The sequence below is a fragment of the Gadus morhua genome, chromosome 10 (genome assembly GCF_902167405.1).
Source record: "Gadus morhua chromosome 10, gadMor3.0, whole genome shotgun sequence".
In the NCBI taxonomy this organism is placed as follows: domain Eukaryota; kingdom Metazoa; phylum Chordata; class Actinopteri; order Gadiformes; family Gadidae; genus Gadus; species Gadus morhua.
The window spans coordinates 4752156-4895473 of record NC_044057.1 but is presented as its reverse complement, the minus strand read 5'-3'; the positions used below and the strand labels follow the sequence as shown (position 1 = coordinate 4895473).

The following is a 143318-nucleotide window of genomic DNA, read 5'->3' as shown; positions in this document are numbered from 1 at the left end:
GCACTTTCAATCACGCACAGCCCGGTAAACGGCACATGTGATTGGAATGTACGTCAGCCGAGAGCAACCAATAGGTTTAGAGCTAAATGGTCCCGCCCCCAGGAACGTTTTTTTTTTTCTTCAGATTTGAGTTTCAAAACGAGTGAGCGACAGAACACTGCCAATATTCACGTGACTCAAAGCTTGCGCCTGTGTGGTCAAATCTCTGAAAAGTCATTGCTGAAAAGTCAGTTCTGAAAAAATATGTTGCAATGGCGTAAACGTACACCTTTACAAGTTGTTAAAACTAAATATTCAACCTTTCAAAACTTATTTCTCAATGTATGAACACCTGTTTGCAGAATCCCATTTTCAAGGTTTCAAAACCGGGAAACAATGAAATACACTGTTAGAACAGTGCCAGATTTGAAGCTCTGCAAATGCGCTGGTGAAATTGTTTGAACTTTGAAAATGTGTTGGTGAAAATGATGAAGAAGATAAAATAGAACACAAAATCATGTTTACAGATGTTTGAATTTTTGTTTGAATTTTTTTCAGGTTATAATCTCTTTTTTCAGTGTTGCAAAACCTTTTTTACAAGGTGTTGAGTTTCCAAACCCAGACTTACAAGCCTTTGAAACTTTTTTTTTCAGGTTTGAATTATGGCAGGAAACTGGCTCCATTAAAGTCTCTTGTTGCCAGGTAAGCCTATTACACGTTTATAGTAAGTGTTTGGAAGGTTACTTTTAAAATGTATCCAGTTACAGAAAACAGAATACATGCTAAAAAATGTAACATGTAACGTATTCCGTTTCATCACTCAATCTGAGTAGTGTATTCTGAATACTTGGATTACTTCCACATTGAATTGCATTTTATAAGTGTTGGAATGTGGCATCAAATCCTGCTTACTAAACAGGCCTATTCTGGTGTGTTTTTCTTCGGTGTTAGGCCCAAGTCTCCCTGAAAGTGAACTATTTTATATAATTTTCTGCAGTGGAACAAAGACTATAAGGGTATGTTCATGAGAAAGATATTTGCTATTACATCTAACATTTTTTTCACTGAGCTAGGTGTTGCCTATAAAAGTTAAATGAATACGTAAACCCAGAATCACCTACAGAGAGAGAGAAAGAGGGCAGAGAGAGAGAGAGAGAGAGAGAGAGAGAGAGAGAGACAGAGAGAGAGACAGAGACAGAGACAGAGACAGAGAGAGAGAGAGAGAGAGAGAGAGAGAGAGAGAGAGAGGGCAGAGAGAGAGAGAGAGAGAGAGAGAGAGACAGAGACAGAGACAGAGAGAGAGAGAGAGAGAGAGAGAGAGAGAGAGAGAGAGAGAGAGAGAGAGAGAGAGAGAGAGTTTTCCACGTTTTATGTGGGTGTCTGTCCAAATTCCCAGACGGTCCGACAATTTGCTGCTAGTCTTGGAGTTACCGCTAATCAAACAATAATTCCCATAATGCGCGTGGCTTAGCGGGTGCCTGTTACGTCCAAAGAGGCATATGCTTTGTAGAACTGTATCGGACCGAGGTGCGTTCACTTTCACATCTCAAGCGAACCGTATCAGGGTTCGTTTGGAAGCGAACCGAGACCAGCTGTTCAGGGAGGTCTCAGTCGGCATATTTGGTTCACATCGAAGTGAGGTGGTTGCATTCACACCAACGCAAACGTACCGAACCAAGGGACCAAACTCGTTTAGTGCGCACTAAATGCTGTTGGTGTGAAAGCACGAATAAACTACTGAAACAGAAGTATCGTCATGTAATCCATTGATTTCAACAATGCAACTGTATTCTAAATACCAACTATTTAAATTGTAACTAAAGGAATACAGTTAGAATTTGTATTCTCAATACGTAACGCCGGTACATGAATTCCGTTACTCCCCAACACTGTTTATAGTTACATCTAGAAACTTAATAATGATGCGTGTCAGGACTGCATACTGGTATCCAAAGCCTGTGAAGCCGTCCCCTGTTCACAACCAGCCTGAAGCTGTCAGTTAGCTATTAGTAAGCCTGGGGCATGGGGCGACAGTTGGATGGTTGTAAATGTGGATCGTATTTTTGGAGTGCGTGTGGCGGATGGCAGGTTCAAGCAGCCTCACCTTGCCCCGAGGCGCACTGATTGGACTATGTGGGTTGGGTGAGGCTGCATACCTGTTAGCGTTAACCCAGGAATCACAAGACTCACTCTCTGGGTACATCCGAATACTAATAAGTATATACTATTTCTGTGCCGTGTGTACTACTTGACCGTTAATGTAGTACGTTCTATAGCTATGAGTAGAACGCTTCCGAACACCACCCGATGTTTGGAGATGACGTGTTTCCCCTCGGTGCGCTGCACATCAGATGCCGGCAAAATTAAAGTCACCTGCGATAATTTACAGATTTTCTAATTCTTTTTTCACCGCGGCGTTCTACTTCTTCGCTCACCAGACTCCAGCTGAATTGTGGGATAGCGTAGGGACCTACCGTTGTATACTGTGGCGGTAGTACGCATTCTGAAACTTTTTGGCTACTACCCAATGCGTACTGAGCTTTCGGACGCGCTATATTTGTGACGTACTACAAAATGCCTACTATATAGCAGTCAAGTCAAGTATGAGTAACCGGATGCAGCCAGTATCTCCTGCATGGCAGCATGGATCTCCATCATCATGTCGAATTGTTTGCAAAACTTACAACCAACTGGTTTCCAAAGCCACCAGCCTGGGTCCTGGTCTTGGGAGCCCAGCAAAAGCCACTGGCAGCCCCCTAGGTGGTTTGTTGCATAGAGCTCGCTACAGTCATATCAAATGCTATGTTGACATTGAAATAAGAGAATCAGCACTCCCTTTTGTTTAGAAAGTGATTGAACGATGATTCAAATGTAATGGTAATAATAAATCCATCCATCCATCATGTTTAAAAGGTGGACGGATGTGCACACACGCGTACATACCACGGTGTGTTTGTTGATCATGGCCGACAGCCAGCTGAGGTCGACCGCCTTGTAAACCACGGCCACAAACAGAGGCTGGGGGTCATGGTCCACCCACTGGCGTGGCGTGCCCTCTGGGTAGCTCACCCTGATGCTGGTTCGATTCCCCACGTCGCCGCTGAACTCGCCCAGAGGCCCGCTGTTTAATCTGTTATGGTGACAGAGAAAGAAATGGGTCACTTCATTCATTTTGTCATGTCTGGGTTAATTTGAGACCAATCAGCGCGTCTGATGCTGGGTATGGTTGAATATATCTTGGCTGTTAGTCAAAGCTGAGTGAACAAAAGACTTTTCAAAGTGTTGGCGGAGGAATAAGAGGAGGGGACGTTTATTTGGGTTGTGCATTTTCAAAATCTGGCTGATGCAATAAAGTCATATGCTATTGGTAATAATGATGTTTTGGTCATCGTCTAGTGTTTGACTACCTGAGTCCAACTGATTCGGCTCGGCCATCACCAAACACTATCAGGGAGAATGTGTTTTTAGATTTAGATTTAGATTTGTTTATTGTCCTTTTTCAACAGAGTTAACAACAAAATTAAGTTTAGAGCATCACCACCACCACTGGCATACAAGTACCTGATAGCATACATTACCCAGTATAAAGATAGATCTCCTATACGCTATGGTATATAAATATATTCATAATAAATAATAACAATAACCCAAAAGTGCAATAGTGCTAGTGCAGTTGAAATGTGAACAGTCCAGTTTGGCTACAATGTGTGAGAGGAAAGAGAACGAGAGTGCAGCAATGCAAGTCCAGTCCATAGTTATTGAGTGGGAGTTGTAGCGGGAGAATGAGACCGAGGGGTGGGGGGTGGGGTGGGGTGTGCGGGGGGGCAGGTTGTTCGTTCAGCAACCCTAGGCCCAAGTCTCCCTGAAAGTGAACTATTTTGTATAATTTGCTGTAGTGGAACAAAGACTATAAGGGTATGTTCATGAGAAAGATATTTGCTATTACATCTAACATTAAGTGCATAGGTGTTGCCTATAAAATCGCAATGTAACTATTCTAAATACCAACTATTTAAATTGTAACTGTAACGGAATACAGTTAGCTATAATTTGTATTCTGAATACGTAACGCCGGTACATAATAATAATAATAATAAATGACATTTATATAGCGCTTAATATGGTACTCTAAGACGCTTATACATAATACATGTATTCCGTTACTCCCCAACACTGGTTGTGTTCTTCCAACACAAATAGATGAATATAGTTAATACACGTTTTGTTACAGTGGCTTCAGCTAGTCTCACAGAGACAGCCTTTTAAAGGTGATGTACTGAAAATGAACCCACTAGGTTTCAACCAATAGAAGCACTGAAACGGCATTAATGGCTTAAACGCGCGTTTTTCAGGTTCCACCCATTAGAAGTTGAGTGACCTTGTTCTTCGAGATTGAAGTCAGCTGTTCTGAAAGTGAAAGTTCAGTCGGAACCTGCTCTTTGAAACAGGTCTCTCTCTTACATTCTTAAGCCTTAGCCACGGCAGCTTCAAGGGATAAGGTCAAATCAACACACAGTTCAATTGTTCTTTCGTAATTCACATTCCAGCCACATTCTTCAGAGACTGGCACACCGATTGGGAGAGAGGGCCGCTGCTCCAGAACCACGAACACAACAACGTCATCATCATCAGTAGAGACAGACAAAAACCAAAGCATGCCGACCTGATTACGGTATCAAAGCGGTCGATAAGCGGGCCCAGCTCCATGTTTCTCAGAATGCCTCCATTTCCCATGACCACACAGCGGCGGCACGCCCCAGGGCCCTGTTGCGGCCGGGGCGGCTCGGTGCGGGGCAGCTGCAGAGGACAGAGGACAACAGGCTGTCTGTGCGGGGAGGATAGAGGGAGCACTGTGTGTTGGGGATCAGCGCTCGTCCGACTGCATTGAGACGGTTTCATGAACCCTTGAGACCCCCCCCTAGGGAGGACCAAAGAATGACCCATGACTGCAGCTGTGGCTTTGTGGTTTTGGAGTTCTTTACGGAAATTACTTAAGTCACTTCTGCATTCCAACTTTGGATATCTTTTGCCCCTTTCCCCCTGACAGTAGCAGCTCAACTTGCCTCGAACCGCCTTTTTGTTGCGTTTCGATCGCCAAAATGAGGTACCTGGTACTTTTTCAGTCTCACCTCCGTCGAGGTTCAAAGCGAGCTGATCTGATCATTTTGTGTGACGTGAAAAGGTGCTGGCCACTGATTAGCCATTGAGTGACGAAACTGGACGAGCGCGACTTCCGAGCGGGTTTACAGTTGATAGCAGTGTTTATATCATATCATCACAAGATGAGCAACTTGTCACAGCAAGCGAGGCAACCCACGACTTAAGAGGTCACATTCACGATAATGAACTACGAGGAGCACTAAAATACGTAATAGTTTAGTACCAAGTCATACATGCATGCATGATGCGACCCTATAAAGCACAGACGAAATAAGCTATAGCGCGTTCACTCGGAGAGGGGTTGCGATTTCAGAGGGGGATCCATTTTCGCCATCTTTAAATACTAGCATCAGCGTTCAGTTGATTGAGCACGGCAGGATCAGTGTTCAAGAACACGCCGTGGGCCGTGGCGCTCCTGTGTGTAGCGCTGTCTGTTTATGTTTCGCGGAGATAAGTACGTCACTGCATGTTTCGTGCATGCGTGCTCTGTCGACCCGCCGACGTTGAAGAGGTACTAATTTAGATGGAAACACGACGAGCCTGGAACCAAACCAAGTCGTGCCACGCTTATTTGTGGCGAGTTGAGCTGGCACTGTCGTAGGAAAAGGGGCATTTGTGTATGTTGTATACTCTGTGTCTCTGTGTTGGTGGACCGCTGATAGGGATGGTACTTGTTTGAACGACAGAATGAGGTAATGTCATATTAACATGTAACTGCGTTGTGATAATGTACAGGGATGTAAGGTCTGTGATTATTTGACACACATGGATTGCCAAATTGTCCAACGTTGAAGGCGGGACTTGATTGGCCACCAGTCAGCGTCAAAAACACATTATTATTCATTCCTTCATAACCTTTGACTGAAATACAGTCGTCTACACAGACCTCACGAAATACATCATATTTTGATGATCTAGCCAACGAGATCCCAACTTAGCAAAGATATATCCCTTCCATTGAGGGACATTGGGTGATTCCCCTTGGTGAATGGCTTTTGCAAGCACCAGAGATGTTGGGGTCCCTAAAAGATATAATCAGTAGATATATATTGCCCCCACCAGCCTAAGCGTGTCTTCCAGCTTGTCCCGCAGACCTCTGAACCCAAAGGGGGGCGGGAAGAGGAAGAGGTCATCGGGCAGCGGCGCATCACTCCCCAGGAAAGGCTGGGTCACATGACCAGAAGCAGGAAGTCTGTCAAGCAGGCTCCGTCGGGCGTTGCCGGGACGACATTCCCGTTGCAGTACGCTCTGCACGTACTCGTGGACCCGCTGGAGGAAAAATAAAGACACGAGACTGTGAGCGGACGATAGACATTAACATCTGGACACGAACCCCAGAGCAGCAGCACCTCAGGCACCACTAACGTCACCTGAGAGGAGCACACTGCTGGAAGCGTCTGAGATCGGTCGGGATAGCCCCGTGAAATACGTTCCGTTCCTTATATTACCAGTGGTGAGCATGTAAAATTGAAACTTTTTTAATTGCATTTTATTATATTATGTTTTGTCTTACTTTTTGCTCTATTTAGAATGTATTTATGTCAATATTTTATTTATTATTTACCCAAATGTTATCCTTGTGTTCTTATTGCACCTTGGATTGGAGATAAACGCAATTTCAATTCCTCTGTGTGTCTGGCAAACATTTTGAAAATTTACTTTAACTTTGACGCTACGGGTTTAGCTACATTTCTCAGTAGAGTGGTAGTCTCGTTGCGGGAGCATCCCCCAGAGCTACATTACACGATCGTCTCTGAGGCTCAACAGACAGACAGACAGACAGACAGACAGACAGACAGACAGACAGACAGACAGACAGACAGACAGACAGACAGACGTGGCTTATGGCTTATGATAGAATGTGAAATGTGAGCTTGAATACACAAGTCTCACAAATCTCAGTGCTCAGGTAGGGCCCAGGTATCACTCAATATGTAACTCTGCGATTTTTTAACCTGGTAAAAGTCTCATTGACAAAAAATCTCAATGAGAAACTCACGGCTGTGATTTTACTACTTTGTTTGCAAAACAACAGCCCAGCGCTATCAACCTTTTCACCCAAAGATCCGTAACCTCGGTAAGAGGAAGTGTCAGAATTGTACTTCTTCATTTACGGTCACAGCCCGGATATTACTTCAGACTCAAGACCTTTTTTTAGGCAAATTGTATGTGAATTACATGAAATGCTATTGGCCAGCTTTAAAAATGTTGCAACCAAGAAAAAAAGGAAAACTTGTCTCAGTATTCACAAAGAGATGTTCAAGAACCACATCTTGCATTATAAGGACTCCATTGCCAGAACTAAAACCTGCTACTACTCCAATATGATCACTGCCAACAAAGGAAACTCTTAGTCACTGTTTTCCCTACTTCCCTAGAAAATTATCCAATCCCAGGATTCTCTCCCCCCTCACTTGTACATAACCTCCTTCTGCAACTTCACCTGCACCTGGGATCAACCCCTCATCTCAATATCTCTGCCGACTTTCACCCTTCCACACACTCATTCTCCTCCTTCCAGCTCCCTGATATCTCAGAAATCACTGAACTCATTCGGAAATCCAAGCCATCCACCTGTCAACTTGACCCCCTACCCACACATCTGGTTAAGGCCTCCCTCCCCTTCTTAATTCCTCTCATTTGTGCAATCATCCACTCCTCTCTTACTTCTGGAACTGTCCCTACATCCTTCAAAACTGCTGCCATCACCCCAATTCTGAAAAAAACGGGGGCAGACCCCTCCAACTTCAACAACTTCAGTCCTATATCCAATCTGCCCTTCATCTCCAAAATCCTGGAAAAGACAGTTGCCTCCCAACTCCATTTTCACCTATCTGGCAATTACCTTTATGAACAGTTCCAGTCCGGATTCCGCCCACTCCATAGCACTGATAGCCTGGCAAGCCAGACCCATATCGGAAAGATATTGGGTCTGGTCTCGTACAGTGGCAGTGTGGGCGGGATAAACGGTTGTCTTTCAAGTTCCCTCTGCACGCAATAGGATAGCGCTACAATCAATCAGCGCAACGAAGATGGAGACGTATTCAGAGCGACGGAAATTTCCATGGGGAAGTGATGCGAATGGTGGATTGAGAGAATGGAGACCAACAACGAAACTTTTACCGTATCCGGTCGGCAAAACTCTGAATACATCTTTCTTTTCCAGGAAAGACTTCAGTGCAGTTCTTTGTTCATTTCTCAAAGAAAATGATAACTTCAAGTCTTGAAGAGTGGCGGCCAAAGCCGAGTCGAACGACAGCTGTTCGCCAGCAGCAGCAGCCATTATTGTTTACCTTTAACACAGAACCGTCGCAGCTCTGTCATCATTCGGCTCGATCCCGCCCCTCACGATCTGATTGGCCTGTCCCATTTTCGGTTTCCAGCATCGAAAAACGACGACAGAAGGCTAGACCTCCCTGGCTGCAAACTAAATTTGCTGCCGCTAGGGGCGTCTCGATTTCTAGGCTATAACACTGAAACAGCACTCATCAAAATCACCAACGACCTCCTTATGGCAGCTGATTCTGGACTACTCACCATCCTCATCCTCCTGGACCTGAGTGCAGCCTTTGATACCATCTGTCACACCACGCTCCTCAACAGACTATCCTCCATTGGCATCACCGACTCCGTTTGACTGGTTCACATCTTATCTTTCTGGCCGTACTCAATTTGTCCAACTAAAGTCTTTTAAATTCATCAACTCCCCCGTCACCTCAGGTGTTCCCCAGGGTTCCGTCCTGGGGCCCCTACTCTTCATCATTTACCTCCTTCCCCTCGGCAATATCTTCCGCAAATTTGACATTAATTTCCACTGTTATGCTGATGACACCCAGCTCTACCTCTCTACCAAGCCCTCGTCCACTCTCCCGCTCACTTCCCTTACTGAGTGCATCTCTGAAATAAAAACCTGGTTCACCTGCAACTTTCTCAAACTCAACATCAATAAAACAGAAGTTCTCCTCATCGGCACCAAATCAACCCAGACAAAACCTGATAGCTTGTTCATCACTACGATAACACCTCAGTTTCCCCCTCCCCTCAGGTTAAGAGTCTGGGTGTCATCCTCGACGGCACACTATCATTCCAAGCACACATCAATAAAATCTACACGTTGTTACGTTTTTGGTCTATCTATGAACTTAAGTTTTGTTACTATTTTGTGTGATGCATATATTGCCTGCCTTCTACTCTCCTTATGGGTCATCTAAAGTGTGAACCTTCTAGGGTCGTGTGATGCATTTTTATTGCCCATATTTCCTATGTTTTCGTGTGTTGTAAATCATCTGCCATGCAATCCTTTGATGTATGGGCCTGTTCCTCGAGTTCCTGGCTAGCGTCAACGAAGGCAGAGGGTTACATGGCACGGCCGCCGACCCCTCCAAATGGCATCCAGGGGAGCTTCAATTGTAAAGATAACCATCTGGTAAACAAAGGCTTTTGGTTTATTGGGGGACACACCCCCTCCAGAACCCAACCAAAGTGAATAAGAACTAGGGATCGACCGATTATCGGCCGGGCCGATTATCTGCGCCGATATTCAGCATTTTGACGCATATCGGCATCTGCCTTTTTTTTTTTTTTCGACGCCCGATATGAGATCAATTTAAAACTGGGTTATTTTGGCTCTGACGCAGTCGCGCCTCTCTGTCTGCTGTCACTACGCTGTCTCCAGCATTGTCCCACCCACAGCACCATCTGATTGGTTACACACTCTGGTTACACGCAGAGCCACGACGGGTAACAGCCAATCAGCAGTGAAAGCTTTGCATGCACAGTGCTCACAAACACACGGCGGAGAGGAGAAAAGGGTCCGTCTGGTTTGATTTCGAGGTAAGTTAAGGCAGCAGACTCTCCCGAAATTGTAATAAACATCCCAATCCTCTACAACTAGTTGTATCATTACTGTGAGCCCATTAACGTTATATAAACATAAGCGGCAGCTCTGCTCGCTTGCAGTCCGTCCAGGCAAGCCCGTTAATCACTCGAAACAAAGTTGCAAATAATATCGATATGGAAGGAAATAGTCTGTGATAGTACAAGTATTTGTGTGAGTGAGAGAGTAAAAACCTAATCATCTCAATTCAGTCCAGTTTTATTGCAGGGAAGCACGATAAGCGCTGGTTATACTTGTACAACTGTGTAATGCGCTATTCAACTGCGTAACCATGGAGACGCCTCGAGCCCTAAGGTGAAGGGAAGGCTGATTAGCTTTTAGCGTAACGTTAGCCCAGCGGTCCGCTTTCTCCTTCTCTGGCTCTAGACGCTCAGCAGACTGTAGCGAAACTACAACTCACTACTACTAACGTTACTGTGAGGCCCACTACGTTAGCAGCAGCTGTCTGTTCCTATGATAAACACTGATTATTAAAGTGAAGATGCTGTAGGCTATTTAGTGTTTTTTAACAGTTTAATCACTTGAAACAAGGTTGCTGATAATATTGATAGGGAAATAGTCAGTGATAAAAGTAAGAATGTGTGTGTGTGTGTGTGTGTGTGTGTGTGTGTGTATGTGTATGTGTATGTGTGTGTGTGTGTGTGTGTGTGTGTGTGTGAGTAAAATTCAGTTAGTATTATTGCAGGGAAGCACGATGAGGGGATGGCTAGAGAATAGTGTGTGTGTGTGTGTGTGTGTGTGTGTGTGTGTGTGTGTGTGTGTGTGTGTGTGTGTGAGTAAAATTCAGTTAGTATTATTGCAGGGAAGCACGATGAGGGGATGGCTAGAGAATAGTGTGTGTGTGTGTGTGTGTGTGTGTGTGTGAAATTAAGAGCTTGACGAAGTGAGGACCTGTATTAGTGATTAAGAGTTTGTGTAATAATCACTGAATATACGCCATATGAAACTATTGATTGTTTGTTGAATAAGGCCTTTGGTCTGGGTTTGAGTCCTAGAATATTGTTTGTTGAATAAGGCCTTTGGTCTGGGTTTGAGTCCTAGAATATTGTTTGTTGAATAAGGCCTTTGGTCTGGGTTTGAGTCCTAGAATATTGTTGCCTTTGGTCTGGGTTTGAGTCCTAGAATATTGTTTGTTGAATAAGGCCTTTGGTCTGGGTTTGAGTCCTAGAATATTGTTTGTTGAATAAGGCCTTTGAGCTGGGATTGAGTCCTAGAATATTGTAATAGCATGTCATTCAAGTGATTTGTTCATCTTTGCTAGTTTGTCAATGTTGATACGTGTCCTGAATATAACTTAAGACGTCTGGTTTGCTCAGGGCTTTTGTTTTACGACTTGTTGGACAAGGAGTGAAACCGTACTTGTATTGAATTCACTGGTGAGGTTACATGAATCGCTAGAGTTTTTTTGTTTGTGCTATGTTGTTTTGATCCCCGCCGAGGAATCATCTGTATTGTTTTTTTAATCGAAGAGGGAAAAAGTGTGCCATCATCTGTTGTTGGCATACCGAGCTCCGTGGGAGGCGTCTATTTGTTTCTTTCTAAACAGCGATTGGTCGCTAGTTTTAGTTACTTTACAGATAGAAAAAGATAGAAAAAATGCCGAAAGGTAAAGGCAGGAAGAAGGCAGAGGAGGAGGAAGAGGATAGCAATCTGAACCAAAGGAACAAGATGTTTTTGAAGTGGAGGTTAGAGAGATTGATCTTTATTCAGTTAGCGAGACTCTGTAACAAAAAGAGAGATGAATTGGAAAAGACAACTGCTCTGAAAAAAATTAGAGAGCAAATCAAACTGCTTGCCGACGAAATTCGTTTGTTCAAGGATGAAGCGACTCGGAACAAAGAGCAGAGGAAGTTCACAGACCTACACACGACGCTAGTCGGAGAAGGACTGATAGCGGCCCGCCCCCTCGACTCAGGGCTCCCAAGGGGGGGTGACCAAGGAAAAGGAGGAGGAACCTTGGGAGTCTATGGTCGCATGTACCCCAAACTGCCATTGTGTGGCCCAGATGGGGAATACATCTTCCCTGGTGGTTTACAGGAGTCGAGACACAGTGATCCGGTCATCTGCAGTACCCCCCACGTGCCACGGAAGGGAAATCCATCTGCCCCACCTGACTATGCTAATCATGATGCGATCCAGATCCCACAACAACCCCCCGAGGTGAGGCCTGGAACAGTGACTAAGAATGAATCACGCATTGGAGGATTTGATGACAACAAACAACCACACTGCAGTGTGATGGGAGGCGCAGCAACACCACACATGAAGACCACAGATGAGAAGAAGGGAATAGCCAGGGAACGAGAAAGATTCCCCCAGTCCAACAGGGACAGAGGACGATTCCCCCAGCCAGTCAGACAGAAAGAACCTCGACCATGCCACAACTGTGGACAAATTGGACACTGGATAAGAGAATGTAAAGCCCCTCGAAAGATGTACCGTGACCGCTCCAACGAGAGAGTAGGGGAAGAAAACCGCTCAGACAAAATGAGGGAACGATTGAAGAAGTTACAGGCGAAGAGTGTTGAAGAACTCAGCCGCATATGCGATTCAGTGTCGGAAACCAACAATAACACCGACTTGGAATGACACTCGTTAGATTTGGCACGCAAACTAACTGATACGGGGTGAAGAGTAGGGAGTGTTTAAGTGTTAGTTATTTTCATTCCTTTATTTTCACAAGAGGTTAGTCTTCGAAAGATGCTAGGACTTTTGTCACTGCCTATCTAAGTTCATGTTGGTTCCTTCTTGACACAACTGCTCAGCTTTAGAACATTTTGTTTGTTTTGTTTTATTTTTGAACAAAGGTTCAATCATTCATTCATTCACACAAGGTTTATTGAGAACTATGATGACTGATTACTGATATAACCATTTTTGAATCAAGCGATTTATTTTTGTATGATCATTTTTCATTGTTTATCGAATCATTAAGACAATTACAAACATAGTTGATCATCATTAATGTTGGAGGCTGTGACAATGCCTCCCCCATGACTGATACTGCACTTTTTCTTTGTTTCATGTTTCATCGTACCTGGGAGATCCAGGAGACACGGACACTTGTTGAGTCCTTGGGAGGAGTCCTTGAACTGAACTGTGTCTGTGTTTGTCCTGACGCCCTACTACGAACTTTCATCCTCATCCCCCATCACACCTGCGGTGGCCATCAACTGGAAAATAACTCTGTTGCAACTGCTACTCAAAACCAACTGAGTCATGCAGTATTGTCTGTGATGTTGTTCTGCCAAGCAGAGGGAAGTGTCTCGACAGTTGACTTTCTTGATTCTTTAAAAATGTTTTAATCATGAGTAACCTAATGAGTTTGTTATTTTCTTTATTATAGTGGCCTACACCTGGTTTACTTGTGTATGATTTGAATTTACTTGTCCTATTGCCTTTTATGCTTTCTTTCATTGATTTAGTTAATTATTAATGGGTCACCAGAAAATACACTGAATTCTCTTTTTGTGGGTGATCTTTAAACTATGTTTAGTATGATCAAGAGGGAGGAATGTAGAATGTTGGTGTATTTTAGTGTCTCTCTGTTGTTCACATTTCTAGTCTAGGAACAGGCCAGGGCCTCTCATACTGATACAAGGTGTTATCCTTAACATTCTGCCATTGTTATGTCTCAACAAGGTTGAACCGACCTGGTCCTCCGGGACATAGCCAGGGCCAAATACCTTATCAAGGCTGAGAGTGCGTCTGTTCACGTGTTATTCATGTTTCCCCTTTTTGTATAATACTCGCCCCAACCCTTTGGTTCGACGAGTAGAGGGTTTCGACAGCCGAGGAACAAGTCATCGACCACCGGGTCCACTATAGATTATTCAACCTAAGTCTGTATCTCGCTGTACATCCTGGAATAAACCATCTATTCAACCCTCTAATCCAACCTGTCAAGCTGCTTTGATTTCGACTTCAAGAATTACTACTACGACTGAAAATACACAACGCAGAGTCTGTCCGAACAGTTTAGAAATAAGCTGAAATCTAACAGTGTGTGTGTGTGTGTGTGTGTGTGTGTGTGTGTGTGTGTGTGTGTGTGTGTGTGTGTGTGTGTGTGTGTGTGTGTGTGTGTGTGTGTGTGTGTGTGTGTGTGTGAGTAAAATTCAGTTAGTATTATTGCAGGGAAGCACGATAAGGGGATGGCTAGAGAATAGTGTGTGTGTGTGTGTGTGTGTGTGTGTGTGTGTGTGTGTGTGTGTGTGTGTGTGTGTGTGTGTGTGTGTGTGTGTGTGTGTGTGAGTAAAATTCAGTTTGTATTATTGCAGGGAAGCACGATGAGGGGATGGCTAGAGAATAGTGTGTGTGTGTGTGTGTGTGTGTGTGTGTGTGTGTGTGTGTGTGTGTGTGTGTGTGTGTGTGTGTGTGTGTGTGTGTGTGTGTGTGTGTGTGTGTGTGTGTGTGTGTGTGTGCAAAGCACTGAAAATTGTCGGGCAATAATGGCTGTTTAACTACCATGTTATTTTACTTTACCTTTTTCTGTGTTGATTGAGAGATCCCAAGCAGCAGAAAATGACATATTGTGAGATATAATATGTGTCCTGAAGCTGTCTTTGAAAGTATTTTGTGGAGAGGAGCAGGATATTGCTGTTCAAGACTTGATACATAATGTAACTGCATTATGAAGCCTACATGAACTGCATGGTGTTCAGGGATGAATAGTCTCTCCTATTGCTATTGTACTATTTTTTCAGCTATAGTTACATTAATCGTCAATTATGTAGCAGCCTAGTTTTGAATGACAGGGTCCCTGCTATCACATGTTGTTAAAATATAACATTTACATAATAAAGTCAACTACAGGAGGCTTCCCAAATGCTGTAGTAAATTAAGCATGATGAGCTGAGCATATGTCAGCATGTGGCCCCACTTTTAACCTTCTCTCGTTTTTTCAAACCCTTATTGTAGATGGATAGACTTAAGTCTAAAAGTGCAGTTTGGAAGTATTACACTCAACCAACACCAGGGAAGGCAGTCTGTAATGCATGCAATGAAGGTGTCAGTATGGGAGCAACAACGGGGAAAAACAAAAATACCTCAAACCTGTGGTCCCATCTTAGGATTCATCACCCGGAGTTGTATGAAACAGCACAGAAGAAACGGGAATCTGAATCTCATCAGGATGAGGCAACTTCATCTCAGCCAACAATAGAGGACATGTTTCAGAAACAAAGAAAGTGGGCAAACTCAGAAAACAGGTCGAAACGAATGGACAAACTAGTCATAGAAATGATAGTCACTGACAACCAGCCGTTCACGGTGGTGTCTGATGTTGGCTTTAAGCGCCTCATGGCTGCAGCAGAGCCACGATATGCACTGAAAAGTGAGAAGTATTCCCGAACTGAGAAGCTGCAAGAAGTTTACCACAAGATTGTGGACAAGATCAAAGTCCTGATTCAACCAGAGAATGCTGGCTACTCTCTCGCCTTCACCACAGACTGCTGGTCTGGTGTGACAAGAGTCTCTCATGAGCCTGACATGCCATTTCATCAACGCTGAATGGACAAGAAAGCAGGTCATCTTAAATACAAGAGCGATGCATGGGTCCCACACTGGGGAATACCTGAAAGAGACATTCCTCAATATGCTTGAGGACTGGAAGATAAGCAAAGACCGTGTAGTACTAGTGCTTCGAGACAGCGGAGCAAATATTGTGAAGGGAATGAGGCTCGCTGAACTCCCAAACCTCAGCTGTACGGCGCACACCTTGCAACTTGTGGTGAATGACGGTCTGGCAAGTCAAAGAGCCGTCACAGATGTCATTGCAATACTTAAGAAGTGTGCCACACATTTCCGCCACTCCATTCTGGCCAAACAGCGTTTGCGAGACATTCAGAGGGAACTTGGCCTGCCAGAGCACAACACAAACCAGGCTGTTCCAACTAGGTGGAACTCAACGCTCCACATGCTGCAAAGAATGCTGCAGCAAAAGCGTGCGCTTACCATCTACTGTGGTGAACACGAAGGATTTACAGGTCCCACTGCTCTCCAGTGGGACCTTGTGTCCAATTTAATTGAATCTCTTCTCCCAATAGAGGAAGTGACACTTCAGGTGAGCCAGAGCAACTCATCAGCATCCTGCATCATTCCATGCCTGACTGTACTGAAGATGCTTCTTCAAGATGATGAGAGGCCCTCCACAAAAGGCATCAGAACCCTCAGGCAAGCCATGAGGGAGAGCCTCGACAAGCGTTTCTCAAAAGTAGAAGACACAAAAACTGTGGTGCTGCCCTGTCTCTTAGATCCTCGTTATAAGAGTCATGCATTCTCCTCTGACATGACATTGAGCAAGGCCAAAGGATGGTTGAAAGAGGAAGAGGACGCTGCCACACAACAGACCACTCGAGAGGTGCATGCTGCCACAGAAGGAGCCAGTATGGAGGAGCAGGCAGCCACAGAAGGAGCCAGTATGGAGGAGCAGGCAGCTGCATATGGGACCCACGAGAATGACGGAAACACCCACAAAAGGCAACGGAGAGAACACACATCCTTCAACAGCCGTGTTGATGAGATGTTCAGTTCTCTGCTGGCACCTCACACTGGTGATCTCCTGGCCAGTAGCTGCGTTGTGGATGAGCTACATCTGTACCTTAAGGAGCCAGTGATCGACAGGCGTAAAGGGGACCTACTTCAGTGGTGGAGACAGAACGAAGGGCGCTTCAAGCTACTTGCAAAACAAGCAAAAAAGTTTCTTTGTGCACCACCCTCATCAGTCCCAAGTGAGCACGTCTTCAGTGAAGTCTCGATTTTAGATTCACATTTCTGTGAGTTCTGTTTTATTTACTTTAAACTTCAGGGAACTATTTATTTATTTAAATGTTCAGTCAACTTCATTAGAACACCCTGCACTTTTTGTTTTTGTTTGAACTTAAAAGAAACCCAGAACCCCCTCCGTTAATCACATCACTCCTGTCCTTCAGCAGCTTCACTGGCTCCCAGTCAAAGCACGCATCCATTTCAAGATTCTGCACCTCACCTTCAAGGCCCTCCACAACCTCGCCCCTCCATACATTTGTGAACTCCTGCACGCCAACACACCCACCCGCACTCTCTGGTCCTCCTCTTCCATTCAACTCACTGTACCACCCGCCCGCCTGGTCACCATGGGGTCCAGGGCATTCAGCCGATCTGCCCCCCAACTCTGGAACACCCTCCCACCTGACATCCGTAACTCTGACACTCTCTCCACTTTTAAGTCCCGTCTAAAAACACATCTTTTTAAACTGACATTTTCAATCTAATTCATTGTCTCCCACCCATTTCACCCCACTTGTGTAAATTGTTTCAATGTATCTTGTTCTTGTGTTTTTTATGATTGTTGATTTTTTTTTTTTTTTAAACACTGCCCTGTAAGGTGTCTTTGAGTGCTATGAAAGGCGCCCTAAAATAAAATGTATTATTATTATTATTATATTATGACAATCCTATTAAAAAAGGCACACATTAATGATTAAGGTGAAAGATTGCACAAAAAACAATGATGCACTCTGTATGGGAAGCTCCTTCCAACTGGAATTTAAATTGCTGTCTTCCTGCAATGTGTGTTACCATGTGCTGAATATATCCTACCAAAACCATCCCACAACTTCGAGGAAAGGTCCATGCAGTTTTACAATCTACAACCCTAAACCTTTTTTTTTTGCCTTTTTCTTACATAGTTTTATATTTAATTTGTCCCAAGGGGATATCTTCCTAGACATAAAGGCTACCACATGAAAATACATGCATTATTGTTAATGAACAAATATCACTTTGATGTCAATTTATTTGTGATTTCAACGTAACTGATATGTTACCAAGCCAAGGTGAGATTCCATAAGGTAATATACACTTCATCACAGAATGAGACCATTTATCATGTGGATGCAAGGTCATATTTTCCGAGGTTGCATCAATATAAAAACAGGGTTCCTGCCAGACAGCGTTAAACTGGCAAATGCACCATCACGTAACATTTAGATGGTACTGTCAAGGTGAAGACATTTCATTTCTAAAACGGCCTAATTTGTTAAAAATGCTTCAAGAAGCAGAACTACAACAGCACTTTTGGATCCACCCTTGGTCTGAGTCAGACTCTTCGTTAGGGGGCCACCAAATTAAAAAGTTTTCAGCTGGTTTAAACTTGTGTTTGTGTTATCGCCACCAGTAGAAATCTTCTTGAGCCCCGTCATTAGAATAGAGCTCGGACTGTTTTATATGGACTGTTTTTTATGGTCCATATTGAGATATGGACTGTTTTGAAACCAGCTTGGAAGACAGAGACCCAGAATGGTGTAAATTCCTCACGTCTTCAAAAGGAAAGCTGATACAGTGTCAGGGTTGTGGTCTTATTTATGTTTGTCCTTTTATAAAGCCTGGTGACTTCCCTGGGACTTAAGTCTATCCACACAACAGTCAGAACTAGGGATGGGCAAAAAATGATTATTTTCCGGGAACTAGTTCTTTCAGTTCAGTTCACTATAACGATTCGTTTGTTTGATTCGTTCGTTTTGATTTGTTCGTTACGTCAGATTACGTCATTTGTTGTCTATAAATAATAATAAAAAATACGAACTGCAGTTTAATTTCTTTTTTTGTTCTTAAATTGACGTAGAATGGAGCAAAGACTCCTGGGATTGGGAAATGCGTTAATCCAATAAACAGATGGAGGTCAAGTCTATTTTCGAAAAAATGTAGGGGGATATATGAGTGGCCCCACGTCGAATGGTATGACCCAAGATACGTCAGACAGAGAAAGCGCGCATATTCGACGGTACCGCCTTGTCATTTGTTTACCCAGGTGCCATTGCAACACCATTGCTACCTGTCATTGGCTGAATCTTTGAAAACGTTGTAGACTCAATCAATATAAGTCTCGGGGAGACGAAACTCTGTTTGTTTGTATATTTTATTTACGTGACCATATTATTGGTTTATGTTAAAAAAAAAGAATCAAAGAACCAGTTCTTCTTGTTTTGGGGAACCAGTTCTTGTCGTTCACGTTCGGGATTCGTTCGTTGCAACGAATCGGTCGCGACCGACTCATCCCTAGTCAGAACACAATCATCAGTTGTTATGTTGTTATTATTGTCTGGGAACTTATCCCTTGTTTTATTTATTTTATGCCCCTTTTTCCTCAATATTGTAGTCGTGTGTGTTTGTCCTCCATGTTTTTGGTCCATGTGTTGTTTCCCCCTTTCCATTTAATCAATCAATTGACACGGCCACTTTCAACTTCTGTTATTATGTTTGTTTTTGACAAGGAACAACAAGGTGAATCTGAGTTAATTGAGCCTGTAAACTGTTATCTTTGGGTTTACCTGTTGGTGTGCAGGGTCGACGTGCAACTTAAGAGGCTTGGGGCTTTCCGTGTCAAATAAGGGAAGAGAGACGATCGCCAGACTCACGAAACCCAAGATCACGACAGGAAGCAACACCCGCCTAGCAAGCAGGAAAAGATATCCGTACACACACACACACACACACACACACACACACACACACACACACACACACACACACACACACACACACACACACACACACACACACACACACACACACACACACACACACACTTTAAGCAAACTTAAGTACCGGTACTTCGTTCATTTGTGAAACTAGCAGTTTTATGAAACATTTCGTCCACACCATTCCAATTACACAACATGTTAATCCCATTACCCCTACAATCCTTAGGAAAAGCAAATCTAGCGCACACACACACACGTCTCTCTTGACACCACTCTGAGACAGCGCATCAGATGTCTTTATATGTCTCTGTCTGCCACCAAACACATGGGTGCACACAAAAAAGCCCCAACACACCGACACACACCGACACAGAGAAAGAGAGAGATGGAGAGAGACAGACAGAGAGATTCTAGCATTATCTTGTCTAACTGTATACACTAGGATTGCAACCTATAACTTCTTATTTCAATGGTTTATTGATCAATCGATTACTTGATTGCTTTTTATAATACAATAAAATTGCAAATTCTTTTTATAAGTTGTTTAAATTAAAATTTAAATTAAACTTTTACAACCCTCAACAGACAACTTTTAATAGGGTCAGTCCAAATTAACTTGGAAGTACAGTTGTTCATCTATTGTGTTTTACATTATATTAGGTTTACGTTGTAAAGCACCATGAAGAACAGGGAGAAAAGAGCGGCAGGTGGTAACCCTGGTCATGTACGATAATCGGGTGAACAATGCCAAAACATTGTGAGATCAAATATCACCTATTCTGATGTTAAATTTAACTAATTCTGATCTAATCCTATTCCAAAACTTCTAAAGCACTGTTTGCAAATTGAATTTATTTAACAATGTCTACGATCTAACCACCATGAAAGCTCCTCATCTTTTTACAGGGAATAATGGACAGTGCTGATTAAAAATAAATAAAGATCCTCTCACCAAACTGCATTCTCGTTTGGAACGGCGTAGCACCTTCTGTTCATAATCAATCTTCCTTCTAAGTTTGCAGTAAAAACCAGAAACTGTCCAGAGCATTAAGAGCTTTAAGAGCATTGCCAGCATCAGCCTTTCTGAAGCCCTGATGGCTCGGACACACAGCGATAAAGATCATGTTTCTCATGCAGGATTGAGTTCCTCGTGGCACGCAGCCCTCACGAGCCACGGAGCCTCGTTATCAAGATAAGATGACAACTTTATCCATCCCCCGGACGGTATATTTCTTTATTACAGCAGCCCAGCAGCAGTTGATAACTCAGAATTGTATGCAACACAATCAAGATACAAAGCACTAATGAAAACTAAAATAGACGCTAAAGTAAATGCTAAAGTAAAGACAAACAGAACAAACAGGGCAAACAAAACAGACAGTATAAACAATATCAATTACAGAGTGGCATAGTACTTCACATTATATTAAAGTGCATAAACGCAAATATAAATAAATAAATAAATATATATATATATATTATATAAGCATACATAAACCACACACATACTCATACTCCACACAGAACGGTGCGGTAAACCACACCGCTCAACCATAGCTTCACGTCTGTGAGTCAAGTTCCCCACAGTCCCAGACCAACCCCTGCCTTGGAGTCCTGCTGCCGTAGTCTTACCTGTAGGAGCCCAGGCGCTTGGGCCACCTCATTGCGACCCAGTTTCAGCAGAACATCGAGGCAGCCCTCCCTCTGAGCCATGGAAGCAGAGGATCCCAGAGGAGGAAGAGGATCGCAGAAGAGGAAGAAGAGGATCACAGAGGAAGAGGATCAAAGAAGAAGAAGAAGAAGAGGATCACAACAAGTGGTATCGTGTTAAACGCAAAACAAGGGTTCTAGTTACAGCCAAGATTAGAGATAACACCATACTGAGAAAGCTGTCAACCTACGTAACAAAGCCCTGAGAGGAAGAACGGACACTGTAAATACAGGAGTACCCATCTCTACAGGTTAACTTGAGAGGAGGACCTATCTCTAGGTTAACTATTTGGAAAGTACAGGAGGACCTATCTCTACAGGTTAACTTGAGAGGAGGACCTATCTCTAGAGGTTAACTATCTGGACAAGACAGGAGGACCGATCCCTACAGGTTAACTATCTGGTAAAGACATTTGAAGACATTTAACCGCTCAGTTCTCTGAGGATCTCAGACCGTTTGTCCCTACCATGCTTCCACACTCTTGGTTGATTCCATTTATTTTGTATTATTTTGAGCTAGATTGTAACATGTGGTGTGAATATGTTGACAATGGTCGCTTTATCCTTCAGTAGCTGCCTCAGTTCGGATTAGATTAGCCGCAAAACTCTGTAATTTGTCGTACCCACCCGTTAATATTGATATCATTATATATTATATCAATATATATTATTGTTAAATCATAAATAACATCAGTTTATACCTTATATAAAAGGATGAGGTTTATAACCAGTTATATATAAATACACACCTTAAATAAAGGATAAGGTTTTAAACCAGTTATATCTATATCTATATAGATATATAACCAGTTCTATAAAGAGGTTTCTTACATGCTCTGTATTAACCTTTAAAGGCGTTGCCGTTAGACCAACCGCACTCCGCGTTAAAGAGTAGTTATTAGCGGGGTTTCACCTGCAGCCCGATAAAAACGTGTTAATAACCCCAAAACCCGTCATGAATCATGCAACCCGCTTTAAACGTATTAATAACCCAACACCCGTCATGAATACGAAGATACAACAGCCTGTAGAAGATGACAGGATGATCCTTACCAGTGTGATCTTAACGTTGCAGGTCTCCTCGACGACCCACCACATCTGATCCTTTGAGCGATCCTCAACTGCTCCGTTTGGTATGCGGCCGCCTATTGGCCGCGTACCAGACGTTACCGCCCCGCTTCCGTTACTCTGCTGCCACAATAAAAGCCCTCTTCATTTCTATTTTTCTTTAAGAATTATTTTCATTTGCATGCTTTATGAGAAAGATGGACAGGAATGTATGGGAGATAGAGGGGAGGACATGCAGCATAGAACCGCCGACATGAATGGAAGCCAGGTCGCTGCGATAAGTACTGTGCCTTAATGGTACGGCCCATCTCCCTTTCTATTTGCATTGATCATTGGGAAGGTCTTTGCATGATCACAATAAAACATTCTGCCAGGACAGCATTTCTCCCAGAGCCAAGACCGTTTGGGCCGCAGGTCACAGAGATAAGGGCGTAAACAAAATAAACAAACAAGATACGCTTGAATAAAAATGTTTATTTTGACGGTTGAAATATGTTCACATGCACATATTTGTGAAGTTAAAACCTTGTGGTGCAAAATTTCCCGGACAACATCCCATCAGCTGTGTCGCTAAGTCAATCGTAAATCAATCAAATAAACACAACTACTTAGATATACACAAAGGAAAAGTTAAGCACACACAGTTTTAGCAAACAGGACATACACACTTCTGCATTTGCATAACTGTGCAAGTTCATGGTTTCAGAGTTCTTTCACTTTGGACAAACGCAGGCGGGCAGGGGCGTTTGAGGAGCTGTGCTGCAGGGGGGTTCTATGGGGCTGCGGCCTCTCTCACTGCAGGGGCTGCTTCAGCTCAAACAGCCCCGTTCCTCCCCTCACCACCTTGCCAGTGATCAGACAAGCGGAGGGCGACTGCAGCTCGTCGTGAGCACCTTGTCCAGAGGGAGAGAAACGGTGGGTCAGTGGGAGTGATAAGATAAGCCTACTGTCTCTCTAAGGACACATCTGTCTTGGGCATTCGAGAGAACAAAGGTGACGCAGCCTCATCAGCACAATGTGCACGTACATCAACCTACTGTTAACATTTAGTGATGCATACAGATCAATATATACAACAAAATGTTGCATGATGCCCTACACCAAAAAAAAAATACACCTGCCACTCTCAGAATGGTCCCTGAGAATCTAATCAATACACACATATGTTAACCGGAAGAAAGGATGTTGACAACATCTATGGGGCTGCTGTGACCACAGGCCCCCGACCGTTGTAGGAAACTTTGTGAAACTCTGATCTGATGAGGACCAATGAGGTCTGACTGAAACGTTTTTCTGTACCGTTAAAAGTTTTGAAAAAAATAAATAAAAAAAACACCTGTAAAATTACCCTTAAATGCAAATAACAAAATATTTCTGCTTAAAAGGGATCTTTTGTTATTATACACGTTTTTAAAAGTTGGGTTTTCTTGCGTAACTACAATTATGGAAATGAGACGCAATTATTTAACCAATAACCAGTACGCTTTAGAGTAGCACAGGGATCTAAACCTTGGCTGATCCATCAAGGACATCCCCCTTAGCTAACGTGGAAAATTCAGTGTTGATAACTCAAATGACGTCACAGGGTCAATCTCTAAATGACCACTTTTGGCAGGTGCTCACCGAGCTGGGTTGGTCCCAATTAGAGACTATATATAGCTGCAGAGCTCACACAGGAAAAGTACCGATTTGCCCACATTTTCCTTCAACCATCCCCAATTTCCTCACATCACGTCGTCATGAATCAACCTTTCTAATAATGCCCGAGGCTCCACTCACCCATCAGAGTGGCGTCTTTGAGGAACTTGTAGCTGGTCTCGAAGGTCATCTGCTGTAGCGGGGACGAGTTGGAGCGGATGGCGAACCGGTTGAAGGGTTTGTATACGCCCTCAAAGCACATGTAGTCGGCCACCAGCGACAGGTGCCTGGGGTCCACCTCGATGCCTGGAGAACACAAGGCGTTGACATTCAGGGCATTTAACAGACGCTTTATTCCAAAGCGACTTACGGTGAAACATCGATATATCGCTGTAGGTACATAAAGGATGTATATAGAACCAAGTGCCAAGCACTAACAGTCACTAGGTAAACCCATTCCCCGTACACAGCAAAGATAGCTAGGATAAGATGCTACACAACTAAGTAGTATAACTAAATACGACATAACGTAAGTGTGTACATCAAGTGCCACGACGTACAACATACAATAAGTTTGAGGAGCGGGACGGGGTGGCAATACAGAGTCTAGTTGAACTCTGAACAAGTGTAACAAGGGAGGTGATATGGTGTAGCAGAGGAACACATGGAGGCATCTCAGGGATTCACGCTCCACTGCTGTACGCGTCCACACGCGTGCCCGTTTCAGTGTGCGAGATCATTTACCGTAGACGGCAAAGACGTCCCTGATCTCCTTCTCGATGACCCTCAGAGCCACTTCTATTCCGTAGGTGTTGGCCATGGCGTGCACCTCGTTAGAGTACAGGCGGTTGAGGTCAAGGATCTGGATGGCAGAAGATAAAGAAGTGACTTAGGAGTCAGATTTTGTCTGAGTTAAGGACCCAAAATCGCCCGTGTCTGCATTGTTGTGGTCCCTCACAATATTAAAAGGACAAATCCGGTGTAAAATGGATCTGGGATATGTTTAGTATGTTTTACGAGTTGTTTTTGAGTTGATGTTTGTTCGGGAGCAAAAAGGCGCATGTATACGCATTCTTAAATTGGCTAATTTTAGCCGATTCCACCAAAACACTATAAACTTGGAACGATGGGGGCATGTGTTACGGCAAAAACTAAATCGTTATTTTTAACCGATCTAAAGGCTAGAAGTAAGCCGAGACTTCTTTGGTGGTATAATAAGGGTCTTAACATATAAAAAAAGGCATTGATAACTTTGTAAGTGTAGAGATTGTATATTAAAAAGGACATTTTATACACACAATACCTTCACTAGTTCCCTCGTCGACACCATCTTGTTCTTAAGACTCGATAAGTAGATTGACGAAGACAGAGATTGTGCCATCCGTCAACAACACGCAAGCTCTGTGTTCGCCAATCTACTTATGGAGTCTTGAAAACAAGATGGCGTCGACGGGTGAACTACTGAACTACCAAAGAAGTGTCGGGCTACTTCTAGCCTTTTAAGTGGTTTAAAATAACGATTTAGTTTTTACCATAACACATGCCCCCATCGTTCCAAGGTGATAGCGTTTTGGTAGAATCGGCTAAAAACAGCCAACTTAAGAATGTGTATACATGCGCCATTTGCTCCGAAACGAACATCCCAATTCGTTATCATACTAAACATGTCCGAGATCCATTTTACACCGGATTTGTCCTTTAAGTTGCAAGCTTTTCTTGAATTCAGTCTTCTAAAATTGAAGCTCTTCAAGAGAAAAAAATAAATTTATACTGGGCTGACAAAAAGGAACCCATCAAAAAAACAAATGTATTGTGATGAATAAATTCATGCGTTGTTTACTTTTCATGATCTAAGCTTCATTAACTATTCCTTGTATTTTCCAGCCACCCTAACCGTTGTCAGTGTTATCTACCGTTACCTTTGTACCTGTTGCAAACCGGCCAAAGGGGAGCTTGGTTCCCATAATGCGTTGATGTTTGATGAGAACACAGGCAACTCTGTCCTTTAGGTAAACACGGCCTGATTTGATCATTGACAAATTGTTTAAATATCTCTGTGAACCTGTATTCTGGGCTGACCTTACTAAAGAGGAGACTAGTGTATACAGACAACAAAATAGGTAAACTGTCTACAACTATTGTGTGTCTTTTTGCAGTCTCATCTGTCCTAGATGCAATGTCTCGTACAGAAGTAGCCACGACAGTGGAGGCCTAAGCGCCCTCATGTCCTAAAGCTGACCCCCTCTCCGGGGTTCTGGTCCTGACGCCCGGCGGTGAGGCCCAGAGAGCCGACCCAGAGTACCACGTACGTCGCTGTACTTGAAGAGCTCGTGCATGTTGATGCCCTCCGTGTTCAGCAGGCTCTCCTTCTGCCCCGTGCGGCCCGTGGCCTCGTTCAGCAGGCAGCGCGTGATGCCGGGCGTCTGCATGATGACGGCGCTGTGGGCCAGCGTGGACAGCAGCGACGTCAGGTCAAAGTGCACGTTGGTCAGCGGGAGGGCGATGGTCACCTGCGAGACGGGGGGAGGAAGCAATGAGGCGTCGACGCATGGGTCACCGCGAGGGGAGGCTGTTCATGTCAGAAGGCTGGGGAGGTCTGATGCTTAGGCTAGCGAGCTAGTAACGCTTGAAGGGGATTGGCTTTGAAGGGGGACCTGAAGGGAGGGGTGGTATTTTTCGCTTGCCTTCTTTAAAATCGAGCTTGCACTGCCTGTTCTACCCCTACCCCAGCTGTCATCAGCAATACATTCACTGTATGCAAGTTGTTCAGACTAACAGACGCGAGTGCTAACCCTAAGCCTTTGTTTTAGAACCTTAGGCAGCAGTGGGCAAAAAAGCTAGCCTGGTCCTACCAGACTCTCGTACTTCATTTCATTTGTACAGAGAGTCTGGACCTACTTAATTGACAAATGTTAACTCACTTGAAGGCGGGCGTCTGTTGAAGTTTAAAACTATTGGATCTGCCAAGAGCCACTCTGGATCTGCCATAACCAATCGCTAACGTTTGGCCGGGAATTACATTGCGCGCAGGCTGTAAACAAACCAAACACCGTGCGTGAAGATGTCCGTCAACGAGAGCTGACTTTAACGTCATCGTTCTCAGCCACTCCTTCTGTTCGCTGATTGGACCGCCAAAAATCTGGCTTCCAAGGAACCCATGCATATGAAGCAGACCCGGACCTAGTACTGAAGTGAAATGAAAATTGAGCGGAAGTAGGTATGTGGGCGGTGCCAGGCTACAAAAAAGCTGTATCTACTATGTATCTGGCATCTACATCAGAACGTGACACAGCATAACCGCCGTCACTGTGGGAGCATCATTATGTCCGAAGTCATCTCTTATCGGTCAGTTCATAATGAAATGATTAGACCATTATGGAGTGAACACGGTTGTGTTAGATACTGCCAGTGTTTCTCATGCGAGACGCGGTATGTGTGTGTGGATTAAGGGTTTTACAGGACTCCCACCCTCTAGAGTCCTCTGAAGACGGACCATCGCCCCATGGAGTGTTGAGATGTGCTACACGGCGCGTACCTGACACCAGAGGCTGTGCTTCGCGTCGTAGGAGTAGCTCTCGATGGCTTGTTGGGAGGCCAGCACCGAGGTCACCCGCGTGGGGTCCATGGTGCTGCGTCCCCTCTTATTTTTGGGCGTCGGTTCGAGGCCACTTCCTTCCTGTGCCTCTTCTGCACCGCCGTCTTCCTCCTCATCATCATCATCACCATCACCATCCTCCTTTTCCACCTCCCCTTCTGGCTTGTCCTCTGGATCCCCCTCGTCTTCCTCACTGTCATAGTCAACCTGGGGGATGACAAGACTTTCAGTGTGTATTCATAATTACATGCGTGGGTGTGTAATTGTGTATGTGCGTGTCTATATGTGCGTGTACGTGCGTGTGTGTACATGTTTGTACGCATGTGCGTGCGTGCGTGTTGCACCTCTTCTTTCTGCTTCTCCTGCCGCTTTACGTCCGTGGCGTCGGTGTCCCCTTCGTTCTCCCGGTCGTCTACGATGGGCGCCTCCGGCTCCTCCCCCTCTCCGTCTCCGTCATCGCCTCCCGCCTGAACAAACGAACAGCGCTCCAATCAGCCAGATCTCCATGTTTCGCTCTTCTCCAATATGGTACTAGCCTCCGACGCCGGGCTAGCCTCCGACGCCGGGCTAGCCTCCGACGCCGGGCTAGCCTCCGACCTCGGGCTAGCCTCCGACACCGGACTAGCCTCCGACACCGGACTAGCCTCCGACGCCGGGCTAGCCTCCGACCTCGGGCTAGCCTCCGACGCCGGGCTAGCCTCCGATGCCGGGCTAGCCTCCGACCTCGGGCTAGCCTCCGACGCCGGGCTAGCCTCCGACACCGGGCTAGCCTCCGACGCCGGGCTAGCCTCCGACGCCGGGCTAGCCTCCGACGCCGGGCTAGCCTCCGACCTCAGGCTAGCCTCCGACCTCAGGCTAGCCTCCGACCTCAGGCTAGCCTCCAACACTGATAGCCACTGATATCTCAGGGTCATTTAAAAGGCTGCTATTGGATGAACACATTGGATGAAGCCCCACCACTCCGGCAGCTCCGTCCTGGTCCTTCGACGTGGCCTTCCTGGTCTCCACGGCGATGGAGGCCAACTTCAGCGAGCGCTTCTTGATGGCTTCCAGCATGAGGAAGAAAAACCTGATGCAAAGAAGGGTGGACGTGGTTCAATTACACCGACAAAACAAGAGTACAGTCTTTCTGTACTCTTAATGGACAATGAGACTCACTGGACTATGAGATTAATGTGAACCCCAACAAGGTTGAATATAAAACCAAAATATTGTTAACCTTATCGACTAAAACTCGTCTTACAAAAGATTGAGATTTTCAAAATGTACCGCTTCCATTTCTGATACAAGGACAACTATTGAAAATCACAGGGCTGTGCTGTTATTCATGTCAATACAGCACTACTGTGTTCTGGAGGTACTTTGAAGGTGGGGTTCCCTAGTGAATACAGCTTTACACGACGGAATCCAAAACCAGCATCCGCACATCTGCAGACGTCTAACCTGGTTTCCATGAAGCGCAGTATCTGATGAGGCGTCAGAATCTTATCCTCTTGGTAGCGTTCTGCCGGCAGGAAGTGAAACTCAACATTGAACACCTGCATCTTCTCAGTGGTGCTCTTGATCCTCAGTTTCTCTGTGACCTCCACTCGCTGCAAGACCTGCGATAAACAGAACACAAGCAGTGCTCAGCGTTTGGGTTATCCGGCCTGCTTATCAATACAAATTATAAATGGGACATATATCCAGGCACCCACACACACAATTCAAGTGAATTTTATTTAAATATCAATTATAACACATAGCATTTATCCAAAAGACTTCCGAGGCTACAGCCAGGGGTGGACTGGCCATCTGGCATACCGGGCATCGTCCCGGTGGGCCGTTGACCCAATGTGGGCCGGTCCGGTCCGCTATGTTTTATTTTTTCCTCTCTCTAAATTCCCTCCAATTGGGCCGGCCAATGGGCTACAGAGAGCTAGCAGTGTGTTGCCAGCATCGACGCATATTATTGGTCTATGTTTGTCATTGTCAATCAATCATGGGCTGACTGGCTCAGAGAGCCCTGACAGTGCTGTCAATTCCAACACAAACCAGGGTGGGCGGGACCTCATGGCATGGGCCGGAGTCGCGGGAGCCGGTACGGAGCTGAAAACGCCCGGGTGGCGCTGAAAAACAGCGACTTAAGCCTCTGGAGATGGAAGTTAAATGTTCAAAATTGACAGACCTATTTGGTGCCGGGGTCCACACCCCAGCAGGTGCTGCTGCGCCAGGAGACGAGCAAGTGGAGGCATATATGCTAAGTAACGTTAGCCTGGGGCTAGCTAGGCTACATTTTGAGACATGTCCAAAACAAAGTAGAAAACGTTTTTACATTGAATGCGATGTGACCTAATTAACTGCATACTTGTGACAACATATTAGCCCAGAGTTGAAGGGCTGTGACTGTTGGTAGTTGTGGTTGATTTTGTTTAAATATGCCGAATTGTGATATTATGGGTTATTATTGTTCAGATGATTTAGCTAAGCTAGCTAACATCTGCTAACGTCAGCAGTCTCTTGTTGCCATAGCAACAGTAAACATTGACACGGACTCATGAGTTGTAAATAGAGATGCAGAATCAAGCTGTATGGTAAATACAGATCAGATACTTTGAATTTTAGCACAAAATACAAGTAAACCTATAGGAAATTATTACGGTAGTTTAATTGCCATTGAATTTATTGTAATCTTTCAATTAATTTATTGTTTACTGAGGTGATGACTATTGCATGTGGTGAGAGGAATGCAATATGTGTATTTTTAAAGGTTTATGTGAAGAAACATACTATGTGTGATAAAATGACAATTGGTAATTCATGAATGTCTCCTATATTCTCTGCTACCATCATCTCCTGTCAAACAGGTTTTCCTGACCTGCTAGAAGTTCTTCTATGATGCGAGAGAGAGAGAGAGAGAGAGAGAGAGAGAGAGAGAGAGAGAGAGAGAGAGAGAGAGAGAGAGAGAGAGAGAGAGAGAGAGAGAGAGAGAGAGAGAGAGAGAGAGAGAGAGAGAGAGAGATTCGTCTTGACTGTGATTTTTATTATGCAACTTGTTTTGTCTCAGATTGAAACAAAAGGTTTGATTATGATTATTTCCTTGTTGAAGATTTTCATATTGATGTTAATTTCAAACATCTGCATATCTTTTTAAGTTCAATTAACAGTTATGCAGGTAGGCCTTGTGGCTCTTTGGAGACTTAAGTCATCCTTCATGACAGATAAATTTGTCACCAAGTGTCACTACATCAAAAAAGGCTACATGGCTATTGGCTACATATACTTGTCAGTACACAGATACTGAGTACAAGTTCTGTTTGCTGTTGTTTGGCAAGTCATGAATTTGGTGAGGAGTGTAGCTGGCTGGCTGCGGACGAGGAAGTACGTTTTTATAACCATAAATAGAGAATACAATTTTTTCTACCTATAGCCGTGTGAATAAGTCTAAGACATGAATTACAGGTCTGAATAGATATGCATTCTCATGCGTGTATGTGCACATGTAAACATACATGTGCACATACACGTATATGAGAATGCATATATATTTAAACCTGTAATTCATGTCTTAGACTTTCATACAGCTATAGATAATATATATTTTTTAAATTCTCTATTTATGGTTTCATAATGACTGAGTCACCGTTAAAAAAAACAATATGTTTCTATTTAGAGTATTTGTCAGGATATTTTGTTATTATTGTCCGAGTCTGGTTTTAACTAATGCTGGGCTTACACCAAAAGATTTTCACAGTCACAGACTAAAAACTGCAAGAGAGAATTTAGGGTTGGATCAAGTGTGATATTTAACAAGGGTTTTATAGATCTGTAGATCTGGGTGATGGAGATGCAGCGACCACAGGAGGTCTGTTAACTTACTGTTCGGGTTTCACATCTATTTTGTCAGCAGCACCAGAGACACAAACTTGAAAAACAAATACAGTAAAAAGCAACAACTGCTATTTACAGTGTTGTACTATTATTCGGATGGATGTACTTGATTAAATTGTTTTAATCAAGTACATACAGGCTTCTTCCCGTTCATCTCGTCCCACCCCTAGTGCTGATAATGTAGTGGGCTGGTCTGGACAGAAAATGCCAGGGCTGACTTTCTGTCCCAGTCCACCCCTGGCTACAGCTTATGGCAATTTGGTCTTTGTGATCAATAAACTTGTGAGTCCATAAACCATGAACAACGAATATTGACTTCAAAAGTCCAAAGTGCCATATTCCTATTGATTACACTGTGGCATGCACACCCTCGTTAAATGCTCTATAAAGTTATAAAGCCAAATTATAATGGGAACGGATGTGTTGTTGTTGAAGCCAGGGGAGACACTGGTTTGATCATCCAGACCAGAAAGGGAGTGACATTGTTAGAAAATGAGTAGTGTAGATGGTGATGGTGTAGAGGTGGCTGCTGGGTAAGAACCAGGTTAAACAACAGGTTATCCACTCATCGATTCCGGACATGATCACGGCATTATAACGGCAAGTAAGGTTAGTGCCGGTTAAATAGTTACTTTGCCAAACGACCCTTCATCTCAAACACTTAGTCCAAACTATGCAGACGAGAGTGGAACCAGGAAGCTGGTTTCCCCCTCCATAGAGCAGACGGAGGGAGCAGCTCACCTCGGCCAGACACACCCTGGTGAGCTTCTTGCGGAGGCTGTTGGCCTTTCTCTGAGCCGACATGTGGCCCAGCACAGGAACGCTCATCATGGGCGTCTTGATCCGGGACGTGGCCACCAGCAGGATCTCTCTGAGCCTGGGGGGGAAGTAGGGATGGATGTGGGAGGTCGGGGCAACATGGTAGAGCGACAAAATGATTCAAGTTTGTTTTCTCACTTTTATTCCTGAAAAGGAATACAACTCAAACTGACATATTATCGTGGCATGTTAAGTAGGAGATCATAAACTTCTGGACAAAAGTGTGTGTGCGCCTGTGTGTGTGTGTGTGCGCGCCTGTGTGTGTGCGCCTTTGTGTGTGTCAGTGTGTGTGCGCCTGTGTGTGTGACGTGTGTGTGCGCCTGTGTGTGTGTATGTGTGCCCATGTGTTTGTGTGCCTGTGTGTGTGCGTGTGTGTGTCTGCCTCTGTGTGCGTGGGCGATTGCGTACCTGGGTATACCCAGTGTGACGTTCATCTCTCCTCTGCCGGCGAAGTGGAAGGTGTTGAGCGTCATCTGGGTGGAGGGCTCGCCGATGGACTGCGCGGCCACCAGCCCCACCGCCTCGCCCGGGTCACACAGGGACCGCTGCCACTTGTAGTTCAGGAGGTGGCGGAGGCTGGGCGCGCCAAAGAAGGGAGACACGGAAGAATCACGACTCTGAGCGTCGATGAAGGTCAAAAATGGTGTTCCCGTTTGTCTTTGGTCTGCCTTTGTGTGTTTATCTGTCGCAGTCTGTGGATTTAATCTTTTGAAATGTAAAAATTAATCTTACATTAACGTCATCATCTTCTTACATCTGCCTGCCTTCATGTCATCATTTTTGTATCTGCATGTAACAATAACATGCAGATAGCACATGCACTAAACAAACGCGACTAAAAACACCTACCTCTACTAAATCCTCTTAGGGCTAAACGATTTGGGGAAATAATCGAATTGAGATTATTTTGACCAATATTGCGATTGCGATTTAATGTGCGATTTTTATAATTTTATTAAGTTCCTTATGTTGTGTATTATTCACTAAAAAATAAATAAATCATTCTTTAGTATGGCCAACACAACATTGGAAGCAGTCAACATAAAAACTGCTCTTTCCTTTTGGCCAGGCCGATGTGTTGAGATTAATTTATATTATAAACTTCTTTATTTACTGTAACTATTAAATTGTAAAATAAATTTATCTTTAATCCCAGCCTTTGCGATTTGCATACCACTTTCTATTACTTTGCGATTTCGATTTGATTAATCGTCCAGCCTATCTTTGCACTCCTACACACTTAATTTACATCATTTTGACCCAGGATATTGTGCTCTCGCCCTACAGTACTTTAGGCCTATTGTAAATGTACCAGCTGGTATTCGACTTCATGCTGCGTTCTAGCTTAATTCACTCTAGCCAAGTAGCAAGCAACCACATTAAAAATTTCACTTGCACAACAATCTCAGAGGTGTTCTCTTTCCAAGACCAAGATTAGCACATATCAACACCATTAAAGCAATTATGGATATATACAACATTAACTTTGGCTTAAAGAACACAACGTCAGCACTAAGCACTCTGCGATAAAGCAGCCAAAGAGGGGAGTGGTCAGTAAAAGCCCTGCTGGTCTGGTGGTGATAATGGCTCGAGCCTGGCCTGGGAAAGCCTCTCTTTAATGGTTTCACCATTGCAGAGTATTAGGCCATCGCAGTTTTTAGTTGTAGAGCTCTCATAGATCCAACATACAATACATGAATTAATATTTATTTTCTTATGCCGTGTTCATCGCCTCTGCAAGTCTAATGCGAGGGACGCCCGTTAGGGTATGCTGTAGGCCAGACTACTCGTGTGTTCTTAAGTATATCATTTTAGGGTAATTCGTTAATCAGGTATTAGTGACTGGTCATCAGAGTGCTGAGCCCCGACACAGGGGAGTGAACGCATCACTTCTCAATGGTAGAGGAACTTGTCAAGGGAGGGAGGGTGTTGAGTTGCCCGTGGTTATTTTCAAAACATTGCCTCTCTCTTTTCAGTTCTCAAACATGGGCTACAGCAGCCTTTATCACCAGTTCGATTTGGATAATGCAAATCCTTAAGATTGTTTGGCTAACAGAATTTGTCTACGCGGCCGCAGTCCGCATGGCTTTCGCTAACGACCACGGCTTGAAACAGAAGCCCACCTGTCGGAGTCCAGGCCGCAGCGGCGGGGCGTGGCCTGGATGTACTTCTCCATGACCTCGTGGAAGCTCTCCGACACGGCCCCGAAGCAGAGGTCGGGCCGGAAGGTCCCCAGGCTGGGCTCTGGGCAGCGGGACGACTTGCGGCGGTACTTGAGCTGGTTGCCCGCCTCCAGGGATCGCCAGCGCTCCATCAGCTATGGGGGGGGGGGGGGGGGGGGGGGGTTAGAGATGCATAAGATGCATAAGACAATGCAGCGATCTCTGCTGTGGCGCCACATCTGCCAACCTAGCGGACAGTCCCCGTGTCCTGCCCGACATCGCTGGCGCACCGTCCGTAACCAGCATATTGATAAGCTCCAACCCCAACTGGTTCTCTCTGAAGAATGAAATTACTTTTTCGAAAAGTATCTCACCTGTCATGTGTCCATCCAGTGGAATTAATCCAAGTAGACCCTCACAAAAGCACTCGCCATCAAAAATCGAAATCGAACATAGAGGCACAGCTGTGCTACATCGCTGCTGTCGGTTGATTCATCAACAGCTAGCGACATCACCTCCGCTTTTTTGAGTTTGTCCAAAAGAGTCTCAAGAACATCTGATGCAAGGGTCTCTACTCTCCTTGATGTTGACGTGTCAGAGATGTGAATTTTCTTGATTGAATCAATCACGCCGTTTCGGGTTTTCTCATCTGTAACCACCTCCTCGATCGATGCAAGCATACACTCTTTGACGGTCTCAGCATCTGTAAACAGCCTTTTCTTTTTGCCTAATGTCCAGGCGACTCATAGTGATGCTGATGTTGCTCTCTCTTGTTCTGAACAAGGGTTAGGGTTCGGCGTCTCTGTTCATAGCATCAAGTTAGCCCCAAAATCTTCTGGTGGCGAGCATCAGAGCCCAGTGGGAAAGTGGTGTCGAAGTTAGCATGGTTTATCTTAAAATGCCTTCTCAGTTCTTTACACACTAATATACATTCACTGCAGAGTAAACACACAGGCTTCCCAGTGGCAAATCCAAACAAATACTTCTGTGTCCATTCGCTATTGAATTGTCGGTTTTCTGAGTATACTTTTCGCTTTTTCCGAGTAGAAAGCGACATTGTGTTGATTCAACCAGGCAGAACGATCATCAAAACAACATTAGGCGCGAACTTCGAAGCGGAGCGCGCCAAGCAGTTGAGAGGAGCAATGCAAAAGCTCACGAAGAAGAGCGTTAAAAAAGACTGTTTTAAGAGAGTTAAAAAAACACTGAAAGGGCCAGTAAATATTCCTCAGTTCGCCGGGGCCGCCAATTGAATAGCCCTGCTCTAATCAATTGAACCTCTTCAGAATTTAAATGGGAAAATAACGACAATGTCACGTAACATATACAAATGATTCACCGAGCACACCCACTCTTAATGGTACGTTCCCCCTAGTGTGCCGGGAACCCCCCTACCCAGATGCACTGGTCTATCTCTACACCATGGCTCTGACCATGGGGAGCCATAATAAGGATGTGAAACTGCAAAGAGTTCTTATTTAATGTATCACTTCTGATTTAAATCATCGAAATATAAATAAACCTGATTAGCCGGGAAAACTAGCTTTAAATTAATCCGAACATTCCAATGTGTCATCTCCACATAGCTAAAGTGTAGGTCTTGTGGGACAATTTCACTAAACCTTAGAAGAGATGTGATCAATATCTTGCCTTATATGCTGTATGAATGACATAAGCGTGGGAAAAGAGACTCTTGCTTCTTAGAAAGGTGATACGATGTGCTGTGCTACTCGGGCCTGGGGGATTGAGGTGACCTCGGCAGGATCAGCCAGAGACACTGCCACAGACAGAGCCTCTATACCAGGGGTGGGCAATTATTTTACATTGGGGCCCACATAAGGATCTCTGAATGCCTTTGAGGGCAGAGGAAATCTGTCATGTCTTAACCATTAGATTGGATTATAAAAAATATATTGCTGTAACTCTTATTAAGCATTTATGATTAAAAGTCACTCCAAATGAATGTGAATAAAATCATTTAATTCATCTGCTCAATCTTTCAGCAAGGAGAAAGTTGCATGACACTTGCATACAGTGTCATTCACGCTAAACAAACAGATGTTCCTCATCACGTTCCTCATGACGATCAAGCATGCACCAGCAGTTTTCACAATAAAAGCCCTTCTCCTTTTCTGGTATTTAACTGCTTATAAGCAGTTTTTTACAACAAAGAAATCTAAAAAAATAATTCAGATGTGTTATGACAAATTAATTCTGAGAGGACAGCGCGTTCCCCAAAAGAAAGAAAAAAAATTGGTTTGGGACTTTTAATCGCTTGACAGCCCTAATAACAAGATATCTGAATTAGGGTTGCCGCGGTATACGGTATTACCGGTGTTACCGGTGTTGAGGCCAACACTGTTTACTCGGTGTTGCACACCAAGTAAACCAAGTTTTTTTTTTGTAATAAAAAACAAATTCAGTAAAAATGAATAATATAATTAGAATTAAGAAAATTAAAATGTGTAGAATAGGCCACAGTTCTGCTCTGTGCGGGAGAATTGTCGCGCCGAGAATTGACGTGCTTCCTTATGGCCCGGTCAGACTACACGATTTCAGCCCGATTTTGCCCCGATTCTTTCGTCGCAGACGAATTCGCGAATCGTACACGATTTTGAGGAGTCGGCGACGAGACGAGGTCTTGTAATGTGACATGCTTGCGATCTGCGATGTTTTCGTCTGCGACGTTCGAAAACCCCACGACGAAATGTTTGGCATGTCAGAATTTTTTGGGGAATCGCATGACGTGTACATTGTTGACATAGATAGATAGATGGATAGATAGATAGATAGATAGATACATAGATCCTTTAATAACATGATGAGGGAACCACGCCCCCAGTTGCGTGAGGGAAGCCCGCTAACAGCTGGAGCTCACGCGCAGTGTTTACCAACTGCCTTCACTGCACTGCGCTGATTAGGAGTAACAACCGCAAAAATGAATTCGATCAAGAAGATCTGGCTTTGTTGCCAGGCTACGTTGTTGCTGCGTCTATTTAGACTGTGTTGACGGTCTCTATGGTTACTGCTGCTGCGTGCTGACGTCACGGGGACGCACAGCATGCTGGGGCGCGTTGGTCGTTATTGGTGGGAACTGGGCTAATAAAGCTAGTGGGTGTAACACCGTTCGCTGTCTACACTATCATCATTCATGCACATCTACAGTCTACTTTGTATAGTTCATGTCACGCGCAACGCAACTACTGTGAGGAATTGCCGCATTGAGCAGTGTGACGACCCTGGTGAGTCTTTGACTCCACCCTTGCTTTGACTCCACCCTGGCTGTTTGGTTTGCCTGTTCTCTCTCTCTCTCTTAATAGGTGATGCAGTTCAGGTGTGCCTGTGATGGCAGCAGGTTAAAAGCCTGCTTTCACAACAGTCATGGGCGCTCCCTCCTCCCGGCGTGTTGGTTTTCTTTGTCCTTTGTTTGGTTACACACAGACTGACTTTTGCATGACACTTTGGGTTACTTTACATTTAACTGATTTACACCACACTTTATCTTTATTCTATTTAATTATATGTAAAATTATCTTAATACTATAATAAATTCTTTTATTATTGTAAAACGGCGTGGTCTCCCCCATTTCATGTTGCATGCTAGAGCCAGCATGTGACATATGGGGGCTCGTCCGGGATCAATTTTCCAAAATTTGGTAAGGCAACTTAATTGTAAGTATGCTTTGTTTTGACTTGGCTGTATAGTTGAATTGGCTTTTGGATTGTACTGACGGGAATAAATTGCCTGTGCAGTCAAATTATCAGAAAATGGGGAGACACACGCTAAGTTTGTAGTTGGTAAATGATAATTTAGTGTTTTGGTGTTCATTGAGATTTCGTTGTTAATTTGGTTTGATAGTGGTTTGCTTTGGTTGATTTGCCGAGGAGGAGGAGTGCCATTTGGGAGGCTACCTGCGGTTTCTGACGTTTGCGTTGCAGGTAGGCGAATTGGGTGCAGGTGTAGTGGTAACTGTGGTAACAAACGTGCAAACGTGAATGATACAAAGTAGAGAGCATCGCACCGTCGAATCTTGTTGTGTGGCCAGTCTTACTACGAGACAAGCCCCGATTTCCTGGCTCTGAGATCGTATAGTAATAATAATAAATAAAATGTATATAGCGCTTAATATGGTACTCTAATCGAACGATAAGACGCTTAAAGTGTGACATGTTAAATCGTGGAGGAATGTCTGAGAATCTTGTAGTGTGGCCAGTCTTACGACGAGACAAGCCCCGATTTCCTGACTGTGATTGTATAGTGTGACATGGTAAATCGTGGAGGAATGTCTGAGAATCGTGTAGTCTGAACGGGCCATTACAAGACCGGTAACCATAGCAACGCCTGTAAACAAACCCCGCGAAGCCCAATCCATACGTGAGCTCCCCGCGCTAAGGCCATCGGGAGGCGCACAGAGCTTTTGGCCGTGATATTATGATACATAAAATTATATTATACTATTATATATAGAACGTAATAAGACGCCAAAATTGGCGCGCTGCCAGCCACTGTCACCGAGTGTGAGAGGAGAGTTGACGGAGAAGATGGCGGTTGACCTATAGTTTCAAAGTTAATACCGTTTATACCGGTAATACCGGTGTTGACACGAGCGTATTACTCGGTGTGAAAATGTCCACACCGCGGCAACCCTAATCTGAATGACACATTCCATAGTCTTCCTGCTTTCATAAGAAGATCTTCGGATGAAACATGCATACCAGAGTCTTAGCAGCACCTCTGACGAACCCTGGCTAGAGCAGGTAGAGCAGGTGTCCTGCAGACCAGCCCGGCTCCTGAATTACTTTCTCATCCCTTGTTGGAGTTGTTTAGTGTTGCAACAGCCCAGACTGATTGATGGCTTGTGAATGTTGTATGCTCAATTTCTAAGCGCTTTTGCAGCAGGGTGTATCGGTCAATCTGCACAATCGACCCGCATTTGGCAGGTGCTGATTTCCCACCCTGATTGCAGCGTATGTACCTGGATGGTGGCAGCTTCTCGGCCGCAGATCTGGCTTCCCTGGCCACCCTCCGACTGCCTTTGCTTTGCCAGCTTCTTCTGGGAGAACAGGAGGAACCCTCCTGCACAGACAGAACCAACCACATCATCAAACTCAAGGAGCAACGGGAAGGGAAGATAAGATTAACTATTATTTTGTACAAAGGAGTTCATCTCAGTCCCCTGCGGCTTCATAGCGGCGCCTTGGGATCCATTGACCACAGCGGGACACTGTGGCAGCCGTTTGGGACGCTGTCCTCCCACAGATGCAGCTAGGCTGCCCAGTGAGAGAGGTCTGATCATGTACTATTAAAAATGACTGTGTGCGAAGAGCAATATGCATCAACGTGTGTGAGTGGAATGTGCTGCAATCCTATCTCTCAAATGAGGCAATTTATTCGGACGTACAAGAAAAGAACAGCAATGCATCATGGGAAAGGTACATTGGAAGGGTTGAATGTCTTTTCCAATGCAACTACTACAAAACTAGACATCCTGTTGATGGCGGGCATCAAACACCACTGCGAAAAGCTAACAAAACGGCTGCTGATAATTAACTATTCAGACCTATCGCCCCAGAATCCAACATTTACCCCTCCTCGATTCCTCTGACGTCTACACTTAAGACTTAGACTTGGCTTTATTGATCCTTTTGGGATGACTCCCTCAAGGAAATTGAATTTCCAGTAACTTACAGAAACACAACACAAGTAGCTTACAGAAACACAACAAAATAGAAGATAAAAACAATAAACTCTTAGCTAACTATAAAAAGTAAAAAACAGTAAACGATGAACTCTTAGCTAATATAGAAAGTAGAGATAAGAATAGAAGTAAAAAAGGATTCAAGTAAAATAAAATAAATGCAGAGAACTGTATAGAAGATAAATATAGATACATATATGGCTGTATATGGCATTGTGTTGTCATACAGTGGATAAATAAATAAATGATAAATGACAAATGACATTCACAGAAATTAGCGGTTAGATTAAGCGGAGGATTATGTTATTGCACAAAAAATCTGCATTGCACAGTGCACCACTCCTACCCGTCTGTCCAGTTCTCTATTTCCTCCTCCTCAGCAATGGTTCATTTCTCAAATTCCTTTTCACGGTCCACCTGTGTGTCACTAAATGTGGATTGGTGCTGTCACACCAAAATTGTACCGGGGCCAAAATTGTACCGCCTACGTAATCCGCGTTCGAAACATTACGGCATCGTCCGACGCGATTGTCCGTTGCCAGGCAGGTTTCAAAAAACATTTGCGCTCATGTTGCCAAAGACGAAATAACATAATACAGATAACACTTGTTTTTACTTTATATTTGTATTGTATTGAATTTAGCTAGTTAACTGAGTGTTTAAAGTGTATCATAGTCTAGCTAGCTTGTGTTAATCCACTCAGTTTACTAGCTAAATGCGATTACACAATTAAATACAATACAAATATAAAGTTAGCAACGCTAACAAATGTCATTTGTAAAATAAGTGTTATCTTTTTAATGTTATTTCGTCTTGTGACGCTCAATGAATGAGCGCGAATGTTCGCGATTGTTCATGAACCTTCCTACGTCATCGTTCCGACGCGATGCCAGGCAACGTTGGACGCGATCGTCCGTTGCCAGGCAACGTTGGACGCGATCGTCCGTTGCCAGGCAACGTTGGACGCGATCGTCCGTTGCCAGGCAACGTTGGACGCGATCGTCCGTTGCCAGGCAACGTTGGACGCGATCGTCCGTTGCCAGGCAACGTTGGACGCGATCGTCCGTTGCCAGGCAACGTTGGACGCGATCGTCCGTTGCCAGGCAACGTTGGACGCGATCGTCCTTTGCCAGGCAACGTTCGACGCGATCGTCCGTTGCCAGGCAACGTTCGACGCGATCGTCCGTTGCCAGGCAACGTTCGACGTGATCGTCCATTGCCAGGCAGGTTTGGAATATTCGAACACGGATTACGTAGGCGGTACAATTTTCGCCCCCGGTACAATTTGGGTGTGACAGTGCTCCTGAAACCTTAGCTTGTTAGCACCAGTGCTAGCAGCTAGAGTTAGCGCGTAGCTCCGGCTGCAGGTGGAGAACATACAACAGAGGGAGGCAGCCGCGGGTACCCTGGTGCTCAACAAGCTGCGGAGGAGCGCACCGTTACGTGGAGAGGAGTCCAGGCGCTTGGCCTTCCAGCGCTTCACGGCGGAGAAGTGTTGGCGGGCGGCCGTGGGGTCGAACCGGGACAACAACTGGTCCAGGTCCTGGGACTTCTTGATCACCTGTTAGGTTGGAAGCAGAAGGCTGGGATGAGTTATTTTACAAGGGAGGCCTTAAAGCTGCAGCGTTTAGGATTAAGGGCCCTTTAGCTGTGAGGTTGCAGATTTCAACCAACCGAACACCGAATTGGACAAGGCAACAGTTCCCAGTCCACACTGGTTACTAACATCCATAAGAGCCAGTTATGATAGTTATGATAACCTGCATCTGCCGAAAAAAATGAGAATAATGCCCTTTAGATTAAATAATACAAACATGTTTGGGAGAATTCTAACGTTTATACCTTAAGGCTCATGAGCGTCAAACCACCTTACATCAAATGTTCTGAAACCTTTCCAAAATATTTATTTAAAGCTACAATCCCGGACCGAGCCCGGCGGGCCCCCACCTGGTAGTTCTCCTCTATGAAGGGGAACTGGGAGGACTGGAGGAACTGGATCTTAGGGACGTCCAGGCCGTCCTCCCCGTAGAGGAACTGCACCACGGAGCCGTCGCTGTCCCTCACCGTGAGGTCGTACTGCACCACCAGCCCCTCCAAGTGCTTGATGATGCACCTGGAGCCCAACGGGGGGGGGGGGAGGAAACACACAAACAGGGACAGCAGGTGAGACTGAGGTAAAGGCTATGCAGAGTTCAAAAGGGGCAGAGAACAGTGTGTGTGTGTGTGTGTGTGTGTGTGTGTGTGTGTGTGTGTGTGTGTGTGTGTGTGTGTGTGTGTGTGTGTGTGTGTGTGTGTGTGTGTGTGTGTGTGTGTGTGTGTGTGTACCGTTGCAGATATCCTGATCTGGAGGTTTTGACTGCGGTGTCAACTAGCCCCTCTCTGCCAGCCATGCAGTGAAAGAAGAACTCCTAGGGACCGAGGAAAGGAAAACCAAACGATCACTGAACACCAACAGCATGAACTAGTGATGTTGACCGATCAACTCAACCCATATACACCCTGGAGACACGGTCGGCCGATCAAATTTAAACTGGCTGATTACGTGAGTCGATCAAGTGAATCCAAAGATTGGGGTATAAAATAAATTGTGCCATTATTATGTTCAGTCAATAAGACAATTAATGTTTATCCTGCATTGAACATCATCCGTCTTTACATTGCCCTGACTCTCAAAAGGTGGGCTACACTAACACAGACATAGCATGTTTAATATATCTCGGTTAAGGCGGCAATAACCAGCCTGCATCTCGCTGGAGAAGTGATTCACTGTAAGTGAATCACCTTCTAGTCTCGTCGTGTTGAACGGTTGTTCGTCGTATCTGGGACCCTGTGCGTGTTAAAGCTGGGCGATCCTTTTTTTAATCATCTGTTTGACAGCCCTTTTTGTGACGGGAGTGGCTTTATTCATGTTCCTTATTTCAAAGCGGTCTGGTAGGTTACACGATGTCAGTTATAGTTGTGCTATTGTGTGCAACTGTGTGCTAGAGCAGGACCTCCTGGTCTAGGGGAATACAAACAGAAAAGCTTTTGCAGCGTTTCAAAACCACAAAAGTACTATGTACAATTTGACTTTCCACTCACGCTAATGTTCATGGCTTTCTCTATAAATATCCGCAAATATTCCCAATTCTGCTACATTGAATGGATCTGCATTTGTTCTATGAGCTGAAACGCATCGTCCGCGTTGACTGATTAAACATTTATAACACATGTTAATGATGCGTATCAGCGTATATATAGCCAGCGTATAAAACATTTGCATTTGTGATATGACTTTGCATTTGCATTGTGGCGTTTGCCTTTGCGTTTTCCATTAATGCGCTTTTGTTTGGGAATTTGCAAAGCCTTAAGGAAATGCCTTTCATTGTTCACGTCGTCCACATTGACTGATTCAACATTTAAAATACATTTGAATGATGCGCATCAGCCGATGCAGCCGAAATGCAGACAGAGGAAATGGATGTAGAAAAGAAAAAGGAACCAACGTATCTAAAACAATATGCAAGGCCCTTTGCATAGTGCAACATCAAGTTAATGTACATTGCCGATTAGCCTGGCACAAGTGACGGTAACATTTCAAAGATTACCTCTTTTTTTAAATAGTTTTGGGATATCCACATTCTGTACTGTATGATTATATAATAATACTGAGCCATCTTTAATAGTCACTCCCTTTCAGTGTCAATATCCATTGACTTACTTTTGTTGTGTAGCGTCTTATGCAGTAGTTTTGAGGCTTTTGCGATTGTTTTGAGGCTTTTGGGATTGTATGGTGACTTTTGTATTTGTGATGTGACTTTTGTGTTGTGGCATTTGCTATCGTGTTTTTCCGTAGCAGAGTTCGACAGGAAGGAAGAGAGGGGGGGGGACCAGCAGCAGAAGACCAGGGTTAGGAACTGAGGGTTAGGAACTGTGCGCGTGACTCTTTTCAGAGTCACGCGCGCACAGAGAGCAGCCAACACCCTCCCTCACACACGCACACGTTCCTAACCACCATCCCTCTGCTGTACCTGCGGTCTGATGCCAGTGAGGAACCTTCCGGAGATGAATCCCCCCGCGGCCGGCGACGGCTCGTAGGGCTGGTAGCACGGCAACGACTTCCCAGAAGGCATCAGGGGAGGCCGACGCCCCTCCAACTCAATCTGGCCCAGGAGGCATGAAATCTGAAACACACACACACACACACACACACACACACACACACACACACACACACACACACACACACACACACACACACACACACACACACACACACACACACACACACACACACCTTATTAATTACAGGAGTGCACTATGATGACAATGAGGTGGTGAATGGCTTGACATGTGTTCCAATGTGTTCCTCTGTAGTCGAGCGTTGGAGGCCAGCCTAGCTGCCATTGTTGTAACGGAGAGATAGATCCCCCACCCATGCTTCAAGTTCAAAAATCCAGATCACCCTAAATACCATCAGCTAGGGTGCCCCATAAACCGTCTAATTCTTTTGTTTGTTCTAGTCGGCTCAAAGTCGTAACTCTAACCCTTTAGACCAAATTACACCCAATGATAGCTGTTCCATCATATAGGCATCTTACCTACAGCCACTTTTAAATGGCCTACAGCGAGTGGATTAGCCTGGACTCGCTGCTTTAGATCTCTTCATTGCAGAATTATGTTAGGAAAAGAGTAGCCCATATTTTTGACATCGTCATACATTTTTCGCTGCATATCAGTGTGAAGAGCATCTGCGGTGTGTCGTTTGTCTGAAGCGCTGGGCCTCTCCTGTGGATAGCAGGGTGAAATCCCAAATCAAAACAACCAAGGGTGATATATTCCAGTCCTAGCGGGTGGTGACTCAGTTACTTCCCGTTCTCAGCTTCCACATAAACAATGTAAAAGGTTGTCTGGCTGAAAACCATAGCCCCCCCCCCCCTCCCTCCCTCCCTCCTAGCTCATCACGAGCGGACAGCCTCATCGGTGCAGGGGAGAGAGGGTACCTGCATGGTGTTGACCGAGGAGCCCTTGGCTCCAGACTGGACCATCAGCTGGAGGTTGTTGTCGGGAAAGGACCTGTGGAGCCCAGCTGGCATACAGACCTGGACACGGACGGACAGACAGGCAGGGGTCAGGGGCTGAACACTAAGGACTACCAATAGACTGAACTGTTTTGTAGTGTTAATGAACAGTATTGTAGTGTTAATGAACAGTATTGTAGTGTTAATGCACAGTATTGTAGCGTTAATGAACAGTATTGTAGGGTAAGTGAACAGTATTGTAGTGTTAATGAACAGTATTGTAGGGTAAGTGAACAGTATTGTAGTGTTAATGAACAGTATTGTAGTGTTAATGAACAGTATTGTAGTGTTAATGAACAGTATTGTAGGGTAAGTGAACATTATTGTAGTGTTAATGAACAGTATTGTAGTGTTAATGAACAGTATTGTAATGTTAATGAACAGTATTGTAGTGTTAATGAACAGTATTGTAGGGTAAGTGAACAGTATTGTAGTGTTAATGAACAGTATTGTAGTGTTAATGAACAGTATTGTAGGGTAAGTGAACAGTATTGTAGTGTTAATGAACAGTATTGTAGGGTAAGTGAACAGTATTGTAGTGTTAATGAACAGTATTGTAGTGTTAATGAACAGTATTGTAGGGTAAGTGAACAGTATTGTAGTGTTAATGAACAGTATTGTAGGGTAAGTGAACAGTATTGTAGTGTTAATGAACAGTATTGTAGCGTTAATGAACAGTATTGTAGTGTTAATGAACAGTATTGTAGTGTTAATGAACAGTATTGTAGGGTAAGTGAACAGTAGTGAACCAGGGCTCCACCTTGTTGATGCCATTGTTCACTTGGTTGGCCACTTCCTTGAACTTCATGTCGGCCAGGTTGAAGTCCCTCTGGTCGGGGTTGAGGTGAGCGTCCTGCCACCGGCCCCTGGCCTCCGCAGGGTCCACGTTCTCGGGCAGGTTGAAGGCCATCTGCAGGGCCTGCCCGGTCCAGAGGGTACAACAGATATATTACTGAAGAGTTACATTGGCTTCGTTTGTACACTTTGATGCATTTCAAGACACAGGCTGTATTGTAGGTTAATGTTGGTGCAAAATAGATACACAAGTTATACTTTGTCAAATGCGTTTGTCCCGATGCATGCACTTCAAGACAAAGGTGACTGTGGTGTGTGGAGACTGTGTTTGTGAAATATCCTCATCGAGCCAATAATCCAACACAATCAATCCTGATGGCCACTCAAAGTGAATGGAAAGCACCGGTCGTCATCTCTCGTCTTAAAAGTAAAATTCTCCCATTATACTTAGAAAGTAATAAAGCAAATAAAGCAAACAAAGCCGATCATTTGAATGGGTGGCACCAATGTTACCATATTTGACCTTTGTGTGCAGCGCCTTTCAGACTGGTGCTTACCAACGTACTCAGAGAATACAACCGGCCTTTGTGCACAAAGGGAAAAAGTGTTTTTTTCCCTTTGTGCAGCCGTGGTCCGAACTCACCCTGGTGCCGATCTTTTGAGACTCTTTGATGAGCTTTTTCCGCTGTCGGTTGGCCCCTGGCTTCACCAAAATGTCCTCCACACCTTAAGACACAAGACACAGTTCTCTCGACTGATCCATTTGCCACCAAATCAAACAGAAATGAGACTGGAGACATGCTGGATAAAGACTCAGACGCGTCACCCGGTGAAAGTCCAGTTCAAATTCGAGCTCCACCGAGGCACTAAGCTGCTCATCTCACCTCAAGCAAAAGGTCACCAACACAAAAGCTACAGCGGATACCATGGGGGTTTGTGAGATTCACTAACAATTGACTTCACCCCGAATACAGGACCGAATACAGAACCACACTTTCACCCGCCTTGAAACAGACGCATCACGTGGCGCCATTAAAAGTGCACGTGCACCGTGACATGTGACGCTGTGTGTGTGGAGGTGGAGGGAGGGGGGGCAGCGTACTCAGAGTGAAGCCCTTGTACAGCTGCAGGTATGCGGTGAAGAGGCGGGCCAGGCAGGTGAGCAGGCGGCCGCCCGTCTCGCCGCCGTACAGCTCGTAGCAGCAGTGCACCAGGCCGTAGATGGACGAGCCGTAGTGGGCCTTGTCCAGCACGCCCCTCAGCAACTCGCCCTGGCGGATCACCACCTGGGGGGGAGGGACAGGAGGCAGGAAGGAGGGGGGGGGGGGAGGGTGGATGTTGTCAGGATTACACTTTAAGACGAGCAATAGCAGATGTTGGAGAATTTGTGTCGACTTGAAACCGGGATCGTACGGACTAGGACAACTCATTGAACAGCATTGAAGTGCTAAAGACCAACGGCTGGTCGGTTACCCCGGTACACTAATGAACGAGGGAAAAGTGTCGTAAAGAGAGATGATTTTGAAGCATAAAAGAATGATTCATTTTTTTATGGCCACACATAAAAGAATGAATCATTAAGTGAACAGTTTAAAAGAATGATTCATTCTTCTATATTTAGAACTACAGTTGGGACTGGTTGAGGCCGGACTGGAAGGTGAGAGTGTAGGCGGGGGAAGCCGTCCCCTCGAGCCGTAGCATTCGTCTCACCTTCTGTCACGTCCAAGTTGGTGATTTGTTGCCTGCACAACTTGCCAAAAAATCTAGGGTAATTCCATGACTTATAATGTTGAATCTAAAAAGATTGATTTAGTACATAAGTTCCCCTTACTATGGAACCGGTGAGGCCAGCCAGCAAGTATCTCTTTAAATGACTGACCACATATGAATCTCTACATGGGTATTTCATCTTCTCGGGACCCTTAAGACTTAAGAACAGAATTAAGAACAACCAAACTAAGAAAAGTAATAACCTCCTCTCTGGAGGCACGGATAAGGACACTGATAAAGACGCTGTGTACCGTTGAGTCACACATGCTGTCGGGGTCGTATCCTGGTACCGCTCGGGGCGGGACTTGGATCCAGGACTTGCTGGGGATCTTGGCCGTGCCGTTCAGGTTTAGCGGCAGGGCTTTCTCTGGTATGATGTTCAGCAGCAGGGTAGACACCACCTACAGCACATGCACAACAGGGTTTCATTGCTACTGTTAAACACACAGATAAACACACGTTTATGCTCAACACATTCCTGTTTGGTTGTGATGGGACTTCCACAAACAGGCCTTTTGGTTCCGAGAACCACTTTGTCAGTTTAGTTATGTTCCTCCAATTGTAACAAAGTCAGGAGGCTGCAATAGACCTGACATTTCCCAACAATAGTTCACTTACACAAGGGGAGGAGTTCTGTGTCTTTTGAACACATACCAGGGTATCTGCAGGTTTCAGCAAGTCATATTTAAGACTTTTTAATACCACCTTGAATGAAATTTAAGACCTTAAACCCGCGATGGTGGGGGGGATCCCGCTGTATTACAACCCAAGCATAGCATGTGCGTCACTCAATGAGACTCATTCAAGTTTACTTTCTGTCTGTTTATTGAACATAAAGTGATACTCCAGGGCTCCAGACTAACTTTTTCCTTGGGTGCACTGGTGCGCCTAAATCTTTAATTTGGGTGCACCAGCACGTATTCATGGTGCACCCAAGTTGTAAGTTGTTGAGAGGGGGGTGACAGCGTCTGGGCCCCCGGGCAGCTGCACCGGTTGCACCGTCGATATTTACGCCACTGATTAATAATACTTTCACCATTAAATAAATGCCTTCAGTAAGACCTGGGGGGTATACCACGAACCTCGTTGAACATACCCAGGCTTTCTTGGGAAAACCTGGCTCGACAGAGCCGCAACTCGCAATCACAGTTAAATGGTACCACGACGCTCACTTTAGATTCAATTAGTTGAACCAGGTTTTCCGCTTTAGGTTCAATGCGCGCTCACATAAAAGCGGCGTTTCTCGCGTCATTTGACTCACCCTTATGCAAAATAAATCGCGCAAGAGCGGTGTATTTCATCCAAGGCGAGCAATGTATTATTATGAACTCCTACGAGGAATTCAAAGTTCAAATCACAGCCAAGGGGAACACGGTTGCCCATAATATGGCTAGGGTGGCGTGCTGGTAAAAATAGCCGACCGTGTTAATTCGCAAGTGAAAAGATTCTGCATATTGTCTAAAAAATATTATGTATCATCATCCCTTTTACCCCCATATATGTGGGGCCCCATGAATTGCGAGCCCAAGTACCGGGAATGCACTCGATCTCCGACCCAATATCGGACGTGCACGTCAAGTTGCTTGCTTTTAGTGGCGTGGTTCAACGTCTCAAATATCAAAACAAAAGCCTTGTAGACGCTGCAGATTCGCTCGTTTCGGATGAAAGGCGCTGGTCCGAACGACGCTGAAGTTGGCATCCGATTCGCAGCATCCGATTCAGCAGCTGGTCCACTTTAAATCGGTCCTGATTGAAAACCACTACACCTAGACTCTTCAAATCTGGACTAGATTATCACAGTGAGGCTATACATTATAATAAACATAGTTACAGATTTGTGAAACCTTTTTTCTATTTGTGAAAATGCAATACAGGCTCATTTTAATGCTTTTTAGGGGTCCAGACTGCATTAGAACGGGTCCTGATTGAAAAGCACTAAACCTAAACTCTTCAAATCTAGACTAAATTATCACAGTGAGGCTATACATTATGTAAAACATAGTTTCAGATTTGTGAATCCTTTACCCTATTTGTGAAAATGCAATAAAGGCACATTTTAATGCTTTTTAGGGGTCCAGACCGCATTAGAACTGATCCTGATTAAAAACCACTACACCTAGACTCTTCAAATCTGGACTAAATTATCACAGTGAGGCTATACATTATGTAAAACATAGTTTCAGATTTGTGAAACCTTTAACCTATTTGTGAAAATGCAATGCGGTCTGGACCCCTAAAAAGCATTCAAATAAGCCTGTATTGCATTTTCACAAATAGGGTAAAGGTTTCACAAATCTGAAACTATGTTTTACATAATGTATAGCCTCACTGTGATATTGTAGTCCAGATTTGAAGAGTCTAGGTGTAGTGGTTTTCAATCAGGACCGATTTGAAGATACTAAGTGGTTTTCAAGCCGAATCGGATGCTGCGAATCGGATGCCAACTTCAGCGTCGTCTGGTACGAAGCGAGTTATATACGCCGTTTTGTCCCTTCCAGCAGTAAAGGTGCTCGCGATTTGAGAGTCAGGGAACATCAAACCGAAGAGATCTCCTATCCCCCCTCATTCGAGTTGTAGGACTGGTGCTTGACCACTGTGTTTAGAATCCACAACACCTGTGTTGGTGTCGCACCAAATGCTACCCTCAGGTCAGTGCTAGCAGCGTGGACCGTCTGCGGCGGTGGCGCCGGGGCAGAGATGCAAAACGTAGAAGTGGCTGGGGTCTGTGTGTGGCTCCTGGCAGTGGTTTTATGTTTTTGGCTCTGCATATGGCTGACGACAGCCTTAATCCCCATGGTGCCGAGCTTGAATGTAGGCTACTTTTGCACGGAAGGCATCTGGCCTGTTCTGGGTTGGCAACGGACGCTAGCCAACCTCGGAAACGGACGTCTTCCAGCCAACTGACGTTGAACTTGCATTTACCCATTGTTGCAGACTAGCTAGCAAGCGCGCAGACATCCGTTTATATATGCAGCTAGCAAGAAAGTAGCCCCTCGTACATCTCCTTCCCGAAAAGTCCCGCAAGAAAAATAAAAAATTAAATAACCCTGCCCCGACAAAATTAAGACCTCCGAGTTATAAATGTAAGACCAGCATATGACATTTTTGACGAATTTAAGACTTTTTAAGGCCTTAAATTTAGAAAAATGAATTTAAGACTTTTTAAGACTTTTAAGACCTCCGCGGACACCCTGCATACCACCAACTTATGATCATGAATACAGAAACTGGCGAGGACGTGAGAGCATGCCTGGTAAGGAACACCAGAGGCCAGGAGGGGATGTGTTTACACGGTAAACACACCCCAGCCTACCGGGCCCTCCGGTTGGCCCAGAGCGTGCCGCTGGGTGGACCCGGGCGCCCGTGTACCTGCTTCCCGGTCCACAGCTGCTGGGGCTTGAGGACGGTGGGCGGCAGCAGCCGGACGCGGCCCCAGCGGTCCGTCAGGCCCCGGTACACCAGGGCCGTGTAGTGGTCCCGGGTGAAGAAGCAGCCGCGCAGCGTCATCCTGGTGCCGGAGACCATGTGGTCCTGGATCAGCCCCGCCAAGGGCTTACCGTCCTGGGGAGAGAAAGCACGCGGGTGTGAGCACGGCCGGAGGCACGTGCTGGGATCGCCCGGACACCAGCTTGACGTATCGGGATGTCAGAATATAAATATCAAAAGGGGGGAGGGACATGCTTTTCTTCTTGGACTCTGACAGGTTACTGATGCTCAACAACTTTATAGCATTGTTTTTTTTTTATATGATACAATGGACAGCACATACACGCACACCTGAGTGATAGTTTTAATGGTAAAATACCCGTTTGCATATTGTGAATATTGGTTGTTTGATTTGTTGTTTCATGGTTATTAGTATATATTATTGTTTGGCGCTCCGTCAATCACCATGTATCGCTATGATTAAATCTTGAGACCCTTTTGTTTCTACCCCAATGTCTGTCTGTCTGTCTGTCTGTCTGTCTGTCTGTCTGTCTGTCTGTCTGTCTGTCTGTCTGTCTGTCTGTCTGTCTGTCTTTGTCACCTTGGGCACCAGGTACTGTTGGTCTGTGCTGATCAGTGTGTAGGCCTCTGCGCGGGCCAGCTCACTCTGGGGGAAGTGGGCGTTCATCTCGTCGCCGTCGAAATCGGCGTTGTAGGCTTTGCAGTTGGCGTAGTGGAGCCTGAGCACCTGCAGCATCACGACACCACAGGTTGATGTTAGCATGTCGTCATGATCATCACTCACGCCCTATATGGTTACACTCCATTAACGATCAAAGCAGGGCGCGGTCGACTCGCCTTCTCCCCGGGCAGGATGCGGGCACGGTGCGACTGGATGGAGGGCCTGTGCAGCGTGGGCTGGCGGTTCAGCAGCATGACGTCCCCGTTCTTTATGTGGCGGTTCACCTGCAGCGAGAGACACGACACGAGGGTTACATCGCGCCTCGTTAAGACGACCAACAAACTGTGTGTGTGTGTGTGTGTGTGTGTGTGTGTGTGTGTGTGTGTGTGTGTGTGTGTGTGTGTGTGTGTGTGTGTGTGTGTGTGTGTGTGTCCGTCGTACGATCTTCATGGCCATCTTTTGGCGGCCGGGGCAGGGAGTCAGCAGCTGCTTGGCCACGGCCTCGCGCTGCGTGGCGTCCGAGGGGGACAGGATGGTCTTGCTGCCGTCCTCGTTGATGACGGCCAGGGCGCCGGGGTGCACGTCTGGCCCGTTGAGCACCGCCTGCCGCAGCTCCTTCACGTTCCAGGGCGTGACGGGCTGAGGGTAGGTGAGCTTCGTGGCGAACACCTGGGGAGCACAGAGGTCAGCGGAGGGGGGAAGGTTAACCGAGCCGAATCTGATTGGTCGAGCAGGGGGAACGGGCACGGTGTTTTGTTTGTTCAGCCGGATACGAGGTAAACAAACCCGGTGCGACTTCTCGATTATTCAGCAGTGCATTTTTTGATGACTTGGCTTCTTCTTTTTCCTTTATGTTTATTTATTTATATAGCAATTTTTTTCAAACATTTTCAAAGTAGCCGACTTGGCTTTGTGTTTTTGAACTGTCATTCAAGTGCATTTGGGATTTGAGGTGCTATACTGCCCCCTGGTGGTGGGAGCCGGGGAACTGAGCACACAGGAAGTGGTGTCCCCTTTGCTGCAGCGGTTCTGAGCATCGTCAGACCCTGGATATTGACCCAGTTAACGAAATGCTGCTCTGTAGCATGAACTGAAGTATTCAGGGATGCAATAAGCCTTGTGAGTTAATGTATAGCGTGTCTGGTCCTTAGCTTTTGTCCTGATAAATGGGTGTCAGAAGATGCAGAAGAGACCCACACAATCCATCCTGATTCATGTGTTAATCAGTCTGGTACTGATGGTGAATGTGACGGGGACGGAGGTCCGAGAGCGACTTACCATCGGTAGTCCGATCTCGTTGGTCCCGATGTACATGTCGGGACAGATGACCGACCGTGCCGCGAAATCCACTCGCTTGCCCATCATGTGCTTCCGGAAAAGTCCATCCTTCTTCTCCAGGAGCTGAATCAGGGGACAGGAGATGAAGAACAAGCTTTAGATATTTAAAAAAGTGGTTGTGTTGGGCTGCACTCTGTTGTTTGTCCTTATGGTGTGTTGGAGATGCCTCGTACACCACCCGCACAAGTTGCTCTTGTGACTCTCGCTTGTAGCACTTACAGCGTTTCCGTTGGACTTTGTGAGTCATTGGCTATTCATTGATATTATTAACTACATTAGCCTCTTTAGCAACAAACACAACTTTACATTGTATTGCACACACAGCAAGACCGTGCAATGCATAAGAATAATATCTACTATTAAGATTAAAAGAAATCCATTTCTTCTAAGATTTTATACTCATACTTTGAAAGGTGACCTTCGGTGACTTGAAAGTCGCCTCTAAATTCAATGTATTATCATTATTATAAATTGGTGACCGGATTAAAGAAGCAATGTAATCAAGTGTTTGTTGAAGAGCGTTTAAATATCAACATTAAAATGACCAACGTGGTACAAATACAGAGAAAACACATCTCTTTACGGTCGCAGCCATTTTGGTTTGTTGCGCCGTACGGTCAACCTCACTGAACTCGCTTGACTCTCAGAATCCCGAGTGGGACCGTCCAAAAGGGGGTGTCCCTCGGTGAAATGCCGAAAAAAAGGCTGGGAGATCTCACACTTTGCAACTGGTGCACGACGCATCTCGAACACACCATTACAAAACGAACACGCTTATAGTTGATGTGTCGACAGCATGACGACTGATACCTGTTTGATCCCAGGGAACTTCTCCTGGGTGATCTTGTCCAGCTCGCTGTCGAACACGATGTTGACGTAGGTCTGCAACCGGATCCAAATGCTGTACAGCTTCTCCGTCAGGGTCTGACCCTGGACCCCCTCCAGGAGGGCCAGGTCGCGGGCCTTTTCCTCCACCTCCACCGCCGTGACATCCCCCAGCGCCTTGTTTTAACGAGGAAACAGAGAAAAGGTTCTTGCATAGTAACCACATAGCACGATTTGAAGAAACACATGATGTCTGTCGACACACACACACACACACACACACACACACACACACACACACACACACACACACACACACACACACACACACACACACACACACACACACACACACACACACACACACACACACACACACACACACCATCTATTTTTTAGGTAACAATGTAAAATGAATTTGTCCCTGCTCAATAAACTTGCTCACCGGGTCTGCCCCCTTTTCCTCTTTTTCCCCCGCCATGAGGGTGAGGATCTGCTGGATGATCCTGCACTGCTTCAGGACCAGCTGCAGGTTCACCGTCTGCCCGTTGGTGAAGAGGCGGTCGCCCAGGCGATTCAGCGGCCTGTACCTGTGGGGTCGAACAAGGCGTGAATCTCCCACCACCCAGGGGAACCCAGAGGCGATGACATTAGAGGGCCGGAATATAAACTAGGAGGCGGGTTAATCCGTGAGGAACTCTGAGTAGAGCCGCTGCTCCTCCGCTTAGAAAAGAGTCAGTTGAGGGGGTTCATCTGGTAAGGATGCCCACTGGGCGCCTCCCTTGGGAGGGGTTCCAGGCCCGACAAGTGGGGAGGAGACCTGGTGGAAGACCCAGGACTAGGTGAAGAGACAGTGGGAACGCCCGGAATCCCACCCGTTAGTGCTGATTAATGCGGCCCGGGAAAGGGGAGTCTGGGACCCCTACGACCTCGGATAAGTGGTTTGGAAGATGAGGATGGAGATGGTTCAGTTACGATGCCAACCCTGGGGAAAACGACCCAGTCTTGCCAGGTGATCCTTAGTTTCCTCCGCTCTTCCCCAGACTAGTACCTTTGGACGACTCAAAGGGTGTGTGGGGGTGGATGGGTCCTCACCTGCAAGGAGGAGTCACCAAGATGTCCAGGAAGAAAAGTTCAGGGTTGAATTCAGCCTGTAGCTCCAGCTCAGGCCCGTGGTCCAGACCCAGAAACAGATTCCTCAGGAAGAAACCTGGAAAAGACATAAAGAAAACTCTTATAATGAGGTGGGTGTGGTTTTGGAATTTGTGTTTTGGAATGAGGCGTTTTGGAATTTGTTTGCGTTCTTCATGCTCCCTAAATGTCGACCGATCAGGTCACGGCCAGAGTGTAGTCAGGCCGGGACCATGGATATTTTATTCTATTTTCTACTTAGTAGTAAATACTTGGTATTTGAGGAGACACTGGAATCTCAATGCCATAAATGACTGCTGCTGCATGTTTGTTGTGCATTTGACAAAATAAAATAACTTGGAACTTGACCCACGGCTAATGAAATGCTGCCATGAAGCATGACCCGAGGTCTTTCGATTATTGTGCTTCCCATAATTGTATCTGGTTCCCTGTATAATTTGGGGAGGCCGAGGGGAAAGAGATGCACCGATGGGACATGTCAGCTCACCTTCCTTCTCCCATAGCTTGACGAGATGCTCCTTGGCGATCACAGGGGTCATGTAGCCCTTCTTCCCAGCCATGAGGTCCTCTAATGGGGCAGAAAACCATCACAGGCGTTAGATGACTCTCAGGACCATGGGTGATGCGCGCGCGCACACACACACACACACACACACACACACACACACACACACACACACACACACACACACACACACACACACACACACACACACACACACACACACACACACACACACACACACACACACACACGTTTATGCGTTTCTCACCCTCTCCGTTCTCCTGATCCAGGGGCGTCGACGGCATCGTCACGATCAGCTTGGAGTTGTATTCCCGGCGCACGGTGAACTTCCCGTAGCTACGCCAAAAACACACCAGAGATCCATCACTCTTCACATGAACAGGCTAAACAACACGTCATCCAATCCCAAACCCCACACCATCTGGGACACCCACAATGAGGAGGTAGCATTGTGGCATCATAAAGTCAAGTCTGGCTTATGACACTTAGAGGATTCTTCCAGGGTGGGATTGCATCACACACTTAATGCAGACTTTCAGACTAGACAGGCTTGGAGGAACATTAGCATGCCGGTTGCCATCTTACTTGCAGTTTGGACATCTACGGCCATTCATGAAGACTTTCCAAAATCGCTCAATAAGACAGCGCCTCCTTTCCACTGTGTGTTTAATCTAAAAAGAGAACAAGCACAAACGGACCGTACATTAGAAGCTGGAGGATATACAAAAACATAAGCTGGTTATTAGAGGCATTTAAGGTGGATGTGTTTGTGCCGACCTGTTGGCTCTGTTTTGTATCATCAGCTTTGGTACCGATGACCGCCTTTGTGTGTTCATCCAGTGTCTCTTGGATGTCCATCCCAGAGGCCTTGATATTACGGTCAAGGAGCTAGGAGGCACGCACGCACACGCACACACACACACACACACACACACACACACACACACACTTTGAATACTTTCAAAAGAGTCAACCCGAACCAAAAACAATTGTACACACACATTGTTAAAATGTAAGAATACCGAAAGGAAAGTGATGATCCCAGATATTGACATGAACTGAATAAAACGCCCCCCGCGACCCGACCCCGGATAAGCGGATGAAGATGAGATGAATAAAACGCTGTACACGCACTACATATCCACCATAGACCTGCGCACCCACGAGAGACCCAGTTCAGGCCCACACACCCACTACAGACCCGCAGGCGCCCACACACCTGGTTGAGGACTTGTTCCACCTCGCAGACCTCCGCCCCGAAGCCGTGGTCCAGTAGCTTGAGCTGGCTCAGCAGCAGGTGGATGGCGCTCCGGGGGCAGGTGAGCATGTGACAACGCAGGCAGGATCCCCGCACCAGTAGGAACAGGGTCTGGGTGGGTGGGCGGGGGGGGGGGGGGGGGGGGGGGGGGGGGGGGGGGGGGGAAGGAGGAGAGGGAGGAGGATCCAGGGAACGATGAGTGGCAGGCTTATGAGACCGTGGCGGGACTGGGAACGTTACCATGGTGACCATCTCTGGTTTTGCGGAGCTTTTGATGTTTCCAAAAAAATTAAAAAGAAATGACACTAAACCGATACAACTTTGAAATATGTTACCATTAAGAAGGTAAACTAGAAGCATCGCGCTAATGCGCCTGTCTGACGGGTTTATCCAGACTGAAGAAGGATGACAGTGTGTGTGTGTGTGTGTGCGCGTGTGTGTGTACACTTACATCAAACAACATGGGGTTGTAGACAGGTAGTGGTAGGTCTACATGCCCAAAGTGTCCGGGGCAAGTCTGTGAGTTCTGACTGCAGGTGGCACACACCTGAAAATAAAATGACACAAGTCAGAGAGAGTGATATTAGTGCGGCATAAAGACCCTAACAGCATTAGATACAGACTGTTTATTCATGTGCACTAACATGGATGGATGCATGCGCAGCGAGGGCGAAATAAAAATGTGTTACCAGGAGCTACTCCTGACACATCTTTAGTGGATGCAGCATCAAATAATTCTTTGTAATGCCTGATATTGGGAAAATACAACGCTATTTTCAGAGCTGTATTTGTTTTTCTGTCTTTTTCATATCTATGTCGTAGCTTAAAAATGCACAATGTATTCACATCCTAGCTTTTTAACAAGCAATGTATCCACGTCGTCGTAGCATTTAAACAAACACTGTATGTACCTCATGTTGATTACTTGTGTTATTTGGTCTCAACCCACCCCCTCCAATATAGGATTTATTATAATCCATGCATAGATTTTTATCATCTATATAACTCACAACGTTTGGCCCAAACAAATGTTAAATGAGGAAATGAATGATAGTTTGTTTAAAATGGATGAACTTCATATAACTTTAGTACTAACTGATGTGGAAATATTAGCTAGGGCAAACTGTATCCTTATGCTAGTCAGGGAAATTAATGGATATTGGATATGTCCAAATGAACTATCGAATCAACTACCCATGGTCCAGTTAATACACGCATCTGAAAGAAAAGCCGAGCATATACCTGGACGTGTACACACAGAGATGTTAACCCATTCATATGTTTAAAATATACATCGCTGTCCTTTGCAATGAGTGTAGTTACCGATACCACAACTCCTAGTAATCTGGATGGTTTTCTTTTGGTCATACATATCTGCTGGGATACCATTCAAACACGCACACGCAAGTGTCACGATCAAGTGTGTTTCTTCCATATACCCAGCACATTATTGACTCTGGCCATGCGAGAAGTCACTTGCATTTTCACTGGACATTAGTGAGCATCTGATCCCATGAGTGACAGATAACACTCCATTGTTGTTGTGCCAATATACAAACCAGTATGCAGAATAAATCCTTCAATAGGCCTTCATCCAGAGTGTGTTGCTATCAATGCGCCCAGAATGCATGGACACCAGTATTTGTAGCTGTGTGGTTGTAGTTAGGTCCCCCAGTAAACATTTAAAACATCTCTCATTGCCACAATGCAACAATGATACACCACAAACTGAACAGAGATGGGAGTTCACCTCTTTATTGTCTGAAGGCCCCATGGACAGATCATAGAGACCGTTGACTGAGACATTTCCAAGATTGTCGAAGAACACCAAGTTAGTGATCGCCTTCACACTCAGCTTCCTGATCAGGAGAGAGAACGGATGGAATAGTTAAAAGAGCATGCATGTATAACTCATACTCAATTACCCAATGTAGATGTATGCTTGAATTCAAAGCTAGTAGCCAAGCACTTGCATAACAATCTTAATGAGATTGCTAAATTAAAACACACACACACACACACACACACACACACACACACACACACACACACACACACACACACACACACACACACACACACACACACACACACACACACACGTTGTTATTTACAGGCATTTAATAAATTATGGTGACAACTTTTCCAACAACACCCAATGCATAGGAATAGATATACACTAATATCACTAAAGTTAAACCTCCGTGACGTGTCGTCTGTTGTTTTTAAAACGTATTGACTTGACAATGTTTTGACTGCTTTCTTTTCACATGTTTCGAAGTTAGCTCACGGCTAAGGAGCCACAGCTCACCGTATCTCCTCGGCGCTGTACAGGCCGAAGGAGAGGCTGTCCAGCCGCCTCCACGGCACGTCGCTCCGCAGCAGCATTTCGGTAAAAGATGATACAAGTCAAAGTTCTCCTGGTTCACATCCCGGTCCCGAGCTCCGCGGCGCCACACGTTGAGAACACGTGGGGACTTCAGGGAACAACCACTTCGCTCCCGTGTGGTGGGGAGGTCTCCGTATTTTTATTGGGACAGGATAACTGTCTATCTGACATGTTTGTTTTACATTTAAACCCAACGATATTTTGTCAATCTATGTATTTAGCTTTAACGCAAAAAAGTTATAATTGAGTTCAAAACAACAAAATATAATTGATCGTCCCCCTATACAGCGGTCATGGTGTCTCCCTCCCACAATGCACCAGGTCTGTCAAAAAACATGGCGGCGTCCGGAAGGCATGCAGGGCATTACATCAACAAGAACAGTAGATCTCTATTAAATCACTTGGATAAGTTGTTGGGACAAAGGTAGGAGTTTGCTATATGTATATTTTAAATTATACCATAAAGTCTTTATTTTAGGGGCTTTAGTGCATGCAGTTTTGAGGTCTGTCTGTTCAGGACAGCTGCACTGAGCGTCCTGGGCGGAGGTCAAATGATGATAACACTTGCACACAAACGAGCCATTAATGAGCTAATTCTGGATATCAAATACGCGTTTGGTATCATCGTAGGAAAAAGTGTTATTAATTCAGTAAATTATGATCCATGTTAATGGGCCTTGTCAAAACAGTAAAGAACATGTCATAATCTTGTCATCTTCTCTCAGAGCATTCTGCTGTAACGTTACTTACTCTGTGCCTCTTCCTTTTGTTTCAGAGGGTTTGCTTTGAGTTCAGTTTTACGACAGCAAACAGCCACTCTTCAAAACGGTAAACCTAGTGTTGGATTTTTAAATCATAGTAGCACAATTTATCTACAACAGAGTGTTAGTTTAGATATAGCAGACATACAAATTGTAATCACCAACGCAACCTTTCCTCTGCTACCCCAGATTCTACAGAGGCTATTGTCATTCCAAGGAAGAAAACATGGTTTGAATTATCCTATTTTTCATAATGATAAATAACATCTGGAATTGAACACAAGACATGAACATAACAATTAAACATTGCACATAAATTGACTAGCCCTATTAATGTTTTGTTACAGGGGAAAGGAAGCTGTGCTGGAGGCTCTGGCTTCCACTGTCAACCGGGTGAGAATTCACTGCGGTTCACCTCCTGGGATGTTTTGTAAATGCATAATACACATGGATGTGTAATAATCTCTGTCTCCTGTAGGACCCGACAGCATACCACTACCAGTTCCAGGATGACCCTTACTTGTCGCCAAGGACCTCTGCGGAGTCTGTACGTCTCTCACACAACCTCTGACCCTTTTTCCTAATCTCGTTCTGCAGTGATAGATTACATTAAAACAACAACAAAAGCAGTACAGAAATATAGAAAAAATAGTTTTCAGAATCATTGTGATGCCTTCCAACATAATTCAAGAGGATCACAGGGTATATATGTGAGCCCTGACCAACACACTTTTGTCTCTCTGCGCTCCACAGAAGCTGTACTCCATGTCCCAGGAGTCGGGGAGAGCTGCGGCCAAGTACTTTGTCGATATGTATCCCAAATACTTCACAAAGGACTTTGCTGAGCCGCATATTCCGGTGAGATAGATCTGTCTAAATCGACATGCACACACACGGTGGTGTCCCTTCTCTATCCGACAACAGACCAATTTATTTGCATTACCAATCCATTTTCAGCCACATGGATTATCTTGCACGCACAAACTTACACACACACACACACACACACACACACACACACACACACACACACAGAAACACACACACACAGACACACACACCTTTAAAAACAAGTTGTATGAAAGAATTAGTGCACATCCTTCCGTTCCAAAAGGCTACTTCCCTTATTCAGCGTATATTATAAATTATTTCACAGTATAAAAAGGGGGAGTGTATTGTACATTACACGTTTATACGAGGTGAGGCATTTAAAAAATGTGTCTGTGTTTGTGCAGTGTCTGATGCCGGCCAGCGTGGCACTGAGTCTGGAGGAGGTGAGCGAAGAGGCGCTGAAGGAGAGGATCGGCCTGCGCAAAGTTGGAGCTGCTGTGGAGATGTACGATCAACTCGTGCAAGCTGGTAAGGAAAACACACAGACTCACTCTCTCTCTCTCGCTCTCTCTCTCACTCTCACTCTCACTCTCACACACTCTCTCACTCACTCACTCACTCACTCACTCACTCACTCACTCACTCACTCACTCACTCACACACACACACACACACACACACACACACACACACACACACACACACACACACACACACACACACACACACACACACACACACACTGACGGAAGTCGACTCATGTAAGACAAGATAACTCGGCATCATTCCTCTAATTGGCAGGCACCCCGATCTCCAAGCAAATGACCTATGACCTGTTGGACCTGATCTGCTTCTACGGGGACCGAGAGCCGGCCCAGGAGGGGGAGCCAGAGGCCGATCAGACGGTGAGATCACTGCTCAACAAAACGCACTTTGTAGTAGTCAAGTCAATAAAGGGTTATTCCACCCTAAGCCGTTGAATATGCTAAATTCTAAAATAACAAATGAGTTTAGAGCCACGGTAGTTTTGTTTTTCGCTAAGGGGTGTTACTGTAGCAGCTATACTTAATCAAAGCCACAATTGCATTCTGGGAAACATGTTGCCCAACCTTTGTTGTGGTGTCCATCTAGGGATGCTAAGTACACCTTTCACACACACATTGGGCTGATTTTTACTTATGGAAATTTGGAACAACCCTTCACACCGACGTCGGTGTCTGTACAGACTTGTCATTTGCTTAAAATTTGTAAAATGGGTTTGTTTGTCCAGGAAGCGTCCGCAGAGGAGCTGAGGAGGAAGCGAGGGCGGTTCCACCGAGCGTCTGACACCCTGCGGGGCGTGTGGCGGGAGAACAACAACGCGGAGCGGCTGTTCCGCCTGCTGCCAGAGAGAGAGGCGCGGTGCTACTCGGCCGTCATCAGGGGCATGGTCAAAGTATGCCCTGCTCGCTTGTCCCGTACATCGACGCTATGAAGGACCGCTCACTGCGCTTATCAGGGGGAGTTGGACGCTGTAGGTCATTTTATCATTATTTAATAAGCCAGGCACATTGGAACCTGGCTTCCCAGAGATAGTCAGGTCCTTCATTTCGTGAGACCGTCTAGGTCTTTAGGACCAATATGGAAAACAATTGCAGACCAGCCAAGTCCAGACTGATATTCATTGCCGAACGCAAACTTGATTATCTTTATGGTATTACGAGGCTTACGGTACATGGAAGTGCATACAGGCGCATGACCTCTGAACCTTAATCAATATTATTTTACAGTAGGGAATAACCTAGAACTAAATCGGCTACAATAAATGTTTTTGCTGTTGTGTGACTAAAGGCAAGACCGTCATCTGTTAAAGACACACCTTTTCAGCGGGTTGACCTGCTGTGATGGAGATGCAATCCCAGATGCTCTAGGCTGCCACAGAGTCAAACCGAGTTGAGCCAGGCCAGTATAGTATAATGGAAACAGGCCACTGGACATCGGTCTAAATGGCCCGGGGAGCTAGATCAAATAAGCCTAGAGATTGCAGATTCATCTAGTTCCTAAACTAACCTAATTCATCATTAAGGGCATATTCAGAGATAAAAAAAATGTATGAAGTGTTTTGAATATCTCACCAAGTATTGTGGTAATCAACCTACCATTGCAGTATTACTAGCAGATTCTGTATGGGAAGAACACAGAGGAAGGAACTCTTCCAGTTGTCTGTGCTGCATCTGCCATTTACTGGTTCAATATATGTTCAAGAATAGAATGCTATGAATTTTTTATGGTATCCAGAATAGAACACGCCACGTTCTGTTACTGGTATCCAGCATAGCGCCGTGTCATTTTGGGAGGCAGGGATGCAGTGATGATGGCTGCCAACATCAAGCAGAGAGCAGGATACACTGTGCTTTGCCACAATACGATTTAACAAGCTCTTTCAATCGTTGGGTTCCATCTGTTTCTAACAGAAAGGTTGTCACAACATTGTTTATGAATTGCTGAAGGACATCTGATTTGATTCGTCTTTTGCCCGTTTAAGGACTTAACGTGTGTGTGTGTGTGTGTGTGTGTGTGTGTGTGTGTGTGTGTGTGTGTGTGTGTGTGTGTGTGTGTGTGTGTGTGTGTGTGTGTGTGTGTGTGTGTGTGTGTGTGTGTGTGTGTGTCCACAGCATGGAGCTTTCGCCAAGGCGTTTGATATGTACACAGACATGCTGAACAACAGGCTGACTGGTAAGTAGGGGTGTGCACGGGTACACATGTAACCGGTTAGTAAATCATAACCCTTTAGGAAAAATCAGTAAACGAAAACCGTAAAAAAATAATAATAATCACTGCGCCATTGTTTCAATGGGAATCGCGACGGTCCATACCAAGTTTACATATTTATAATTCGAAATTCGTCCCAGCCTTTATACCACAGATACTCTAGGGTCTATATCATATAACCGCGTTGTCTGATTACAGTTTAATTATTTTTTTACAATTTACCAGCTCTTGTTTTGAAGAATGTTCACCACGCCATTCGTTTCAATGGGAATAGCGACGGTCTATACTTCCAACCTAAAGTGTGCATATTTATAATTCGAAATTCGTCCCAGCCTCTATATTTTTTGTAACCGTTCACACCCCTACTGGTAAGAGATACCTGTACCCTGTCAGAAGAATCAGAGATTCCTTCTCATTACTGCCCCCTTCGTCCTGTATGTGAACTGCAGCCTGCTCTTTCAACTGAGGCAATAACAATCATGAACTAATGTTTGTTTAAATTATAAATAAACATTTTGAAAGAGCAGACATTTTTACCATTATCCGTGCGTAGGCATAACAACTTTCTTTCTTCTGGCAAAACTGTCTGGTTCAAACATAGCACATCAGCCACTGATTTACGCGACAGAGAGTCGCGGATGGGCCAAGTTTTAAGTTAAATTACGTCCTATCCATATATTGGCAATTTAAAGTAATGTATGCATTTTAGAATCCTATACGTAGGAAAAAATATTCTGTTGTGTTACATGGTATCATATATCACCAAATGGCGTTATACCTTCATTGTGTTTGGGTTAAGCCTGAGCCATTGCCTGACGTAACTTATTATCCGTCTTGCTAAAGCATAAATAAATGTAAGTCTATTTTTATAGTATAGTATCATCTCTCATGCTGTTTGCATTGTCCCACAGCTGACGTGGATATCTTCAACGCGCTGATCCTGGCCGTTCCAGAAATGAGGGAGGCCTACACGGAGAAGGTGGACTTCATCACGGTGAGGGCTGTCTCGGGAGACGCAGTCAGAGCTGTGGGGATGGACATCAGAATGCATCATGGGAGTTTGTGTTGGTGATACTCCTCCATATCGAGATGACTTAAGATGGCCTCTGATGGGGAAACGCTGTTGCAGTTTAAAACACGACAATGTCTCCCACCAAATCCTTGACAAATCCTTTCACAATTTATTGCTCAGATTCAGAGTTTATTTTGTTCACATAGAAGCAGCAATATAATATCATGATAGGAAAGTAAGTAAAATAAGTAGCAGCATCAATAAATGATCACAATAATATAAATAAATGAAAAGTAGGTAAATAAGTAGACACCAAAAAAGTGATAATAAGTAATGAACCTAGGGTAAAGTGTACGAACCATACCAAAAAAAAAAATCCTATCAGCACAAAACTAACATTCCATGTCATTGCCATGTAATGTTGCGATGTACAAGCCATATATAATCAACAAGCTCATTATTTTATTGTTTTCATCGTTACAAATGAGTATTAGAAAAGGATTATGTTTCACATGAGATGTGCTGTCGGGTAATTAGCCAGTTTCCTTCTCTTCGTCTGCAATGCGTCTATATCAGGAATGGAACAGTTAAAGTAAAACATCCGAGCAGTTCAGTTCGCTAGTGATGGTTTGCTGGTCAAGGTTCGGACCCCTAAACCATGATATGAACCAAACCGTTAATCCTGTGAACCGTTCGACCCCTCGTCACTATGTGACTCGTCCTGTTGTCTTATACACGGAGCAAGTCAAGCCGTGCAGATCCTTGAAGAAAGCCAAGCTTCGATTCTCATTGAGTGTCAGCATTGCCCAATCAGAAATGAGAAGTAGTTCCAGCGACAGATGAATCAGGTTTTGTTCTGATATTTATTTGGGCAGACTGGCTGAGCAATTATTCAAAATTCAAAATCACATTTCAAGTCCCTTTTGTCTCACAACGGGTCTGTATTTCTCGAACTACGGTTCCTGAGTAGAGTCTGATTGTTCGTGCTCACAAGTGATGAACGGAGACCTCCTCCTGAGTCCTGATAGGAGGGTTATGGATTGATCAACGCTCTGTCCGGTCCCCACAGGATCTGCTGAACCAAATGAGCCAGCAGAAGGTGCAGCCCAACCTGCAAACCTTCAACAACGTTCTCAAAGTCCTGCGGCGATGCGGAGCCCTGGCCAAGTCCATCTCTCTGCAAACGCTCAGCGAGATGAAGGCTCTGGGCATAGGTCTGTTTCTTCAATACTAACAGGATGTAGAAGGGATCCCTGTCACGACGACCCCCCGTGAAAACGCTTTGTTCGACCAGAGTTCAAACGGATTATCTACTTTTAGTTTCAACATTATTTTCAATTTTGACCCAGCTTGACGCTGCCGGACGCAGTTCGGCCAACAGCTTTGTTTGTTCTAAAACGAATGGGATCTTGACAGTGTGTTGAAAGCGCTGAGCTCCCATCTGTTGGCTCGTGACACTCATCTGGACATCTCAGCGAGTTACATAGATTCAGAGTATATTTTATTATATCTTGGCCTACAAGTACACAAGAGTAAACTTATTGGGCTTGGTTCCTAAACAGTCTCTCTGGACATCTCAGCTCTGTAACATATTTAACATCCGCCCGTCTCTGGTCTGTGATGTATGACCCAGAGATCCTAGTACATCCTGGTGACATTTGATATCCAGCCTTTCATGGTAATTCAATCTCCAGCGTGGACCATTCTGTGTTCAATATTGTGTTCTACAAGCAAGTGATGTGTGGGCGAGAGACACTGTGTCTTTACTGCCACTTGCCATGCTGATGTTGTGTAATGCTGTGTCATCATGCTGTCTCTCCCTCTCTCTCTCTCTCTAGCTCCTAGTCTGGCATCCTTCAACCACCTCCTGGCAATCTTTTATAAAGGAGGTAATATGAGCCTCATGAATCCAGTCACTAGTGGATTTCTGCTCAGTGCGTGGGTGTGTTTCCTGTGATGGGAGTATGAATGGGCTCTTCTTTGTTTTTCTGAACAGGATCCGCTGCCGATTATCCGACTGATATTCTTCAGGAACTGTTGTCAGAAATAGAAACCACTAGCTTCACCTGCCAAGACCCTGAAGACGGTGTGTGTGTGTGTGTGTGTGTGTGTGTGTGTGTGTGTGTGTGTGTGTGTGTGTGTGTGTGTGTGTGTGTGTGTGTGTGTGTGTGTGTGTGTGTGTGTGTGTGTGTGTGTGTGTGTGTGTGCAATCTTATGTAGAATCTTCATGAGTCTGTAATTCAAATTCTCTGCATTATTTTCTATCCGCAGTCTGGTTCTTCTCGAGTGCAATGAAAATAGTAAGTGAATTTGCTCAGCCTCATCCATCTTACCGTTCCTTCAGTCCTTAAGTTCTGACCAACTCCCCTGTACTACCTTCTCTTTGCAACCACCAGTGCTTGGAAACCAAAGACATGAAGCTGGGCTACAAAGTTCAAAGTTTGGTGGGAGTGGGGGACAACTGGAGGCTGTTGGGAGACTCGTACCAGCAGGGCATGTTCTAGTAAGCACCAACGCTGCACTCACCCCCTGCCCTCCCTGAGGCCGAGGGGGTAAAACGCGTCTCCAGAGCGGGTTCTAAGGGACCCACTCTGAAACCACAGGAGCAACACGTGCCCAGCTGTGACCGTATATCTTCTCTTCTTCCAGCTACCGCTTCTTCAGCCTGCTCTGCCTGATGGAGCACGTGGACGTGGTGCTGAAGTGGTACCACCAGCTCATGCCCTCGGTCAGTATGCCGGAGGCGGGTTGACACTGTGTTCTGCTGTACTGTGTATGGTAATGCACCATGCTGCGGGGAGCTGTTACAGTCATATGTGATGGCCGTTCCTTTCTGAATGACCAGCACGCATCACAGAACAAAATTGATACTTCGAGCAATTAAACGGTGAAATCAATCTGTAATATCAGCACAAAAACGTTTGGTTATTGCAGTTCCACAATTAGGCGAGTATTTAAAATCCCAATTCTCCAGTTGGAAAGGAGATGTGCCTTGTATATTGTTGACTGTAAACGATGGGGTAGCTGGTGTAAAGGCCATCCTAGAGGTCTTATGGAGGATTAATTTGCGCCTCGGTCAGTCACCGCGTTCGACCCGATCCCTTGTTTTCCTTTCGGGGGAAAGCGTTGCAGAAGATTCTGTGAGGGGAGGGTCCATGGGCCAGACCCGGCGTTCCGTCGAAGCCGAACGGACTTCGAAGTTTGAGGTTCTTTAAACTCTGACCCGGCATGACGCAACGTCATGAATGTGTTCAGCTGTGGCCGTGACTATCCTAGCGTCGGGCGCGCTGGATCTCATGACGTCCATTACAGGCGCTGCCGTTCCTAAAGACCCTGGGCTAACCTAAGGAGCTACACGTGTTTTGGCCGCGACCGTTACCCCCCTCTGTGATGAAGGCCTGTTGCCGGGCAACGCGGAGGCCTTCAGCGTATTGTGATGGTGTCTCCCCCCGTCTGCCTCCAGCTGTACTACCCCAACCCGCAGGGGATGAGGGACCTGCTGCAGGCGCTGGACACGGAGAGCCGCCTGGAGCTGCTGCCCTCCATATGGAAAGGTAAGAGAGAGACACACACACACGCACGCACGCACACACACACACACACACACACACACACACACACACACACACACACACACACACACACACACACACACACACACACACACACACACACACACACACACACACACACACACAAACCCCAATACACACAATGCACCCCAACACACAGTGGTACCATGCCCCTGATGGTCTGCCTGTCTGTCCGGCTCAGATGTGAAGACTCTGGGTCACGATAACAAGTCGGATTTGGTGGAGGAGCTGCTGTCCCTCATGGCCAGAGAGAAACACAGTCCAGAGGTCAGTAGGGCTTGGTTCTCTCCTTCAGATCCACGAATGCTTAAAGTCTACGGCTGCAGCAGTCCCGGCTGCACATGTCTTAACAACAGCGTCCCATGAGGCATTGTTCAAGTGTGGATAAAATTGAAACACAGAGTTTCAATTAAATCTTCACTTATCCTCCTGTTTTTATGTTCAACCAAAGTGTAATCACTGTAATGTGAATGAAATGTCCTGTGAGCCAGTCCAGGGAATCCAGCGAGTAGCTCATCAGTAGTTGGGCCTTTCATTACACGGTACCTCCTGCTGCGTGTATCTTTACTTTAGTTTACATCCGTCTCTGGTCAGCGGCGGTCGTCTGAACTCTCTTTCTGGTGATGCCTGCAGGTCCAGGAGTCGTTTGCCGACTGCGCTCTGGACATTAAGGCGGCGTTCGACGTGGACCGCCGTAAGCCCAGCCTGGAGTGGAGCCCCTTGGCCCTCGGCCACGTCACCACCCTCCTACTGCGGGCCGGCAGGATACCCCAGGCCTGGTGAGGGGGGGAGAGGCCTGGCCCAGACCTCGCGTCTGGGGAGCCAAATGCTCCCCGAATTCAAACCACAGAGCCACGTTTGCTATTTCTGATTGGGTGGTAGGGCTGCTCGATTATGGGAAAAATCATAATCACGATTATTTTGGTCAATATTGAAATCACGATTATTCAAACGATTAGTTCTGAGTTTGAAGGCATGTTGTGTTTATTCAGCATGTCTCTCCCGAAAAAAACGTTGGAACTAAGAACTTTGAAATTTCGCCTTAAAAAAATACACAAAATGGTCAGAAAGAAAATGTTCATATCTAAAATAATACAAAGATGTGTATCCAGCTGTTCTGCCCTTTCTATAAAATAAATAAATAATCGCAATAAAAATTTGATTAATCGCCCAGCCCTATTGGGTGGTACAGCTAAGTGAGGTATCTTGTTGTAGTTGTAGCGGTGTTTGATGATACCGGGGTTTGATTACAGATGGTCATCTACCACGAGGAGATAGGAACTGTTCTTTGCTCTGGGGCATGAACTAAACCTGCTGTACTTTGTTTCTTCCTCCCCTCTCTTCATCCATGTCTGGTCTGTGTCTGTCCGTCTGTAGGGAAATGATGCAGCTCTTCAAGTCCAAGAACAGAATCCCCTCGTAAGTGTTGTGTGGTATGAGGATAAAGGCCAAGGGGATGTTCAGTAGCAGCATTGTTTATTTTATTGTCCGGGGTTTCAGCTTCTTGACGTTGGAAGCGACATGCTAACCTAAGCTGATAGGTATGGGTATGTTGCTACAGCCCTGCCTCTGTGACGTTTTTGACCCGCTTCCTTTCCTCCTCTTCTTCTTTAGTGAGGCGCTGCTGGAGGACTTCCTGTCCCAGTGCTCCGGCGCCCCCACCACGGCGGTGGAGCTGGTGAAGCTGTCTGCGGCCTTTTGTTTGCCCGCCACACCCCAACTGGCCCAGCGGGTGCTGCTGGAGTTTGACCTGACGGAGGACCAGAGGTCAGCAGGTCACATTGCAAATCGGACGAGAACTCAAACTGATTACTGGAATTACTGGAATAAGTATTACCAGTAAAACACTCTGCTAAAATAGGCTCTCAACGGAGTACATCACAATACAAACGCCATACCATGGATCACAAAATCTTCTGAGGCATCAAACCTGGGAAATCTTCTCTGTAAATCGTTTTATTGAGCTCAAAAGTGATGCAGCTTTAACTATCGAACTCCAGCCACTAGAAGCTGCTAATCGAACAACGTAAACAGTGCAGCTTTAAGTGACACGTTGTGAGAGTGTCTTACAACGTCAAAAGCTTTTGACAATGTTGTTTTTAACTCTTAGAAGCATTATAAATCTTTAAGCGGGAACATCACTGTTTTATATACATGCCTATAAATACTTCAATTTAACTTTTAATGTTCATTAATAATGAATGAGATGGGTTAATGATATGATGCAGTTTTTACGAACTGCAATTAGTGTAAGTGTGTTAGTCCAAAGACCAACAACGGCATCTGAATACACAGTGATTAAGGGGTAATTGTTCCTCATTTAGAGCCCCCTGTGAGATTTACTGCTTCTGTCTCCCTCCCAGGACAACGCTGTCTGAGCTGGAGTCGTCGTGGGACCACAACGAATGAAGCCATTCTGCATGGCTGCAACCAGACCAACCAGGGTTTCCACTCAGTAGTACAATCTATGTTTCTGTTCCTGTTCCTAGACATATTTAACCCACCAATGACGACAATAAAGTAAGATGTTTAGACATAATTTGACTGTTTTCCTCTTGTGAGTGGGTTTTCCTTTTCCATCAAAGATTGTTGATGATTCGTCAATGGATGAGTGGGAGCTACACGCCTAATTGAAGAGGAACTCTTTGGCACAGCAGCACTTAAACGATTCATAAACTCCATTCGCCTTTGGCTTAAAACCATGAGTAAAATCAATCAGTATATGAAAAATAAATGTCAGTGATAAACTAGACAAGTCGCTGCATGGTGCATTTTCTGAAGAAGATGTGTGGGTGCATGAGTCATCGTCGTGTGCGCACTCTTACCTGAGCGTGCTGACATGCTAATGCTAGCAAGGCCAATGAGCGAGCATGACGAGTTTCAAGTCCCACAGCTACTTTGAGGTGGATTTGGGATTGGTCGTTAATGGGGCTGATCGTTTTTGTTTCGTTGCGAGTTATGGCGTCCCCTGCGACCGATGCGGTACTTTACTTTTGAAGACCTGCTTAAGTGCCGTTACTATCCGTGCACTACGTTCCAACAGTCCTTGAACACTCGCACTGTTCCAGCTCTGTGGAAGAAGTCAATTACAGCTCCAGTGCCTAAAAGGCCCTGTGCCACAGTTAATGATTTTCATCCGTAGCTCTCACCTCAATTGTTATGAAATGTTTTGAAAAATGTGTTGTTGCTGCTCATGAAGGTATCGAGCCAAAGTAGGATGTGTACTAGTTCAGTTCAGTTCAGTTTTATTATTTGTCTCAAGCGGGCAATTTGTATGCTGCAGGACCACGCCTACCACAACAACAATACAGACAGACAGAGACAGCTTCTGCACTAGAAGCATAATAAATAATAATAAAGCATAATCAATAGTTTTGTTTGACAACTAACATAATGACCAGATACCAAGTTTCAGATTTTTTTATACAACGTTCAGGTTTGGGGTGGTTGATTTTATCATTTTCTTCCCATTCACTTCCATACTAAATATAAACATCAGAAATATTAATATTAAAAGCCTGCAATGGTTGGTCTCTAAGAGTGGACGCGCACTGCATTGATGTGTAACTTTTGGTAGTGGTTTGGTGTAAATACCTCAAACTGTAGGAGTAGATAATTACCAAAATTCAGTGGAAGAAAAATATGACATACAATCCAATAGTGTGGCTATGCTAGCCACACTATTGGATTGGAAGAAAAATAAGACATACAATACCGATAGTGTGGCTAGCTTTGCAACCACACTAATAACAAGAATTTAAAAATGAATGAATGAATACTAAAGAAAATAGCTGGCAGATTTGTACACTGATCTTATTACCCCACAAGGCAATATTATGTAATACCTGTCTTGGAACAGGATATGATATCTTTATAAATATATCTAATAAAAATCCATACATCAATACAACCAAACTTGGTAATTATTGACAGGGAGTTAGCTATGTAAGATAATGTGGTGATATGTAGACCTGAGGAGAGGCACCTTATGCAGATTTCACCCTGGGCACCAAAAAATGCCAGTCATATAGGCAAGATAATGCTTATACTTCCTTTAAACCTCAGTGACAATATATGCAGAGCAGTGAGATACTCTATTATATCTTACTACTATAATGGCAGGCCTGTCGCGCCATTTACTCAAGTTACTCCTTGAGCCTCCCCAAATGTCGTGCGATATTGATATCGCCCCCTGCCCCCTGCGGACTGTTTTAGTTGTTTTATTTTCCTTTTGTTTTGTGTATATGCTATGTGTGATTCTAGGCCGCTGCTGCCTGTCTTGGCCAGGTCACTGGAAGAGAAGTTTAATCTCAATGATGATTATTATTTTCAACTAACCAATAGTAGTTGCCTTGCATTTTAAAATGTCAATGCACTTTTCTGCCGTGAATAACAGTAAAAGCTATTTAATAATTGATTTGCATGCATATAGTATACGACACTTTCCATTGAACAATTACCCCTGTTACCATTAATTGAATAATTCTATAATTTAATCAAATGCTCACACACTAGCTGCTTTCAGACAAACGGGTAAGTCCTGATATTCTCCTGATGGGCCGTATGTGTGAACAACATATCCTTACATTTGTACCCTGAAAATCTCCTGAATAATACTACCCCTGAGGTAGTATTTTCTCTGTAGGAAATGTAAATTACCTTATATGTGAATGAGGAGTAGAAAGTCTGTATTTCTCACACCACTTCAGTGGGCGTGTTGTTGATGCTTCTGCATGTCATTGAGTGGCCCCCTAAATGATAATGCCTGTTGCTTTTGTTTAGTGAATGGTTAAAAAAATATTAAATCCTGGCACTGCTTTTAAGAGTCATTTGTGGTGAATGAATGTTATACGTTGTAAATTATAGGCAAAATGTTATTATATTATGCGATCAGAAATGTGTACCATTATCGACTGGGGTTTCCACATTATTGCTATGGGTTTTATTACAACTAGAGGTTGAGCACGCACAACGTGCGCTCGAAAAATCCACTCATCGCCTTATTAATTAAACTGATTTGAAAAATACATGAAATACCACATGTGCTTATAAGATGAGCCATGTAAAATCAAAGAAAACAAATCCTTATAAAAAATATATGGGTTGACATTAAGATGTGACATGCATGAGCATAGTGACAACCAGTTCTACTTAAACAATTCTACATTAATACATCAATAATCATGGTAAAGACCGTAATTTTTTAGCTGTCAGGCATTAACGAAGAAGCAATTGTGAATCGTGTTCTGATTTGCAAACATTTCCATTTAAATTCTGAGAAGATTCTAGCCTTCAGTTCAACCTAATGCCAATCTCCAATGTAGAGCCAATCAGCATTAAAGTAGTGATATTATGCCAAAAGGTCTTGGTGTGATTAGCAATTACAAGCTGTATGAAAATCGATGTAGTGACATCACAAGTGGGTGTGTCCAGCTAGATGTACGCTGGATAGATCAGTCTACCAGCCTACCCAGTGGACTGGAGCAAATGTTGCTGATCTATCCATACATCTATGTTGACACTCCCACTTGGGATGTCACTGAAACACAGGGAAATAAGCTGATTTTCAAACGGCTTGTGGCGGCTAATCCCACTGGTGGCATTATGTCACCCCTTTATTTAAATGGTGAAACCTGGACAAAAGGTAGGACTGTACTATCCAGAAAATATTCCTCCAAAACAGTGTAACCAAACCTGCACTGAGAATGGCCTGCCACTATAGCCACAGAATTATTATCAGGGCAGCACACAGTGGCTCTAACCGACAGCTTGCCTGTTTGTAAATAAATCTACTTCTGGAGCATTTAAACAGTGTGCAGACCCTCCTTTCGCTCATATTTTTAATTTTTTTATTTAACCTTTGTTTAACCAGGAGAAGTCTCATTGAGTTTAAATGACAGGCCAAGACAGGTGGTCAGTAGGACGAGGCAGCATCACAAGCAGGACGTTACCAGGGGTCCCTCTGTGCTGCTGAGGAACTCTGCCCCTAGTGGGCGTAGAGACCGTTACCTGATCGGAGTCTCGTCCAGGTGTCTTCCGTCCTGCCTCCCTCATGCGTTACAAAAAATGACAATGCAAGTGGCTATCTTGACCGTTTGTTGGATGTTTGTGACTCCACGTTTGATTACATTTTCATCTGATTTATGGATAGCTTAATGTATTGATTATTGATTTATGCCTTTGGTTCTCTGATTATACTGAATGGAGGCAATAAATGGCCAACTGAATTGCATTTCCCTGTCAATAACTCTTTTATTTGAGGCTCTTAAGCGGTCAACTCCTCCTGCACCATTATGCATAAGAAAACCAAACTTCAACCAGATAAGATGGAGCTGCCCACATTGTTTAATGTACATTTCAGAAGCAGTGTTTTAATGATGTTTTGATGATACGATTCTCTAATGGGTACTGGTCAAGAAAGATCAATATCCCAATGCCATGCAAGCACAAGAAAAAAGAAATCTGCAGTTCATATATAGGCATCTGTCTTAAACGCATGTAGCATGTAATGTAATGCCAATTCATTGATTGGTTCAAAAGACGGGACACACCTAAATTAACCAATATTGCACTAGGACAGGGGTTCGCAACCACCGGTCCGCGGGCTGCTCCCAGGCTGAGGAGCATTGTGTACCAGGCCGCAGAGATTTAGAAATGAAGTGTTCATTTCATGCTCATTGCATACTGTCCAAGCTTTACTTTTTTATTGCCTGGATGTTTACATTGTATAAAAGTCGTGTTTGACGAAGAGTTACAGCGCCCCCTGTGGTCAGAGTTACAGCGCCCCCTGTGGTCAGAGTTACAGCGCCCCCTGTGGTCCCGCCCCCTGTGCGGGACAAAACTTTTAGAGATCATCCTACTTCCGGTCTACATATGCTAAATTCATTTGACAACAGGTGTTCAGGTTTGGAGGATTGTAGCACTTTAGTCCCATTCACTTTCCATATTAAATAATAATATTATAAATATTCAGTCTGCAATGGTTGGTTTCTAAAAGTAGATGCGCATTGCATTGATATGTGCCCAATCTTTTGCTATGGATTTGGTGTACATAGGCCCTACCTCAAACTGTATGAGTAGATAATTAACAAAAATTGGCTGAACAAAAATAAGACAATTAAACAATAGTGTGGCTCATTTTGCAAACACACTTATTATATTCACTACTACATAGACTGAAAATATATATGTGTTTATGTTTGTATGAACCCGGTTAGAAGCAATGTCTTTAAAATTCTGCCAGTAGTCTCGTAGACTACAGGCAGCAGTTTTTCCACTGGTCTATATGTTCTCCATGTTTTATGTGTTCTTCATGCCTACCCACTATATGAGTTCATGATATCTAAGACAGCTTTGCGGATGTGTGCTGTGTCCTGGTACTCTGAAACACAGATTTTGTACCTGCGCTGCCTAAGGGGAATCAATGAACCAGAAAAATGTCCAATCCCTGGGATGCAATGTTTCAATTAAATAATAGAAAATATATTTTTAAGATATTAAATAAATAGTTGAATATATTTTCTCTGCTGAAGAATATGACTGAAACTGTACCTAATACATGGGTATGTTTTTTGCGTCAATGTGTGAGGCCTTATCTTGAACAGTCTTAAAACTATGTGCGAGGCAGCTTCGACCAAATAGCTGCTTTATGTGTAGTCAAACGCCTGCCTGCCTTCATTTTTCATGCCTGTACAAGAGCACGTGTTGAAACCTTCAAGAAAAAGAATGCTTTTCCCAGCCAATCAGCAGCTAGATTGGCAGAACGACCAAATAAGGAAAAGCAGACAAAATAGGAGGGGGCCTGGAGGTGGGTGTGGTCTGCAGGCAGATCACTGTTCTTGCCCTGTAAGTTTGGTCATACACCTGGATTGTTTATTTGTGTATTGTGTCTTGTGTGTAGTAGCCAGAAACACAGGTGTGTCGCAGACATACCTGGTTTATTATTTATATCATTTATATATTTATCATTTATATACCTAAATGTTTGCCTCCTTGGGTCAAGAATAAGGGGACAAGATGTGTGAACTGGAATGGACTGGTTACATAAGCCTGCTAAAAACCTGCTATTTGTCCAATGATAACACCCCTATAAGGAGGCTAAATACATTTCCCAAAGGGCAGAATTGTTGTCCTTAAACCCACAACAGCACTAAAGCATTCCCGTTGTTTTGAAGCAGTCCTGTTGTTTTTGACCTGGGTCAACCTTATTGTTTTACTGCCGCCGGCTCACAAACACAGGACGTTACCTCATCTCCTCCATCACCTCCACTGAAATTTTGATATTTTTAAATGACCCCAGGATGCACAAGTTTTTACCAAACAAAACACGCTGAACCTGTTGTGGGAGCTGGGCCGGGTTGATCTCTGGGTGCTTCAGTGTGTGGGAGAACAGGGGCGGCCTTTCTCAGCATTATACAGATATGTTTACACTACAAATGATCTTTCCTGGAAGTTTTCTTTCATAAAGGATGTGATCAAATTACCGGTCCTTTTGAATCAAGTAACGGTCATCAGTCGTAAACGCACTTTCTCAGACACATGATTCCATTGAGGCCCTTATTAAGTTGTAGTTAGTCTGTAATCATGTACAATGATGATCACATGATGTCTTTCTTTCGAATCGAGAAGTAACTCTCTATTTACCTGCTCCTGCACAATCAAAATCAATCATTGGCGATTCAGTAGCTCCTGTCAGGAGGGCTCCGCTGTGAGATGAATGGGAGGTCCAATCCTATTAAGAATTAACCGTTAGCAGAAAATACACACACACACATACAGGCTTACGCATGTACAGGCATAGCGACATGCAAAGGTTGGGACCCAGCTGTGTGTGTTTATTAGTAACTTTAGTCATGAGTTTAAGATTATTGCCCTCATCCTGCCAAAGGGCACAATAAACTATCTGTCTCTCTCACTTCCTCTCTGTTTCTGATTCCCTTTCCATCGCTCATTATCTGTCTGTCTCTCTCTCTCTCTCTGTACTCTCCCTCTGATTGATTATACACACACAAACACACATTCACGGTCGCAAATGCAGTCTTATTCCCATTCGCAACCGCATTAAACCGATACTTTACTCTAGGGCAGATGAACAACCAGCAAAGGTGAATCTGCTGACCTAGCGGCTGCCTTGTTGACATGCCCTCGATGTTATCACATGACACAGCTAAAAATGTTCAGGCCAAACACCCGCTTTGACCAAAAGCCAAGGTCTGCCCCTCAGGCTGCAGTCACACAGAACACTGAGTGTCTTGTTCGTTCTCTCCCTCGTGTATGTAAGAGTTAGGTCGACACAGACCTAACACTATCTGTACTTTCTAGATGGCAGGAAAGAAGTCAGAGCTGTTTGCTGTCTTAGTGCAATGTAACTCTGGACTAGGGTCAGGGTTAGGTTCAGGGTTAGGGTGAATGTTAGAGTTAGCTGTGTAGCCTGAAGAGGTGGGCTGGAATCTGCACACAGACAGGAATATTTCAAATGAAGGCTGTTTCTCCAAGGACTGAACTGCACGGCCAAGCAGGGCAAAGCATTGTCACAATACAATCCGTGTGTCTGTCTGCCCTCCTGCCTGCCTGTCTGTCTGCCAATTTTATTTTGTGGTTTGAGATTTCATTGTGCAGAATTCAGATGGCATAGTTTTAACATTGTTGAGACTGTTCTGTTTTATTGTTGGCTAGTTCTCGCAATGCTGCTCGCTTCTGAACTTAATTGCAGCCCTTATTTCTGCCGACCACAGTAACGTCCTCGTGAGTCCATCCGTAAAACTTCCTGTAAAATGTGGTGAACCACAAGGGTCAGCTGTCGGAACTCTTCCTGTTTTATCTCTCCATGAAGTTCATTGGAAGTTTAGGGCCATGGTTCGTTCATCTCTCAGCCAATCACTGATAGGCTTTATGATCAATATACGGTGAAGGGTGACCCTGAATCCTGAAACTAAAGGTTACGCTGTATCAAATATATATATATATATATATATATATATATATATATATATATATATATATATATATATATATATGTATAGGGGTCAATCTATGCTGGGGTTTCAGTGGCAAATTAATTAGCTAACCTAATAAACAGTTTAAGTTATTTTAATATAAAGAAAAAATGCCTCCCAAAATAAAAATTCCAATACAGATGCAATCATTGCTCTACAGGAAGGATAAAGCAGAAAACTAACGGGCATACCTTTTAATTCCAGTACATAAATAGCATAAGAATCTCGCCGCACAGATATTGTATCTTTCTCTCTCTCCGCCCAAACAGAGAGAAGGTACAGAGGAGGTTGGATGGGGATACACATGGAGAAATACCGGGAGGGATGACAGGAAGAGATAGGTTGGGAAAGGGAGGGAGAGGAAGGAATCTAAACATGCAGGGACCGGTAGAAGAATCAACCATTCACCACACGGTTCTTCCCTTAAAACGCTCATTGACAGAACTGGCCAATCCGTACAGTTATCAACAACGTAATGTACGTTTAATACACACTATGATGTAGATTTAAAGTGAACGGCGTTTATACATCTGAGAAACAGTACAACAAAATGAGAGAGCTGTTGTATAAGTTCCTAAGTGCTATCAGGGTATTGATCAGTAGTGGATCGGCTCGCTCCATGTTTGTCTAGGGTTGGTCCCCTAGCTGTGTGAAAGAAAGCTTGCAGCTTCAGACGTTTGCTGCTATTTCTTGTTTAAGCCTCTTGAGCAGCACTATGAGAAGGGCTTTCTACATAGACTAGAAGTCCTAGAACATGTGGCACAATCTTACTATAAATTGTAAGCTGTTTGTAAAAGATTGCTCAGTGTATGACCCTATTCTTCCTATAGACTATTAAGTCCCACATAATTAGTTTCTGGACAGACTATTCTTCAATGGTAATTCAAGTTTACTTACGCTTTTGCTTGTCGTGTGTCAACATTAAGAATAATGTGTTATATAGGCCATGTTACCCACACATCTACATGTTCATTATTGGATGACAACGTGTGTGCAGCCAAAATAATGGAATACAGACCTACACATAGATACCTTCTTACTATATGTGTAGCCTATGTTGGCTAAGCAGACAGTATAAACCATGCTTCTTAATATAAGCCCAGTTGCGGATGGGCTCCCTTTGCACGAAGGGAGGAGAATGGGAGGCTCGCGGTGGAAGGGCGTGGCGTGCAAGGGCGGGGCTCCTCCCGGCGCGAGAACGGGAGACAACGGGACAGAAACGGGCATCAATAGAACCGACGGTCGGTTCATTTATCTCATTGAATCTCCGGGTTTTTAACCAGCGATCTCAGGTAAGATAAGGTCCATTTCATGCATGAACATAATGCTAAACGTAATGGTTTTAACAAAGAGACGATTCTACTCCTTGTTGCAGCAAACGTGCTGCTGTCAGTTCTTTGCATGGGATAGCCCCAAAACTCTGCGTTTTAATTTGTATTTCATAACACTTATTTAGGGCGATGAATCATCGGATATATAATGGCATAATGGTAGAAATCCGGACTGCAGTGCATACGGGATGCATTTCGTAATTGTTTATCACGATTTTAACTGAGCAGACTGCGCGTATACCCGCATACTCAAAAATCGGATTGATGAACTGCTCTGTGATCAGACGGAACGCGTTACGCGCTCATCGATCGGGATCTCCAAAGAGCTGCAGACTCTCACCCAGGGCATTCAGTGGATCATTAGTATTTTTTGCACAATATCTGTTTATTGTGGAGCAAACCATCATCTGTTAAGCAATCTAATAATCTGACTGCTGATTGTGTGTCAAAACTGCGGTTCCCGGTGGGCTGATGTCTGCTGCGTGTCTCAGCGTGTTGCATGGCTGTCTGGGGCCCCATGCTGCTCACCAGGAACCTGCCAGGAGCTGCAAACGAGCCTGCCTGAAACAATGCCACTGTTTTCACTCCTCTTCTCAGCTGCAGTGAAGCACTTCCTTGTATGCTCTGCGACTCCATTGCCTGCAATGTTTTTATTGCAGGATGCAAATTGGAATCTGATTTGAATGGTAATGGCCCAGAAATTATAAATCGGTGGATGATGAGCAGGCTCTCGCAATTGATAAGGAAGTGGACTACAATCTTTCGGACAGGAATCATGGCTTTTGAATGTTGAACTCAAAATGTTGAATCAGTTGCCTTATTAAATTAATGCCCTGACAGAAACGCATCATAATTTGACACTCAGGTCGGACATATCTATTTCTTAAATCTTTGATCATGCAAAGTCACATGGTCAAAAAGCTACACATTGCATTGGAATACAGCTCAGCTTCCCTTTACATTAGAAAAGGTAGACGTGAAAACCACTATCTGAGCTATATACAAATGAGGTTTCACTGTCTAGTCTAAATGTAAATAGAAGACTATTAGCACAATGGTGGTAGGTTTGTTGTGCTGGGCGTTGTAAAGCAATGTAGTTCTCGTAAGAGCTGCCCAGACTGTCTGTCCGGCTGGTGAGCTGGGAGGAACACAATGCCAGTGTCCCAACAACAACATTATTCCCTCTGATGAATGTTGTTGTGTTCCAAGTCAAGGGTCTCAAAGTAGCCTACAATAATTAATCAGAGCTCAGAACTGAAAACATCTCAGCATGAATGGTGGAGTGTATAAAACAGCCCAAACTCCACCAACTCCACCGAGGTGTAGTTGTTGGTGTTTTGTACACTCCTCCATGATTGACAATTCGTTGGGTGGGGGCAGTGATGTGACTTTAACGTGTGGTTACTGTAATAAGGCCTTATCTGCATGGAACAGCTCTGTTGTAGCTAGGTTATTTATACGAGGAGGATGTGCTCATACAGGCATTTCCCTGATACTGGATCACGGCGGTAGTGGGATGATTCTGAATTGCAATTTTTTCAGGATTGGTTGCCAAATTTCTGAATTCATTCTTCAGTAAGCCTGATACTATGTAACAACTAGCATAGAGTAGGCATGATCCAAATTAATTCCAAATGTACAGTAAAAAGAAAAGTAAACTGTTTTGTAATTTTCATTTGTTCTTTAGCTGGTCAATGAAACAATCACAATAATTAAAAGCAACTTAATATTAGGGTGACTAAATAAGGAAGTCTAACAAGTCAAGGTTGTCAACAAAAGACCTGGAACCTCCTGGGTGTTGATTTTGTGACGGTGGCTAATAACTGTAATTCTAAGGGATCGGTGTGAACCTTCTGAGAATGCTTGTACTCGTTCGCAGGCAGCTCAACTGTTTTGAGCATTTCCCCAGGTGGTTGAAAGTTGATACCCAAACTTCCACGCCTCTATTGCTCCCATCATGAAACCAAACAAAACCAGTCTTCTCGTTTCTTCTCAGATTTCCTTGTTATTAATCACTTTTTTTTTGAAAATTGTAAAGGTAGCATTTTAACCTTACCCTTAAATTAAAGGGTTCCTTCCTGCTGCGTGCCTCGAAGCCTTTGAGACTTTGGGGTTGGATCACAGAACGTTATTGTCAGACACGGGATTGAATGTGAAACTGAACCCTCTTGTCTGCCCCCCCCCCCCCCCCCCCCCCCCCCACCGCCAGGAGCAACCATGCCAGGGAAACTCAACGCAGACGAGATGGAGGAGCTCAGAGAGGCCTTCAAGAAAGTCGGTGAGTGAAGTGTGGGCGTGTGTGTGTGTGTGCGTGTGCGTGTGTGTGTGTGTGTGTGTGTATATGTGTGTGTATGTGTGTGATAGGAAAGGTTACACCTACACACAACATCATGCCCCAAAGGTGGACTGGAGAGGGTGGGACTGAGGTATGTGTGTGTATGTGTGTGTGTGTGTGTGTGTGTGTGTGTGTGTGTGTGTGTGTGTGTGTGTGTGTGTGTGTGTGTGTGTGTGTGTGGGTGTGTGCGTGCGTGCGTGCGTGCGTGCGTGTGTGTGTGTGTGTGTGTTTGTGTGTGTATTTGATTGCAGTCCGTTACGCAAGGGGTGCATGGAACATTCCAAAGTGGTTACTTTATAGACTCTACGTTTGCATTGTTCACTAAATGCAAGTGAAGCCATGAACAACCCCCACATACACAACAATTTGCATCTGCGTTTATCAGGTGGTTTAGATTTGCTTTGCTATGGATTGAATTATTGGGTTTGCTCAACCATTCAGTCGCCTCGGTGTGTGTTCTGTATTATCTACAATGTAAAGTTTTGTTGCATTTGACTGTTTGCAGCTGTGTATTTACAAGCAGATAGCTCCAACACGTTTTTACTAGGATTTGAATGGCATGTCAAAGCTTTTGACCTTCCTCTGTCTTTCAGACACACACACGCACGCACGCACGCACGCGCGCGCACGCACACACACACACACACACACACACACACACACACACACACACACACACACACACACACCCTGTCATGAGTGGAAAATATATTTGAATAATGTGAATACTGCAGTCATTCCTTCAATGAGTGCATCATAGCAAAGTAGGATCACACATTAACTCATGTTTTCTCTCTCATGGGTCTTAGATGTGAATGAAAATGGGTTTATCTGTGACAGAGAGCTCACGGCGCTCTTCAAAGAGGCCAACTTGGCCCTCCCTGGATTCAGGATCAGGGAGATCGTCCAGGAGATGGACAGGGACAAAGACAACCAACTGAACTTTGAAGAATTCATAGCTGTAGGTAACACTGACTAACTAACTAACTAACTAACTAACTAACTGACAAGTCATTTACTGTGTAATTAACTGACCAATCAACTGACTGACAATTATTATGTATAGTGAACATATTTACTCGTAGAAAGAAAAGCATTGATAATGAAACTCATAATTTACCATTAATAGTTCCCTTTATTAATCACAGCATTGCTTGCAGCACGAATGACTAGCGGCAAAATATACGATTCAATAGATTTCTGCCAGGATTAGCTGTACTTCTAACCCCGATGGGATAAAACTACAGGTTTAAATGGTGTTAATGTGTTTGTCCTCAGATCTTTACCGAGCTGAAGGACGACCAGGTAGCCAAGTCCTTTAGGAAGGCCATCAACAAGAAGGAGGGCATCCTGGCCATCGGGGGCACCAGCGAGCAGTCCAGCACGGGAACGCAGCATTCGTACTCTCGTTAGTACAACCACACTCACTCAATTATCCAACAACTCCAATATTGGAAGCACTTTGCAGTGACCAAATATGGGCAGACATCATCTGATTGAACAGTAAATTGGACAGTTAACTACACAAGATTTACTGCTGGAAGGTTTGATATTTAGCGGTTAGCATCGAGCTATAAAAAATGTTTATGTAGATATTTATATATATAATAAACAGTGTCTCTACCAGCACTGTCTCTCTCTCTCTCCGTGCCCAGATGAAGAGTGCTTTGCCTTCACCAACTGGATCAACTCGGCGCTGGAAGACGACCCCGACTGTGCCCACATCATCCCCATCAACCCCAACACCAACGCCCTGTTCCAAGCAGTGGGCGACGGCATAGTGCTGTGGTGAGTCTCCGTCTGACCACCAGGGGATGCGGGTTCACTAAATAACATTGGGTACACTCCAATATTGGTAGTAGTAGGTCTACAAACCCCGGGTTAGGCTCAATCCCTTTCTTCGTAATATGAGAAGACAGAAATAAATACAATTGATATGTATTTCTTTATATATATCATGCTGTGTTCATGCTGTGTATATGCTGTGTATATGCTGTGTATATGCTGTGCCTGCAGAAATTAGGATGTCTTGTCATTTGGAATTCTTCCCATCTGACACTCTTTATGACGTGCGTGTGTGTGTTTCTCAGTGATGTTATGTGATTCTGCTAACTGTTCTCCCGGTTGTGTGAAGGACTCCAGGGCATACTTACACCTCTTGCAGCAGAGTTTCAGATATCATGGGTTCGGTTTTAAATAAGCCCAAATTAGATCCTATGGCACTTTCACATGTGTTTTATTTTCGCTTTAAATATTTTATTTGTGTAAATAGCCCAGAGCAAATCAATCCCGCCACTTATAACAGACTAGTACTTCCTGAACCTGAAATAATTCTTCTCTACCTTGAATTGAAGTGCTAGAGCTCTGTCCATCGAGGTGTTTTAAATTTGTAACCCTGGTTGGACTTTTTCCTTGTTTGCAGTAAAATGATCAACCTTTCAGTTCCCGACACCATTGATGAGAGAACCATCAACAAAAAGAAGCTCACTGCATTCACCACACAGGTGCATCATTTTTAGTTATTTTAATACAAGCACTGCTTTTACACAATATTTGTCAGTATTTCAGGTTTGTTGTTGATTTTTAGACTAGTGAATTGTTCGATAAATATTGAGTGAATTAGAAACGTGTCCAAAATAACTTTGACAATAATATTAAATTGACAGTTGCTTGGCCTATCCTGCAAATTTCCACCCAAAATTACATTATTATAAAATGATGATGACTACAAAGTTTAATTATGAAATTATTTCCAACCATCATTCTGTTTAAGTAAGTAAGACTATAGTTCAATACATATACAGACTACAGTTATAGTCATATAGTAATATAGAGTTTAATTTATATAATACTGTTAGTGTCTAGGGGCAAGCGGCGTAAAGGTCACGCTTGACACAGCGTACCAGATTATAGATGAAGCTATTTTGAACAAAAACAAACAGTAAAGTGTGAAGACACAATACAGAGACGCGTAAGAGATCTACATACTTCAGCGCCGAGTGACCACTGACCTCAGAGTGCGTCACCGAGACCCTCGTAATGTTGATGAGTGGGCACGGGGTCTCTGACTCCCCCCCCTCCCACAGGAGAACCTGAACCTGGCTCTGAACTCGGCCTCGGCTATCGGCTGCCACGTGGTGAACATCGGAGCCCAGGACCTGAGGGAGGGCAAGCCTCACCTGGTGCTGGGTCTGCTCTGGCAGATCATCAAGATCGGGCTGTTCCTGGACATAGAGCTGAGTCGCAACGAAGGTGGGCACATACGCACACACAAACACGCACGCACCACGCACGCACGCGCACGCACGCACGCACACACAAACACAAACACACACACACACATAGAGTGGAGACACATATGTATGGTCCTCACACTACTTTTGCTTTTCAATACGTATTCAAAAGTACTGCAGGATTAAAAGAAAGCCTTAACTAAATTCAGACGGTAGTAGCCACAGCAATGTCAGTTATATCGTCAAAGGGTGGTACATCTAACTTTATCTGACAATCTGTAACAAATCCTGCAAACTTATGTTACAAAATGTAGATTTATACTAGCTATACTATATGCAAAATGGTTCCAACCTGGGACTGAGAGTGGAACGTATAGTTATGCTCTGTATCTTGATATACAAAGTAGAAGCTTTAGAGTTTCCACCAACTAGCTGGAGAATGTGTGACTGTGTGTGATGTGTGTGACTGTGTGTGATGTGTGTGTGTGAATGTGTGTGATTTGTGTGAATGTGTGAATGTGTGTGATGTGTGTGAATGTGTGAATGTGAATGTATATGATATATGTGATGTGTGGTATTGCGTGTGATGTGTGTGAATGCGTGTGGGTGAATGTGTGTGATTGTGTCTGATGTGTGAGAACGTGTGTGAATGTGTGATGTGTGAATGTGTTTGATTGTGTGTGTGATGTGTGTGAATTTGTGTGACTGTGTGTGAATGAGTTGAATGTGTTTAAATGTGTGTGATGTGGGTGATGTTTGTGATGTCTGTGAATGCGTTTGATGTGTGTGATTGTGTGTGTGATTGTGTTTCATGTCTGTGAATGTGTGTGATGTGTGAATGTGTGTAAATGTCTTTTAACGTGTGTTAATGTATGTTCATGTGTGTGAATGTGTGTAATTGTTTTTGATGTCTGTGAATGTGTGTGATACGTTAACACGTTAATGGATGTGGTGGCGCGTGTGTTTAGCGCTGGCCGCGCTGCTCCGGGACGGCGAGAGCCTGGAGGACCTGATGAAGCTCAGCCCGGAGGAGCTGCTCCTCCGCTGGGCCAACTTCCACCTGAACAACGCCGGGATCGAGCCCATCAGCAACCTGCAGTCAGACATCAAGGTGTGGGACCCCTACAGCCCACTGCTGAACCCCCCTGAACCCCTTCAGCGCTTAAGATCACCACACAGTGCAGCGGACCAATGCTACGATAGCAACCTTGGCAACGAAGATTTAATCCACACCAAACTGACCGACGATAATATCCCACATATAACCATATTTTCTGATCTCTAACAAGGTGTTACTGTCCAGGATGTGACAACGTTTGTGTTTGATCATCGATGAAGCCCTAGATAACACCGTGGCTATATAACCACTATGCTAACACATCACTATGGCCTTGCCTGTGCTACACCATGAACATAAATGCCTTTACAAAACACAATTATATTTACTAACCAAATGAAGCCATGAGGAAAGCCTTAAATGTCGGACATTTTGTCTCCTAGCTTATGTTTGGCCAGAGATGGTGCCGTCCCATACGTTTGCAGAAGTTCAGCAGTAGCTGAGACGATGTGTTTAATATGGATGTTCTCCCTTTATTCTAATCATCTATGTATGCAAAGCTACAGCAAATGTGCCGTGCTTTCTGTTCGTCTGAGTGTCTGTCCGACAGCCGGTCTGCCCTCCGTCTGACTTCTTATCCCATGCACCTGTCCCTGTTTCGGTCACGTTGACTACTGTACCTGCATGCATACTCCTCTACCTGCATATATTCCTCACCTCTACCTATATTTATACGCCTACCTCACCTCTATCTACATGCATATGGCTCTACCTGTATGCATATCTGACCTCTTCCTTGCATGCAGACCACTCTACCTACATGCATTGCTACTCTACTGAACGGTACTTGAACCTGCAGCAAGTATCCAGACACTGAACCACCAGCCTGTCCTGCTATTCTATTTTGGTTTAAATACATGGACTTTCTGGGGTTTCTGTCTCTTGGTTTTCAACTGACTGCCTTTTCCTCTTCTTCTTGCCCTCTAGATAGGGGACTTCTCAAACTCTGTGAAGGTATCTGTCTCAAATCTTTCCCGACTGATTTCCTTTCTTTTATTGGAGAATGCAGTTCTTTTTTAAGGAACATGCTAGAATTTGCCCGATACTTACAACCCATCATGTACGCTCTATGACTGACTCGAGTGCGTGTTCGTGCGTGTCTCTTTAACTGGTTTTCTCCTGATCGTGTGAAGGACTCCAGGGCATACTTCCACCTCTTGCAGCAGATCGCTCCAAACGGCAGCAAAGAGGACGTGCCGCAGATCAGCATCGACATGAGCGGTCTGAGCGTACGTAAACCCCCTCTGTTACACCTCACCTACTGTCACAGAGTACGTAGTTACACCTACTGTTGCCCTCCTACTGTCACAGAGTACGTAGTTACACCTACTGTCGCCCTCCTACTGTCACAGAGTACGTAGTTACACCTACTGTCGCCCTCCTACTGTCACAGAGTAGTTACACCTACTGTCGCCCTCCTACTGTCACAGAGTAGTTACACCTACTGTCGCCCTCCTACTGTCACCGAGTAGTTACACCTACTGTCGCCCTCCTACTGTCACAGAGTAGTTACACCTACTGTCACCCTCCTACTGTCAGCCTCCTACTGTCACAGAGTACGTAGTTACACCTACTGTCAGCCTCCTACTGTCACCGAGCTGGGCTCTTCCTGGCAAATAACAAAGGGGGGGCTTGTTCCATTCCTGTAAGCAATCAAACAGCCCTTTAAACCCACGCAGACAGGAGGGGCCGAGCTACAGCGGGGAAACTGAACTCACAGGCTGTGATAAAAAGGAGCGCCGAGAGGACTTTTGCTGCAGTAATCTAGTAATGGATTCACCCTCCAGCCGTCAGAAACGGCTGGATGGGGAATCGCAATGTCACCGATTGACGCAGTTGTCCGTTTGTGATTCTAGTAAAGATGCGGTCAGGGTGCAAGAAAATAACTAAATGAATCAGTAATACTTCTGTTAAAGGACATTCCAGCAAGAGAACTGCCTCCTACGATTTTCTATCGTATGCGTTCCGTTCTGTTGTGTCGTAAAAGGTTTAGAAGAAACGGGCCCATCGGGTCTTCAAAACCCACGTCGCTATCCCTCAACTAGGGTGGGCGGCCAATGGAAAACGACCTCTCCGGAGGTAGCAGACTTCTTACTTCAGAGAGAATTTCCCGTAGTCTAACAACTTTATTCACACAGGAATGTTCACCAACATTTGAGACCCAAATGAAACCGTTTCACTGAATATAGTGATGTTACTAACCCGTAAAACATGACAAGCAGAACAGGTGTATCATGACATTAATCATAAGTACTAGCATACCTACAGACCCACAATTAACTTAACAACCTACACCTGTTCCAACCCTGCTTTAGACCCCTACTTACAGTGAAGAAAAAACACTGCGTAGTTCACCAGCTACCCAGTAGAGACACAACAATTAAAGATTCAATATGCTGGGGAGTGACAAACTTAAATAAAACCGGGCAAATGTTACAATGACATAAAACGGGAAGTTACCAACCCTGCTATGAGGATCTGTGGAAAGGCTCCAAAACAAAAATAAAATGTACATAGTTTGTTTGGGAAATTATACATTCAGGTGTAAAACATTTAGACATTAATGAACTGACGTGTGTTTCTGTATCTGTCTGTCTGTGTGTGTGTGTGTGTCTGTGTGTGTGTGGGTGTGTGTGTGTGCGTGTATCTGTGTGTGTCTGTGTTTCTGTGCGTGTACGTGTGTCTGTGTGTGTGTGCGTGTGTGTCTGTGCGTGTGTGTCTGTGCGTGTGTGTGTGTGTGTGTGCACACGCGTGTGTGCACGTGTGTGTGTGTGTGTGTGTGTGTGTGTGTGTGTGTGTGTGTGTGTGTGTGTGTGTGTGTACAGGACATGGACCACATGCGGAGGGCGGAGGCCATGCTGCAGCAGGCTGACCGTCTGGGCTGCCGGCAGTTCGTGACCCCCAGTGACGTCGTCAACGGCAACAGCAAGCTCAACCTCGCCTTCGTAGCCAACCTGTTCAACAAGCACCCGTCACTCACCAGGCCAGCCAACCAGGAGTGGACCCTGGAGTGTAGGGACATGCACACACACACACACACACACACACACACACACACACACACACACACACACACACACACACACACACACACACACACACACACACACACACACACACACACACACACACGCACACACACACACACACACACACACACAAAGACAGATACACACAAAGACAGATACACACAAAGACAGATACACACACACAAAGACGGATACACACACACAAAGACGGATACACAAACACACAGACAGAAAAACAGACGTAGACAGACAGACAGACAGTTTGAGTGACGAGCAGTAGAGCAGCTCATAAGCCAGCTCCTTGGAGTTAAACATTATGCATCGCTTGTTTTGACTATTGTATTCAAAACAAGGAGATGCTGCATTTCTCCCCCAGCTGCCCAGCAGCTGGTTCAGGTATGGAGTGCACGCAAGAACAACCACAACGTTCAAGGAACGAGCACACAAGGAGCAGGATTAATCCGTTCACTGGGCAGAATGACCCGGCAGCACTTCCCTTCAGCCACCTAAACGAAGCCCTCTGCTTACTGCAAGTTGACCTGCACCGTCATTAAGGAGTTCCTATAAGGGTGTCAACTATTCAAATTGTACTTCTCCTGACCTAAACATATTTGCTTGTCCCATTACAACGCTAGTGCATTGCGTTTACATTATCCATTAGCAATACGTGATTGACCGACAAACATTCCCACTCATTTGAACTCTCTCCCTGATTCCCTGTTTCTGTCCCCTTATATTGTCTGCTTATTTTCTTAATTTTTTTTTTTCCCTCTCTGTACTAAACACACTTCACCCCCCAATCATACCCCCCCCCCCCCCCCCCTCCCCCCACTATACCTCCCCCCTACTCTCCCCCCAGGTGAGACACGAGAGGAGAGGACATTCTGCAACTGGATGAATTCTCTGGGAGTCACACCTCACGTCCACCATATCTACGGGTCAGTCAGTCTCTCTCTATGACTCTCTATGACTCTCTCTCTCTCTCTCTCTCTCTCTCTCTCTCTCTCTGTCTCTGTCTCTGTCTCTGTCTCTGTCTCTGTCTCTATGTCTGTCTGTCTCCTTCCCTTTCTCTCTCTCTCTTGGTGTGTTGTCCAATGTATCTCTCTCTCTGTGTTCAGTGACCTGATGGACGCCCTGGTCATCCTCCAGCTGTATGAGAAGATCAAGGTGGAGGTGGACTGGGACCACAGAGTCAATAGGCCCCCGTACCCCAAGATAGGAGCCATCATGAAGAAGGTAGCAGTGGTCCTGAACTCACAGGGCAAATATCAACCATATATCTAATACATTATCATACATATATTGATGATAATGTGCTTCACAAAGAGAAGAGGCCCACGAGCCAATCCTACAACCAGCCAATACAACACATGGTATCTGGTGTGTGTGTGTGTGTGTGTGTGTGTCTCTGTGTCCAGCTGGAGAATTGTAATTACGCAGTGGAGTTGGGAAAGTCCTCGGCTGGCTTCTCCCTGGTCGGTATCGGAGGTCAGGACCTCAATGAAGGAAACCCAACCCTCACCCTGGCCCTGGTCTGGCAGTTAATGAGGAGGTGACGACCTGCATGCCGCCACACGACCACAACAAGCACCTGTTTGGTTGGAATTGGATTTTCTCAATTTTTGCGTTGAAAACGCATCCTGCGGCGAACCCTACGTTACTTTTAAAAAATAACTGCTGTGATGTAATAATTTGATGTTTTTGTATGGGGTGGGTGGGCCGGTCAACAGGTGCATGAAACAATTCCATCCTTGGGAGTGTGTGACTCAGTGGAGTCACTAGGGGGCGCTGTTGCGCTGTTTCAGCTTTTTCTCCCAGAGCACTTCAGTGGTTCCAGCACCAGGTGTGACCCCTGACCCCTGAGGGGGCTCAGCGGTGTAACGTCTCCGGGGTTGACCTCCAGGTGTGAGCCCTGAGGGGGGGTTCAGCGGTGTAACGTCTGCGGCTGCACCACCAGGTACACTCTGAACGTGCTGGAGGACCTCGGAGATGGAGAAGCGGCCGGAGATGAACTGATCGTCAATTGGGTGAACAAGACGCTGAAGAACGCCGGGAAGACCACGTCCCTGCGCAGCTTCAAGGTCGGCCCGCGGTTCAGTTCTGCACTACAGTTCTGTGCACAGTTCTCCGGTTCAATTCTGCGGCTCAGTTCTGCAAATCAGACTTTTAAACACATCGTTCAAATTTATTAGGATTTTTTTGTACTTACCGGTACTTTAAAACTCGATTTTCTTCCATCAGTTAGTTGTAACTACTTTTGTTTTGCTGGTGACATTGTAATATGTACTAGTACGTATTTATTCAATGTTAGTGACTGGCTCAATTGTTACCTATCTTATCATTGTATTCTAGGGGAGTTTGGATTAGTCTCCAACTTTTAAATGATATCAACGAATACTTATAAAACGAATAATCTAAGGATCTTAGGTTGAATACAAGATCTAATGTTGATGTGTGTCTACCATCCTGTCCGTCTAGGACAAGAGCATCAGCGACAGCAGTCCAGTTCTGGATCTGATCGACTCCATTCAGCCCAACAGTGTGAAATTTGACCTGGTTAAAACGGGCAGCCTCACAGACGAGGACAAGCTGAGCAACGCTAAGTAAGGCCCCGATAGGACTCTATGCCTGACAGCGTGCTAGCTAGAGTTACACCACGGCAACCGCATTGTTCAACGCTTCAGAAAGGTATTTTTATTCTGTCGAGTGTTCTCACCGCACGCGCGGTGGTTTATAGGAACTATTGTGTACGACACACCGCAGAGGTGTGTGTGTGTGTGTGTGTCTGGGTGTCGCACGCACGCTCCCCGGGACCAACCTAGGTCGAGACCCACTTGTTTCCGTGGTTATTCGGTTTCACGGAGGCGCTCGGCCCGGCTCGGCTCAGTCTTAACCCGGACCGACCCAGGTCACTTCTGTTAAGTCCCTTCACAACAGTTGCTTTAATACGAATTCAGACCTGACCCCCGTTAGCGGGATCAAGATCTCTCTTGGTCAACACGAAACAATGATGTATCTTTTGCCTTGGGATTAACGAAACCTCTTTTACGTCTCTGCCTTGTCACCCTCTATGTCAGTCACAATCAACCATTGCTTGTACTATGCGCCACTTACCGTGAGGGAATCAGCTGGGAGAGCGCGTCGTTCTGCTTTGCCTGGGTCGAGGAGTCGACAGGGAAAAGGAATCGAACGATTGACTTAACCTACTACAAATGTAGTCAGGTAGATTTATTTTTAGGTCCAATAAACACAATAACTTTTACAACTGAGTATAGATTTGAAAAGAACAGACAATGAAAGAAGAGGATAGATGTAAGATGGACAAGATTAAATAAAGAGTAGATTTTAACCGAACTATACTAAATCTAAGAGGGGATCCTAATTAAGCCTTTCCCGATGAAGGGTAGGCAGCGCTGAGGGGGGGGGGGGGGGGGGGGGAACCTAACTAAGGCTAAAGCGGATTCCTTCTCAAACCACACCAACACTTTCCGACTCGGTCGGGGAAGGGGTTCTCCGAGGACCAATACTAAAAAGAAAGGAGTCTGAACCGAGCGCGGCGGTATCAGAGTCCTTAAGATGAAAACTATTGCTCTCACAAGTTATCACGTGCCGAGTGTTCTCATATCATGGGGTCTAAAGGGACACACGTTCTTTGTATTCCTCTAATGTTTCTCCACAAGGAGATATGTTTAAGCATTCAATTTACTACATAAAAAGGGTATATTATTGCAGCAATCTTCGAAGAAAATAGTCCAATCCCGGATTGCTTTTAACTGACTTTATTTGTTAAAGTAGGCATGTTTCGGTATGGTAACTATGAAGCTTAAGGGAGGGAATTGTATCTAACGCGTGGAGAGGAAAGTACCGTGATCTACTTCAAGCCCCCGGGCTTAGGCCCGGTGGCTCTCCGCCGTCTACCTATTGATCTCTGGCCTCTTCACTTCGAATCACCCGATAGAGGGCGTCAAGTGGGCGTGGCCCATGCCGTGGGCGTGGCCGGGGTGACGTAATGGCTCCGCCCCTGTCTAAAGGTGCTGCTATCTGTGGCTAAAGTAGTTATTGCAGCTTGAGTGTTCGATCCTGCTTCCTAGTGGCTATGTGAGGGTAATGCAGCTTGTGTGTTTGAATCTGCTTCCTAGAGGCTATGTGGAGGCAGCTTATGTTCTTAAAATACGTAACAATATAAAGTAAACAGTTGGCTCTATGATAAGACATTTTAAGGCACACAATTTACCACGTAAGAATATATAAAGTAAGCAATTTACTTAATCATAAGATATATAAGGCACACAAGAAGATATAAAGTAAGCAATTCACTTTATCATAAGACATATAAGGCACACAAGAAGATATAAAGTAAGCAATTCACTTTATCATAAGATATATAAAGCACACATATATATGTACGGTGACCTTGTTGACAGCATGGTGTCACAGCATGATACTGGAGTGATTCTGGAACGGCTAGGTACATCAATATAGTGAGTCCTATCGGGACACACGTCAATTCAGATAAAACTTTCGTAATATCTAATAATTCGAATGATTAGATATATTTCAGTTATAAGATATATAAATGACTTGAAATTGCGTCACCTTGCTGTCGTACATTATTTTCCAATAACGGTATGTGGTTTATTAATAAACATTGTGGTTTATCCCTGATATAGTTCTTTGAATAAATAGCTTTATTTAAAATGATAACATTAATAGCTTTTTCTGAAAAGCTACTAATACAATACATCTGCACGTTTTATATGAATTGCCTGTACTTCCTATTCCAAAATGTAAATTCCTTACCACACTGATTGCGTGTCCTCCCCCATCCCCCTCCCCCACCCCTCTTCCACTGACATCATCACAAGGTATGCGGTTTCCATGGCGAGGAAGATTGGCGCCCGAGTGTACGCCCTCCCCGAGGACCTGGTGGAGGTGAACCCCAAGATGGTGATGACCATGTTCGCCTGCCTGATGGGGAGGGGCATGAAGAGGGCGTAATAGACACTCATACACCCACACAGACACACAAAGACACACACACACACACACCTGATTGTTTTGTCCTTGGGGGGGCTGGTTATGCAGAGCGGGTGGGGGGGGGGGGGGGGGCTTCTCAGCGTCCACCCAGCGTTCATAGATCCAGCTCTCCACCGACTCCACTCCTCTCTGATCACATGACACATTCCTCTTCCACTGACACATGTCATGTGATCAGAGAGGACTCCACTCCTCTCTGATCACATGACACATTTGAATCAATCCTCAGTAGACCCTTCACAGAGGCGTTGGCATCAGACAAACCCACTAATTATGGGTCGGCTCCGTTTATGCACCAAGCGCCCACGCTAGCGGAGATAAGTCTACTACGTCACTGACTGGTCTCCAACGTTTGATCAGGAGACGGGCCGGGCTGTCGCAGTCGTTTCTTCACGGTCTTCCTGCGTTTCATCATAGGTAGCACTGTGTGGTTAGCATCGAGCGCTCGCTTCCAATTAACAACTAACGTGTGGTTCGATCATACATCTTGGGACTGTTTCAGTGTCACTCGTTGAAGAGCAACTCATGTACTACTTCTGATAAGAGCTGGGTCTGTAAAAGGCGGCAGCTTGGCATGTTATATTTGGCGCCACACTTTATGCTGCCTCAAGCTCAGAAATCCATAGCAATAGCATAATCTGCGGAGGGTTATATCTCAGGCTGAGCATGATTGGGGAGAGGGATGCGCCGACGTTTTATCTATGGGGAGGTCACCACCGGCTTTCACTTCTCCACGCCTCACTTCCTGAAGTCTCCACCAGCCCACATACAGCATGTCGGTGTTGCCTCTACGGTCCTCATGGCCCATGAAGACCATGAGTCAGCCCAATCCTACAGAATGTATCTCTGGGTTACAGGAGCATTTAATGGAGCCAAGCCATGCATTAACGTGGGCATAACACCTGTGGCCTAAGCCAGTTTCCAGACTGGAGCTATTCTGACCAAAGCTGAGATGATACGATTGTACAGGTTTTTATTTTCAACTTGACACATTTTTCTTTTATTTTTTTATGTACAAACACATTCAATTAATAACCTTGAAAACAACACACAAAAAAACACTGTTGCATCTGCTTTTTAATGATTTCCAAAGAGCTTTTGTATGAATCCAGCCAGATAAGTAGTGTTGCCTTAAACTGTGTTTAAAATGTCATCATCACCATCTTTAATTAACCGATCAGAATTCTTCTGTAATCAGGGAACATCTTTTTTTGTTTTCATTCATTGCAAACTGCAATAATTAACATTAGCACTTTCATTTGCTGCCAAAACATGTGGCCAATCAGCATTCTCAACTGTTCATTATGATTTGACTATTGAGTCTTATTCTTTGTGGGTTCCAATTACAAAAATGGGATTTTACTAATACCAAGTCTAAACTTGAGTTAATAAATGTCTTGCAACTGGAGATGTATCAATAGACATGTTAAGAAATATAATACAGATGTAAAAACGCAGTTCTGTGTGACGTCTTTTTTTTATTGTGTGTGTGTCTGTCTGTGCTGACAGGCAATTTGCATCGCATTATTTCTAGGTTTGAAAATAAAGTGAGGTGTGGGTGGAATGCGGCAGAAAAACACTTATCTTCAAGACATACTTATGCAAAATCACCATGAGACACACACAGACACACACACACACACACACACACACACACACACACACACACACACTGCAGTCTGCCTTGAGGCCACTTCAAAAGGGGTCCTTGAATTCAGATGAGCTCGCTATCACAAAAGGAGCATGTTGTTTAAAACGAGTGCAGATGTGTGCTACACACACACACACACACACGCACACACACACACATACACACACACACACACACACACACACACACACACACACACACACACACACACACAAACACACACACACACACACACACACACACACACACACATACACACAAACACACAATTCCCAATTAAAAACGTGTGTGAGCCGAGTGCCCTGTGATCCTTTTAGCGGATCCATTTGCAGACCCTTTCATGCAACGCTCCCTACAGCATTGGGCTCCTCCATGTCCTCTCCAGTGTGCTGTGGTCCTCACAACACCAGCGCCCAACGCTGACCCACCGTCGGAGAGTTGTCGGACGTCGAGTCGTCGATCCACGAGGGACACGTGGCGTTAACAGGTTTCCCTGATGGGCGAATGAAACTGAGATTAGATGAGCTGAACTAAACAGGTTGGGTTGAGGTGAACTGGAACAGTGATCAGGTTTGTGGATTCAGACTTTTGTCTGTGTGTTTCATCCTGTCTGCTTGTCTCTCCATCTCCTGTATAGTTTGCGTGACAGTAGAGGATAACAACTCGATGCTATAGCGCCACTTGGTCCCTGTAGGGATGTTCGAGTATGTTTCACACAGTATCTTGTGCATCCAACTTTTTCGTCATAGACTAGTGGGTGAGAAATTGAGTGTGTGTGCGTCTTTGTGTGTTTGTGTGTGTTTGTGTTCATCCAATGTATTATAACTGGTACCAAAAGGGGGAGCTGTGAATGATATTTATTCATATCTGCATATCCACACGATAAATCACCACCAAATGGCTTGCTATTCTATCGTAGCCTATTTGGTATCTATCACCTTTTGCATCATGCTGATACTTAATATAATATGCATATGCATAATACGCATGCTGTTAAGGACAGAGATAACCTCATATCCAACATGTTTGTATCCTGGTACCCCCCCCCCACTTTCAGTCTGCTTTGATTATATATGGAGTTTTTTGAGAGAAATATTCTGTGTGTGTGTGTGTGTGTGTGTGTGTGTGTGTGTGTGTGTTTTTGCGTGTGTGTGTTTTTGCGTGTGTGTGTGTGAGAGTGTGCTTGTATGTGTGTCTGTTGGTGCGTCTTTGTGTGCGTGTATTTGTGTTTTGTGTGCGTGTTTGAGTATGTGTGCGTTTCTGTGCATGTGTATGCATGTGTGTGTGTGTATGTTTGTATTTACGTTTGCGTGTGTGTGGGGGTGGATGTATGTGTGTGTGTATGTATGTGTGTGTGGGTGTTTGCGCGTGTGTTCGTGTGCGTGTGTTTATGCGTGTGTGTGTGTGTGTGTGTGTGTGTGTGTGTGTGTGTGTGTGTGTGTGTGTGTGTGTGTGTGTGTGTGTGTGTGTGTGTGTGCAGTATGCATGGTCAGGTGGTGGCTTCACAGCGGCTCTCTGTGAAGACCTGGACGGATGAGGAGAGCGACCGAGCAGACAGCCTTCAGAGCAGGTAGCAGACGCTCACCACAGACGTGTGTGTGTCTCTCTGTGCTGTCACATAGGAACACACAACGCTCTTGTTTTTCCTTCAATGTGTCCTCTAATGTCAGTACGTTTATCTTTATTTATTCCACAGCATTCGATACCATTGCAATAATGAATCCTGATTGGTCGATAACCTTTCAAGGGTTTGCTCTTTTTGTCGTAATAGTAGCTTCAAATCAATGCGCGACAATTCCAACTTTAAAAACAACAGTCAAACACAACTAGCGACTACCTGTTTCCGTGACAATGTGAAAACCAAATGCTCAAATCCATGGAGTAATATTTACTTGATGTAGTCGAACACTAATATATATATATATATATATATATATTGCTGCTGTCAGTTAAACGCGTTATTAACGGCGTTAACGCAAACCAATTTTAACAGCGTTAGTTTTTGTATCGCGCCATTAACGCGATTCTTTTTTTTTTTTTTTTTTCTTTGGCTCGAAACAAAGAAGCAGCAGCCTGACTGCTATGTTCAAGGCAGTATGTTTGTATGTTCATCGTTTAATTGCACTATAGGCTTTTTTTTGTATCGTCCTGTTTTGATCAGTATATGCCAATGTTGTTATCAATAAAAAAACATTTGCACAAGGCAAGCCAATGCACTTCTCCATGTTGATAAGAGCATTAAAATGCGAAAAATTAATGGGACAAAGAAATCAAGGGATATTTAGCATAGAAAAAAAAAGATTAATCGCGATTGCTCGCGATTAATCGTGAGTTAACTATGACATTAATGTGATTAATCGCGATTAAATATTTGAATTGCTTGACAGCACTAATATATATATATACATATACTGTAAACGTTTTAGATGAAAGTAACTCAAACAAATCATTGTGTATGTTTTGTGTATCTGGTTGTGTTTTTTTGTGTATCCTGTTGTGTGTTTGGTTTTATGTCTGGTTGTGTATCTGGTTGTGTGTCTGGTTGTGCGTCTGGCTGTGCGTCCGGCTGTGCGTGTGGTTGTGTTTCTGGTTGTGTGTCTGGTTGTGTGTCTGGCGGTGCGTGCGGTTATGCGTGTGGTTGTGTAGGGGCCAGTCGATGTGTGACGACACCTGCTCAGAGCTCCAGAGGATGGCAGCCAATGACAGAAGAGATCATAACTCCCCGAGCTCCTTCCACGGCCAGGGGGCTCTCTCCAGGTACACCAGGGGGCTCTCTCCAGGTACACCAGGGGGCTCTCTCCAGGTACACCAGGGGGCACTCTCCAGGTACACCAGGGGGCTCTCTCCCGGTACACCAGGGGGCTCTCTCCAGGTACACCAGGGGGCTCTCTCCAGGTACCGGGGGGGGGGGGTCTTGTGGGACTTGGTGTGGGGGCTGACGTGTGTGTGTGTGTGTGTGTGTGTGTGTGTGTGTGTGTGTGTGCGTGTGCGTGTGTGTGTGTGTGTGTGTGTGTGTGCGTGCAGGATCGTGAACATGGTGATGACGCTACGAGAGTGGGCCCACAAGAGTCTGGTGGAGGAGGTGGAGCGACCCGACTCCTTCCTGGAGCGCTTCAGGGGCCCCGCCCCCAACGACATACAGGCCCCGCCCAGCAGGTTTAGCCACACCCACGCAGACTCGGACGCCGACGCCGAGGGCCGTCGTATGAGACGCATGTAGGGAGTCATCAGAGTCTATGCACGGGGCACCCCCAGTCATTTTGTCTAGATAAATATTCGGGAAAAAATATGTTTCAGAGATCAGAATGACTTGTTGGCAACCAAACTGAACTATGTAATCATATTTTTTATTTGCTTAAAGAGATACTTCACCGGTGGGAATATGAAGGTTTTATGAATTAAATAATTCAATGTATTATGAATGTGAAGAAAAAATTAAAATCGGTTCATCCTAGCCTGAAAAAAGGCAGAAAGAGTGTTTTCATGGTCTCTCTGGCTCAAAGTAAGAAAACCTCCAACTACCACAGTGCATTGCGCTCGATGCCCCGCCCACCTGTCGGTCTCCCGTCCCCCTCATTCCCCCTCAGTACGCGAGCTCACCAAAAGTGTGTTGTAGTCCTCTGCCCTTCTAGCGGGACAAGAGGTTTCTCCCGAAATGACGTCAAACGCGTCATTTGACGTCATTTCGGGAGAATATTAGATGAGAAAAAATGGGCCAAGGGGAGACTGGTTTAGACTGATATTTATTTATATATTTATTTATATTACAATCGTGATTTTATAATGATAGAACGCCGGTTCTAAATGGGTGAAGTATCCCTTTAAGTGATAATGACGGCGGATGCTTGTGGTGTGAATTGATTGGTTGATTCATATCATATTGTTTTGTGTAGTATGATTTATTATTTAGCTATTACTCTGCTATAAACAATCTAACCCCCCACGTAGCTCCCGCAAACATAATTCTTTGGCGTCGCTGCTAGTACGGACGCGCTCATCTGTCCGCCAGCTGGCTGTCGCTGCTCCCGTTGACCCCTGCTCCCGTTGACCCCTGCCCTCCCCCTCAGGAAGAGGAGGTGCCGAGTCTTTGTGTTGTCGCCCTCTGATGACGCGTACTACCACTGGCTGGTTGTGATTGGTGCTGCTGTTCTTTACAACTGGAGCCTTCTGGTCGCCAGGTCAATAGCACTTCTAATATGACCAATTCTATTATTAAAGGGACACTGTGTAATATTTTAAGTCATTTATTACCTCAAATCAACGTATTCATTCATAAATAAGTCCTCATTGGTGTAAAATTATCTCTGCCAAAAATCTCACTTATCCTCCTGAGCGAAGAATAATTAATATGTAGTTACATAGGACGGGTAAGCTTCATGGAGGCTTCCATGTTCTTCCGCTCTATGAACGGCCGAGAGGGACAAAAAGCACTACGTGGTACAGGAAATGCAAACGCGTTTTCACCCTGAGCCAGCGTGAATGATGACTGAAATAATTCACTATCTTGCTCGAGGAGTAATTACTCATACATCATTAGCTTACACTAATGATTCAATGCAGTTTGAAATTTGTTTGAAATAACGAACCTCATCCTCACTGGAATGACGCGATGAGGTAGTATTGGATGTCATGACACAGCTTCTTGGCACATACTGCCCACCGTAGTTTTTCAACAAGCGAGCACTATTAGTTTGAATGCAATATACAATTGTACCACTAGATGGGAGTAATTTTTACCCAGTGTCCCTTTAAGTATTAACCCTCACTCTTTCATTCGGTACACTAAGTGCTAATTTTACTATGCATTCTGTTACAGGTAGCCATATTTTTCAAATAACCAAAACAATGAATTGTAAAAACACATATGATCAAGAGAGCAAAATAAATGTAATTCTCACACTTCCCAAACAAGGTTTTCACAAAACATTTGTTAACACATAATCATTCATTCTTATGTTGTCGTTGTCGTGCGTCTGCAGAGCTTGTTTTAACGAGCTTCAGACCAACAACGTGCTGGTGTGGCCGGTCCTGGACTATCTGTGTGACAGCCTCTACATCCTGGACACGGTTGTCCGGCTCCGCACAGGTCATAGGTCACGCAGCTACACGCAATAGACACACAACAGACACACAACTGTTTCCATTCAGTTCAATACCGGGGGTTTGCATGCTAATGATGGAAGGTAATATCCATCAATCCAAGCAGCTGGGGGGGAGGGGGGGGGGGGGGGAAGCCTTTACACACACACACACACACACACACACACACACACACACACACACACACACACACACACACACACACACACACACACACACACACACACACACACACACACACACACATCTATTACCCATAACCCTGTAAACCTCCAGCCAGATCCCAGCTCCCCCTTGCGTCCCCCCCCCCGTCCCCCCCCCAGGCTTCCTGGACCAGGGCCTGATGGTGAAGGACGTGCGGCGCCTGCGGGAGAGCTACGTCAGCACGGTGCAGTTCAAGCTGGACGTGTGCTCCGTGCTGCCCACCGACCTGCTGTACCTGGCCGCCGGGCCCTCCTACACCCCCCTGCTGCGCTTCAACCGCCTGCTGCGCCTGCCGCGCCTCTTCGAGCTGTTTGAGCGCACGGAGACGCGCACGGGCTGCCCCAACGCCTTCCGCATCTGGAAGCTGGTGCTCTACATCCTGGTCATCATCCACTGGAACGCCTGCGTCTACTACAGCTTCTCCAAGCTGCTGGGCCTGGGCTCCGACTCCTGGGTGTACCCCAACGCTTCCGACCCCGAGTTCGGCTCGCTGACGAGGAGCTACATCTACTGCCTGTACTGGTCCACGCTGACGCTGACCACCATCGGGGAGACGCCGCCCCCCGTCCGCGACGAGGAGTACCTCTTCTTGGTGTTTGACTTCCTGGTGAGTACGTGGCGGCGGTTTTTCGTCCGATTGCGTCGCACCTTGACTTTGAAACAAGGAAGGTGTCCTTGTTTGTCGTAGGGGGGTCGTTACGTCAAAGGAGGTATTAAATGGTAAATGGAATGACGGTATAGAGCGTTTTTAAGACCTGTGGCCATGCAAAGCGCTGACCAATTAGTGGCTCACACTGACCCGAACCCTCCACAGTCTGGTTATGGCAAAACGGCGGCATTCAAACAGCGCATCGCAGCGACGGGGTGATCCCTATGTTCCCCAGGTCCTATGTTCCCCGGGTGCAAAGGGTTAGGGTCAGGTTTAGGGTTATGGTTAAGGTTAGGATTAGGCTGAGGGTTAACCCTAAACCTAACCCCAATCACAAGCGAGTCAAAGGCGAAAAAGGGGGTACTTGCCCCAACCATCCTACGACAAAAAGATTTGCTCCTATGATCCCCGGTCACATACAAAGCGGGGGACATAGGACCCGGGGAACATAGGACTCGGGGAACATTGATACGCTCCCGCAGCGACTATTAATTTTGTCTCAGATTCACGTACCTTGCTCTGGGACACCTCAACCATTGGCTAGGAGGAGCCAAAATAAAATAATAAATCATCAAATGAAATATCTCTCTAATAGCTCAATTGTTTTCAAGGTTGGTGTGCTCATCTTTGCGTCCATCGTGGGCAACGTGGGAGCGATGATCTCCAACATGAACGCAACAAGAGCCACCTTCCAGAGCCGCGTGGACGCACTCAAACACTACATGCACTTCAGACACGTCAGCAAAGACTTGGAGCAGCGGGTCATTCGCTGGTTTGACTACCTATGGACCAATCAGAAGACAGTAGACGAACAGGAAGTGCTGAAGAGCCTGCCCAATAAGCTGAGAGCGGAGATTGCCATCAACGTTCACCTCGAGACGCTGAAGAAGGTGAGGACCTCCGCCCCATAATGATTGCACGCTCGATCTTTCAAAATCGATTTGCTGCAGGACAAGGTGAGAAAGTGTGCATTTGTGTGCAGGTACGCATATTCCAGGACTGCGAGGCTGGCCTTCTTGTGGAGCTGGTGTTAAAGCTTCGACCGCAAGTCTTTAGCCCTGGAGACTATATCTGTAGGAAGGTAAGAACATGTTCACTAAAGGTAGTATGCAGAGCTGTCGACCGTTACCATTACTATTTGCATCACCATTATTAATAGCCGAATCTGGCTAACATAGTAGTCCTAGAGATTCAGATGACTCTGTGAAACACACAAGTATATTAATAGTATGGTATACTCAGTGCGTTGAAAGTATTGGGAAGACATTTTGCCCAACCTCCTCCCTGCGTGCTAGGGCGACGTGGGTAAGGAGATGTACATCATCAAAGACGGGCACCTGGCGGTGGTGGGGGAGGACGGGGGCACCCAGCTCGCCGTCCTCACCGCCGGGAGCTGCTTCGGAGAGATCAGCATCCTGAACATCAGCGGGAGCAAGATGGGCAACCGGCGCACCGCGAACATCCGCAGCCTGGGCTACTCGGACCTCTTCTGCCTCTCCAAGCAAGACCTGATGGACGTGCTGCAGGAGTTCCCGCACGCCAGGGCACAGCTGGAGCAAAGGGGGCGGGACATCCTGCAGAAGGAGGGGCTTCTGGAGGAAGTGAACATCTCCGCCGGGGAGGAGGTGGAGGAGAAGGTGGAGAGGCTGGAGTCCAGTCTGGACCGCTTGCAGGTAGACACATGTTGAAATGAATGCAACGCATTTGTGTAAAATAGCAGACTTGCTTTGTTTGCAGGGACGACGTGAAGGATTTTTAGCTGAAAAACAATGCTTTAAATTGACAATATAAGAACAGGTTTTAATTTAACTTCAATAATTAAACCTTCCCTGCCTTTCCCTGTTGCTGAGAACAGCCTCTGGGCCGACCTCTATTCGATTTGAACTGGGATGGTTTTGCTGGGGAAAGGGAGGGAGGTGACGTCTAAGTGCGGATGATGCAGTTCAGGAGCTTTTGATTCTTATACAAAGTCCCTTTAATTCATGTGCAGGTTTGCTTCTTATTATAACAAAAAACAATATTGTGTACTATAGATAGTTGTTATAATTATATTGTTCTCCTGTTCAGACCTGTTTGGCCCGCCTCCAGAGTGAATTCAACTCCTCCCAGCTACGACTCAAAAAGCGAATCACGGTCCTTGAGCACAGCATCGCCACGGCAACCACCGGCAGCGGCTTCCTCTCGGAGGCCGACGACAGCATCCCCGGAGGCGACGAGAATCGCAGTGAAATCAACATCCAGCTTTAGAAGACGGATGGTTGCTGTGGAAACAACTCTGGTCTTGATCATTTTTTATCTGACATTTAGCTAAACTTTTTTGCAACTTTACTGCTTGCTAAAGTCCCCCATGCCCCTTGTGTCATCCCATCTGGGCCTTTGTCCATGCAATGTAAGGTTGGACTGCCGAGGATGTGGGGGTGTTCACTGTCATTTTCAGACCTCCGTTTAACTGCTAAATGTTCCATATTCCAGGCGAGACTTTCCAGATAGAAGAACAGAACTTCAAGTTAAAGGTCAAGTGAGATTTTAGAGTAGAAGTAGGCCTAGGAGGCACTCTGTTACCACCATTCAAGCTCATTCATTTGCAGTGAAGATGTGGGAATACTCAGCAGGAAACACCAGGCAGGCAGATAGTAGGTTCAGAAATAGGCAAAGCAAGGCAAGGCAACTTTATTTATATAGCACTTTTCATACACAAGGCAGGCTCAAAGTGCTTCACATATAAACATTGTAATACAATAAAATAAAATAATAGATAAGTAAAAGAAACCATACGCAAAGAAATGGGTAAAATGGAAAGTTAAAAAGGCATTTTAATATTAGAAAATAAAGGCAAAGTTAAAAAAGCTATGTAATGTATTTAAGATTTAGCAGAAAGCTAAAGCAAACATAAAAGTCTTCAGTCTTGTTTTTGAAGGTGCTCAGAGTTGGGGCAAGTCTTAAATCCTCTGGGAGTTTATTCCAGCTATTTGTTGCATAGTAACTAAATCCTGCTTTCCCATGTTTCGTGTTTACTCTGGGGATTATTAACAGATTGGATCTTAGTGGTCTAGAAGGCTTATGTAGTGGAAGCATATCAGTTAAATATTTTGGGCCTATACCATGTAGGGATTTATAGGTTAGCAACATGATTTTAAAATCAATTCTCTGACCTACAGGAAGCCAATGTAACGACTTCAGAATTGGTGTAATATGTTCAAATTTTTTGGTCTTTGTTAGAACTCTAGCAGCAGCATTCTGAACAAGCTGAAGCTTCCTCAGAGTTTGTTTTGGGAGACCTGTAAGGAGACCATTACAGTAATCAAGCTTACTAGTGATAAAGGCATGTACACGTTTTTGTAAGACTTCGGTGGACATGAGCCCTCGAAGTCTTGCTAAATTTTTAAGGTGATATTATGCCGATTTTGTAACTGATTTGATGTGACTGTCAATGTAAATCAGAATCCATGCTAACCCCTAGATTTCTGGCTTTGATTGAGGTTTTCAGGGACAGAGAGTGAAGGTGTTGGGTTACTTTAAGCCTTTCCGTTTTAGCACCAAATACAATTATCTCTGTTTTGTCCTCATTTAGCTGAAGGAAATTTCGGCACATCCAGTCTTTCACTTGCTCAATGCACTGGCACAGCAGATCTATGGGCCGATAGTCATTTGGTGATAGCGATACATAGATTTGCGTGTCATCAGCATAGCAATGATGGTCAATATTGTTATTTTGTATGATTTGCCCTAGTGCAGGGATGGGCAACTGGCGGCCCGCATCCTCACTCAGTGCGGCCCGCATCCTCACTCAGTCAGGCCTGCACATAATAAAAAAAAGAAAAAAAAAAAGAAGAAGAATAATTGATCGAGTTACAGAAAACTCGGTCAAGAAAGATGAGAAGAATTCATAGAATTCGAAGGCAAACCCATGCGTCTTGTTTGCTTAGAAGCGATATCAGTCATTAAAGATATCCACTTAAGTCGCCACTACAACAACTACAACTGCTTGTTGGGTTTGAGTTCATTGAGTTGTTGCACTTAATGTTGGGCCACTGTTTTTCAGTTTTTTGACTTCATTGAATGATGATGCATGTGAGCCCTTTGCACTGATAAAAATACTGACCATTCATGTGGCTGTTTGAGCATGGAAAACATGAAATGAATGTATGTTGGTTCAATTAACATACCCATAGGTTATGATTCTGGATGATTTTTTAGGTAGTGGCCATCCCCAAAATGCACCAGAATACAGGAAATCATATCTACCAAATTCAAAATTGTGTAGCTTCTCTCAGCTCACGTTTAGTTGAAGTGTGCAGTCATGTGGCCCTCCGATGGTTATGATGAAAAATGTGGCCCTCTTTATCATGAAAGTTGCCCATCCCTGCCCTAGTGGGAAACCTCTTTTTCCAGATCTACATGCATCAAAAAAGTTAAAGTTGGGAGGAGCTGTCTCTATCAGAACGGTTGCACTGTTATTTTGTTCCAGCCATGTTTCAGTTAAAAACATAAAATCCAGTTTAGAAGTGGTAATAAAATCATTAACTAAAAATTATTTGTTATTAAGAGACCTCACATTAAGTAGAGCCATCCTGATGATGTTGCTGATGGGCTTTAAGGTTGTTTTTGGTTTGGTGGCAATAGATATGAGATTTGTGAGGTTAGCAGTGTGTCTACGTTTCCCTTTGTTTACTCTGTTAGTGGTTACAGCAGGAATGCAAACGTTGCCCTGTTTTGACGTAGGCAACCTTGGGTTCAGCAGATTATGTGAAACTTCCTTTATACCGTGTCTACGGCTGAACCCTTTTTTGTCTCAGTAATACTCAGGACTACTGTCAGTGCAGGGGGGGGGGGGGGGGGGGGGGTTATCAGCCTGTGGCCATGACCTGGCGATGCTATCATTGACACAGATGCAACTTTGATGCCAACATATTCCAGTTTCTTAAATTCAGCTGGAAAATCGCAAAGGGAGGAGAGAGTGGAGCTGGAGTTGTTGTTGTGGCTATGGGAGAGATGAGGCTGGACGTCATCGTCGATGGGGGAATGCAGAGGAGGGGGGTGGCCGTTCCTCGCCAAGCCAGCATCAGCGATGGCGGAAGGCACAATGTTGATGGCGTCGGGCGGGCTGTTGTCTCTCTTCAAGGTCTGTGGTCTGTCTGTTATCTGTGTGTCAGATAGTGGCAGAGTAGATGTGTTTGGCGGAGGCTGTAGTCTCGCTTCTTCTCAACCTGTGTTCTGACTGTGGCCTGTGCGTCAGGCCATGGAGATTTGTGGGAAAGCGAGAAGAGAAGATTGTCCCTTAACAGTTTTGAGCCTAAATACACTTCACTAGTGTTGCATGAGTTAGAAAACAATACTGCTCTGTAATCTGTAATGTTATGCTATTTCTTTTTTTATGCGTCATTTAGATAGCTTTAGGCCATTGTCTGATTGTCTTGTTGATGAATGTCCATTTTGAAATAAATGATTGGTTTACCATAACAGTTAATGGTAGTAGTAGTAGACTACTACTACTACTACTACTACTACTACCATTAACTGTTATGGTAAACCAATCGTACTACTACTACTACTAGTAGTAACAGTTCCTATGATTATCAGCATGCTGTGTTGTAACTAGTCAAGTCACTTTTATTTATATAGCACATTTAAAAACAACAGGAGTTGACCCAAAGCGCTTTACATTTGCAGAAGTCAGGGTTGGGCAGGACAGTTGTTGAAAGGGGCCCAGGGATACACAGGTCTTGACTAAAAAAGAAATGCATAAAATAAGTAGAAAATAAGTAGAAAGAAAGCAATAAAATGGTAAGAACAAGGTTTATGGTGTTAAGGGTTGTTAAAAGCAAGAGTGAAAAGGTATGTCTTTAAATTAGACTTAAAACTGGCAAGGGTGGTAGAGGACTTGATGTGGGGTGGAAGGGGATTCCATAGGTTTGGGCCAGCAACAGGGAATGCCTGGTCACCTTTCGTTTTAAGGCGTGTACGGGGGACAGATAGGAGCTTTTTTGTGGATGACCGGGTAACTAGTAACTTATTCTACCACTTACGGCTCTAAAAGGTGTGCATTAGTGTTCGCCAGCATGTGTGTGTGTAATAATTAATTACCCTTTGGTAATTTGTGTGAGTTGTAACCGTGGTTACAAGCGACTTGGGACCAAAGTCCAACAAGACAAGACTTACTTGCCAGGAAGTGCTTTTTTGGCAGTCACACACTCAGGGACACTCATACGCTCAGGTAAGGCTAACACTCTTGTTTCAGGTTCCCTCCGCTCTCTCTCTCTCTCTCTCTCTCTCTCTCTCTCTCTCTCTCTCTCTCTCTCTCTCTCTCTCTCTCTCTCTCTCTCTCTCTCTCTCTCTCTCTCTCTCTCTCTCTCTCTCTCTCTCTCTCCTTCTCCGCTCTGCCGACTTTCTGCTGAGTTTGTATTTCCTAAGCCTTTCTCAGTCTCCTGTTTTCCACCTGCTTTTATCTCAGTGTTCTTTTCTGCTCTTTTTTCACTTGATGTCCCTTTCCTCTGTGTCGCTCTCCTTACATATTCATCCGTTGGACTAGGTTTCATAATGACTTGCTGTGGCTTGTACATTATCAATTCTATCGTTTATCTCGGTTTATGTTCCAGGTCATTTGAGTAATGTCACAGTCTGCCAAAATGAACGCTATCTGTTCAGCTATCTCACCGAAAGTGAACTGAACAATGAGAGTGTTGTTCTCATTGTTTACTCTGTAGTCGGCTTATCACAGTTTTTTTTATCTACATGTATCTTCCAATGAATGTTCTCTATACGGGTCATTGTCAGTGACAGGCTTGTGGTCACACACAGCGCTAGCGGGTGTGTGTGTGTGCGTGTGTGTGTGTGTGCTTGGACAGGGATGGAGCATGCTGTTCTTCTGCTATGCCTGACTCTGGCTGGTGTGGCACCTGCCTCTGCTACTCAACCGGTACGGCTTTGAAAGTCTTTCACGCAAAGGTGGTTCAAGGGCATTTACATGGTGAATCACTATTTAACAAACGATAAAGACACAGCACATCTGCATAATTCTCCAACCTGTTGGCAGCAAACGTGATCCCTCTCACATCACGTCTTGATTACAAACTACTTGATTCTTGATCCACGGGGCCACGGTTAGAAAGGGATTGCCAGGGAACTATTAGACCCACAGCACTTTCCGATGATCCCCGTTACAGAATCCCAGGAATGGACCAATTGACAAGCCACCAGCCCCGTCACTGCAGCATACATCGCTCATTCTCTGCGATGTTTTATCACTCAGACGCAGCGATGCACTCAGTAAACCCCTAGAGTCCCAACTCTTGTTTACTGTTGCTGTGTGTTTTATGTCTGTTGTATATAGTCCATATATTCTCTCCCAACGTGCGTCTTTCCCTTATTGATGCAGGTCCTGTCTGTCCACAAGGTTTATTATTCAATATAATGTATTTTGATGTATTTCCTGTCCAGGAAACTAGCATTTCCAGTTCACTCTGAAACATTAACATCATTTGTTTTAATGTATTCTGCCCATAACAAATAAACCAATGAATAATAAATAGTCCAAACTTGTAGTAGTTTTCACAACATTACAACTTAGTATTCTGTAGCAGTTGTAAAAAGGAAAGAAGACATCGTTGTGCTTTAGTTTGAAACACAGATCGGGATCTAAGAAAAAAAAAAGAATCCATATAGTGACATTTAGAACTCACTTCCACCTAGAACTCAGAATGCACTCTTCACTGTTTACGCTTCACCGCCTACCAAGATATACTAGGAAGGACTTTTATTGTGTAATTGTGTAAAATGTTCCACTGCTGATCTCGGATTGGCATGTGGTGTCTGGGTTTCTGTGTGCGTGTGTGTGCGTGCGTGCGGGTGTGCATGCGTGCGTATGTGCGTGCGTTGGTGCGTGCGTGTGTTGGTCACGTAGGCCGAATGGATAGGGAGCCTTCTGCTGGCCGTGCAGAAGCGCCCCTGGCTCCTGGGGGTCTATGTCTTTGTCGTCGGCCTGCCCGCCATCCTCTTCATCAGCTTCATGTGGCCTGACGTGGTGCGTGCACAACGGTACCATTCAACCTCAAATATAACAGTGTAGTCCAGAGTCAAACGTCTCATTGAGTGTGTGTGTGTTTGTGTGTGTGTGTGCACACGTGTGTGTGTGTGTGTGTGACCTATGCGTGTGTGCGTGCACGTCTGTGTGCGTGCGTGTATGTGTGTGTGTGTGTGTGTGCGTGCGTGCGTGCGTGTGTGTGTGTGTGTGTGCGTGTGTGGTTCCAGAGGTTTGGACCACCAAATCAAGATTACTACTATAAGAAGTCAGACGACGTGCAACCAGACGACCCTGAGGCGTCAGAGGTCAAACCAACGCTGGAGACGGACGGTAAACAAAGCACGTCCATGTTATCAGGATCATGGTGTGAGCCGTAGGGTTGACTTGTGTTGGGGGACTGAACAGAGGGCTATGTTGGGTGTCTGGCGCCCATCCGTGATAGAATATTGTCATTGTAACGTAAAGTACAAGGAAATTAAGTGCAGTCCTTGTTTCAGTGCAAAAACATCACATTGAGGTAGTACATATAAATAAATAAATAAACAAAAAACTATAATCAACTAAGTACACTAAAAAACACATAAGGCATAAGGCACACCCACACAAACATTCACATTTATAAATGTGCCTACACAAATATGATACACAACACAACTATGCTCTGGTAGCAACATTTTGTGAGGTTATGGCTGTTGGATAAAAACTGTTTTGTAGTCTGTTTGTTCTCGTTTTCATTGACCTGTATCTCCTGCCTGATGGCAGTAGTTCGAACAGTTTGTGACCGGGGTGTAATGTGTCTTGCACAGGACTGGATTCCCAGTGTCTGCAGCCTTGTCTGTTGGTCCTTGATCTGGCCGCTCTCTGTTGTTAAAGACACACACTTGAACTCAATGTGCTTTGGATAACAGTGTCTGCTTAATGACTACACTTGTTACGTTGTTTGTGTAGAGAGGGTCGACAGAGCTCTGACTAAGAGGAAGTAGACCAGCAGCCAAAACCCCTCAGGAATCTCAAGGTGAGTAAATAATGATATTAATAAAAACATTTATGTAGTCATTCAAGTGCATGTTCTTCCCCCTTCAAATCTAGACACAAATATTGGAAATATGAATTTGTGCTGTTCCCAGGGGCCGGGAAGAAGAGAAATATGAAGCAGATGAAAGCGATGATGATGCTCTCGGAGTGTCAGTTCTCTCTGTACTGACAATGTGAACCTGTTAGTATTCACCAGTATCACTGTCAATATAAAGATGTTACACACGTCCTTTTGTCTAAGTCATATTCTTTCAAGGAGGTAACATACGCTATCTCCAATTATGATCAATTTACAAATCGCTCCTTATTAATTTAATTATATTATATATGTATTATATATATTGCTTAGACCTTAGAGCATTGGGGCTTCCTGATGATAATAAGGGCCTAATGATAATCAGACCCTGTGCCGGAACAATCCATTCTTCTCCTGGATGCCCTGATGCAGAAAATACTCCTAACACACGTCACTATGGCAACGTGCCACAAATACATCTCCATGACAAGTATCAAACATCGGCCAATCAGCAGCCTTGTGACAGTCTCCATTAATAATCAAATTCCTCCAGTCCTCCTTACAAAAAGAGATGGAACACGCGGTTTTGGAAAAGCTTAATTGCCAATTAATTGAAATTTTGATGATGGAAATGGAATTCAGTCAATTGAAGTCTTTGCATGTAGAAAGTTTAGATATATCACATTTAATGTCATCATAAAGACATTTCATTTGTGTGGATGTTGGCTGGTTTAAGCAGCCTCACCTAGCTAGAGTCAGACTGATTGGACTCAGGGGATGGGTGAACCAGCCATCTCCACACACACTCTGGGAGATCTCCTGCATTGCAGCATGGAGGGCCATAAACATATCTCACAGTCATGTCTCATAGTCATGTCTATAGTCAATCAACCTCCGGTTAATACGTTTTCCATTACCACCATCCAGGTCCTTGTATGGAGTAAAAGTCAGCTTGATTGATTGTGGCAGCAACCTAGGGGGCATAGCGTGTATATTTAAGATTTGGATTAATCGTTCTGGTCATTGCAACATTTATTTGAGTGCTGTGTATTTTAATGTTTGGCGTCTATAACCTTCACCTATCATTCCTGATAGCCAGCTTGTTAGAATGAAATTAAGCATTAACTTCAAATCCATTATAATCGATAATGCTGAAATGTTTCCTGAATCCCTTGCTCCAATGATATGTTCACAGACATGTCAGTGATGTGTTTACCAGAAGCAGCCGTTGGTACCTGGGTCAGTAGTTTGGCTGAAGGAATGGAAAGTCTGTCCACAGCTGGCATTTGGAGGAGGAGGGAGGGAACAGCAGACTGATACGAGGGAATGTAATGTTTTTGCAATAGCACATTTATAAATGTCCATGTTCTGTTGTAATGCAAAGCACATCCTCCCATCACTGGTTCAGAACCACTCCCCTGAACCAGCTCCCCCCAGTTCGGATTTATAGCCGTGAACAATCCGGTATTCCTTCAGTTCTCCTGCTACCTCGTAGAGAGGAACACCTTCATCTCAGAACATTGCTTCTCCCTGGAACAAAGACTCCAAAGAGGATTAAATGGAAACATACACTGCATTTACACAAAATACGTCAAAGAGGATTGACTGAACAGAAACTTTGAGTTTACTCATTAGAATTGCATAGTTTCAACAGGAAAACCCACAGGCGCTCTTATTTGTACTGGTGCACTGTTGTACTGCTGGGACTCAGGAGACACGGGATGGCAGGCCGGACATGCCTCATCGTAGGAGTGATGCTGTTGGCAGCTGCAGCCCCAGCTCTGGCTGTAAGTATTGCTTTGGATGACTTTTTCCCTCATTATTTGATTTGTTTTATGCATAGTATCATGTATTGCTCCAACAAGGCAATGCAACCTGACACTCACGACTGCATTGAGGTCGTATTATTCACGATTGAATGCCTCATCAGCTACCAGGAAAAATTGATCATCAATTTATTTTTATGAATATATGTAGGTTTATAGATGCACACATTCTGTATCATTTTAGCATAAACTGCTAAATGGCATCAAAAAAAGAGTGTTATCCATCTCTTTTGAAGAATTATTAAATAGCTATCAAAATAAAATAGACTATCATTTTTGTGTGTCTGTTCATGCGGGTGAGTATGATCACGTGTGTGTGTGTGTGTGTGTGTGTGTGTGTGTGTGTGTGTGTGTGTGTGTGTGTGTGTGTGTGTGTGTGTGTGTGTGTGTGTGTGTGTGTAGCAAGATCCAGCCAGTTGTGCCGAGGAGCTGCTCCTGGTTCAGGCACGGGAGAGGTACCTGAAGTACCGAGTGGAGAGACAGGAGGCTCTCCTGAACAGGCTGCAGTTGCTGTGCAACAAGGACCCCCCTCAGAGAGGTTAGGGGATCCTGCTGCATCCTTAACCCCCGACCAAACCCTTTACCGCAGTGTAGGCCTACTTGTTACAGTGGGATTTGTACGTATTGTGATGAGCAACGAAACAACCTGTTACACGTCCGTGATGTTTAATGGCGTTACGGAACAGCCCTCAACCCTACACATAACGCGCTCTTTCGCCGTAACGTCTAACCATAACCACTCACTGTAGGGACATACTTTTCCATAACGTTGTGACATATTAAGTAAATGCTAGTAGGCTACATGCCGCTACATTGCGTATTACCCAGCACCTACTTTTGTCGTCACACTGTAACAGGACAATGTAATGCGAAGTGCAACCCATGTTTTAGTGTAACTACAAAACAATTAAGTAATTAATTAAAAACCCACACCATAAGAAAGCGTGCCCACTGTGTCTGATGAGAAGCTTTCACCCGTTAGATTAAACTATTGGTAAGTTCTGTAAGTAAAAGATGCAACCTCCTCTCTTTGCGTCCTGCTCCAGATTGCGCAGATGTGTTCACCTCTGGTTCCAAAACCAGCGGTCTCTACGCCATCCGGCCATTGGGCAGCCCGGCGCCGGTGCAAGCCTACTGCGACATGAGTGACGGGGGGGGATGGACGGTCGTACAGAGACGGATCGACGGCTCGGAGCTCTTCAACAGGTGCAGTTCTACGTCTCTGAGTGAGAGCTCATGACGTGGTGTGATTGAGAGGCGACTCACGCCGGCGGGCGTGAGTCTGAGGAGTGAACGTGGAGAGGCTGCGTGTTCTTTTCTGAGGATCTGCTGATCACAGTGTGGTGAAGAACCAATGCTGCCACCTTGGGTACAATCATGTACTCTGCATGCATGTTTTTTTCCCCAGTTTGTGGGGAAACAGCTGATAGTAGGCGTCGACACACCATACACCAACTCGTCTTCTGACCCACTTCTATCTCTCCTGAGTCCTGATAGACAGTGCTCAAGCAACCACATACATGACAAATGTATGGCATTTAGGCCTAGGTGCATTTCAATTGGTTGGATGAGGCTTGGATTTCAGTGTCGGGTTAAATTGTTTGGTAGGCCTAATTAAGGTTCATTGAGTTTAATTGTAAGAGCCGCCATCTTTGGGTTTATGAGGCAGAAACAAGGTTGGAAAAGATGTGTCACTGTGTTGTAAATGCAATGCAGAGGACTGGTGATACATTTAGAATCAAATGTATTGAATGCATTCGTTTTGGTATTTAAAAAAAAAAGCTGAATTTTGGGCTTCCCAGTATGGAAGTCATGTAACATAACAGAAGCAACAACTCATATGACTTCAATCGCATAGTATTAAAATGTTACTAAATGGTGCTTGATTTTGTTATTTTGATCGCTATGACGTTCACTTCCTCCGCTCTCCCTCAGGTCGTGGACTGAGTATAAGAATGGCTTTGGAGACAAGTCTGAAGAGTTCTGGTTTGGAAACGACATCCTACATTACCTCACAGACCAAGGTATATTCATAAATATACCAATGTACCGCTAATAGAATCACTTGGAAAACGACATTCAAGAGTCCACTTTTGCTTTTGGGATGGGATAAATTTAGTGTAATATCACACATTTGTATTATTATAATATACATATATATATATATATATATATATATATATATATATATATATATATATATATATATATATATATATATACATATATACACACATTGTGATGATTATGGATATTATTAATAATATTGTGTAAGTTGCTTTCGAGGATAATTGGTTTATTTTGTGTGAGTTCTGAGTGGTTTCCCTTGGTTTAACTATTGATTCTTGTGTTTCAGAAGGTATTTCTAATAATGGCTTGTTCTATGTGAAACAGGGAGCTACTCTGTGAGGATCAACCTGGGAGACTTTGAGGGCAGCCAAAGCTACGCTGAGTACAATGACTTCAAAGTGGGACCTGAGGAGGTGGGATGGATGGTGGATCAATGTGGAAGTGTTGTTTGAAACTATACAATATATACTTCAATATAACAGGGCATGTTGGCTCGGCAGTATGTTTGGGCCGGTTTGTTTCAGCCAAAGCGAATAGATCATTGTATTGATTGTATTGTTCAAACTAAAAAGCCTTGTGGTTATGTCATGTGAGCAAAACTGATTACGTCACAAGTCAATTTAAAAACGTTACATTTCTTTGTTTTACTTGAGCAGTGATTGGCAACGACTGAAGAACGCACATACACTCCATTATTACACAAGACACCTCCATGGTGTCAAAATGGCCGCGCTGTGGTCTGATGGTAGGACGTTGAACTGGTTAAGTACACCTGTGTCTCCGATGCCTCTATGTGCTCATATTCATTTCCATGTAGGCTGCATTTAGACTTCGAACCAATGCTCTTCTGCAGAGCGACTACCTGCTGTCCTTCGGTGCCTACTCGGGCACGGCCGGAGACGCGCTGTCTGGCAACTACCGGACGGGCGTGTCACTTTGGGCCAGCCACCAGGGGGCGAAGTTCACCACGTACGACCGGGACAACGACAACCTCGCCTGGGGGAATTGTGCCCAAGAGGACAAGGGAGGCTGGTGGTTCAATCGGTGAGGAGCTCAGGCCCGGGGCCACTTCCTGGCAAACCATTCAACAAATGAAGTTATGTTTATTTCTCATAATCACAGAGTCATAAAGTCCTGGTTTACAGACCCTGCCTGCAGCTCCCATTTCAGATAACTAGATCTGTTATATGATAGATGGAGGATAGATGTTCCAAATGAACACCAAACAGGCCCATCTAATCCTATTAGGTTAATGCTCATATTTCCCTTATAATGTGTCAAGTTCCCAATCGAGATTTGACCCCTTGTCCAACTCTTCCTCTATCCATCTTCCCTCAAGGTGCCATTCAGCCCATCTTAACGGACTCTACTACCCGAGTGGTCCCTACAGCGCTGTCACTGACGACGGCATTGTATGGGTCACCTGGAGAGGCTGGTGGTATTCTCTCAAGACCACCGTCATGAAGCTGCGACCCGCTGACTTCAAAGAGGACCCCTCAACGACCTGAACGATGTGTAGCCCAGCTGTCCCAAACGATTATTATTTATTTTTTTAATGATTAATCTAGCGATTATTTTTTCGATTAGTCGACTAATCTAACGACTAATTTTACGATTAATCTAACGATTATTACTTCAGTTACCGATTATTTCACATTACTTCATCAATGTAACTTTCCACACAATATGGATATCAAAACATTTGTTGTTAAAATATAGATTAGATTAGATTTCTTTATTGTCCTTGTTGAACAGAGTTAATCAACGAAATTAAGTTTAGAGCATCACCACTGGCATAGTATATAAATATAAATATATTAATAAATAAATAATAGATAAATAAATAAATAAATATCAACATTTATTAAACATTTCTTTAACATGCCACTTTTTTGTGCAATACCATTGTGCAAACACGGCACTTAAATTGTGCAAACTGCAAAATGGTGCATTTTGATGTCACCCTCCCCCGGTGTAACACAGAACGCCAGAGGAAGTATTTTCTTCCTGTGGCCATCAGACTGTTTGATGCATCTACCTCCGGCTGCAGAAGGGACCGTGGAGACACTATGCCCTGAGACCAATGTCACTTTATTTATTTATTTAATTATTTTTACCCAATTTATTTATTTATTTTTTTACACAATTTTCAATTAATCACTTTAGTTAATTTATGCTGCCAACAATTGCTGCTATAATATTTTATCACTTTACCACTTTTATCCAATCGCTCCTTTTCACTTATTTAGTTTGTACTTATTTTATTTCCATCTATTTTATCTATTTTGACTCTAACTCTGTATTACTTACCCACCTTTGTATTGTAACTGTTGCACAATAATTTCCCTCGGAATAAATAAAGCATCTTGAATCTTGAATCTTGAATATGTAGTATCTACATATTCCACGATAGATCGTTGAATTTCAACAGTCAACAGCTAGACTAGAACCAGAGCCCGTCTACGAAGAGCCTGGGCACTCCCTATACGCCCCATTGTACCGATTTTGGTTGTAGTTCCATGAGACATCCACTGGGGCTGATCGCGGGCGAGTCCAGATTGAATGGGAGTCTATGGGGCTAAACGGCTAATTATGCCTCTTTCACCTGCTTGTCGTTGAAATATCGCAAATTTTATTGCAGATTCCGCAAGTTCAATATAGATTATGGTTCAAAAGTCAAATGAGTGAGTACTTATGTCATTTCGATTTCTTACAGTTTGGGCCGTTGTTGGCCATACACGCTAGCATTCTGCTAATGAACGCTGATTGGTCAGGGACGGACTTGCGACTGATTACGACCAGAGACCCCTCTTGACGGCATCTGAAGCTGAAGAGCATTCAGAAACGTGGTAACTCAATTTTTGCGTACTGTATTTATATTTTCCTGCAGGCCCTTTTATTTTTTAGATAACCTCTCTCAATTTCTCTCTCGTTCTCGTACCTCTAATAAGAACCTCATTGTGGAAAAGGATTGTTTTTTGTATTTTGCGTTGGACAAGTAAACCCTTTAAAAACATCACGTCGTGGTCCGGTGGATTATTATCGTGGATAGTGGATGAGGTATGCGACGAAGGGAAAACGGAGCGTCAAGCTGAAGCTTCACATTAGAAACATTGTTGGCCGTACATTAGTCAAAAAAGGTATGGTGAAAAAGTACATGGGCATAAATGGAATTTCTTCAATTTCTTGTGTTCAATGTTCAATGTGTTATATACATGGTAGGTACGGTATGACCACCTTAAATAATACAGTCAATATCCCGCTCAATATCATTTAATCTGTCATTGTCTATTTTTCGAAAATAAAAATAGTTTAAAAAAGAAATGCCTCGTAAATGTGCAATGATAAACTGCACTTACAGTGGAAACGGATTGTCCGTCTTTTCGTTTCCCAAGGACAGAAAAAGGTAACGTTCTTGCTTGCTCCTGTATGAATGGTCATAGGCTACCTGAGGCTGCACCTGGTAAGGAAAGTGGCGCTGGAGCCCGGGTAATATCGCACATGGCTTATTCAAGTTGCGCGCTAGACATTCTCTAAAGTGTCGAGACTCAAGCACTTAACTTACCTTAACCGATTGTTCCATAGAAATGGTTAGTTAACGATTTAACAACTTCAACATCTGCTATTACAGTCGTTATTTTTTTGTAGGACTTGGGCTAATGACCTTGCACAGAGGGAAAACCATCTACACCACTTGTCATTGATTTCTATGCATTCACTGATCTTTACAGATGGGTTTGTTTTAAGCCATTGAATACAATTGCTCTGCCTGCCATGCAACACATTATAAGCTACACATGTTTGTTAAATGAGAAATATGGTCTGGGTCACATTGAAACAGTAACAGTTGTATAACAGTAATTGTACAAACATTATACCAACATTGCAACAGGCAATTTTATTCAAACATCACACTAACAAGAACACAATAAGAACAGTAACTAATAAAAAAAAAAGAGAAATTATTTAACAACACTGAACATACTGAACAGAGGCAGGGGAAAAGGACAGAGGAAGAAGACTTGTCCGTTGTCACAGCATCAAGGTCCGACTGTAGAGATCAAGAAAGGAAGAGGCATGAGGAGAACAACAGAACACTGCTCTCTAGCAGATTGTTTACTGATGTAAACTAAATTGATGCAGTCTTAAAATTATGATTCTAATCCAGGTTTCTATTTTAGGAGAAAGAAATGGCTCATAATCGTTGCGGGTAAAGGGAAGTGCTTTAGAAACTGCCGTAAAGCAGTACCTCTGACAGTATTACAGTGTGTGACGTCATCGCATGTTTTTAACGCCTTTTTAGAACAGATACGTGACCTTAAAAAGTGCAATATTCAGCTGAGTTTATTATCTTAGCCCCACCCTTTGATAGAAACTTTCAAATTACTTGACAAAAAATTACATCGTGAGAAAAGTGGATTCTGAGGATAAAACCCCGTTGGCTCCCATTCATTCTGGACTCGCCTACGAGCGCCCCGCGTGGTCAAAGATTATTACTGCAACCAGTCCAGAAAACCGGAACTAGATCCTGGAATTTCGACAGTGAACAGCTAGACTAGAACTATGACAAAAGTTCTCTTTTCACCAGAGTATAAAATCCGAACCCGACAAAGTCTATTCATAATATTGTAATGACCACGGAAGAGGCAGAGAATGAAGTGATTAGACAGCTTATTAGATACCTAATAAACCGAACTTGGAACACGCAAGACCGGTCACCATAGCAACGCTGGTAAACAAACCCTCGGAGCTCGGCTTTTGGCCGAGTTTTATACCACCAGCCTCTGTGCTCCCGCTACTGCTTGCCGCCGCCATTGTTATGAATTTAAACGATTGGCGACTAGCGTTCTGGTGCATATTTACCGCCACGACTGGAGTGAGAGTGGGGGGGGGGGGACATTTTGAAGTCGATTTCGTCGACTAGTCGTCCCGGCTCTAGCCCAGCCTCTCCAACCCCCGGCTGCTTCTGCTCAATGATCGGCTCGTGATTATTCTCTCTGTACACGCACACGTGCATAGCCTTTCACAGTACAACCTCATGGGCTTTGACGAACGATGGTGAACACTCGGGTCTGAGGAAGGCAGTAGCGTCGACGAAGAGGAGGAGGATGAAGGGCACACGTTTTGAGCCAACTGAATTTGCTTGTTGTTTTCCGGAGTGCAAACGCTGAAGGGGAACCTGATTAAGTTTAGTTAAGAACATTGTATCAGCAGGTCACACTATACTGAGCCAAGAATAATTCTGAAAATGTTAATAGTCATATTCCAGCCAAAAATAAATGCAACGACCAGTGCAAATGAAGCCTAGCTTTTCATATGCCACCTCTGATCATTCTTGTCGATTGCAGCAGATTTATTTTCTCTCAATGTTCTCAAGGTCAACGTGTCATCTGTGCAGTGCAGGCAAAAGGATTGTATAGATAATGGGGTGTTCACCTCAATGTAACAAAATTACAATCTGTGAACGCATCTGTAATCTATATCAATATATTGACAATACGTAGGCCTATACATTTGACAAACTTTCGAAACATGGTTTGAGCAAAAATGTTTGCTTGTTCAAGCGACAATATGTATCCTCCCTCCACCTAGAGGAGATGGACGCCCGGGTGGATAGCAATAAAACAACAGCCCTCAGCAGCAGATGATTGATATGGGACCCCCCGGCCCCCTGCCCTGTCCAGACCGCCGCCCAGGCTCTGTGAAGGAACACTATGTGGTCTGGAAGTGATGGAATAATATTAGAAGTTAAGGATCAGTTATCTTCCAGTACTTCTTTTTAAAAACCCTTCAGATTAACTTTAAATATGCTTTAGAAGAAGGAGAGGGCGAGCATGTGGAGGAGAGGAGGAAAACAAAGAGGAAGAAAGAAGGACTTGAACTGAGAAAAGGGTAGGAAACATAAAATGTGGGGAGCATATGGCGTCCATTACGGGGGACATGTCCCCCCCACTATTTGAAAATGTGCAAACCAATTGCGACTGAAAGAATCCCCACATACTCAAACGAAATCGTCGAGTATAAAATCATGCGATAGGCGCGCACGAAGACATAATTTATTAGATAGGCCTACCTAATAAACCGTTGGAACACACAAGACCGGAACCCATAGCAACGCCGGTAAACAAACCCCGACTCCCGAGAAGAACAATCCCTTTGAGCTCCCATGGACATAATAAAGGTGAGCTCCCCGCGCTACGGCCATCCGGAGGCGCACAGAGCTTTTGGGCGTGATATTATCTATACAATTATATTATATTATATACTATTATATATAGAGCTCCGAGAGTCGCAAACGGCAACAATCACTTTCTTCTCCATGCTTCAGTTCACCCCGGACTGCTCTGCACTGAGTTTGACGGTTGAACGCTGATTGGCTGTTACGTTACACATGTCATTCAGTGGCCACGCTGTTGAACGCTGATTGGCTGTCATCACGCGAAATTCGTGTCAAAGTTGAAATATTTCAGCTCGAGCGAATTTGTCGCGCCACAAATCCTCGTGAACGCGCTCGCCTGTGCGCGGCGAAAGTGTGGCGCGACAAATCAAAACAAATCGCCCGATACGCGTCTATACGTTCACTTCGTATGGGATCCTGTTGCCCCGTCGCGTTTGGTGTGAACGCACTGGAGAAGTTTCAAGATAGACAGCCAAAATTGACATTTTTATTCAGAAAATAGCCGGTCCTTTTGCTTCCTGTAAATAGCATGTTTGTGACACGATATGGATGCATCATCTAGCCTGCATGTGGAGGGCCACATAAGGTAAGAAATTGGTTTACGTAAACTTTGCTGCTGGTTCTGTTTGCTCGTGATGGCCTGCTGGCCAAAGGTTATCCACGGTCCTAAGCGATTGTGATCTGATTCTGGTTGGTGCTCCAGCTAGTATGCATTGTATAGATTGCAGCCAGTAGCAGCTACACATGGTGCGATTGCTATGCCAATGTGGTTATAGTTGTTTTGTCTGATTGAGATATGTGACGACTTGGAGCCTGGTAGGCCTTTCCTGACATAAATATGTTCTCGCATAACCTGTGTGATTATCCTAAACTGTAGGGGATTTTATTTGCGGGCCATTTGCTTATGATGTTGCAACGAGTGAAGTCTACATTGGTCCTTCGCAAGTGTTTACTGGTGGTCAGGATTAGGCGGATGCAATTCTCCTCTGGGCGCTTGTTTTTATTTTTTATTTTTTATGCAGCATAACATATGCTACCAGCAGCCCTTGCTCGTCTTCAATAGGCTGATGCTCAGTACCTCGTTTCATTTCGTACCCCCTTTACAGTCTGGCATTGTTTGTCTGGTAAACTTTGTTGATGTCAAGATAAGTGTTAAATTGCCAACACTGTTCTTTGTCCTGTGTGTATTAGTATTACATATCCCGAGCCAATACCCTGGTGTTTCCAACGCCGTTTTGCAAAACAAGCCAAAACACAAACTGTGTTTTCAACTAATTTCAACTAATAGGATTTTCAACACCTGACTATACGCTAGCCGCGTTTACATGGCACATCTGATCCGCATAGATCTGTTCCTAAAATGTGTTCCGAATGTACTGTATACTTAAGCATTAGATCACGCCAGGCTGCGGTATGTGCTCATTATACCACTGTTAAGGGGCGTTGTCTGGCCCCGACGCGCAGCGGAGGGCCGGCGACCCCCTTCATAGTGGTATAATGAGCACAGACTTATTGGACTCTGGGGATGGATGGGTGAACTAGCCATCTCCAAACACACTATGAGACATGACTCAGTCATGTCTCATAGTCATGTCAATAGTCAATCAACCTCCGGATAATACGTTTTCCATTACCACCATCCAGGTCCTTGGAGTAAAAGTCACCTTGATTGATTGTGGCAGCAACCTAGGGGGCAGCGTGCATATTTAAGATTTGGATTAATCGTTCTGGTCATTGCAACATTTATTTGAGTGCTGTGTATTTTAATGTTTTGCGTCTATAACCTTCACCTATCATTCCTGATAGCCAGCTTATTAGAATGAAATTAAGCATTAACTTCAAATCCATTATGATCAATAATGCTGAAATGTTTCCTGAATCCCTTGCTCCAATGAAATGTTCACAGACATGTGAGTGATGTGTTTACCAGAAGCAACCGTTGGTACCTGGGTCAGTAGTTTGGCTGAAGGAATGGAAAGTCTGTCCACAGCTGGCATTTGGAGGAGGAGGGAGGGAACAGTAGACTGATGCGAGGGAATGTAATGTTTTTGCAATAACACCAAATAAAGGATTTTTGTGGTGTTGAGCAATATTTGTCTGAACGCCTGATGAATTAACAATTATTTTACGTCCAGACCATCCTCACTTACCCTAAGATGTTTGAACTTATAACGTCTTGTGAGCAATAATATTCCATCCATTCCTTGAGCAAGGCACACTTTTTATTGTTGCACACTCACACACAAAGCTGTCATCTCCCTGTGTTTGAGTAGTAGAGCAAGGGGAACGGACAGTGAAGACACGCTCTCTATCTTTCCCTTCTGTTCTGTTGTAATGCAAAGCACATCCTCCCATCACTGGTTCAGAACCGCTCTCCTGAACCAGCTCGCCCCAGTTCTGATTTATCGCCGTGAACAATCCGGTATTCCTTCAGTTCTCCTGCTACCTCGTAGAGAGGAACACCTTCATCTCAGAACATTGCTTCTCCCTGGAACAAAGACACCAAGGCGGATTAAATGGACTTATACACTGCATTTACACAAAATACGTCAAGGATTGACTGAACAGAAACTTTGAGTTTACTCATTAGAACTGCATAGTTTCAACAGGAAAACCCACAGGCGCTCTTATTTGTACTGGTGCACTGTTGTACTGCTGGGACTCAGAAGACACGGGATGGCAGGCCGGACATGCCTCATCGTAGGAGTGATGCTGTTGGCAGCTGCAGCCCCAGCTCTGGCTGTAAGTATTGCTTTGGATGACATTTTCCCTCATTATTTGATGTGTTTTATGCATAGTATTTATGTATTACTCCAACAAGGCAATGCAATCTGACACTCACGACTGCATTGAGGTCGTATTATGAATATGTCGGTTTATACATGCAAACATTCTGTATAATTTTAGCATAAACTGCTAAATGGAATCAAATGAAAAAGTGTTATCCATCTCTCTTTAAGAATTATTAAATAGCTATCAAAATAAAATAGACTGTATAATTGCTGTGTGTCTTTTCATGTGGGTGAATATATGATCACGTGTGTGTGTGTGTGTGTGTGTGTGTGTGTGTGTGTGTGTGTGTGTGTGTGTGTGTGTGTGTGTGTGTGTGTGCGTGTGCGTGTGCGTGTGAGTAGACTCCAGACAGTTGTGCCGAGGAGCTGGCCCTGCTTGAGGCACGGGAGCGGTTCCTGAAGAGCCGAGTGCAGAAACAGGAGGTTCTCCTGAACAGGTTGCAGCTGCTAAGCCGGCCCCAGACCCCCCACAAGGACCAGACCCCGGCACAGGGGGACCCGGCTGCTGGGGACCCCCCTCGCAGAGGTTAGGGGATCCTGCTGCATCCTTAACCCCCGACCAAACCCTTTACCGCAGTGTACTTGTTACAGTGGGATTTGTACGTATTGTGACGAGCAACGAAACAACCTGTTACATGTCCGTGATGTTTAATGGCGTTACGGAACAGCCCTAACCCTACGCGTAACGCGCTCTTTCGCCGTAGCGTCTAAACATAACCACACTGTAGAGACATCCTTTTCCATAACGTTGTGACATATTAAGTAAATGCTGATACATGCCGCTACATTGCGTATTACCCAGCACTTAAGTTTATCGTCACACTGTAACAGGACAATGTAATGCGAAGTGCAACCCATGTTTTAGTGTAACTACAAAACAATTAACAAATTAATTAAATTAATTAAAAACCCACACCATAAGAAAGAGTGCCCACTGTGTCTGATGAGAAGCTTTCACCCGTCAGATTAAACAATTGGTAAGTTCTGTAAGTAAAAGATGTAACCTCCTCTCTTTGCGTCCTGCTCCAGACTGCGCCGATGTGTTCACCTCTGGTTCCAACTCCAGCGGTCTCTACCGCCTCCGGCCCCGGGGCAGCCCGGCGCCGGTGCAAGCCTACTGCGACATGAGTGACGGGGGGGGGTGGACGGTCGTACAGAGACGGATCGACGGCTCGGAGCTCTTCAACAGGTGCAGTTCTACGTCTCATGAGAGCTCATGACGTGATGTGATTGAGAGGCGACTCACGCCGGCGGGCGTGAGTCTGAGGAGTGAACGTGGAGAGGCTGCGTGTTCTTTTCTGAGGATCGGCTGATCACAGTGTGGTGAAGAACCAATGCTGCCACCTTGGGTACAATCATGTACTCTGCATACATGTATTTTTTATTTCCCAGTGTGTGGGGTAACAGCTGATAGTACGTCGACACACCTTACACCAACTCGTCTTCCGACCCACTTCTATCTCTCCTGAGTCCTGATAGACAGTGCTCAAGCAACCACATACCATGACAAATGTATGGCATTTAGGCCTAGGTGCATTTCAATTGGTTGGATGAGGCTTGGATTTCAGTGTCGGGTTAAATTGTTTGGTAGGCCTAATTAAGGTTCATTGAGTTTAATTGTAAGAGCCGCCATCTTTGGGTTTATGAGGCAGAAACAAGGTTGGAAAAGATGTGTCACTGTGTTGTAAATGCAATGCAGAGGACTGGTGATACATTTAGAATCAAATGTATTGAATGCATTCGTTTTGGTATTTAAAAAAAAAAGCTGAATTTTGGGCTTCCCAGTATGGAAGTCATGTAACATAACAGAAGCAACAACTCATATGACTTCAATCGCATAGTATTAAAATGTTACTAAATGGTGCTTGATTTTGTTATTTTGATCGCTATGACGTTCACTTCCTCCGCTCTCCCTCAGGTCGTGGACTGAGTATAAGAATGGCTTTGGAGACAAGTCTGAAGAGTTCTGGTTTGGAAACGACATCCTACATTACCTCACAGACCAAGGTATATTCATAAATATACCAATGTACCGCTAATAGAATCACTTGGAAAACGACATTCAAGAGTCCACTTTTGCTTTTGGGATGGGATAAATTTAGTGTAATATCACACATTTGTATTATTATAATATACATATATATATATATATATATATATATATATATATATATATATATATATATATATATATATATACACACATTGTGATGATTATGGATATTATTAATAATATTGTGTAAGTTGCTTTCGAGGATAATTGGTTTATTTTGTGTGAGTTCTGAGTGGTTTCCCTTGGTTTAACTATTGATTCTTGTGTTTCAGAAGGTATTTCTAATAATGGCTTGTTCTATGTGAAACAGGGAGCTACTCTGTGAGGATCAACCTGGGAGACTTTGAGGGCAGCCAAAGCTACGCTGAGTACAATGACTTCAAAGTGGGACCTGAGGAGGTGGGATGGATGGTGGATCAATGTGGAAGTGTTGTTTGAAACTATACAATATATACTTCAATATAACAGGGCATGTTGGCTCGGCAGTATGTTTGGGCCGGTTTGTTTCAGCCAAAGCGAATAGATCATTGTATTGATTGTATTGTTCAAACTAAAAAGCCTTGTGGTTATGTCATGTGAGCAAAACTGATTACGTCACAAGTCAATTTAAAAACGTTACATTTCTTTGTTTTACTTGAGCAGTGATTGGCAACGACTGAAGAACGCACATACACTCCATTATTACACAAGACACCTCCATGGTGTCAAAATGGCCGCGCTGTGGTCTGATGGTAGGACGTTGAACTGGTTAAGTACACCTGTGTCTCCGATGCCTCTATGTGCTCATATTCATTTCCATGTAGGCTGCATTTAGACTTCGAACCAATGCTCTTCTGCAGAGCGACTACCTGCTGTCCTTCGGTGCCTACTCGGGCACGGCCGGAGACGCGCTGTCTGGCAACTACCGGACGGGCGTGTCACTTTGGGCCAGCCACCAGGGGGCGAAGTTCACCACGTACGACCGGGACAACGACAACCTCGCCTGGGGGAATTGTGCCCAAGAGGACAAGGGAGGCTGGTGGTTCAATCGGTGAGGAGCTCAGGCCCGGGGCCACTTCCTGGCAAACCATTCAACAAATGAAGTTATGTTTATTTCTCATAATCACAGAGTCATAAAGTCCTGGTTTACAGACCCTGCCTGCAGCTCCCATTTCAGATAACTAGATCTGTTATATGATAGATGGAGGATAGATGTTCCAAATGAACACCAAACAGGCCCATCTAATCCTATTAGGTTAATGCTCATATTTCCCTTATAATGTGTCAAGTTCCCAATCGAGATTTGACCCCTTGTCCAACTCTTCCTCTATCCATCTTCCCTCAAGGTGCCATTCAGCCCATCTTAACGGACTCTACTACCCGAGTGGTCCCTACAGCGCTGTCACTGACGACGGCATTGTATGGGTCACCTGGAGAGGCTGGTGGTATTCTCTCAAGACCACCGTCATGAAGCTGCGACCCGCTGACTTCAAAGAGGACCCCTCAACGACCTGAACGATGTGTAGCCCAGCTGTCCCAAACGATTATTATTTATTTTTTTAATGATTAATCTAGCGATTATTTTTTCGATTAGTCGACTAATCTAACGACTAATTTTACGATTAATCTAACGATTATTACTTCAGTTACCGATTATTTCACATTACTTCATCAATGTAACTTTCCACACAATATGGATATCAAAACATTTGTTGTTAAAATATAGATTAGATTAGATTTCTTTATTGTCCTTGTTGAACAGAGTTAATCAACGAAATTAAGTTTAGAGCATCACCACTGGCATAGTATATAAATATAAATATATTAATAAATAAATAATAGATAAATAAATAAATAAATATCAACATTTATTAAACATTTCTTTAACATGCCACTTTTTTGTGCAATACCATTGTGCAAACACGGCACTTAAATTGTGCAAACTGCAAAATGGTGCATTTTGATGTCACCCTCCCCCGGTGTAACACAGAACGCCAGAGGAAGTATTTTCTTCCTGTGGCCATCAGACTGTTTGATGCATCTACCTCCGGCTGCAGAAGGGACCGTGGAGACACTATGCCCTGAGACCAATGTCACTTTATTTATTTATTTAATTATTTTTACCCAATTTATTTATTTATTTTTTTACACAATTTTCAATTAATCACTTTAGTTAATTTATGCTGCCAACAATTGCTGCTATAATATTTTATCACTTTACCACTTTTATCCAATCGCTCCTTTTCACTTATTTAGTTTGTACTTATTTTATTTCCATCTATTTTATCTATTTTGACTCTAACTCTGTATTACTTACCCACCTTTGTATTGTAACTGTTGCACAATAATTTCCCTCGGAATAAATAAAGCATCTTGAATCTTGAATCTTGAATATGTAGTATCTACATATTCCACGATAGATCGTTGAATTTCAACAGTCAACAGCTAGACTAGAACCAGAGCCCGTCTACGAAGAGCCTGGGCACTCCCTATACGCCCCATTGTACCGATTTTGGTTGTAGTTCCATGAGACATCCACTGGGGCTGATCGCGGGCGAGTCCAGATTGAATGGGAGTCTATGGGGCTAAACGGCTAATTATGCCTCTTTCACCTGCTTGTCGTTGAAATATCGCAAATTTTATTGCAGATTCCGCAAGTTCAATATAGATTATGGTTCAAAAGTCAAATGAGTGAGTACTTATGTCATTTCGATTTCTTACAGTTTGGGCCGTTGTTGGCCATACACGCTAGCATTCTGCTAATGAACGCTGATTGGTCAGGGACGGACTTGCGACTGATTACGACCAGAGACCCCTCTTGACGGCATCTGAAGCTGAAGAGCATTCAGAAACGTGGTAACTCAATTTTTGCGTACTGTATTTATATTTTCCTGCAGGCCCTTTTATTTTTTAGATAACCTCTCTCAATTTCTCTCTCGTTCTCGTACCTCTAATAAGAACCTCATTGTGGAAAAGGATTGTTTTTTGTATTTTGCGTTGGACAAGTAAACCCTTTAAAAACATCACGTCGTGGTCCGGTGGATTATTATCGTGGATAGTGGATGAGGTATGCGACGAAGGGAAAACGGAGCGTCAAGCTGAAGCTTCACATTAGAAACATTGTTGGCCGTACATTAGTCAAAAAAGGTATGGTGAAAAAGTACATGGGCATAAATGGAATTTCTTCAATTTCTTGTGTTCAATGTTCAATGTGTTATATACATGGTAGGTACGGTATGACCACCTTAAATAATACAGTCAATATCCCGCTCAATATCATTTAATCTGTCATTGTCTATTTTTCGAAAATAAAAATAGTTTAAAAAAGAAATGCCTCGTAAATGTGCAATGATAAACTGCACTTACAGTGGAAACGGATTGTCCGTCTTTTCGTTTCCCAAGGACAGAAAAAGGTAACGTTCTTGCTTGCTCCTGTATGAATGGTCATAGGCTACCTGAGGCTGCACCTGGTAAGGAAAGTGGCGCTGGAGCCCGGGTAATATCGCACATGGCTTATTCAAGTTGCGCGCTAGACATTCTCTAAAGTGTCGAGACTCAAGCACTTAACTTACCTTAACCGATTGTTCCATAGAAATGGTTAGTTAACGATTTAACAACTTCAACATCTGCTATTACAGTCGTTATTTTTTTGTAGGACTTGGGCTAATGACCTTGCACAGAGGGAAAACCATCTACACCACTTGTCATTGATTTCTATGCATTCACTGATCTTTACAGATGGGTTTGTTTTAAGCCATTGAATACAATTGCTCTGCCTGCCATGCAACACATTATAAGCTACACATGTTTGTTAAATGAGAAATATGGTCTGGGTCACATTGAAACAGTAACAGTTGTATAACAGTAATTGTACAAACATTATACCAACATTGCAACAGGCAATTTTATTCAAACATCACACTAACAAGAACACAATAAGAACAGTAACTAATAAAAAAAAAAGAGAAATTATTTAACAACACTGAACATACTGAACAGAGGCAGGGGAAAAGGACAGAGGAAGAAGACTTGTCCGTTGTCACAGCATCAAGGTCCGACTGTAGAGATCAAGAAAGGAAGAGGCATGAGGAGAACAACAGAACACTGCTCTCTAGCAGATTGTTTACTGATGTAAACTAAATTGATGCAGTCTTAAAATTATGATTCTAATCCAGGTTTCTATTTTAGGAGAAAGAAATGGCTCATAATCGTTGCGGGTAAAGGGAAGTGCTTTAGAAACTGCCGTAAAGCAGTACCTCTGACAGTATTACAGTGTGTGACGTCATCGCATGTTTTTAACGCCTTTTTAGAACAGATACGTGACCTTAAAAAGTGCAATATTCAGCTGAGTTTATTATCTTAGCCCCACCCTTTGATAGAAACTTTCAAATTACTTGACAAAAAATTACATCGTGAGAAAAGTGGATTCTGAGGATAAAACCCCGTTGGCTCCCATTCATTCTGGACTCGCCTACGAGCGCCCCGCGTGGTCAAAGATTATTACTGCAACCAGTCCAGAAAACCGGAACTAGATCCTGGAATTTCGACAGTGAACAGCTAGACTAGAACTATGACAAAAGTTCTCTTTTCACCAGAGTATAAAATCCGAACCCGACAAAGTCTATTCATAATATTGTAATGACCACGGAAGAGGCAGAGAATGAAGTGATTAGACAGCTTATTAGATACCTAATAAACCGAACTTGGAACACGCAAGACCGGTCACCATAGCAACGCTGGTAAACAAACCCTCGGAGCTCGGCTTTTGGCCGAGTTTTATACCACCAGCCTCTGTGCTCCCGCTACTGCTTGCCGCCGCCATTGTTATGAATTTAAACGATTGGCGACTAGCGTTCTGGTGCATATTTACCGCCACGACTGGAGTGAGAGTGGGGGGGGGGGGGACATTTTGAAGTCGATTTCGTCGACTAGTCGTCCCGGCTCTAGCCCAGCCTCTCCAACCCCCGGCTGCTTCTGCTCAATGATCGGCTCGTGATTATTCTCTCTGTACACGCACACGTGCATAGCCTTTCACAGTACAACCTCATGGGCTTTGACGAACGATGGTGAACACTCGGGTCTGAGGAAGGCAGTAGCGTCGACGAAGAGGAGGAGGATGAAGGGCACACGTTTTGAGCCAACTGAATTTGCTTGTTGTTTTCCGGAGTGCAAACGCTGAAGGGGAACCTGATTAAGTTTAGTTAAGAACATTGTATCAGCAGGTCACACTATACTGAGCCAAGAATAATTCTGAAAATGTTAATAGTCATATTCCAGCCAAAAATAAATGCAACGACCAGTGCAAATGAAGCCTAGCTTTTCATATGCCACCTCTGATCATTCTTGTCGATTGCAGCAGATTTATTTTCTCTCAATGTTCTCAAGGTCAACGTGTCATCTGTGCAGTGCAGGCAAAAGGATTGTATAGATAATGGGGTGTTCACCTCAATGTAACAAAATTACAATCTGTGAACGCATCTGTAATCTATATCAATATATTGACAATACGTAGGCCTATACATTTGACAAACTTTCGAAACATGGTTTGAGCAAAAATGTTTGCTTGTTCAAGCGACAATATGTATCCTCCCTCCACCTAGAGGAGATGGACGCCCGGGTGGATAGCAATAAAACAACAGCCCTCAGCAGCAGATGATTGATATGGGACCCCCCGGCCCCCTGCCCTGTCCAGACCGCCGCCCAGGCTCTGTGAAGGAACACTATGTGGTCTGGAAGTGATGGAATAATATTAGAAGTTAAGGATCAGTTATCTTCCAGTACTTCTTTTTAAAAACCCTTCAGATTAACTTTAAATATGCTTTAGAAGAAGGAGAGGGCGAGCATGTGGAGGAGAGGAGGAAAACAAAGAGGAAGAAAGAAGGACTTGAACTGAGAAAAGGGTAGGAAACATAAAATGTGGGGAGCATATGGCGTCCATTACGGGGGACATGTCCCCCCCACTATTTGAAAATGTGCAAACCAATTGCGACTGAAAGAATCCCCACATACTCAAACGAAATCGTCGAGTATAAAATCATGCGATAGGCGCGCACGAAGACATAATTTATTAGATAGGCCTACCTAATAAACCGTTGGAACACACAAGACCGGAACCCATAGCAACGCCGGTAAACAAACCCCGACTCCCGAGAAGAACAATCCCTTTGAGCTCCCATGGACATAATAAAGGTGAGCTCCCCGCGCTACGGCCATCCGGAGGCGCACAGAGCTTTTGGGCGTGATATTATCTATACAATTATATTATATTATATACTATTATATATAGAGCTCCGAGAGTCGCAAACGGCAACAATCACTTTCTTCTCCATGCTTCAGTTCACCCCGGACTGCTCTGCACTGAGTTTGACGGTTGAACGCTGATTGGCTGTTACGTTACACATGTCATTCAGTGGCCACGCTGTTGAACGCTGATTGGCTGTCATCACGCGAAATTCGTGTCAAAGTTGAAATATTTCAGCTCGAGCGAATTTGTCGCGCCACAAATCCTCGTGAACGCGCTCGCCTGTGCGCGGCGAAAGTGTGGCGCGACAAATCAAAACAAATCGCCCGATACGCGTCTATACGTTCACTTCGTATGGGATCCTGTTGCCCCGTCGCGTTTGGTGTGAACGCACTGGAGAAGTTTCAAGATAGACAGCCAAAATTGACATTTTTATTCAGAAAATAGCCGGTCCTTTTGCTTCCTGTAAATAGCATGTTTGTGACACGATATGGATGCATCATCTAGCCTGCATGTGGAGGGCCACATAAGGTAAGAAATTGGTTTACGTAAACTTTGCTGCTGGTTCTGTTTGCTCGTGATGGCCTGCTGGCCAAAGGTTATCCACGGTCCTAAGCGATTGTGATCTGATTCTGGTTGGTGCTCCAGCTAGTATGCATTGTATAGATTGCAGCCAGTAGCAGCTACACATGGTGCGATTGCTATGCCAATGTGGTTATAGTTGTTTTGTCTGATTGAGATATGTGACGACTTGGAGCCTGGTAGGCCTTTCCTGACATAAATATGTTCTCGCATAACCTGTGTGATTATCCTAAACTGTAGGGGATTTTATTTGCGGGCCATTTGCTTATGATGTTGCAACGAGTGAAGTCTACATTGGTCCTTCGCAAGTGTTTACTGGTGGTCAGGATTAGGCGGATGCAATTCTCCTCTGGGCGCTTGTTTTTATTTTTTATTTTTTATGCAGCATAACATATGCTACCAGCAGCCCTTGCTCGTCTTCAATAGGCTGATGCTCAGTACCTCGTTTCATTTCGTACCCCCTTTACAGTCTGGCATTGTTTGTCTGGTAAACTTTGTTGATGTCAAGATAAGTGTTAAATTGCCAACACTGTTCTTTGTCCTGTGTGTATTAGTATTACATATCCCGAGCCAATACCCTGGTGTTTCCAACGCCGTTTTGCAAAACAAGCCAAAACACAAACTGTGTTTTCAACTAATTTCAACTAATAGGATTTTCAACACCTGACTATACGCTAGCCGCGTTTACATGGCACATCTGATCCGCATAGATCTGTTCCTAAAATGTGTTCCGAATGTACTGTATACTTAAGCATTAGATCACGCCAGGCTGCGGTATGTGCTCATTATACCACTGTTAAGGGGCGTTGTCTGGCCCCGACGCGCAGCGGAGGGCCGGCGACCCCCTTCATAGTGGTATAATGAGCACAGACTTATTGGACTCTGGGGATGGATGGGTGAACTAGCCATCTCCAAACACACTATGAGACATGACTCAGTCATGTCTCATAGTCATGTCAATAGTCAATCAACCTCCGGATAATACGTTTTCCATTACCACCATCCAGGTCCTTGGAGTAAAAGTCACCTTGATTGATTGTGGCAGCAACCTAGGGGGCAGCGTGCATATTTAAGATTTGGATTAATCGTTCTGGTCATTGCAACATTTATTTGAGTGCTGTGTATTTTAATGTTTTGCGTCTATAACCTTCACCTATCATTCCTGATAGCCAGCTTATTAGAATGAAATTAAGCATTAACTTCAAATCCATTATGATCAATAATGCTGAAATGTTTCCTGAATCCCTTGCTCCAATGAAATGTTCACAGACATGTGAGTGATGTGTTTACCAGAAGCAACCGTTGGTACCTGGGTCAGTAGTTTGGCTGAAGGAATGGAAAGTCTGTCCACAGCTGGCATTTGGAGGAGGAGGGAGGGAACAGTAGACTGATGCGAGGGAATGTAATGTTTTTGCAATAACACCAAATAAAGGATTTTTGTGGTGTTGAGCAATATTTGTCTGAACGCCTGATGAATTAACAATTATTTTACGTCCAGACCATCCTCACTTACCCTAAGATGTTTGAACTTATAACGTCTTGTGAGCAATAATATTCCATCCATTCCTTGAGCAAGGCACACTTTTTATTGTTGCACACTCACACACAAAGCTGTCATCTCCCTGTGTTTGAGTAGTAGAGCAAGGGGAACGGACAGTGAAGACACGCTCTCTATCTTTCCCTTCTGTTCTGTTGTAATGCAAAGCACATCCTCCCATCACTGGTTCAGAACCGCTCTCCTGAACCAGCTCGCCCCAGTTCTGATTTATCGCCGTGAACAATCCGGTATTCCTTCAGTTCTCCTGCTACCTCGTAGAGAGGAACACCTTCATCTCAGAACATTGCTTCTCCCTGGAACAAAGACACCAAGGCGGATTAAATGGACTTATACACTGCATTTACACAAAATACGTCAAGGATTGACTGAACAGAAACTTTGAGTTTACTCATTAGAACTGCATAGTTTCAACAGGAAAACCCACAGGCGCTCTTATTTGTACTGGTGCACTGTTGTACTGCTGGGACTCAGAAGACACGGGATGGCAGGCCGGACATGCCTCATCGTAGGAGTGATGCTGTTGGCAGCTGCAGCCCCAGCTCTGGCTGTAAGTATTGCTTTGGATGACATTTTCCCTCATTATTTGATGTGTTTTATGCATAGTATTTATGTATTACTCCAACAAGGCAATGCAATCTGACACTCACGACTGCATTGAGGTCGTATTATGAATATGTCGGTTTATACATGCAAACATTCTGTATAATTTTAGCATAAACTGCTAAATGGAATCAAATGAAAAAGTGTTATCCATCTCTCTTTAAGAATTATTAAATAGCTATCAAAATAAAATAGACTGTATAATTGCTGTGTGTCTTTTCATGTGGGTGAATATATGATCACGTGTGTGTGTGTGTGTGTGTGTGTGTGTGTGTGTGTGTGTGTGTGTGTGTGTGTGTGTGTGTGTGTGTGTGTGTGCGTGTGCGTGTGCGTGTGCGTGTGAGTAGACTCCAGACAGTTGTGCCGAGGAGCTGGCCCTGCTTGAGGCACGGGAGCGGTTCCTGAAGAGCCGAGTGCAGAAACAGGAGGTTCTCCTGAACAGGTTGCAGCTGCTAAGCCGGCCCCAGACCCCCCACAAGGACCAGACCCCGGCACAGGGGGACCCGGCTGCTGGGGACCCCCCTCGCAGAGGTTAGGGGATCCTGCTGCATCCTTAACCCCCGACCAAACCCTTTACCGCAGTGTACTTGTTACAGTGGGATTTGTACGTATTGTGACGAGCAACGAAACAACCTGTTACATGTCCGTGATGTTTAATGGCGTTACGGAACAGCCCTAACCCTACGCGTAACGCGCTCTTTCGCCGTAGCGTCTAAACATAACCACACTGTAGAGACATCCTTTTCCATAACGTTGTGACATATTAAGTAAATGCTGATACATGCCGCTACATTGCGTATTACCCAGCACTTAAGTTTATCGTCACACTGTAACAGGACAATGTAATGCGAAGTGCAACCCATGTTTTAGTGTAACTACAAAACAATTAACAAATTAATTAAATTAATTAAAAACCCACACCATAAGAAAGAGTGCCCACTGTGTCTGATGAGAAGCTTTCACCCGTCAGATTAAACAATTGGTAAGTTCTGTAAGTAAAAGATGTAACCTCCTCTCTTTGCGTCCTGCTCCAGACTGCGCCGATGTGTTCACCTCTGGTTCCAACTCCAGCGGTCTCTACCGCCTCCGGCCCCGGGGCAGCCCGGCGCCGGTGCAAGCCTACTGCGACATGAGTGACGGGGGGGGGTGGACGGTCGTACAGAGACGGATCGACGGCTCGGAGCTCTTCAACAGGTGCAGTTCTACGTCTCATGAGAGCTCATGACGTGATGTGATTGAGAGGCGACTCACGCCGGCGGGCGTGAGTCTGAGGAGTGAACGTGGAGAGGCTGCGTGTTCTTTTCTGAGGATCGGCTGATCACAGTGTGGTGAAGAACCAATGCTGCCACCTTGGGTACAATCATGTACTCTGCATACATGTATTTTTTATTTCCCAGTGTGTGGGGTAACAGCTGATAGTACGTCGACACACCTTACACCAACTCGTCTTCCGACCCACTTCTATCTCTCCTGAGTCCTGATAGACAGTGCTCAAGCAACCACATACCATGACAAATGTATGGCATTTAGGCCTAGGTGCATTTCAATTGGTTGGATGAGGCTTGGATTTCAGTGTCGGGTTAAATTGTTTGGTAGGCCTAATTAAGGTTCATTGAGTTTAATTGTAAGAGCCGCCATCTTTGGGTTTATGAGGCAGAAACAAGGTTGGAAAATTTGTGTCACTGTGTTGTAAATGCAATGCTGATCACATTAGTATTGCAAAGGCTTTTGGTGAAAAAGCAATTGTCGTTTCCAGTTGTGCTGAACCAAAACAACAGATCCGTCATTTTATAGTCGTTTCATGGTTATTTTCTGAGAAAAAATAGGAATCTTTGGAAAAACAACTTTTTTGTTAGATTTGAGATTCTCCGTTCATCCGCCGTGCCAGTAGCACCGTATCTAATGCTCTGATGCCTCTGCTCTTTTGCTCTTATCTTCAAACTATGCTGTCTTTAAATATCACAAAATGACAAGTTGAACCCGAGTTCAGGAGGAGGGTTACACATCAACAGGGAACTATTATCTCCTTTCAGCTCAGGACTTTTAATGAAGTGTAGACCTTCTGATGGGCTTGTGTCTGTTCTAAATGACAGCAGTACACTGATTCACCGCACAGCATCGCATTTAATGGATTTACAACCACTAGTTAACCAAATTACCCTATTTATCACAGGACTGGTGATACATTTACAATCAAATGTATAAAATACATTAGTTTTGGTATTTTTGAACGTTGCTGGACTCTGGGACCAGGTACCGCTACCCAGTATGGAAGTCATGTAACATAACAGAAGCAACAACTCAAATGACTTCAATCGCATAGGATTAAAATGTTACTAAATGGTGCTTGTTTTTGTTATTTTGATCGCTATGACGTTCACTTCCTCCGTCCCCCCTCAGGTCGTGGACTGAGTATAAGAATGGCTTTGGAGACAAGTCAGGGGCCGGAGAGTTCTGGTTTGGAAACGAAAACCTACATTACCTTACAGACCAAGGTATATTTATGTATATGTGTATATATAGATAGATGGTTGGATGGATGGATGGATGGATAGATGGATAGATACACACACATTATGATGATTATGGATATTATTAATAATATTGTGTAAGTTGCTTTCGAGGATAATTGGTTTATTTTGTGTGGGTTCTGAGTGGTTTCCCTTGGTTTAACTATTGATTCTTGTGTTTCAGAATGTATTTCTAATGGCTTGTTCTATGTGAAACAGGGAACTACTCTGTGAGGATCATCCTGGGAGACTTTGAGGGCAGCCAAAGCTACGCTGAGTACAATGACTTCAGGGTGGGACCTGAGGAGGTGGGATGGATGGTGGATTAATGTAGAAGTGTTGTATGAAAATATACAATATATTTAACCAATAGATCACGACAGGCTGTGGTATGTGCTCATTATACCACTGTTAAGGGGCGTTGTCCGGCCCCGACACGCAGCGGAGGGCCGGCGACCCCCTTCACAGTGGTATAATGAGCACATGCCACTGACTGAAGTGATCTATTGCTTTTATACAACGGTTACTGTTATGGCGAAACGAAAGTCATCGACACACTACATTTAAAAAGAAACCAAGAAAGTCAAAATAGCCGTTTTTATTAAAGACTACCAAAAAGTAGTCCCTCCTGGCTGCCGCTATGCATCGACGGTCGCTATGCAACACACTTTAGCGTCCCTCCGAGAGAAGGCTCCGATAGAGCGGTTCGCAGGCAATTTATCCTATGGAGCAGTTCACTCGCCGTGTGCCTAAGCTTTCGTTAGTCCCTCCATCGCCTTGCTCACTCCCGGAGTAACAACATTTACACCCTCTCCATAATCCAACACATGTTTTACTTTGTAACTGTTTCTATTTCCAGGCGCGGAGTGATATGCAAACTTTCACAAAATGATCGGGCGTCATAGCAGTTATGTATACGCTCATTATACAACAGTTGGGAACCAATCAGATCGCTGGATTTAGGTCCCCCGTTGTATAAACTTCAATATAACAGGGCATGTTGGCTCGGCAGTATATGTTTGGGCCGGTTTGTTTCAGCCAAAGCGAATAGATCATTGTATTGATTGTATTGTTCAAACTAAAAAGCCTTGTGGTTATGTCATGTGAGCAAAACTGATTACCTCACAAGTCAATTTAAAAACGCTTGTCAAGTATTACATTTGTTTTACTTGAGCAGTGATTGGCAACGATTGAAGAACGCACCTACACTCCATTATTAAACAAGAAACCTCCGTGGTGACAATTCAAAATGGCGGCGCTGTGGTCTGATGGTTGGACGTTGAACTGGTTAAAAGTACACCTGTGTCTCCGATGCCTCTATGTGCTCATATGCATTTCCATGTAGGCTGCATTTAGACTTCGAACCAATGCTCTTCTGCAGAGCGACTACCTGCTGTCCTTCGGAGCCTACTCGGGCACGGCCGGAGACGCGCTGTCTGGCAACTACCAGGTGGGCGTGTCCGGTTGGGCCAGCCACCAGGGGGCGAAGTTCAGCACGTACGACCGGGACAACGACAACTACGCCGGGGGGAATTGTGCCCAAGAGGACAAGGGAGGCTGGTGGTTCAATCGGTGAGGAGCTCAGGCCCGGGGCCACTTCCTGGCAAACCAGTCAACAAATGAAGTTATGTTTATTTCTCATAATTACAGAGTCATAAAGTCCTGGTTTACAGACCCTGCCTGCAGCTCCCATTTCAGATAACTAGATCTGTTATATGATAGATGGAGGATAGATGTTCCAAATGAACACCAAACAGGCCCATCTAATCCTATTAGGTTAAGGGTCATATTTCCCTTATAATGTGTGTCAAGTTCCCAATCGAGATTTGACCCCTTGTCCAACTCTTCCTCTATCCATCTTCCCTCAAGGTGCCATTCAGCCCATCTTAACGGACTCTACTACCCGAGTGGTCCCTACAGCGCTGTCACTGACGACGGCATTGTATGGGTCACCTGGAGAGGCTGGTGGTATTCTCTCAAGACCACCGTCATGAAGCTGCGACCCGCTGACTTCAAAGAGGACCCCCTCTACGACCTGAACGATGTGTAGCCCAGCCTCTCCAACCCCCGGCTGCTTCTGCTCAATGATCGGCTTGTGATGATTCTCTGTACACGCACACGTGCATAGCCTTTCACAGTACAACCTCATGGGCTTGGACGAACGACGGTGAACACTCGGGTCTGAGGAAGGCAGTAGCGTCGAGGAAGAGGATGAAGGGCACATGTTTTGAGCCAACTGCATTTGCTTGTTGTTTAAAAAAGTCTTCCGGAGTGCAAACGCTGAAGGGGAACCTGATTAAGTTTAGTTAAGAACATTGTATCAGCAGGTCACACTATACTGAGCCGAGAATAATTCTGAAAATTTTAAGTCATATTCCAGCCAAAAATAAATGCAACGACCAGTGCAAATAAAGCCAAGCTTTTCATATGCCACCTCTGATCATTCTTGTCGATTGCAGCACAGATTTATTTTCTCTCAATGTTCTCAAGGTCAACGTGTCATCTGTGCAGTGCAGGCAAAAGGATTGTATTGATAATGGGGTGTTCACCTCAATGTAACAAAATGACAATCTGTGCACGCATAATCTTTATCAATATATTGACAATACGTATTGTGGCAACCCGGTCCTTGTTGTTGCCGGGTTCCAGGTACAAACAACGCTTGGCAGTGAGGGTTTAGCCGATCACGGCATTTATTACAGACAACTTAAATGCTATAAGGTACTGGCGGTCCCTAAGGCCTCCGTGGGCCTCTAGGGTAGGGCTGGCTCGGCCCTTTCTGTCTCGTCTCTCGTCGGCCCTTTCCGTCTGCGCCCGAGAGCCTTTTAAAGCCTTTCCCTGGCTGTCCAGCCAGGTGTCTCCCATCCCGCTGATTGGGGGTTCGGTTGATGCTCTCCGTCGCCGGCTGGTGGGTGACGGTGGTATCGGCCATCCCGGACCAACCCTCGGGCTGGTCCGGGCCGAGGTTTAAGTGGCGGGATGCCACAGTATACATTTGACACATCTTCTAAGAACAAAAAATGGAAAACGAAACATGGTTTGTGCAAAAATGTTTGCTTGTCCAGCTGACAATATGTATCCTCTTTCCACCTAGAGGAGATGGACGCCCGGGTGGATGGCAATAAAACAACAGCCCTCAGCAGCAGATGACTGATATGGGACCCCCCGGCCCCCTGCCCTGTCCAGTCCGCCGCCCAGGCTCTGTGAAGGAACACCATGTGGTCTGGAAGTGATGGAATAATATTAGAAGTTAAGGATCAGTTATCTTCCAGCACTTCTTTTTAAAAACCCTTCAGATTATGGTCGTAAAATGTATCCTCCAATAATCCATAAAGCCCCAAATCCTTGAAGCAATCAGATACAGGGCTCAGCAGCCGGCAGTAACACATAACTTTAAATATGCTTTAGAAGAAGGAGAGGGCGAGCATGTGGAGGGGAGGAGGAAAACAAAGAGGAAGAAAGAAGGACTTGAACTGAGAAAAGGGTAGGAAACATAAAATGTGGGGAGGGAGGAAAAGAGAGGCGAGTGCTGGAGGAAGAGAGATGACGCTGGTGATAAACCAAACATAATCATTTCTTCAATCATCTAACTCTTGCTCCCTGCTGCTTCCAGGCTAAACGACAGATGGGAACACTTGATAATGGGCAGGATGGAACATGTGGCCTGCATTGGACAGAAGAAATTGGAAAAAAAAGGAAGAAGAAGGGTGATAATTCTTAATAAATGATAACAAACCACCAATAACGTGTCCGTCCTAGTGTGTGTGTTGAGTGTGTATTTCGCTTTTCTGAAAGCATCTCACTGCCAAAGGAGAGCAGACACTATCTCCCTCACCTCGAAGTTCCCATATGCAGCTCGTACACACGGTTTATAGTTCAGTATGCATGGACGGATGTCTGCTGCTTACTATGAATAACAAAGATTATGGTTATTGCCATACACACTACTGACCTAAACGCACACAAACAGATTGGATCAGAACATGGAGGAGGGTTGGACTGCAAACACTGGACGAGGCTATTGCACACAACACAAAGGTCTGCAAATATCTCTGGTAGTTTACTCGGGGGAGCAGAAGTGCCTTGTGAAGGTTGTCTTCCCCGGCAGGAAGACACAGACTGAGACATGCAACAGGGTCACCTGCACAGGTGCACAAACCTGTGCAAAGATAGCCCAGTCAGAGTAGAGTCTGAACTTAATGTAGATTTATTCAGAACATGATGACGCAAGACGTGGTCGCATCTTTATTATTCAAGTCCTTATTATTGAAATAACCCCGGCGTACAGTAACAGCATGAAAACAGTGTACAAATGATAGCCAAATAAGGGACTTGGAGGCTCCCTGAAGGTGAGATCGGGGTACTGAGCTCCACAGCCATTAAGGTTGATTAGGATGGGATGAGGATGCATTGTGCTGCAGAGTTAATTAGAATGCATTTTGTTTCATGAGCTTCTAATTTCAGACTGCAAGGCTAGGCAGCGGTGATTTCCGCGTCGGTAATAAATTATAATGTTCTATGTGCCACTTTGGGATTGCAGCGCGCGGCTCTGATGGAGAGTAAACTCGCAACGCTTTAGACGACAGGGAGGACTGCAGCGCGGCGTGCACTGACAACAGATGGTCACGCCGAGCCTCTGTCTGCTGTAATTGGGCTGTTATCCTTTCTTTCACTGGATTTGATCCCACACTAAAGATGGACAGTACTGCCCATGCTACTACGTACACAGAGACACACACACACACACACACACACACACGCACACACAAACACACACACACAACCACACAGACACACGCACGCACGCACGCACACACACATAAGCACACATACACACACACACACACACACACACACACACACACACACACACACACACACACACACACACACACACACACACACACACACACACACACACACACACACACACACATACACACACACACACACACACACAAACTCCTGTGCCCTAATTTACAAAAAAAATAAGCATTATATTGTCAACAGTATCAGTATCACGGGCCTCTAAATATAATTAGGCAGGCTTGTTAACATGCTGAACTACGGCTTCTGGCCAGCAGATGGTAGTATGACTCTTTTAGAACTACTATCAACGCCTCCTTGTCGGATGTGCTTCGCTTCTCGGATTCCCACTCGAATTCAACACATCCATGCTAATTCCTTTTGCTTAATTTCGTTCCAGGAATTATCGAATCCTCAAGGTATGTCATTTCAAAGTACACTGAAAATCTTGTGGGCAAACATTTGGCACGCAAACAATGTCTGACAATATTTTAGGCGCTCAATAATATGCCACTTATTTATAATAGCCTAATATAACATCCAATTTATTAATTTATTCCGATTACTCGGTTGTGTGAACCTGAGACTGCATACAACGCTCACACATGATTGGAAACACATCGTATCTTAATAGAGAATTCCTTTATAGTAGCGTAGTATTTTAGTGTGTTGGTTATTTGTCATGGATGCTCAGTTACTCAGACAGTGTCAGGGAGGGCTGGAGACACACCCTAGTAACAAGAGGTAGCGTCTGGTCTTTGGCTTGGGGAGGAGAGACTGAGGGTTCGCGGCCAGGGCAACTGCTCACAACAAAGTGCCATTCGGTTCTTTCTTTTTTTCCCGAGTAAATACAGATTTGAGGAGCCTTCACTTATTCCCACCATCTCCCCTCCTTTATGCAACCATTTCTTCCACTAACCCAGCAGAGGAGGCGGGGCGCAGGACTGTTGGCGCGCTGGCTGGACCGCCCTGTGGCCCTCTGCCTGGGGCCCCCCACACTTCCACTCAGCGCTTATAACCTTCAATCGCACCAATCACCAATCCCCCCTTGGGCAGGTCTGAAGGCCGACATATCGGTGCCCTGAGCCGGGTCACAATTATGTTTTAATGATGGCTTCCGTCATGGAGCTCACTGAAGTGACTG

At 44.6% G+C, this 143318-nt stretch overlaps 8 protein-coding genes across 13 annotated transcripts in view; 6 read left to right on the top strand and 2 right to left on the bottom strand.

Annotated features, from left to right (window-relative positions):
* st3gal5 (ST3 beta-galactoside alpha-2,3-sialyltransferase 5) overlaps positions 1 to 22415 on the bottom strand; it is a 39068-nt gene extending 16653 nt beyond the window's left edge. For 3 of the 5 annotated variants that reach the window (XM_030369026.1, XM_030369028.1, XM_030369029.1), the window contains exons 1-6: positions 22261 to 22413; positions 21130 to 21201; positions 19345 to 19465; positions 6199 to 6408; positions 4643 to 4776; positions 2923 to 3109 (exon numbers count right to left, since the gene is read on the bottom strand). In XM_030369026.1, coding sequence (XP_030224886.1) covers positions 2923 to 3109; positions 4643 to 4776; positions 6199 to 6408; positions 19345 to 19465; positions 21130 to 21161 — 684 coding nt within the window. In that variant the 5' untranslated portion in view covers positions 21162 to 21201; positions 22261 to 22413. Of the gene's footprint in view, positions 1 to 2922; positions 3110 to 4642; positions 4777 to 6198; positions 6409 to 19344; positions 19466 to 21129; positions 21202 to 22260 lie in introns of all 5 variants that reach the window. The other 2 variants (XM_030369027.1, XM_030369030.1) reach the window with 2 other exon arrangements.
* Positions 22416 to 22729: 314 nt separating this feature from the next.
* polr1a (RNA polymerase I subunit A) lies at positions 22730 to 59429 on the bottom strand. The gene is made up of 37 exons (XM_030368120.1): positions 59202 to 59429; positions 58641 to 58749; positions 57342 to 57437; positions 56852 to 57001; positions 56410 to 56520; positions 56218 to 56303; positions 55880 to 55968; positions 55594 to 55674; positions 55050 to 55164; positions 54400 to 54544; positions 53940 to 54131; positions 53070 to 53192; positions 52233 to 52460; positions 51968 to 52075; positions 51711 to 51857; positions 51053 to 51244; positions 47935 to 48084; positions 47016 to 47199; positions 46557 to 46639; positions 45879 to 46037; positions 45041 to 45139; positions 44069 to 44221; positions 42384 to 42466; positions 42006 to 42171; positions 41496 to 41619; positions 39336 to 39436; positions 34321 to 34514; positions 32606 to 32773; positions 32120 to 32255; positions 28952 to 29109; positions 28466 to 28577; positions 27853 to 27975; positions 27449 to 27715; positions 26223 to 26423; positions 24658 to 24775; positions 24055 to 24219; positions 22730 to 23168 (listed from the first exon to the last, which is right to left on the bottom strand). The coding sequence occupies exons 1-37, from the start codon at positions 59276 to 59278 to the stop codon at positions 23068 to 23070; spliced, it is 5094 nt and encodes a 1697-aa protein (XP_030223980.1). The 5' UTR covers positions 59279 to 59429; the 3' UTR covers positions 22730 to 23067.
* Positions 59430 to 59476: 47 nt separating this feature from the next.
* Positions 59477 to 70776, top strand: ptcd3 (pentatricopeptide repeat domain 3). Its single transcript, XM_030368121.1, has 23 exons — positions 59477 to 59703; positions 60055 to 60107; positions 60230 to 60269; positions 60388 to 60433; positions 60519 to 60587; positions 60794 to 60898; positions 61276 to 61399; positions 61673 to 61776; positions 62142 to 62306; positions 63526 to 63586; positions 64534 to 64616; positions 65704 to 65848; positions 66473 to 66523; positions 66631 to 66720; positions 66906 to 66934; positions 67031 to 67137; positions 67284 to 67362; positions 68098 to 68188; positions 68409 to 68494; positions 68861 to 69006; positions 69605 to 69646; positions 69842 to 69994; positions 70591 to 70776. The coding sequence occupies exons 1-23, from the start codon at positions 59573 to 59575 to the stop codon at positions 70634 to 70636; spliced, it is 2046 nt and encodes a 681-aa protein (XP_030223981.1). The 5' UTR covers positions 59477 to 59572; the 3' UTR covers positions 70637 to 70776.
* An 8586-nt stretch (positions 70777 to 79362) lies between these two features.
* On the top strand, positions 79363 to 95761 carry LOC115552147 (plastin-3). The gene is made up of 16 exons (XM_030367948.1): positions 79363 to 79514; positions 81763 to 81831; positions 82698 to 82849; positions 83167 to 83296; positions 83544 to 83676; positions 84311 to 84392; positions 84975 to 85140; positions 86090 to 86232; positions 87372 to 87467; positions 89064 to 89250; positions 90127 to 90205; positions 90386 to 90503; positions 90686 to 90819; positions 91225 to 91348; positions 91746 to 91870; positions 94133 to 95761. Exons 2-16 carry the CDS (start codon positions 81771 to 81773, stop codon positions 94263 to 94265), a joined length of 1863 nt encoding a protein of 620 aa, XP_030223808.1. The 5' UTR covers positions 79363 to 79514; positions 81763 to 81770; the 3' UTR covers positions 94266 to 95761.
* Positions 95762 to 95866: 105 nt separating this feature from the next.
* LOC115552146 (cyclic nucleotide-gated cation channel-like) lies at positions 95867 to 104631 on the top strand. Its single transcript, XM_030367947.1, has 11 exons — positions 95867 to 96525; positions 97436 to 97525; positions 98602 to 98712; positions 98980 to 99171; positions 100023 to 100133; positions 100935 to 101041; positions 101379 to 101866; positions 102520 to 102798; positions 102891 to 102989; positions 103204 to 103581; positions 103976 to 104631. The coding sequence occupies exons 2-11, from the start codon at positions 97437 to 97439 to the stop codon at positions 104153 to 104155; spliced, it is 2034 nt and encodes a 677-aa protein (XP_030223807.1). The 5' UTR covers positions 95867 to 96525; position 97436; the 3' UTR covers positions 104156 to 104631.
* Positions 104632 to 107086: 2455 nt separating this feature from the next.
* On the top strand, positions 107087 to 117253 carry LOC115552148 (fibrinogen-like protein 1). Of its 2 annotated transcripts, none has more exons than XM_030367950.1 (12): positions 107087 to 108122; positions 108754 to 108824; positions 109809 to 109928; positions 110156 to 110258; positions 110877 to 110943; positions 111056 to 112766; positions 113208 to 113343; positions 113852 to 114011; positions 114741 to 114829; positions 115200 to 115288; positions 115729 to 115919; positions 116215 to 117253. In XM_030367950.1, exons 6-12 carry the CDS (start codon positions 112701 to 112703, stop codon positions 116381 to 116383), a joined length of 900 nt encoding a protein of 299 aa, XP_030223810.1. In that variant the 5' UTR covers positions 107087 to 108122; positions 108754 to 108824; positions 109809 to 109928; positions 110156 to 110258; positions 110877 to 110943; positions 111056 to 112700; the 3' UTR covers positions 116384 to 117253. The 2 variants fall into 2 exon arrangements, with proteins under 2 accessions (XP_030223810.1, XP_030223809.1); XM_030367949.1 differs by having other exon boundaries at positions 108707 to 108824.
* Positions 117254 to 122721: 5468 nt separating this feature from the next.
* LOC115552658 (fibrinogen-like protein 1) lies at positions 122722 to 128262 on the top strand. The gene is made up of 7 exons (XM_030368934.1): positions 122722 to 123795; positions 124188 to 124371; positions 124875 to 125034; positions 125764 to 125852; positions 126209 to 126297; positions 126738 to 126928; positions 127224 to 128262. The coding sequence occupies exons 1-7, from the start codon at positions 123730 to 123732 to the stop codon at positions 127390 to 127392; spliced, it is 948 nt and encodes a 315-aa protein (XP_030224794.1). The 5' UTR covers positions 122722 to 123729; the 3' UTR covers positions 127393 to 128262.
* A 5470-nt stretch (positions 128263 to 133732) lies between these two features.
* Positions 133733 to 139808, top strand: LOC115552657 (fibrinogen-like protein 1). Its single transcript, XM_030368933.1, has 7 exons — positions 133733 to 134805; positions 135206 to 135389; positions 135893 to 136052; positions 137259 to 137353; positions 137588 to 137676; positions 138750 to 138940; positions 139238 to 139808. Exons 1-7 carry the CDS (start codon positions 134740 to 134742, stop codon positions 139416 to 139418), a joined length of 966 nt encoding a protein of 321 aa, XP_030224793.1. The 5' UTR covers positions 133733 to 134739; the 3' UTR covers positions 139419 to 139808.
* Positions 139809 to 143318: the final 3510 nt, after the last annotated feature.

Bases quoted from the DNA above. Each gene is read 5' to 3' on its own strand.
- polr1a (XM_030368120.1), bottom strand. From the start codon at position 59,278: ATGCTGCTGCGGAGCGACGTGCCGTGGAGGCGGCTGGACAGCCTCTCC. The intron at 57,002-57,341 runs GTAAGTGTACAC...CCACCCACCCAG, and splicing joins ACAACCCCATGTTGTTTGAT to ACCCTGTTCCTACTGGTGCG. The intron at 32,256-32,605 runs GTACGCAATCGC...CTTCCCCCCCAG, and splicing joins GTCACACTGGGTATACCCAG to GCTCAGAGAGATCCTGCTGG.
- ptcd3 (XM_030368121.1), top strand. From the start codon at position 59,573: ATGGTGTCTCCCTCCCACAATGCACCAGGTCTGTCAAAAAACATGGCG. The intron at 61,400-61,672 runs GTAAGGAAAACA...TCTAATTGGCAG, and splicing joins CGATCAACTCGTGCAAGCTG to GCACCCCGATCTCCAAGCAA. The intron at 66,721-66,905 runs GTGTGTGTGTGT...TTCTATCCGCAG, and splicing joins CTGCCAAGACCCTGAAGACG to TCTGGTTCTTCTCGAGTGCA.
- LOC115552147 (XM_030367948.1), top strand. From the start codon at position 81,771: ATGCCAGGGAAACTCAACGCAGACGAGATGGAGGAGCTCAGAGAGGCC. The intron at 82,850-83,166 runs GTAGGTAACACT...GTTTGTCCTCAG, and splicing joins ACTTTGAAGAATTCATAGCT to ATCTTTACCGAGCTGAAGGA. The intron at 83,677-84,310 runs GTGAGTCTCCGT...CCTTGTTTGCAG, and splicing joins GGCGACGGCATAGTGCTGTG to TAAAATGATCAACCTTTCAG.
- LOC115552146 (XM_030367947.1), top strand. From the start codon at position 97,437: ATGCATGGTCAGGTGGTGGCTTCACAGCGGCTCTCTGTGAAGACCTGG. The intron at 101,042-101,378 runs GTCATAGGTCAC...TCCCCCCCCCAG, and splicing joins GGTTGTCCGGCTCCGCACAG to GCTTCCTGGACCAGGGCCTG. The intron at 102,990-103,203 runs GTAAGAACATGT...CCTGCGTGCTAG, and splicing joins GAGACTATATCTGTAGGAAG to GGCGACGTGGGTAAGGAGAT.
- LOC115552148 (XM_030367950.1), top strand. From the start codon at position 112,701: ATGGCAGGCCGGACATGCCTCATCGTAGGAGTGATGCTGTTGGCAGCT. The intron at 112,767-113,207 runs GTAAGTATTGCT...GTGTGTGTGTAG, and splicing joins CTGCAGCCCCAGCTCTGGCT to CAAGATCCAGCCAGTTGTGC. The intron at 115,289-115,728 runs GTGGGATGGATG...GCTCTTCTGCAG, and splicing joins TCAAAGTGGGACCTGAGGAG to AGCGACTACCTGCTGTCCTT.
- LOC115552658 (XM_030368934.1), top strand. From the start codon at position 123,730: ATGGCAGGCCGGACATGCCTCATCGTAGGAGTGATGCTGTTGGCAGCT. The intron at 125,035-125,763 runs GTGCAGTTCTAC...GCTCTCCCTCAG, and splicing joins GGCTCGGAGCTCTTCAACAG to GTCGTGGACTGAGTATAAGA. The intron at 125,853-126,208 runs GTATATTCATAA...TATGTGAAACAG, and splicing joins ACATTACCTCACAGACCAAG to GGAGCTACTCTGTGAGGATC.
- LOC115552657 (XM_030368933.1), top strand. From the start codon at position 134,740: ATGGCAGGCCGGACATGCCTCATCGTAGGAGTGATGCTGTTGGCAGCT. The intron at 135,390-135,892 runs GTTAGGGGATCC...GTCCTGCTCCAG, and splicing joins TGGGGACCCCCCTCGCAGAG to ACTGCGCCGATGTGTTCACC. The intron at 137,354-137,587 runs GTATATTTATGT...TATGTGAAACAG, and splicing joins ACATTACCTTACAGACCAAG to GGAACTACTCTGTGAGGATC.